The following is a 144,179-nucleotide window of genomic DNA, read 5'->3' on the forward strand; positions in this document are numbered from 1 at the left end:
GGACAGAGGCTCTAACACAGGCTCTGTCCTGACAGCACAGAGCCCGATGCGGGACTCGAACTCACAAACCATGAGACCACGACCTGAGCCAGAGTTGGAGGCTTAACGGACCGAGCCACCCATGCACCCCTGGTTTGCAATTCTGTTACCACACGGCTGCCTTGTATCCAAATCTACCAACTGGGATGATCTGGAAGGCCAGGACTCTGGTGGTTTGCTGCTGCCTTGTCCACTGTGTGGTGCCCACACAGTAGGACCCCATGGATGAACACGTCTGCCTTGCCCGATGCCACAGAAGACACTTGCTAGATCTCCCCAACTCTTGCAGGCAGACGTTGAAACAGAATTCATGACAAATTATGGGAAGACAAAAGGATGTTCTGCACAAAGTGTTTCATTCGGTCACCGAATCCCTAGCCCGCGCGTTATACTCTTGCTTAAAATAAGCTGTCAAAAGAACAACCAAACCATAATACATGAAATGGAAAGTGAATTGAGAAAAGAAATTTCTTGGAGATTCCCTCAGACTCCTAGGCTGAGGTTTGCATTTGATCAGCCTCTTCTCCGTCCCGGCTATGACTTGGGGATGTCAGTCTTGGGCAAGTCAGTGTTTTCAGTGCAAAGACTGTGGCCTCACTTCTTCTGTATCCACCGTAAGGTCTGTGGCGGAGTCTTGTTGCCAAACCTACGTTGGAGCCACTCAAAGCAGCAGAACCCAATGGCAGGTTGGAAAGCTGTCACTAAGCAACTAAAACAAATAGTCTAAGATTCCGAACCAAGATGAAGTCACCCAAGGCAGGTACAAATCCTGACACGAAAGGAACTCCGGTTTTATAAGGAGGGTACCTTCTCTTATTAGCCAACAAAATATCTGGGATTGATTTAATGCTTGTTTCTATGGAAACTTTGATACTTTGACCATTCCTCCCACAAGCCATTCACTCTTTTTTTTTTTTTTTTTTTGAATGTGTATTTATTTTGAGAGAGGGAGAGAGAGCGAGAGAGGCGGGGGGGAGGGGGACAGAGGATCCAAAGCAGGCTCTGTGCTGACGGCAGACAGCCCGACGCAGGGCTCGAACTCACGAACAGCGAGACCATGACCAGAGCTGAAGTTGGACATTGAACTGACTGAACCACCCAGGCGCCCCAATTCAGTCTTAATTCAGTGAGAGACTTTGGGGACACTGAAGCCGTGGGCAGGATGGAATTGTAAAGAGAGATGATAACCGAGATCAGCGTGCTCTGGACGGTACCAATCAAAAAAAGAATGAGTTCAGTTCTAAGTGGGAAGCCAGCCTTCCCACAATAGACAACACTGTTTTCCCAATTCTCTGTTGCCCACGAAACACTGGGTACATTTTGCCTAAAATTGCTTTGCCCGTGCCTAGTCCAGGGTCTGGCACAGAGTAGGGCCCAATTAATATCTGTTGGATGAACCTTTGAATCGTTGCAGAGCACGGTCAGTTGTGTGAAGGACCCCTTCGAGAATCAACTGAAGAATTCTGGCCTAAAAGCTTCGTAGAGAAGTACAGGCATTGAACCTCAAATCACCAGCCCCCGTGCGAATTCACACCCCAACTCTGGATTTCCTCTGAATCCCCATATCCAACTTGGGGTGTGTTCAGCCTCTCTCATTTCCTTCAGTGAGTTTAAACCAGAGCGTGCTCTGTGGTTTAATTTCCTCTTTTAAAAGCAGGTACTGTAACAAAATAGTAAGAGCCATGGCTGGGCTCTAGACTAGCGCATACTCACCAGCCCCATCCTTGGAAGGCTAGCCACAGACAGGGGGAGATTATTAACACAATAAACCATAATTCTGCAAATTTGTACTCGGGGACCTTTTTATTGCCTGGTTGGGGACTATTTAATCTAAGGCTTGACTCCTTGGTTACTGGATTACTTGGTTACTAAGTAACCAGGTAATTGACACATGAACCACAAGGATTTACAAAAGATGCAGTATCCAATATTAATTTTTATGAACTTAGTAAAAACTCTAGTTACATATTTAGAGTTTTAAATGACGTTTATGGCATTTTTAATATCCACATTCCATATCATAACCAATTTCCTAACAGGTTTAGGTTTTCTCGTAATACTGGCTCTGAGAAGGCTACCCTGAATTTTTGCCTTTATTGATAATTTTTTTTATAACTCTCTGGCACCACATAAATGATTCTAAAATTAAAATACCTGAAAATGTTTCCACGGAGCACAGGCATAGTCCGGGCCTTGTTCTCCTGTGAAGTTTTCATCTACCAAATGGTGAAAGGGGTTTTAAGTTTGGCATGTAAGACCTGTCTTCGAATTCCTTCTTCACCATTTGCTGTGAGACCTGGCCACATCAGGTAATCTCTGAGCTTTAATTTCCCTTTAAGGAGCAACAGCTCTTCAGTTTGTGGGGAAGTGGTGAGGATTAAATGAAATAAGAAGTGAAGGAATGTTACAACCTATAAAATGTTTTATTAATAACAATACATTTTATTATTAATAATAATATAGCTCTTTTATTATATCACTGTTTTATTAAGAATAATAATATTGCAAATGTTTTCTTATCCACATGTTTTATTAATAATAATAATAACGTGGAAATGTTCTACTGTTCTTATTAACGCATTCTTACATTCTTGTCTTTGACTCCATATGCACCATGATTCCAATAATAGCCTTATAACTACTTTAATGTAGTGGCCGAACTTTTAAAAGATCTTTTCGTTCAAGGACCTTCTTTCACATCCTAATTTGGAATCCAGGAAGAGTGGGAAGTGCCAGTCTTAATGGTTTTTTTATTTTATTTTATTTTATTTTATTTTATTATTTTTAATTTTTTTTAACGTTTATTCATTTTTTGATAGACAGAGTGTGAGTGGGGGAGGGGCAGACAGAGGGGGAGACACAGAATCGGCAGCAGGCTCCAGGCTCTGAACTGACAGCATAGAGCCCAACTCGGGGCTTGAACTCACGGACCACGAAATCGTGAGCTGAGCCAAAGTCGGACGCTCAACCGACTGAGCCACTCAGGCGCCCCAGTCTTAATGGTTTTTGATTTCACTATGTTCAAACTTAGCCTTGGCCAGTGGATTTTAATCCTCTCACAGAACATCCTCAAACAAACCAGTCAGGGAGACACGTCATCGCTGTCCCAGGGTCCCCAGTGTTGAGACAACATGCCCCTGGGACACTGGTCAGAGTGCCCAGTTCTCTATAGCCTCAGGGATCCCCTTGCCACTCCATACGTTTTATTTTATTTATTTATTTTTTAAGTTTTCCTAATGCTTATTTATTTTTGAGAGAGAGAGAGACAGAGAGAGCATGAGCAGGGGAGGACAGAGAGAGGGAACACATAATCCGAAGCAGGCTCCAGAATCTGAGCTGTCAGCACAGAGCCCAACACGGGGTTCAAACGCATGAACTGTGGAGATCATGACCTGAGCCGAAGTCGGATGCTTAAGCGACTGAGCCACTGGGGTCCCCGCCACTCCATTAATTTTAAAGAAACACAAGGACATCTGTCAGCAAGAATCAGAAAGAAGGAAGCTTAGGGTTTTAAAAGCATCATTTCACCCCAAGCTCATATTTGCCTCTACAAACTGGAATTTCATTGGTCAGAGTACCCAACTCCATACATTCTCCTTCCTGGAAGGAGGTGGGAGTGAAGCAATGGGACCTTTTGGCATCTAGAGTAAATAATGCCATTTCACAGGCCTCTTTGCAGGCAGGAGCCAAATAGTTTTTTAGCTCTTCAAGGCAGACTGAGGGCAAGGAACCTATCAGACCTCCCCAGCTCTTGGTTCTCCCTTGCATTATAAAAAGCAAAATGAGGGCTAACATTTGTATGGATCCTACCTCTTTATAAGTGAGGCGTATTTATTTTATTTCATTCTCTTCCAATAATCCCCCAAAGAGATACCATCTAGAGGGAATACCCAGGTTCAGAAAGGTTAAGTGGCTGGCCTGAGTTCACACAGCCTGGTGTGGGCAGAACCAGGGCTCTGAGGAGGTCCGCATGCCCTGCCTCTTTCCGCTCTACCCCCGGGTACTTCTAAATTATGCTAATTGCCTGTCCCCTTAATTTCAACTCAGTATCACGTTCCTCCCGGACCACACCCTTCCAGTCCTTATTAGCATGAAGTCCTACTCTAATCATTGGGTTTCAGTATTTCCCCCCCACCCTTTTCCAAATCTAATTGAACATAACTTGCTAAGCCCTCACTGCTGTTTAATTTGTAAGGCGCCCTGGCTGTGCCTTCCTCTACCTCCCTTCTTGGTTGACAAAGGAACTTCACACAATAAGGCATTCTTCCCCCTAAATAAAGTAATTGTACCACTGCGATGGCTCCTGTATGCCGCAGCTCCGCGGCAGAGTTAGATCCCATCCACATTTCATGATCACCTACTATTTTACAAGTCTGTACAATGCCAGAGTGAAACGTCCTCTCTGGGAAAGGCCGACAGAGAAAAGGGGGCTTCAGGTTAGAAGACAGAAGTGGAGACAGACCCTCTGGGACGCATCTTAGTTCTAACACTGACAATATTGCCGCACGCGAAGTCAGAGCGGTCTGACTTAGCCACGTCGATTCTTCCACACTGATTTTAAAAATTACCCCGTGAGCAGCGTGTGGGAAGAATGCCCTTAGAGCTTTTATGCCACTGCATCTCATTTCTGTGGGAGAGACATTCTTCCGGCTGCTGTGCACTATGAATACATTCAAAGAAGGAAGCAGATTATGGGCCTGAAAAGCAGGGGGAAGAGAATGAGGTGACCCTTGCTTCACTTGGCTCTTAAAAGCCTCTTCCTGGGCAATGCCCCGCCTCCCCCAGAGAAGTACTTGAACCTCGAGTCTCCCGCAAAACAGGTTCCCTGGCCCTGGGAGAGAAGTGAGGCACCCCCGAAACAGTCCTCGGAAGTTCAGGGGCACAGGTGAGTCTCTGCTTCTCATACACTGAGCTGACCTCTCGCTCTCAAGGGGCACTCAGGCCCGCCCAGGAGTGTTCGCCCCTGCCCCTCCCGCAGCCTGAATAACAGATGAGCTAAATAATAGGTAACACATGTACGAGTTTTTATAGTTTACAAAGTGCTTTTTACATAGTCATTACAAGGCAGGGCCTCTCCAACAGAGAGGCCAGCCCCTTTCTGATTTTTGAGGCACCAACCGTATTTTTAAACGAATAAATTCGAAAATGGATTTTATAATGATGTTTTTAATGTTTACACAAACAAATTGGGCCCTTTAGCACAGGCACGCATACACACACACACACACACACACACCCCACCAATGCAGTCCTTTCTGATTGTGCTATTCAGAAGAAAATTACAGAATATTAAAAATAATCATTTCCAAGGCTTTATGGGCAGTATGGTTCAGTGATAGGGCACAAGTTTACAGTTGTAAGTAAGCTCACTGGCTTTTTCTTTCCGGTCTCAGAGCACATCTCTGTGACTGTGGATATAGATTTCAGAATCTTCTAGAATGTGACACCATGCACCACGCAGTGGTCTCTTGTCCCCACTGTGATAGGCCAATTCCGAGATGGCCATCCATCTGTGACCTCAGGAAGAACTTCCTGCTCTGCTACACTTCACGGATCCTGTTTCAGGGACATATTCATGATCTAATATACTTAAATACACAGGCTGATGCTTAGGGAGAAATAGTCTTCTAAGCCGAAGTATGGTATGAACGGCTTAATAAGCTCTTTGATGGCATGATAGCCACGACCAGTGGGAAGACCCAATCTCTTGTGTTGGGTGTCATTTTCAGAGGGATTCTGATACCTTGGCCTTTGGATAACAACTTCTATGATTTGGTCATAGGGTTGTAAGCTGAGAAATCATAGCGGCGCCCTCAGCCTTCACCTTCTGGGAAAATCACCCTTTGTTGGATTTAATCACACTATTGTTGAACGAGGCATCAAATAATCCAAGTAGAGTCCAGAGACCGTTTTCCCTCTCAAAGATAGACACAACTTAATATAATGCCCTACTTAGTGGCTGACTGAGATCAGTTCTTTTTTAAAGAGTCAAGAATCCTGGAGTTCCCTATAGAATTCAGACCATTGGTTGTTTTATCAGTTACTGTACTTTTTTTTGGGTTTTTTTGGCTGTGTGTCAAAGAGACCTTTTCTCCAACTACCTTAAACAAAAAGGAAATTTGTTATCTCATTTAATAGAAAGTCAGGAGGTAAAGTGAGCTACGCTCAAAAGCACAATGAGGGATCCAGCTCTGATCTTCGGCTGTTTTCTTGGCACCTCCTTCTTCTCTGTGCCAGCTTTTAGGTGGGAGTTAATTCAGCAGGGTCGTTGGCATTTCTGCACATCTTGCAAACAGAGGTGCTCACTGTCTTTGTTGGGGACTATGGTTATAAAAAAGAGTTTGTATAGTGAATGGCTTTGGAAGATAGATAGTGTCCCCCTCTGGAGCAGAGAGTAGACCTGCCAACCATCCTTTATAAAAGATAGACGTTCCCGAAGCTCAGAATTCCTGGCACACACGTGTCTTACCCCGGTCTTTTTGTACTGCCCTGAAGGAATCCAGGTTGGGGATCAGATGCAAATATGCTGAGGTTTCAGGCTGTTTGCTGTGACGTGACTAATAAAGCCTTCTGTCTCTGACCCAGGAAGGAGCCTTGTGTTGTCTTTCAGCGTCTAGGAGACTGCGGTAGTCTAATTTTTCAGCTCGCAAATGGGGTAAAAAATATCATCAGACCTTTCATAATGCATGTGTCATCCAGGTGGATTGCATAATATGACTGCCGTTAGCACTGGGGCAACAAACAGGCTTTCCTGTTTTAGGTCTGTAAGGAAGAGAGAAAATCTCTTGCTTAATGCTAGAATATTAACCCTAGCCTTCATTCTATGTGGCTTGAAATAGGTCACAAAACTGTTGCAAGGACAAAACAGTCACAGGGAGAAATGCAAGGGCTCACTGCTTAAGCCTGGGATCCTGAACCAGTCGTTGGTAAAGCCAGCTTCTCTTGGATCACATGGGGCGTGTAGGGACTGGAGAAAATCTGGATTCTGTTAGGAAATAGGAAGAAATGGCCACTGGCCACCAAGAGTCTTCTATCTACAGGACAGTTGTGACAGAGCTACCCATTGGCTACGTACTTGCGCATCCAAATCAACCTGTGCTTTGGGAAATTTATTAACGCAGGCTCTCTCCTACCAGCATCACATGGGCCTCTGCCAGTTGTGCTTTCTAGCTGCTCATATTTCAAGCCAATGGCTATGAGTTTAGACATTAAGGGATCTGGTTCAGATCATAAATGTTATACAAATCAACCAGTATGGATTAAATGCTGCCACAGTCTATAACCACTAAACGAGGGTCATGATTTCAGGCTGGTTAATAGACTCTAATATACTAAATGGTTTTATGAAACCCTAGTCCAAAGGCATTCGTCATAAGTGTGAAATTGTATATGGTCTTGTGGAAAAGCAGCAAGTCACAAGCAATTCTGCCTTCCGCTCACAGAGGAAGGTTGGAATGTAAGCTGACCGCTGACTTGGGTGGCCATGCTTCTTGGGGACAGAGCTACACTGGCCTTTGATGCAGTTATACCATTGGGGATACGTTCGTGTCAGGAAGAGGGGTTGTGCTGATGAGTATTGAAATGCTTTGCCCACAGGGAGGGCCACTGGACTTTGGGCCTCTTCTCCTATCCCCAAACAATGACTAGAATGTACTTCTGTGAGGTTGCTCATAATACACCCCCATATTGGCTTATTAGAGAGGAAAATTGGTTCTATGACCTCCAGTCCTTCAGAGAGCATTCTTTCTGTCACTGGACTGAACCCGACTTTGAAGATGAAACTCAATGCCCAGAAACAGCCCAGCTATGTCACCTCCTATCTGTAGGACCTTGGGGGTGTTCCTTTAATTCTTTGTGTCTATTCTGCCATTGATCCTAAGTAGATAATTCCAACTATGCCATGAGCTGCTGTGAGTATTAAATAAGGTAGTGTTTATGAAAGAAAAATCTCTTAAAGTCATGCTTGGCATGTGACAGAGACCCCATATATGTTAGTTACTATTTAATTAAACTCAGAAAGTTATATTCATAAGCAAGATAGTTTCATAATCGAACTCAGTACTCTTTTTTTTTTTGAAAATTTTTAATGTTTATATATTCTTGAGGGAGAGATAGAGAGAGAGACAGAGTGTGAGTGGGGGAGGGGCGGAGAGTGAGGAAGACACAGAATCTGAAGCAGGCTCCAGGCTCTGAGCTGTCAGCACAGAGCCCGACATGGGGCTTGAACTCATGAACCGCGAGATCATGACCTGAGCCGAAGTCAGACACTTAACTGACTGAGCCACCCAGGCACCCCAGTAGTCTTTTTTTTTTTTTAATTTAGATGCTGTAAAATACATATTCCCATCCCTTCCTTCAGCAAAATTGCCTCTTCAAATTATCTTGTAGCTCTGAAAAAGACTTCATCTGTTTTTTTGTATCTGGAGGTCACTTCATAATAGTAATAACTGGGTTACTCATGTATGATGTGAAGTAGGCAGAAAAATGGATCCCCAAACATATCTACTCCCCAATCCGTGCAACCTGTCACTATGTTCTCTTAAAGGCAAAGGGACTGGGGCGCCTGGATGGCTCAGTCAGTTGAGCGGCCGACTTCGGCTCAGGTCATGATCTCGCGGTCCGTGAGTTCAAGCCCCGCGTCGGGCTCTGTGCTGACAGCTCGGAGCCTGGAGCCCGTTTCAGATTCTGTGTCTCCTTCTCTCTCTGACCCTCCCCCATTCATGCTCTGTCTCTCTCTGTCCCAAAAATAAATAAACTTAAAAAAAAATTAAAAAAAAAAAAAGGCAAAGGGACTTTGCAGATGTGATCAAGGACCTTGAAAGGGGAGAATGTCCTGGATTATCCATGTGGGGCCAGTCTAACACATAGGTGCTTCAAGTCAGATATCCTCTCCCAGCCGTGGGCAGAGGGAGGCATGAGCACGAAAGAATGGTCCGAAAGATGCCATATTGTTGCTTTGAGGATGGAAGAAGCGGGTATGAGCCAAGGGATGTGGCAGCTGGAAAAGACAGCTCTCAAAGTGGCATAGAGAAATGCAGCCCTACCAACACCTTAATTCTAACCCAGGATCACATTTCCAACCGATGGAATGGTAACATAATACATTTGTGTTGGTTTCAGCCCCTCAGTAAGTTTGCGGTCACTTGTTAGAGCAGAAGAAAACTAATATACTGTGAAATAGGCCTTGTTCCAAATGCTTAGCATCTTTTATCTCGTGCAATGTCATAAAAACCCTCTAAGGTAAACACTGTAGAAAATTAATACTTAGAGGGATTAAGTTGTTCAAGATCTCACAGCTCAAGTCAGAGCTTGGACCTGCCTCCAAAGCCTGCCAATTTCATTCTATATTGCTGGTGACAGTCGCCTCCTTGCCTTATCATTTAATCCCTCACAAAACTGAATTGTTAAAGGAATTCAATAAATAACTGAAAGCTGTAAATACGCTGAATCATGGCGATTCCTCTGGACTGCCGTTTGCATTTGCCGTGAAAACCGCTTAGCAGCTTTGCCCAGTGTCCATTTTCTCTCGGTTCTTCTAAGACACCTATAGCGAGCGTAGTGGAATTTCTCGAGTTATTCTTATTAAGGGGACACTTTAATGGAGAAGCTCTCACCTTAAAGAGAGGGCAAAGCTATCAACAGTGCTCAGAGCTGTGGTTTCGGGCACCTGCCTATCTCAAGATTTGCAGCGGAGGCTCTACCTTCAGCTCCTCTAACTCGCAGGAATGTTTAGCAAATTTCCACCCAGTTCCTAAAGTTCCTAAGCATCCTTGAGGCCTTTAAATCTTTCACCATTGTAGTTTGATTTTTGTTTGTACCTTTTGTTCCTGACAACTCCATTACCCTGGAAAGCTCCCAGCCTCCTCCCCAACCAGCCAAAGACTTCCTCCTCCCATATGGTGCCTTATCTTTCATAGGGAGCAACTACATATCCTCTAACCCATTCAGTTGAAAGTTACCCACTGCTTCTTTCTTTTCTTCTCTTTTCTTTTCTTTCTTTTTCTTTCTTTCTCCCTTTCTTCCTCCCTCTCTTTCTTTCTTTCTTTTCTCCCTTTCTTCCTTCCTCCCTTTTTCTTTCTTTCTTTCCTTCTTTCTTTCCTTTTCTTACTTTCTTTCTCCCTTTCTTGCTCCCTTCCTCTCTTTTTCTCTTTCTTTCTTTCTTTCTTTCTTTCCCTTTCTTTCTTTCTTTCTTTCTTTCTTTTCTTTTCTTTCTTTCTCCCTTTCTTCCTCCCTCCCTCTCTTTTTCTCTCTTTCTTTCTTTCTTTCTTTCTTTTTTCTTTCTTTCTTTCTCCCTTTCTTGCTTCTTTCCTTCCATTCTTTCTTGCTTGTTCTCTCTCTTCCTCCTTCCCTTCCTTCCTTCCTTCCTTCCTTTCTTATGCTGAGTTAAAACTCCTCTTTTTCTTAATCACTCAATTCTCTCACCTGCTTCCCAACCCCCACGAAATTAGACAAGCCTTCTAAGAGCAAGAACGATGGTGTGGTAGACAGAACCAAAGTCAATGCTGGGCAGACGGCAGCATATCAGCTCCATACCTGCCCATTCATTATTTTAGGTAGGAACTGGCCATGTACATGAACCATCGTACCATTGTAGGACATTGAAAGGGATCCCAGAGATCGTCTAATCCTAAATCCCTGCTTCTGAGTTGTAGCTTTGGAGGCCTAGAAGCAGATGTGTGATTTGTGTGGGGGTCTCCCCTTTCCCACCTCAGGGCCCTACGTGGTTACAAAATCCCAGTAGCTATGTGGTCAGGCTTGCCACACTTCATGCCTTCATCACTCTGGAATTTCGGACATCTTCCCTCTCCATCTGCTGGGTCTTCCAGAATTACAGCTTTTCAGGAGTGCCTGCTCCATTACTCAGGCAAGGCCTGGGTAGGATTTGCCATATCCTGAGTGAGTTGAGAGTTCCAAGATGTTTGCTTTGTAAAGCAGAGACTTCGTTCTACTTCATAGTGACTTCCTCGCACATCAATCATGTTTTCTGGTAACAGCGTCATGGGAGAAATGTGATTTGATCTTACGCAGAGGCGATTAAGTCGCTGAACCTCTAGACTTCATTGGGGGTGGGGGGGTGTTATGGCAAATGCTTACTTAGTGACGAGCTCGTTTTTTTGTTTTGTTTTGTTTTGTTTTTTAACCACTTGAGCCTTGATACCACCAGTGAGCAAAGGCACCACCCGCGCGGGCTGTCGGGCTGAAGGGAAACACGGAAAACCTGGGAAAGAAAAGTGAAAATGAACAGAAGGTGAGGAGAGGAGAGATACAAGGAGAATAAGGTGGGGGGTGGGGGAGACTAAGGGGAAGGAGAGCACCAGAAATGGAAAATAATGGGAAAATTGAGGAGTCCGAGGAGAGAAAGGAAAAAGGGAAGGGAGAAGAATTGGAAAGTGGAATATGAAAGTGATTAGGAAGAGGAGAGAGAGGAGACAGGAAAACTGATGGGGATGAAAGTCAAGAAAGGCACAGAGGGTCGAACTCCTCCTTTGTCCCGATGCCTCCCCTCCCTGAACCCCAAACCCTTCTTCGTTCCAGAAGCCGTTGCACCAAGCCCAGAGCGCTGGAGGAAGGAGAAAGCAAGGCAGGAGTCAGGGAGAAGATTTCCAAGCAGGTCACTCGACCTATTAGACTAACGATAGGAGCTGCCTCGTGACCGTCTATAATGACGACGTTGTAAAAGGCCGTCTAACATTCAGAGAATCAAAATGCAATTTAAATCATCACAAAAGGCTCTTGAAAAGATAAGGAGGAACTGCGCTCTAGGACACGCATCCAGCAAAGTCACCCTGAACTCTCCCTTCATCCTCCAGCCGCTCAATCCCGCGTAGCTTGGCAGATCTCCTGGTCCCTTTCCTCTGTCTCCTCAAAGTGAGCCTCATTCTCCGTCTGCCTGTCTGTGCTCTTCACACCTGCTTTCTGATACTAAGAGTAGGGACACCACCTGGCCCAAAGCAGGTGCTCATTAAAAGTTGCTTAGTGGAAAAAAAAAAAAAAAAAAAGTTGTTCACTGAATAAATAACAGCCGTAACAATAATAGCTAGCATGTATTGGTCTCCATTCCCTATCATGGGGGTCAATTAACCTCTTGGACCTTCTTTAAACTATTCCCTGCCCTCCTTATCCAGGTCCAGATGTTTCCATGAAAGCACGAGAAACTAACAGGTTAATGCTGACATACATCCCAAAGGCCGAGAAACAGAGAAGTGGGGAGGTCTGGGAGTCAGTTGAGTGATCAGGCAGGACCGCTCAGCGGGTCTAATTGGGACTTTGAGTCCATGGAAATTATATTGGAAGAGGCAATATGGGAAATTATATTGGAAGAGGCAAGCTGACCCTCCACAGACATGGCAAAGGTACCAAGGTCTTTGAGCGTTTAGACTTTAGAGGCTCACATCTTAAAACAAAACAAAAAACAAAAACAAAACAAACCCCCCGGCAATTTGGAGGCTTTTTTCTAAATAAACTCCTCTCCTGGCAGGGTTTTCACCCTGGTTCTCTAACTGTAGAAGCCAGACGCCTCAGGAGAAGGAGTCAAGGTGGCTGGTGGGTGTTAGGCGGTGGGAATGGGGAAGGAGTGAGGTATTTCAGCCGATGGGAAAGTGTAGACCATCTTGCCCCCTCAACATGCTGAAGTCCTGCTTGAGAAATGACCCACTTTGCAGCCCAGTATTGATACCATGTCCCCAGACAGGATGTAAGAGGGCCTGGGGTGGCTGCCTGGGACAAAACCTTTAGGGACTGCTCATACCAACAGTCAGTGGAGAGTCTCTTAGATGTAAGGGAAACAGACACCTGCCAGCACAGAGCCGTTCTTTTCGACCTTCGCCTTCCCCATAGGCATTCATATTGTTCTTATTGGGAAAAACTGGAGTGGGGGGGGGGGGGAGAGACACAGAAAATGTGTTGTCTTTCCCATGGAAGAATGGGTTTCAGTTTTCATTTCCTTCAAAGAGAAAGTTCTCCTTGGATTTGGGGGAAGCAGTGTGGTCAGGCGCCACGTCCCTGAGATGAAGGCACGCTTCCCCGTGCAGGTATTAGCATATAGTTGAGGTCAGAGGATCTAGAGTCCCGCTGCCTTGAGTTCCTGTGCATTGGGCGGGTAACTTGGCTCTTTGAGCCTCAGTTCCCGCATCTGAGAAATGGGTTATCATCCAGCTCGTGGGGCTGTTATAAATAAGATAATGCACATAAAAAGTTTAGCCCACCGACATAGCTCAATACATGCTAACTATTGTTATGGTCGTTATTTAGTCACTTAGTGAATATGAATAAAGACCTGCTATGGGCCAGGGGGTGCTACTGTTAGAAAGCAGAGCCAGAGCATAAGATACGCGTCCTTCCTCCAGCTCACGGTCAGTCCCGCAGAATGCCACGTATATTTTACATGTTTTCCAAGCCCCCCTCCTGATCTGCCCTCCATGCACAGCCAGATTCTTTTTATGTTTCTTTCTTCTTCTTTTTCCTCTCTCTGTTCCCTTGTGTCTTTCTCCCCCCATCCCCACCCCTCCTCTAGCTCTCCTCCCTCGCCCCTCCCCCATTATTTTTTTCCTTTCCGTCAGATCCCTCCCGAAATCTACACGCACCCAACAGAGGCCAAACCTCAAAGCCAACAGGCAGTGATTTCTGCCCAACAGCAGGCATTTGTCGAGCGCCTGTTGTGTGCAGGCCCTGGTGCTGTGGGTGGGGCCAGTACCCCCCGGCCAGCTGAGGAGACAGATTTTGGACACAGGGTGAGAAGTGGTGACAGACAGGCTCGTAGTAACTGAGGGGGAGCGAGGACTGGTCTACAAGAACTAGCGACAACCGATCAGCTCATTGCAAAATATTCAAACTAGAAGTTCCCCCGGAGAACGTCCAGTATTTCCCAGAGTGGGCTCTAAAGAACGTTAATAAGGGATCCACAAAAACAATTTTTGTCAAATACGACTGGGAAACACTGAACTAAGAAAAGTTAATGGTTCTTTGCTGAAGGACTGCTCAGTCCTTACCTTGCTAAACTTCCGGAATCTCCAGGAGGTGCTGAAATGCAGCGTTTTCCTCAAATTATTTAACTATAAAATTATATTCTCAGGGAGAATGCTTCCAATGAGGGTACCATGGAACATACTCTGGGAACTGATGATGTGGTCAAATCCCACTCCTCGTACAGGTGAGGAAACTCTCCTTCCCCGAGACCAGGGGAAGTGACCTCCTCAAGTTCACCCCAGCATTTACTTATCTGTACCTCCCAAGAAATTCCAATTCTTCAAGCGGACATATACAAAGGGCTTGTCTTTGGACTGAAATGAAATTTTACCCTTTTAGCCTCATTCAGCCTCCTCCACTTCTGGCCACCACCCCCGTTAAGCTTCGTGACCGAAATGGATTTACTCAGAATGTTCATAGCGAAACAGGATGGAGTGAAGGCTGCAGACAAGCAGGGGACACACGCTGAAAGCCCGTCCCGTCCCCACTCAGCACTAGAGATTTGCTGTCACCTTTCCACGGGACATGCGGAAACTGACTTGTGGCAAAGACCGGCTCTGTTACCATTTGTCTGTCCCAGCACAAGGCTGGTAACCCCAGGGTGGTGCTCTTTGTAGCCTGCTCAGCCCATGTTTTGCAGCTGCAGGAGGAGGCTGGGGAGCCAGGAGGCAGGAGTCAAGCCCTAAAAAGGGTCCCCAGAATAAGAAATAGTCACACCTGCAGATACCGGCAATCCTAACATTTTAAGTCCAGTTTTGGTATCGTTGGCTGACAACGCGACGGAGACATCCCACATACCTGTATGAAGAACTCCAAAAATACTAGTGAGACTGAGTGAGCCTATGAGTGCACGCGTGAGCTCGTGGTTGTGCGCGTGGGAGGCATATTTATGTTGAGGGGGCCCCGAAGCTTCAAACCGGAGGGGAGCACAGTTTGTTTGTACCGAGGGCATCTCAGTGTGGACCCGTCACTTTAAAACCAAAACAACCAAAAGACTGTCGGCAACAAGCACGCACGCACGCGTGGATCGACATACTTTTGAAAGATGTATAGGCACACCCGTTAAGCCAACAATTCCAGTTCTAGGAACTTGTCCTTCAGAGACACTCACAGGTATGAACAGAGATACCCAAAGAAGGATGTGCGTCGTTAACGCCGTGTGCAATAAGAACAAAACGGAATATGGCCCAAATGTCCATTTGATCAAAAACTGTATCACCTTACAAAGAAGGAGGAAGCTGTTTGACCTGATCTGGGAAGCTCTCAAGACACCTGAGGAAGAGACAGGGCAGGTACAGAGCAATGTGCACGGTTTGCTTCAATTTACATAATACGCGCATGCACGCACGCACGATTTACATATACCTACATGCACGCACGATTTACATATATATGTCTATATATACATATGTATATACGCGCACACACACACACGCAGGCACGCTCAGACACACATGCCCGTGTGTAGGGAAAAAATGGAGAGGCTGCAAAAAAGTCTTAGGTTCCTGAGAGGGGGGTGCGGTGGCTGTAGATAGAGGGTCTGGGGAGAGAAGGCTCCAGGCTGGCCCTTCACCGGGTATCCTGTGGTACCGTCCGCACGCATTTCAACGCTGTCCTCTTGTAACTTCCTGCGGGGCGGGGCGCAGGTTTTCAAGGGTCAGCACTCCAAAAGTGCTTCAGACTCACAGATGCCGACAGGGTCTTCCATGTCCTCCCGCTACCCTGGGAACGCTCGGAAACTCTTGTTGCAAGAGCGGCAGAAATGGAGGCGAGGCCAAGGCCGGCTCTCCAATGCGCGGGGCGCGGGGGTCCACGTCCCCAGCATCTCACAGTTATTTCAGCTGCCCTGCCTGGTTCCGCACGCTCCACGAAGCATGGCGACAATTTGGCCCAGAATAACAGCTGCCGATTCAGGAACCCATGGGGGGAGCGTGGGGAGAGGGAGAAAAAAATAAGCTTTGGAGAGCTATTTTCTTCTTCCACTGTAAAAACTCAAATGCCGGGGCGGGTGGGGGGTGCAGGGGGGTGGGCAGAGAGACGAAACAACACCTTTGTCTTAAATCTTCGGTGCAGCAAGCGAAGGTTTTCAAGGCTGCACAAACTGCTGATGCCTTTTAAGCCTTCACATTCTGGCGCTGAGCGCACATAACATACAAATGAAAAGGATCGGAGGTTTAATTTAGAATTCGGACAAAAGGCCCAGACACATGTGTCTCCATGAGAGTGTTCGGGTGGGGGGGTCGGGGTGGGGGGGGGGCAGGCAGTGACAGCCCGTGTCACTGGCCCCTGCATACAGGCTGCTTTGGGACTTTGATTGGGGGACTCGTTCTGATTTTAACAAGTTTGCCAAGAAGACCTTCAGCTGGTCTGCATATGAGGCCCTGCTATTTTTAATATAAATGTAATGTTTTTAAATCCATCGACGGTGTCCTAAACCAGATTTGGTCGTAAGCAGCTGTGCTGAAATTGTAAAATCTCACCCTTGTGTCTGGTTTCACATCTGGTAACTCACAGCTAACAGTTAGAACTCTCCAATAGTAATTAAATGTTTTCTTTAAAAGAAAAAAACACCCACAATCATATATGGCAGAATGCATTATTAAGGGGTATTTTGATTCACAACAACCACCACCGGGAAGAATCCAGCGAGGGTTTTATAGGTAGTTGGGTACTTTTAGGTACTTTTTCTAAAGGTGTTGATCAAAATAAGTACATGTTACAAAAAGCAAAGGCAGTTTGCAACGGGGTGGATATTGAGTAACATTAAGGGACCATAATTGCTAGTGAGGAGAATTCCTCCTCTTTGATGTCAACCATGGTTTTTCTTTTTTGTTTCAGAAAGGAAGAAACTTCAAAAGCCGTAATTTCAGGACAATAAAGTACTCACATTAATATAGGTACCAACTTTAACTGTTCTTGAGCTCAGGGGGGGGAAAAAAGAGCGTTCAGGGTGAGAATGTGATAGGGTGAAGGAGAGAGAATTCAAATGTTTTTCGATTTCTTTCCTTACACCATTTTAACTATGAATAAGTGACACCAAGTACATTGATCACTAATATAACCTTTAGAAACACATGCAATGTCGCCAGGGAAGAACAGTTCATTGCCTATATTTTGAAACATGTAGTTTTATTTTCTCGTATTATTTTGAGGCTGTTGATACATCATATTCAATTCTGATTCCCCCTAACAGCATAAAGATTCTGGTATAACTAGCAAGCCAAAGAAAAGATGCTCTATAAATGAACCACCTTTTCTGTTTCTGACATTTTGTTGGTGAGGTGTAATTTTAATAAGGTATGAAATGCAAATTTGCGTTCTCCTGTATTTTTTTTTTTGTTTATAGGTGAGTTTTTCATTTTATAAACTCTCTTGCTGAGGTAGAGAGAACATGAAGGAAAAAAATGCACCAAATGTAATTGCATAGAGCTCAGAATTTAAAAAAAAGTTTTTTGAATGTTTATTTATTTTTGATAGAACACAATCAAAAGGAGGGAGGAGAAGAGAGAGAGGGAAACACAGAATTGGAAGCAGGCTCCAGGCTCTGAGCTGTTATCACAGAGCCCCACGCAGGGCTCGAACCCACAGAACATGAGATGATGACCTGGGCTGAAGTCGGTCGCCCAGGTGTTGTTGTTGTTGTTGTTGTTGTTGTTCTTCTTCTTCTTCTTTTAATTTTTTTAATGTTTGGGCTCAGAATTTTTGAAGTTAACTTTCCTTCACATTTGAAGTGTAGAATTCAGTGATTTTTAGGGGATTTTTCTGAGTTGTGCAACCACCATCCCAGTCTATTTTTTAGAATCGAATGATTTTTTTTAAACAATAATGACTAAGAGAAAGGGGGTGGGATACAGGAAAACCTCTGAAAGAGGGTGCACTTGAGGACCAAGCCTCTTGTGTGACACTGAATGGCTTTAGTCCTCGGCACGTGTGTGGAAAAAATTAAAGACCGTGCAGGTTCCTTAGAACCAACTGATGTCTCATTAGAAGCCCTGAAAACATACCAGCAGACCTCTGTCTTTCCACATCCTCTACACTTCCTTAGGTGTAAACAGTAAGAAGGCTTCTGTTATAAGCACTCTTGTGGTCCCAGCAACCTAACAAGACAGTGAGCCAGAATCAGTTCGGTGAACACAGAACTCGGAAGTCTGACTCCCAACACAAATGACTGGGCGGATGTTAATGACTTCAGAATAAAATTCGTAGGGCTGGGCAAACAGGTGCCATGCAAATCACCCAGGATGGGGAACCCCTGCTCATGGTGAGGCGTAACGTGCCAGTCAGCAAAGCAGACTCTCCTGGGCCCCAAAGCTGCTTCTTCCCATAAAAGTGGGGGCGGGGGTGTGCATAGTCTCCAGGAGCTATTAGGCGTGGGGGCCAGGAGGAGGAAGGAAAAGGCTAAAACAATGACACCCACTGCTTAAAGGGCAGAGACATACTCCAGAGAGGGCTTCCTGGGAGAGTCAAGACACGGCATTAGGTATCTGCTTCCTTAGTTATAAACTAAAGATGATGTTTGCGGACACCAAGGCCGCACTGCCCTGCGGGCCAAGTACACACTCGGGATACTTTTGCCTTGACATATGAACCGCTCTGGTCTCCATAAAGCAGAACTCTTAGGGTATTGACACAGATGCAAGAGCCCTGAAAGGTGACTTAGAGACAAGCTATGGGCCCTTATCCAAGCCACTTGGATAATCAAGCAGCCCAGCCGATCACCTCATTTGGGACTGACTGAGAACGAAAGCCCCTTGCGGGTGCATGGGATCTAGCACATTGTCAAGAGAGCTGGTGTGTGGGATAAGATCTGCCATAAGCCACTGGGTCGATTCCTTCTTCTCTCGCCCTGGGCCTCCGTCACTCATCTGCAATGGTTCTTCCCTGGACATCCCATGGTCCCCCCAGTCTCGTGCAAAATGGTGGGAAAAGTCCAAGAATTCAGCCAACGGTCAGCAACCAAAACAATTCCTTGTCCATTGTTGGCCATTGAAATATCACAGACCCATCTGTCCTTTGAAAAAGAAAACAGCTAGCGATATCTGGTTTGTGGTTCTTTCTGAGACGTTCTGCCCAAACCTCAGTTCCAAGAAAGGCCAGGAAAAGGAAAGTTGCTCTCCCATTGAGGAGAAATGACCCCATCTTTTTTTTCACAGATTCTTAACTATGGCCCCCTTCAGAACCAGCTGTCCTTTGAACCCTGCAAGGCAAAGACAACTGCCATGGAGTGGTCATTTAATTCTCTCTCTCTCTCTTTCTGATGGCAAACATTAACTGCTGGCTACAACAGGACCACCTGCAATGTGTTAGTCATTAAAAAGGTCACCGTTACTAAACATTTTAAACTGTGAATAGCTTCAGATTAAATTAGGTGTAAAAAAAGTCATTTCCTCTCTGTGATAAACTCAAACACCTGCAATAGGAGCTCATGTTTACCAGGGACATAAAGGGCCTCTCCCACTCGCAGACCATTGGGGGGGGGGTGGATAAAAACAGAAAGCCCCATTCTGCCCGCTATCTCTCTGTCCCTCGTTAATAGGATTCCCTAAGTTTAGCGATTGTGTGCACAGCTCCTTGAGATACGTGACCATCGCATGGACAGGAATCAAAACCACCATTTGCGTTTGCTTCTCGGGACCTTCTTCAACACCTCGATGTAAATTTCCTTGTATTGTTTTTTTTCTTTTTCGTTGTTTCCTCCTGGGTTTTCATCTCATTCGAATCCATTAGAATGGTCAGCGTCCTATCAGCCTCTGGTGATTACCCACCACTCCTCGTTGTTTGCAAATGAGCCAAAGTGAGGTAGAGCAGAGTGAGTGTCGGTGCCATGCAGGGAGCACGGACCGTGTCCCAGGCACTGTGCTTAGGTGTTGGCGTACAAGTTCCAGAATGCCCCTCCCAATGGCCTCCGAGAGCTGGCATCCCGGCTTCACAGATGAACACACATCGGGCTTTGAGAGGTAAAGTCACCGCCTATGGGAGGCTCATGGCTTCGGGAATTGTCCTCTCCCTGTCATTACCAGGGCCAAGGCCACCATCATGTCCAACCTGGTCCATAGCATGAACCACCCCCCGTGGCTCACTCTGCGTCCACGCTTGCCTCTCCGTGATTTGTTTCCCGCACGGCAATCAGAACAGGAGTTGGAAGGTTTAAATTGGATTACATCACGCCCCGCCGTCCTGCCACCCACCACTTTCCCATCACACCCCATGGATTCTCACTGCAGTGAAAATAAAATCCGGACTCTCCTATCTGATCTTGCCTCTGACCTCATACCACTCGCCTCTTCCCCTCCCACGTCCTGGCCACTCGGGCTTTTTCTCTCTGTGCCCGTGCACACCACGCCCGTTCCCTCTGCTTTGGAGGCTCTCCCCGCAGATGTGTGTGCGTGACCTGCTCCTTCCACTCAGGCAGGTCCCACCACCTTCGGGCCTTTCTCATCATCCGGTCTGGCCTGGACTCTTCCTTCAGGCCTCTCCATCACATCCTCCCCCCCCCCCCCCCCCCCCGTGTTGTCTTTATAGCTCTCAACACTAGCTGAAGGTTCGTGCTCATTATCCGTTCTCCTCCACTAGTATGAGCATCCCAAGAGGGCAGGGACATCGTCTTGTTCTCTGCTGTATCCACGACGCCTGCACAGTCCCTTGCCTAGGGTTGGTGCTTCGTGAGCGAAAGGAGAGATGAACCAATGAGTCATGGAGTTGAACCTAGGTGTCTGTAGCTCCAAAGCTGGTCTGCTTTCTGCTACATAACAGCGATTACTGTTAAGCTAGATACTGATGCTTGGGTACATGAGCAGGAAACCCTACTGGCTCCAAAGACTGTTTTGTTACGCTGCCCTGCACCTTCACCCCAACGTGATTTTTTTTTTTTTTAATGTAGACCGCTCTAAATATTGCAATGGGTGTCCTGGGGGGAGGCTTGCGGCTAGGTACTTCCATACTCAATCCTTACACTTAACTTGTATGTCCCAATTTTTATTCCTTGCCTTGCGTCATTTGTATGCGGGTTCATCTCTCCCAAAGGCTACTACTTCCTTTGAAGGCATCACTAGGTGGCATTAATCCGCCTTTCTTTAAGTAAAACTAAATCGTTCGTTACACAAGCCCCTTTGATCTAGAGAGACTGACTTCCTTATTGTCGTTTTTCTTTCTTTCTTTACGGTTCTCTGTTCTCCACCTGTATCTGCTGGAACGCCATAGTGGATGCTCAATAAATGTTCGTTGCAACCCAAATAAGGCCCATCCTGCAATATAAACTGTAAAATAAACCTGGCAATTCAAGAAGGGCCGCACTGAGTTCTGCATTCCGTGACAGTCGTCAGACATAGGCATCGATGTGCCCAGTTAAGAAGACACATACGCCCCATGAAAATAACTGGGAATTGCTAAGAAGAACGAAGGAGGAAATAATCCTAGTGATATTTACATTTGAACTTTTTTTTTTTCTAACAGCTCGGTAGAAATTTTGTCTGGAAACAACCTGAATTTCCATTAATTCAAAAATAACTGTTCCAGACACGCAAAAGCTAAAGGAGTTCATTACCACTAACCTGGCCTTACAAAAAATGCTAATGGGATTTCTTTAAGCTGAAAAGAAAAGCAGCTAATAAGTAACAGGAACACATATGAAAGAATATTTCTCACTGGAAAGGTAAATATATAGTAAAGATACTGGATGAATCACTTATAAAGCCAGTATGAAGATTAAAAGACATAAGTAGTAAAAACTATAATTAAAATAATTAGTTCAGGGATTCACAAGATAAAAAGATGTAAAATGTGACATAAAAAACGTAAAACATGAGAGGGAGTAATAATGTTGAGCTTTACAGTGGGATCACACTTAAGTTATCAACTTAAAATAGACTGTTACCAATAGAAGTTGTTTATATAAGCCTTAGGGTAGCCACAAGGCAAAAACCTACAGTAGGTAAGCACACAAAAGATAAAGAGAAGGGAATATAAGCAGACCACTAAAGAAAGCCATCAAACACAGAGGAAAAGAGTAAGAGACGAATCAAGGAACAGACAGGAGCTACAAAAACAGCCAAAAAACAATGAACAAAATGGCAATAAGCAGAGACCTATCAATAATTACTTTAGGGGCACCTGGGTGGCTCAGTCAGTTGAGCATCTGAATTTGACTTAGGTCACGATCTCATGTTTTGTGAGTTCGAGCCCCCATGAGCCCCACATCAGGCTCACTGCTGTCAGAGCAGAAATCTTTGGTCTCCCTCTCTCTCTGCCCCTCCCCTGCACATGTTCTCTCTTTCTCTCTCTCTCAAAAATAAATAAAAATTTTTTAAAAATTACTTTAAATGTGGGTGCCTGGGTGGCTCAGTTAACCATCTGTCTCTTGGTTTCAGCTCAGGCCATGATCTCGCGGTTCATGAGTTCAAGCCCCGCATCAGCACACGACTAGTGTGGAGCCTGCTTGGGACTCTTTCTCTCTCTCTCTCTCTCTCTCTCTCTGACCCTCTCCAGCTGTCTTTCTCTCTAAGTAAATAAACTTAAAACAATTACTTGAAATGAAAATGAACTAAATTTTCCAATCAAAAGACAGAGTGGCTGAATGGGTTAAACAAGACCCATCTACATTCTGCCTACAAGACACTCACCTCGGATGCAAGGACACACACAGCCTGAAAGTGAAAGAATGGAAAAAGATATTCCATGCAAATGGAAACAAAAAGAAAGCTGGATTAACTATACTTATATCACACATAATAGACTTTAAAACACAGATAGTAATAAGAGACAAAGGACGGTGTTACATAATGATAAATGGGCAAATCCAACAAGAAGATACAACATTTATAAATATTTACAAACCCAACATAGCAGCATCTGAATATATCAAGCAAATATTAACAGACTTAAAGGGAAAAATTGATAGGGATACAATAATAATAGGAGACTTTAATATCCTACTTATCTCAATGCAGGCAGAAAACCAAGAAGGAAACACTGGCCTGAAATGACATGTTAACCAGATGGACTTAACAGATATTTCTAGAACATTCCATCCAAAAGCAATAGCATCCATTCTTCTGAAGTGCACATGGAATATTTTCCAAGATAGATCAAATGTCAGGCCCCCAAAAAAGTCCTAACAATTTAAAAGGATTGAAATCATAATCAAGCATCTTTTCTGACCACAATGGTATGAAACTAGATGTTAACTGCATGAAGAGAACTAAAATTCACAAATATGTGAAAATTAGACAACATGCTATTGGATAAACAATGGATCGAAGAAAAAAATCCAAAGAGAAATCAGAAAATGCCTTGAGACAAATGAAAATGGAAGTGTCACCCAAATTTGTGCAATGCAGCAAAAGTAGTTCTAAGAGGAATGTTCACAGCGATAAATGCCCACCTCATGAAATAAAAGGTTCAAGTAAACAACCCAACTTTACACCTCAAGAAACTAGCAAAAGGAGAAACAAAGCCCACAGTTAGTGGAAGGAAGGAAATGACAAAGATTAGCACAGGAATAAATGAAGTAGATACTAAAAAGACTGTAGAAAAGATCAATGGAACCAAGAGCTGGTTCTTTGAAGAGGTAAACAAAATTGGCAAATCTTCAGCTTGACTCACCAAGAAAAAAAAAGGACTCAAACTCAGAAACGAAAGTGATGTTTAAAATGATGTCACAGAAATACAAAAGATTATAAGACAGTACAATGAACAATGACAGGACGACAAATTGGAGAACCTAGAAGAAATGGATAAATTCCTAGAAACATACAACCTGCCAAGACTGCAACATACTGAAATAGAAAATCTGAACTAACAAATTACTAGTAAGGAGACTGAATTAGTCATCAAAAACCGTCCAACAAACAGAAGTCCAGGACCAGACAGCTTCACTGGTAAATTCTGCCAAATTTTCAAAGACGAGTTGATCCCAGTCGCTCTGAAACTTTTCCAAAAATAGAAGAGAAGGGAACTCTTACAAATTCACTTACAAGGCTAGTAGTACCCTGATACCAAAACCGGATAAGGAGGCCACAAAAAAAAAAAAAATGACAGGCCAATATCCCTGATGAACACAGATGCAAAAATCCTCAACAGAAAATTAGGAAGCCAAATTCAATAATACATTAAAAAATCATATACCAGGATCAAGTAGGATTTATTCCAGAGATGCAAGGATGATTTAATATCCATAAACCAGTCTATGTGATACACCATTAACAACACAAAGGATAAAAATCATATGATCATCTCAACAGGTGCAGAGAAAAACATTTGACAAAATTCACCATCAATTCATCAGAAAAACTGTCAACAAAGTGGGTAGAGAGGGAGTGTACCTCAGAATAATAAAGTCCATATACGGCAAGCCTACAGTTAACATCATACTGAATAGTAAAAAGCTAAAAGCTTTTCTTCTAAGATCAGGAACAAGACAAGGCTGCCCACTCTCGCCACTTTTGTTCAACCTACTATTAAAAGTTCTGGATGGAGCAATAAAGTAATAAAGATAATAATAATAATAGGCATCCAAATTGGAAAGGAAGAGGTAAAATTGTCACTATTTGCAAGTGACGTGATATTATATATAGAAAACCCTAATGTCTTCATCAAAATACTGTAAGCACTAATAAATGAACTCAATAAAATTGCAGGATACAGAATCAATATGCAAAAATATGTTGTGCTTCCACGCACTAATAACGACCAATCTGAAAGAGAAGTTAAGAAAACAAACCCATGAGGCACCTGCGTGGCTCAGTTGGTTGAGCATCTATCTGACTCTTGATTTTGGCTCAGGTCATGATCCCAGGGTTGTAGGATCGAGCCTCATGTCAGACTCCATGCTTGAGATTCTCTCTTTCCCTCTGCCCCTCTTTCCCATTTGCATGCTCTATCAAAGAAGGAAAGAAAGAAAGAAAGAAAGAAAGAAAGAAAGAAAGAAAGAAAAAGAAAGAAAGAAAGAAAGAAAGAAAGAAAGAAAAAAAAATCCCATTTATAATTGCATCAAATATAATATAATACCTAGGGATAAATTTAACCAGGGAAGTGATAACCTGTACAATGAAAACAGCAAGACTAATAAAGACTCATAAACTAATAAAAGAAATTGAAGAAGACACCAAATAAATAGAAACTTATTGGATTAGAATGGATTAGGAGAATTAACATTTTTAAATGCCTATACTATCCAAAGCAATATATAACTTCAAGGCAACCCCTATCAAAATTCCAATGGCATTTTTCATATAAATGGAGCAATCTTAGAATTGAATGAACCATAAAAGACCCCAGATAGCCAAAGTCATCCTAAGAAAGAATAACAAAGCTCAAGACATCATGCTCCCTGATTTCAAATTATATTACAAAACTGTAGTAATTAAAACAGTATAGTGTTGGCTTAAAAAGAGACACATAGGGGCACCTGGGTGGCTCAGTGGGTTAAGTATCTGACTTCAGCTCAGGTCATGATCTCGCAGTTCATGAATTTAAGCCCCACATTGGGCTATATGCTGACAGCTCAGAGCCTGGAGCCTGCTTCAGATTCTGTGTCTCCCACTCTCTCTCTGCCCTTCACCCACTCACACTCTCTCTCTCTCTCTCAAAAATAAATACATATTAAAAAAAACAGACACAGAGATCAATGGAATAGAATAGAGAAATAAACCCACACATATATGCCTCATTTACAACAAAGGAGGCAAGAATAAACAATGGAGAAAGGACAATCTCCATTGGGAGATCCATTGTCCGTGGGAAAACTGGACAGCCACATGCAAAAGAATGAGACTGGACCATTACTTGATACTATACACAAAAGTTAACTCAAAATGGATTAATGACTTGACCATAAGAACTGAAACCATAAAACTCCTAGGAGGAAATATAGGCAGTAAGTTCCTTGACCTGGGTCTTGGCAACCATTTTTGCACTATGACACCTAAAGCAAAAGCAACACAAGCCAAAATACACAAGTGGAAGTAAGTCAAACTACAAAGCCTGTGCAGGGCAAAGGAAACCATCAGCAAAATGAAAAAGCGACCTACAAAATGGGGGAAAATATTTGTGAATTATATATCTAATGAGGGGTTAATATCCAAAATATATAAAGAACTCCTACAAGTCAGGGAAAAAAACCAACAATCCGTTTTAAAAATGGGCAGAAGACTTGAATTTTTCCAAAGAAGACATACAGATGGCCAATAGGTACATGAAAAAATGGTCTACATCATTAATCATCAAGGAAATGCAAATCAAAGCCACAATGAAATATCACCTCACACCTGTTAGAATGGCTGTTATCAAAAAGACCAGAAATATCAAGTTTTGATGAGAATGTGGAGAAAAGGGAGCCCTTGTGCACTGTTGGCGGGAATGCAAATTGGTGCAGCCCGTGTGAAAAACAGTATAGAGGTTCCTCAAAATATTAAACATAGAAAAACATATGACCCAGCAATTCTACTTCTGGCTGTTTATCTAAGGAAAACAAACAAACAAAAGCTCAAAAAGATGTATGCACCTCCCCCATGTTCATTGCAACATTATTTACAATAGTGATACAAGATATAGGAAATTACAATAGTGATTACAAGATATAGGAAAAAAAAGAAATTGTGGTGTGAGTGTGTGTGTGTGTGTGTGTGTGTGCATGTGTGTCATGAAATATTATTCACTCATCAAAAAAAGAAATCTTGCCATTTGTGACAACATGGATGAACCTCAAGGTTAAGTAAAATAAATCAGACAGAAAGACAAATAACTGTATGTGATCTGTCATATATGGAATCTAAAAATAAACAAACCAAGCTCATAAATACAGAAAGTAGACTGGTAGTTGTCAGAGGCAGGGAGTTGGGGGTGGGAGAAATGAGTGAATTTTGTTTTAGTTTAGTTTAAATAAATGGAACTTAAAAATAGCTGAATAAACTGTGAAACCTCCTATTATGGAATATTACTCAGTTTTTTATAAAGAATGAGCCAGCTCTTTACTTATTGACCTGAAAGGATTTCCATGGTATATTGTTACATGCAAAAAAAAAAAATGACATAAGTTATTCAGAATACAGTGTGATATAGAAAAGCCTATTTGTATTTAAAAATGTGTTTACATTTGTATTTAAAAAATGTGTTTATGATCCAGCAATTGCACTACTAAGTATTTATCCAAGACATACAGGTATGCTGATTCATAGGGGCACATGCACCCCAATGTTTACAGCAGCACTATCAACAATAGCCAAAGTATGGAAAGAGACCAAATGTCTATTGATGAATGCATAAAGAATATCTATATCATCTATATCTATATACATATATACATGCATATATACATACATACATGCATATATATATACATACATACACGCATATATATATGCGTGTATATATATACATACATATATATATACATATACATATGTGTATATATATATACATACATATATATATACATATACATATGTGTATATATATATATACATATACATACATACATATACATATACATATATATACATACATATATATATACATACATACACGCATATATATATATGCGTGTATGTATGTATATATATATGCGTGTATGTATGTATATATGCATGTATATATGTATATAGATATATATACATATATATATGTATATATATATGTGTATATATAGATATATATACATATATATATGTATATATATATGTGTATATATATATATATATACACACACACATATGCATACACACACACAATGGAATATTACTTCGTGATCAAAAAAAATGAAATCTTGCCATATGCAACAATGTGGATGGAACTAGAGTACATCGTGCTAAGCGAAACAAGTTGGTCAAAGAAAGATAAATATCATACGATTTCAATCATATGTGGAATTTACGAAACACAACAGATGAACACGGGAAGGGAAGGAAACATAAGATAAAAAGAGAGAGAGAGGTAAACCGTAAGAAACTCTTAAATACAGAGAACAAACGGGGGGTTGCTGAAGGGGTGGTGGGTGGGTGGGGATGGGCAAGATGGGTGATGGGCGTGAGGAGGGCGCTTGCTGGGATGAGTACTGGGTGTTATATGTAAGTGATGAGTCACTAAATTTACTCCTACAATCATCATTTTACTCTATGCTAACTAACTTGGATTTAAATAGAATAAAAAATGTAAAAAAACTAAAATAAATAAAAATGCGTTTCTAAGCATGTGTCTATTTGCATGTGCATGGAGAAATGTGTAGAAGGATGCACACCAAGCTGTTCAAATCTGTCATCACGGTGGGGTGGGAATAGAGGGGTTGTGGTAGAAGCTAGTCCTTGACTTCTCCTTATTATATGCATTTGTTCTGCTTCACTCTTTCCAACGGGAGTCCTGCTTTTGAATAAAAATATATTGGCAAAGAAAGATTAAAATAAAATGCAATGTTTTCTCTGGACTAGGGCAGACATTTCGGCTAGATAATCATCTTCAAAGTGTTCAGGGACTAGCGAGTTAACTTTCTTCCCTTGTTCGGTGTCCCCTGGTGAGCTCATCTCTTGTTCACAAATCCAGTTATCAAGAATAAATGGCAGGCTGCTGGGAATTGACCCTAAGGAAACAGTCCAAAGAGAGAAGCTCAGAGAAAGCTCTCTCCTTGGGGTTATTTATCACATTGCTGTATTGTGCGACTGTAATACTGGATACAACATAAATATCCTACAATAGAGAAAAAGCTAAATAAATTATGATACAGTCACTTGGAAATATTAAGAAAGACTAAAATCGAGGCATCCAACTCTTTAGAGTACCCTGTCAGATGCTCGTATTGCAATGTTAATTGAATAGCACAGCACACAAAACTAAATTCTATGAGTACCTTTATGTGAAAATGATCAGAAAAAGACAAGACAGAGGCACAACCGGTAGATTAAAGTGGCTTAGCATGACACTTAGAAGCAGCCCCCCAAAGCTCATGCAGTCGGGTTATTACAGGGATGTTAAGTAGTCACTCTGAGAGAACCACCCCTAATTGTATAAATCACTGGGGGATGTCAGTCCTAGAGTTATATGTCTAGCTTAAAATCATTTAAGAAGGCGATAGTTTGGCCAATATTTCCAAATAGTCTGAGAGCATCATCATCATTTTTTTTTTCCTTCTACCAATTGCACTGCAAGAGGGAGTGGCATGTATCTCAGGAGATAAGAAAGAAAACAAGATGCTTTGTTTTGTGAACTTGGTCAGTGTCCTGTGAGATCTCAGGGAGAATTAGTTTTATCATTCCTAAACATCATGAAGAAATGTTAATTCTAGTTCAATTTGTTGAAAATCCCAAGAGAAAAACCATGTAAAGGTCACAAGAAAAGGCTAGTCTGCAGAAAATGGTGGATGGAGCACTGGGCTGGGAGTCAGAAGGGCTTGTATTCATTCATTCATTCATTCATCATTCTTTCATTCATGTCTGTTGAGGGTAATGGACTTTAGAATGTAAATATGTTAAAACCATCTGGCCCCAGATCCTCAGGAAGTTCAAGCTAGGGTGAACATCCAAGGTCATAACCAAGTAATTGTAGTATAGTGTACTAAGAACAGTGATAAAAAAAAGGCTATTATGGAGTATGAAGGAAAAACATTTCCAGTTCCTCTTGAGATAGTAGGTTTGACTCCAAAACACAGGTAACCCTGTGTTATTCAACCAGGTTCCAGAACATCGGCTATTAGGAGGCAAGATAGAGCTGTGGTTAAGGACATGATTTTGGAGGCAGGCTCAAATCCCACTTAACTTCAACAGAGCGATTTCCTCATCGGCGAAAAGAAATAACGCTACATGCCACACAAGACAAGTGTCGGAATTCCAAGAGAAGTTACCCATGCAGACTTTAGCATACGGCCTGGCACATAATTCCAGCCAAATAGATGGTAGCTATATTACTATGAAATAACTTCTCAGCCTCAGTTATTTGGATCAGAACAAGGCAGATGGTACGATACTGCCGTGGAATATAAATCATTTGCTGCTGCGGGCACTGGGTTTTGATCTGCAGGGTGTGAAGCTACATTCTTAAGCATCCCAACCTTTTACTATTAATCATTTCCCTTGGAAACGTTTCCGGAGCCGGTCTCCGGAGTTAATTCCGTCAATGGGTTGTGGGTGTGTGAACAGGAGGGATCTTCCTCATGTGGGAGCCATCCTGCCCTTCCCTGGTGTGGTACAAATTAGAGGGAGACTGTGGGGCTTCTCGCCTGCTCCCGGGGGCCCCTCCAGGGAGGGCTTCTCGACAGAATTGCGGTGTGGCCTGTCATCACCACTAACCACTCATTTCTCAACTGACATCCTGTGTCACTCTGTGCATCCTGGCCAGGCTGTGGGGAAGGCGCCTGTGGAGCAGTAAAAGGCAAGGAGACATATGCTACGCTAGGGGAACGAAGGGGGTAGCTGGGCTGGGGAGGAAGATGGAATAAAAGCAGGCCCTCCTGAAACCGGGTACCTCATACACAAAACCAAGACTTCCCGTTTGCTTTCCGGAGTACCACGAGGTTGCTTGGGCTGCACTGGGTCATCTTGGATCGGACCACACTCCGAGGCAGCTGCTGATTTCCTGCAGTCACACCAGCATTAACCTTCACAAACAGGACCATGCGCGTACAGAACAATCATGAAACCGCAACTTCACTGAGCCTTACATTTGTTGTTGAATTATTGCTTTGCTCACCTGTCAGTATCATGTCCATTTCATAGGTGAAATAACGGAGACAGAGATTAAGGTACGTCTCCAAGTTTGCACAGCTAGCAGGAGGTGAGCCCCAGTTTAAATGTTGGCCTGTGGGCTTAATCTCTGGGCATGCTGCCTCCCAGGGAAAACGCTATAAAATGACGAACGAGCACCCAGAAAAGGTCTCATGAGTCCGCTGAGGTCTTACACGGAAGCCTCCGAAGTCCTAGAATAAAACAAAGACGTCTCACGGTGCCTGGGTGGTTCAGTTGGTTAAGCGTCCGACTTCGGCTCAGGTCATGATCTCGCGGTTTGCGGGTTCGAGCCCCTGCATCAGGCTCTGTGCTGACAGCTCAGAGCCCGGAACCTGCTTCGGATTCTGTGTCTCCCCCTCTCTCCACCCCTCCCATGCTCATGCTCTGACTCTCTCTGTGTCTCGATAATAAATAAGCGTTAAAAAAAAAAAAAAAAAGAGGTCCCCTGATTAAAAAAGAAATTATAATAAACAACAACAACAACAGAGAGGTCTCCTGAAGGGATCTTATTTAAACTCTCATCCACCTTAGCTGTATGGCATGAACTAGTTTCACTGGATCAGGTCTTACTGAGCACAGGAGAATTAGGACAGGTGGGTGGGGAAGCTTTTGTTGTCTCTCTCTTCAGCGAAAGAGGCTCTGGACAGAGGGATTCTCTGATTCCTGAGAGTGAATGAGAGCCCTGAGAAGAGAGACAAAGGCTCTTGGAGAAGAATTATGGGGGAAGGGAGTGGAGAACAGGATGAAACAGGACTAAAAGGTGTTAATGCGTCTCCAGCACAATTCCGTCAAGGCTGGCCCTGCTGATTCAAAGGGTTTGTTCTCAACTCTTCATGTTCAGAGGGGGTTACCTGGATCTCCTTGATTTGGACATTCTCACATTCTGTGGTTCAGCAGGTGCCAGAAAGCTCAAGGTGCCATTTGTTTGACACCTTGGCCTTAGAGAACATCAAAGCCAAAGCCATCCCCAGCAGTACTGGGTCAAGGTCAACCCAAGCCGACAGGGATTTACTCCTCACCTAAGTGGCGGCACCTGTCCTGGGCACACAGGTGGCACAAAGCCACAATCTGGGTGGTGCTGAAAGACCAGTAAGAATGAATTACATGTGCCCGAGGAGTCATGGCCACTGGAAGCACTGACATCAAACTCCTCTTGATGGGTCATTCTGGCTTTGAAAGGATGATCCTCGCGTGAGATGACGAGGGGCCCGAAAATAAAACCAAGAGGAAAATAAGTGAAGAGGAAGCGAGTAGGGGAGGGGGAGACCAGCAAAGGATCAGAAGCAAGGACACCCAAGAGCAATGAAGAGACAGGAACCTGGCAGGAAGATGGGCCCAGAAGAGGCAACCAGAGAAAGTTCCCCGTGGCTGAGGAATTCTAAAGCCCTGGACTGAATGCCTGACAGTTAGCACCACGTGTGTACTGGGTTGTGTTTAGAGGCAATTCCCCGCCCCCCCATCATTTTCTTCGTTTTCTTCTTCGTTTTGGGTACAATGTGCTGCATTCAACTGCATGTGTAAATGGAATTTAGGGGAAATCACGAAAATGGGGCTCAGTTGCTGGCTTGGGTTTGCAGGAAGCAATGAGAAGGAAAAGCTACAAGAGGGGAGACGTGAGGGAGACTGGCATCAAACATCCTGCAATTCCCCCTGATCCGTGGCTTCGCTTTCTACAGATTCAGTTACCCACGGTCCGGAAGCAGAGAATTCTCCTTCGGACATGCAGTCAGAAGCCCAAGAGAAGGTGAATATCCCAATCTCCCTCAAGAGAAGGAAATATCCCAATGAGATATTTCAAGAGAGAGACCACATTCACATAACTTTTATTACAGTATATTGTTATAATTATTCTATTTTATGACTAGTTATTATTGGTAATCTCTTACTGTGCCTAATTTATAAATTAAACTTTATCACAGCTAAGTACACAGAGGAAAACACATAGTATATATAGGGTTCCGTACTATTTACACTTTCAGGCATCCACTGGAAGGTCTTGGGACTTATCCTTTGCAGATAAGGTGAGACTACTTCCTGCCTGGCAAAAGTCAGAGTCAGGTGTGGTTAGGCAAATTCCCAAGACCAGCTCTGTGGAGCGGTGGAACTTTAGCACAGCAGAATCCCCTGGAAGGTTTCCCGGACACCGTCTCCAGAGTTTGGCTCAGCTGGTCTGAGTGGGACTTGAAAATTTTGCCTTCCTGATGCCCTCAGCTGAGCTGACGTTGGCGGAGGAAAAATCCTAGAGATACTGGAGCCATGCTGGATTTCCTACTCCCTGTGGGTGAGGAAATAACCCAATTTTATCTGAAACTCAAAGGAAAGAGTGGTTTCTAGGTTATAAAGAGTAATATACAAAGAGCCACCAGCCAGTTCCCAGGAAAGTATGTTGGAAGTTCAAAGAAGGAGAGGATGCCCATAACTCCTTTGCATGTAGTGCTAAATCAGAACTGCCAGGCTCCCTGTGGGGTTAAGAAGTGTGACAACTTATTTCAAAGGAATCTAATTAGGGGTCAGGAATCCCAAGTTTGAATCCTAGCTAAGGCTCTTACCATCTGTATGGCCTTGGGGGGGCAACTCATTAACCTCTCTGACCCCATTTTCTCTACCTTACCCTGGGGAGATTTTCACCGATCATTGTTGCTACTGCCATGCCAGCCTCCTGGTCCGCATGTGGATGCAAGATCCCTTCCCTGAATCCCGGTAGCACACCTGAGATGAGAACGGAACACGTAGGCAACACTTTACCAAAACCTTAGGGTGTCTTACTTCTGGATCCCTGGAGAGGGAGCCTGAGATGGAGATTTGCATACAGGAGGTTTAGTAAGAGGCCTGTCGTGATCCCAGATGGAACAAAGGGGCTGGGTCTCCGTACCCTCCAATCTGCCCTACGTTGCGCTGATTCTGGAAAGAGGATTTAACCTTGGGCAAGACGGCTGTCTTCAGACAAGGTCAAAGCCTCAGCTACAGACTCTCATTAGCCAACAGTGTTGGCAGCTGGGGGAGCGAGTGGCTCGATCCCAGAGTGGGAGCCAGGACCAGCCACATACTTCATGGAGCCCCTTTGTTCAAAGTCATTGAGAATTTCAAGATGGCAACACAGAGCACTAAACCCAGGGCCCCTCTAAGTGCCAGGCTCTGCTCAACCGTGCAGGCTGCACACGCACGACGCTGGCCTTGGTGGTAGATGGGGCGGTGGACATACTGTCCGGTTGCTGTTGTGAGAAACAAACAGAAACCTCAAGCTAGCTAATTGGCTTTCAGATATACCCTCCTCTGTGTTGGTGCCTTCAACACAGCTCTGGTGGCAAAGGGTTGTCCTTAAAGCCTCCCTAAGACCCTGTAGACTCCTCAGTGCAGACCCACGGGACCATAAGGCAGTCTCTGGCCTTCAGATTTCCAGGCTGTCAGGTTTTGATACTCAGCATCATGACCTTCCTTTCTTCTGGGAGACAGAGACCTGGGATGCCCATCCCTTTCTGGCGAAACCTCGCCTACCCATGGATTGTGGCCTTACTCAACTGGCAGTGACGAATCATCTTTCTGCCCATGCGGGGCCACTGACATTCCTTCAAGAGGCACTCGACAAAGGGGCTGGCAGTCGCTTCTCTATGGCCCCTGGAGAGCCAGCCTGCCCAGACTAGGCGGCCTCGGGCCTCAGTTGCTTGCCTATTTCTCAGCCTCAGAGTCATGGAAGTCCCTTTAAATTAGTGAAAATAAATGTTTTGTTTGATTATTTTTTCATCAGCCAAAGCCTGGGGTTTCTGGACCCTGTCTTTCAGTTCTTTCAAATAAAATTTGAACCAACGAATAATCCCCTCTACACAGTCTATCAGAGTTTCATTTACGCTCCCTTTTTAAATTGTGTTCCTACCCCGATTCGGGGGCCCCGAGAGCCTATTAAACTTGCTCAATGAGATGCTGTGTTCACTTCTCACCCCACACAGGCCTTCTCTTCCAGCTCTCTCCCATGTTTGCCTTCCTCACTTTGTCCCTCTTTATTCTTGTTTCAGAGCATTGGCAAGTTGGTTGAATTTCTATTTCTGTTTTCTTTTACCTATTCAATGACTTGGACTGTTTTATATTTCACATTAGGAGATGGATAAAAGGCAGCCTTCCTTTGGTATCTGTGCTTTCCCAACTCTGGAATGTGTCTCTGCTGGGGTGCGCGGGGGACAAGGCTGGGATTCCAGTCTTTTTACATACCTTCACCCCAACGCACCAAAAACAAAAAGCCTGGAGATGGGGCCGTGCTGAGTTCAAACCACAAAAATTCAGGCATAATTATCCTTCTGTTGTAGCCATATCTATCTATCTATCTATCTATCTATCTATCATCTATCTACCTATCTATCCAGATACAGTCCATCAGTAACAATAATTGGGTGTAGAAACTTATGAATATTTATGAGGCAACAACTTTCTTTTCTTTTTTTTAATTTATTTTAATGTTTATTTATTTTTGAGGGACAGACAGAGTGCAAGTGGGGCATGGGGCAGAGACAGAGGGAGACACAGAATCCGAAGCAGGCTCCAGGCTCTGAGCTGTCAGCGCAGAGCCCGATGAAGGGCTTGAACTCACAAGCGGTGGGATCATGACCTGAGCTGAAGTCGGTCGCCCAACCGAATGAGTCACCCAGGCGCCCCTCCAGGCAACAACTTTCTAAGTGATGTGTGTGTGTGTATATACTTGTATATGCATATAGATGTATGACATGTATGTATTATGTATACATGCACGGAGTGATTATTTATATTGCAACATGTATAAAATCACTTAAGATATTTAAATGAATATAGACCTATATTCATTTACTCTTTACAACAACCTTGTGAAGTAGATATTGTAATTCAAATATACAGTAAGTGATTGCGTATATATGTTGTAATACATATATAGATTATATAAAATAGCTTTGAAGGTACCTATATATAAATAAATATACATTTTGATTTAATCTTTACAAAAATACCATGTGGTAGCTAACTATTATCCCCATGTTTCAGATGAGAACATTGAGCAGACGGTGGGGTTCCGTAACTTGCCAAGGTCATTCAGCTGGTAAGAGGCAGAGTGGGATCTGGACGAGGCAGTGTGGCCCCAGAGTCTGGGCCTCGGACCACCTCTAAACGTACATGGAAAGTGGAGGTCTACAGGGACCCTAATCAATCTAAGCCAGATAGAATCTCTGGGAGGGAAAAAGTGATTATACTTATGTAAACGCCAATTCAGTTTAGTGCCCCGTATCCTGCCTGCAGAAAAACTTGGATAAGAAGAAGGAGACAGCTCAGAAAGCTAGAAGCTGAGTATGTTTCTAGTCATCTCGAGGAGAGGGGCTACCTCAGGGGGCACAGATATTTAGTGTCCGTTCTTTTGTTTCTCCATTACAGGGACCTCAGCATGGTATGCCTTTGGCTTGATATGTATTTGCTGCACAAGTGACTGAACAGAATGAATGGGCAACCAGCAAATATTCTTTTCCTTCTTTCACATAGAAGGTGTGTGTGTGTGTGTGTGTGTGTGTGTGTGTGTGTGTGATATGCATGCCTACGTACACACTCCCATTATACACACACATATATGTTATTCTTTCACATATATCATACATATCCCTTATTCTGACCATCTCAATAATCCTCTAAGCAGATATCATTATTGTTGTCATAAAGTTACAGTTAAGGAAATTGAGAAAGTAACTGACTGGGTAAGTAAGTTCCTAAACATCCAGGTCACAGAGCTAATTAAGGTATGCACGCATGCGCATGTGAACACACACACACACACACACACACACACAAAACCACAAATATACGCCCTGTATGTCAACATGCTTTGTACAGATTAAATGAAAACAGTACTTAGGTAACCCAGCATATCTGCTTTTAGCTTCCATTTAATTTATTTCAGTTTATTTATTTATTTTGAGAGAGAGAGAGAGCGTGCACAGGTGTGAGTCGGGGAGGGGTAGAGAGAGAGGGAGAGAGAGAATCCCAAGCAGGCTCTGCACTGACAGCTCGGACGTGGGGCTCAATCCCACCAATTGTGAGATGATGACCTGAGCTGATAGCAACTGAGCTTAACCGACTGAGCCACCCAGGCTCAGCTTCCATTTATTTTTAATGGACATATAATGTACATGCAGTAAATGCACGTATCCTTGTGCATTCTCCATCCACATCATCCCCACCTAGATGAAAGCAGAGAAAATCTCAGCATCACAGGAGGTTCCTCCCTGCCCCCTCTTTCTCCCCAGAGGGGACTACTCTTCTGACCTCCATCACTAGAGATTAATTTTGCCTGTTTCGTTTTCTGCATTTTATACGAGTTGAGTCATTCTGTAGGTACTCTTTTTCTCTTTGGCTTATTTTTTCTGCATTAAGTCTGGAGATTCACTCAGTACGAGCTCAGTATTTGCATCACTGCATGGCATGCCATTATTCAGATAGACCACATTTCCTTCGTTCAACTCTTGATGGAGCATATGTTTCTAGTTTGGGGTTTTCGTGCCTACTGTTTCTATGAACACTCTTATACGTGTCTGTTGGTGAGTACATATCTTCAGTTCTATTGCGAATATACCCAAAAGTGAAACGGCTACGTCGAAGATAAAGCATGCGTTTGGCTGCAGTCCATATTGCTATAGTTTTTCAAAGTCCTTGTGCAAAATCATGGCCCTGGCCAGCAGCATATGAGATTGCAGGGTCTCCTTTCACACCCTGATCATGGAGACAATTCAGGGGATTTAAGTCGTAAGACGCGAGTTTGCAGTAACGCATCCACAAGAGCGGTGTCACAGACCTTTCACACTGAGCACACAAAAGCCTAGGCCAGCAGCTTTGCTTTGGAGTTCGGTAGTGATTTCCCCCCTGGCTCCCTCCCACTAACTAAGACTTTTAGATGGCTAGGCAAGCCCGGAGGAGATAAAAAACAATTGCAGGCTTCATCTGTGTCATGCGGGGTGAAACCCATTATTATGAAAAACGTTAACCTTTCCTCTTCTGGGCAGAAATAGCTCTTGCTGTCAGGGGATGCCTTGTTTAGAGAACTGTGTGGTTCCAAAGGAACTTTTAAAGTTCCAAAGGGTAAAAACAAACAAATAAACAACAACAACAAAAATGCAGCTGCTCCGTGAAACCATCTTTATGGTTGACCAGACCATCTGATCTGTCACCTAAATCTTCAAGACAAAGATTTATCATTGTGCAAGGAGTATCCCATACCAGTGACAGGTGTCTGTCTTTCTCGGTTTTCCATATACAAGAAGAGACGATTTATGTATGTATGTATGTATTTATAAAGTTTATTTATTTATCTTGAGAGAGAGAAAGAGAGGGAGGAACAGAGAGAGAGGGAGACAGAGAAGCCCAGGCAGGCTCCGTGCTCTCAGCACAGAGCCCAGTGCGGGGGGCTTCATCCCCCATGCTGGGAGATCACGGCCTGAGCCGAGATGCAGAGTCAGACGCTTACCTGAGCCGCCCAGGTGCCCCAAGAAGAGATGATTCAAAGCCGACTGGGAACGCACTGCCTCGTACCCCTGGCTAGTTAGAAGCACGGTGGATTTGCTTTTTCCTTGCAACTTTCCAAGAAACTCCACTTTTACTCGGGGGGACAGAGTCAGTGTCTTTGGGCAGGTGAGATGCTCGATGTTGAGCCAAGAAATTCAGGATGGGCTATCTATTTGACCCAATTTGGAGCCTCATTCTAGCAAGTGGACTTAAAAACCTCTACAAGGATGTTAATAACCGATCACCCGGTGTGCTAGCCGTTCGGGCTGTCTGCCCAAGCTTCCCACCCTGCTCCCTCCTGAGCACACATGGGATTGTGCTCCCGGCCCCCGTGTCTGGGTGGGGCCGGAGGACTGACTCTGGCCAAGGAGCTGTGAGCAGAAGTGGCCGGAGCCACATCTGGACTGGAACTTTCACTTGTGGCCTCAGACCCTTCAGAGCACGCCCAGCATCTGGATGGTAACAGCGGCTCTGAAGCTGGAGGTTGCTCTGGCCACGTGGAACAGAGCCTACGCTGTTTGCTGTCCCTGAGATCTTTTGTCGTATTTGTCGCTGCAGCACAGCTTCGTCTATCCCAGTTGATGCACTGTCTCTCTCCTTCAGTTCACACCCTGATTTAAATGTGTGCTGTGGGGCGCCTGGGTGGGTCAGTTGGTTAAGCATCCGACTTCAGTTCAGGGAATGATCTCGCGGTTCATGGGTTCGAGCCCCGCGTCGGCCTCTGTGCTGACAGCTCGGAGCCTGGAGCCTGCTTCGGATTCTGGGTCTCCCTCTCTCTCTGCCCCTCCCCTGCTCATGCTCTGTCTCTCTGTCTCTCAAAAATAAATAAACATTAAAAATCAATCAATCAATAAATATGCGCTGGCTTGCTTCCTTTCAATCCTTAAGGAACTGGAGACCCTAAAATAGGGCTTATTTACTTATTGATTCATTTATTATCTTTATTTATTGATCCATTTATGATTTTATTTATGTACTTATTATTTTTATTTGGTTAGTTTTTGAGAGAGAGAGAGAGAAAGCAAAGAAGGGGCAGAGGGTGTGGAGAGAGAATCTCAAGCAGGCTCAGTATGAAGCGTGATGGGGGGCTCAGTCCCACCAACCGTGAGATCTTGACCTGAACTACAATCAAGAGTCAGACGCTTAACTGACAGCCAGCCAGGTGCCCCTAAAATAGGGCTTGTTTTAAGCAATAGGCTCTAATACAGAATGAGAACTCTGAATGTGGTACTTAGTGTGTCATCGACGACTTAATACTTAAACAAGAGGTACATACATTTGTTAAACAAGCAGTCATGTCCGTAACTGGTAAGGTAACGTGAAGAGGAAGGGAAGGAGCTGAAAGGAACAGGGCTTCGTCTCAAGGTGCTGGCCGGGAGATGCCCACGCAGGGGCTTTCTGGCGGGTGTGGACAAGCAGAAGTGGGGAGCATTTAGGAAGTATAAGACAGTCCTCAAAGACCATTTCTCACTCACATTAAGGGGGCAAGTGGGAGGGGAGAAGGATAAGGAAACAATGAGCGCCCCCACATGATCCTTTATATACGGGAAGTCTAGGTTCACACCGTCTCGAGCACAGAGAAAAAGGAGAAAACAACCCATGTCCTAGGTCTGTTTTCCTTCAGATTGCCTTTGACCGCCAAACAGGCTGGATCTACATGATTCCTACCGGGGGCAGAAACTGCTTCTGTCTTGTTCCCTCTTGTAATCCGAGTGCTTAATGTAATACCTGGCGTATAGGATGAGCTGGATATGGGTTATAATATTATTAGATACACTGAAGAATAAATGGGTGAGGGGAGAAAAAGATTGACGTTGAAATACCCTTCTCTGCAAGTTGAAAGCCACGCCTTTCTTTCTTATTCCAAAACTTTGCAGAAAACTCTCCATGACCATCTTTTCTACTGCTCGGCACTCAACAGCACCCTTTCATAGACGATCTCCAGGTCACTTCCAAAGTCTAACATGTAATGGTTCTATCACAGTAACTTTGCAAATACCACATTCTCTCTCAGAGGGTATGCTTAGGTGATAAACACAGAAGTCAATCCTTTCTGGTACAAGATTCCTTCGAGTAGCTCAACGTCTCAACCTGTGTAAGTGATGCCCCCTGCTTTGTCTTGTCCAGCCCCTACATCGGCATTTCCCTGCCAGCACTTTTAGATGAGGCCCTGTTCTTTTTATCTCTTTTTTTTTTACTGCCTCTTCCCGTCTCTTTACCACCAACTTAATAAGGCTGACATGGGGATTTCGTTGGGTAAGTCAATTTCTTAAAATTGCTTTGAGATATGGCCCCAAATTCCTTGGGAGTATTTGTTAAACTCACAAGCAATATTTTTTTGGCTCCTGTCACACTCTACACTCAGGCACTTAGGAGCTGGCAAGAGAGAAAATCCATAGACACAGCTGGGTGGGGGGGGGGGGGGACCCACGTTGCCCAGGGATACCCAAGGCACCCGGTAGATTTGGCATGTGATAAATCCTTACCCAAAATTGAACAGATCCTAAGGGCAAGGGCTGCCATAAGCATTTGTTGTCAGGAAGGATAGGGGAGGGTTTGTGATAGACGATGTGGTTTCATTCTCTATCCCAACTTGGGATGGCCCTCCGATGACCACAGACCCTTAAATCTTTCCTCCTAAGTTTCCCCCAGGTGCAGATTCCAGGGTTCCTATGCTCCCCAGGCAACCTCAGATCATTTTATCATTCTGAGGGTCTTACTCAGGGAGATCTAGGGTTAACCACGTGGACAGTCTAGACACCAATCCCAGAATTCCAATTCCCTGCCTGAGGCTCAAGATGGGAAGGTTGGGCACGGTGCCGACCCCATGGCCTGGAGCAGAAGTGCTGAACATCCAAGATATGCAGCGTGAGGTCATGCCCCAGCGACATCCGAAATGGACCCTTTTGGAAATTTTCATGAAATTCATGACCAACTGTCATCAACCACAAAGGGAGAAAGAGGCTGAAATCCTAGGATTTGCAGCCTGGTTCTTTTCTTGGTAACTCATTGAGAATATCCCCTTCGCCTTTCCTAATTTCCTTTTACTTTCCTCGATTCAAATATTGGTATTTTGCAGCTGCTTCTACTGTAACAATGACTACAGTTCAATTATGTTCTTGCATATGTCAGGTATAGTACAGTCTAATTTAATCTTCATTACACATCGCCATATTGCAATTATACATGCTATCCAAGTGTTAACACATCTTTAAACCTGCGATTCCTTTGTCACTGATTTACAAAGGAGGTACCTGAAAAGAAGCAGATGTCATAATTACACGCTTATTCAGCTCATTTTAAACTAAGTCTCAAAGTAAATTGCAGATGAGCCAAGCATGTCTTGAAATTAATGTAGTGATAGGACACTAATGCCACGATTCATTATGGTTTGTCAATGCGCCGTACTTCTGGAATGTGTGATAAAATTATATTAATACTCTGTGCTAATGAGATTAATGAATATGAACACGCAGGAGAAGAATAGGGTCCTTTGTTCAACTATTGAAAAAATAACATATAGGTAATTAAAAAGAATTAATCAAATCATGTACAGCCTCATTTATATTAAATTAATTTGTCTGGTTTCATTTCTAATAATTAATCACTTTTTGCAAATTACAAAGCACTTCAGGCGGGTGGAAGCATTCAGTAGGAGTTGTGATTCAGAATATTTAGAACGATCAAGGTGGTCCCTGTGGGTTCATATTAATTAAGGTTTAACAGTTTGGAAAATTGTAGCAATATTTTATGATTCATGTAATTAAACTCTGTAACAAAATGTCACAACTGCTAGTTACTTCTGCGCCTGTGATTTATATCTTCCTCCTTTTGGAAAGGAAGCGGCAGGAATGAAGTCTTCTGCAACGTGCCGACACAGTCGATGGGAAAACAAGCTGGTGGGTTCAGTGCAAACTGAAGCACTTTGTCTGGGGTACCCAGCACCCTTCCACTCCCAAATTCCACCATGGGGTTATGCAAATTTGGCTGAGTCAGATGATCTGACATATGGTAGAAATCTCAAGGGTCTCCTCTGGCATGTTTGCTTGGATTAAAAATAAAAAGGCAAGAGCCAGGAGCCTCCTTCCCGCACCGAAGGGAGAGCATTACGAATTCCCATTGACGGAGGCTCCTGGGCGTCCAGCACCCAAATTCCCAGAAAGAAAGGCAGCCGTGACCTTGGACATAAAGCCATCTGGTTTATGTGCCCAGGGTACTTCCTGGAAACAATTTCCTCCAGTCGCTGGTGTCCTGGAATAAGGACCCCGAAGGAAGTAACTACTGAGAGCTGGGGTATAGGAAAGCTGTCTGTGTGCTTTCTGCCCGTGGATGCCTCTCGCACTGGCTGCTGGAGGGGTTGGCGAGGGGTCCACAGGGAGGCCCGATGGAGGCAGTGGGTCATATTCCACAAGATTGAGAAGCCCCTGGGGATTACCCCCCTGCCTAGAATTGATATGTCGGCTTTTAAAACCCCCTTTGTCTCCTCGAACCCACTCTCTGTACTTCTCTTCCTGGTCTATGCCCATGGATGCTGACTCCGGATGATGGGGTCCCTGACCTCTCTCGCCAGCTGGATTATGGCTGGACTCTGTCCTCCCCTGGAGGCAGAAGGGCTGGAGGGGAAAGAGGTCAGGTGGCTCTTTCCCCTGGCTTCCCTGCCTTGGGGTTGCGTCTGTCCTCAAGGCTGGGTGTAAGTGACCACAGTCCGCTGCAGCCCATCCTCCAGGGCCCCAGCTCTCCCTGGCTCCAGGGACACCATCCCTGCTTCTTCCTTCGGTTCACCAGTGCCAATGGCTTCTCACTGTGGCTAGCTTCTGGGTGCCTCACCACCTTCCTTCTGTGAACAAACACTTCTTTGAAGTTTCTTCATTAAATAGTGAATTCAGGCCGGAGTCCCACCCCAGAGGTTCTGATTCACTTGGCCTGGGGTAAGGCCCCAGAAGCTATACATTTGTTAATCACTCTTGATGATGCTATTGTATAAGTGGAGAACCCCTGCTTGAGAGAGATTCTGCGAAATGCTGGGGTCTCCAAAAACAGTGCTAACAGGATACTATTCCTGGCCAGGTTCTACCTTCTCTGTTTCATTCTCCTGACAACTCTGAGAACGAGAGGATATTATTATCCCCATTTTACAGGTAAAACTGCTGAGGGCAGAGAGAAGGTCTGTCAAGGTCAAATATCTAGTTAGTGACGTGGCAAAGCTAGGATTCAATCCGGAATCTGGGCTCTCGGCCACTATTCAATGCTATACTAATATGAGTTTTGCCAATTTATTCCGAGGAATGATTTGGAAGCGAGGAGAGCCTGTTTGTTTATTCACACTTATATTCAATTATGTCTTCATGTATTTGTTCTGAAACATTTAAATTTTTTTAATGTTAATTTATTTTGAGAGAGAGAGAGAGACAGAGTGTGAGAGGAGGAGGGGCAGAGAAAGAGGGAGGCAAAGAATCCAAAGCAGGCTCCAGGCTCCGAGCTGTCAGCACAGAGCCTGACGCGGTGCTTGAACTCACAAACTGTGAGATCATGACCTGAGCCGAAGTCGGAGGCTTAACCGACTGAGCCACCCAGGAGCCCCTGTTCTGAAACATTTTAATGAGCAACTATTTATGTCCCAGGTATCGAGGGGCCTATACTCTACCAAGGCTAGAGGGGACAAAAGGCTAGAGGGGAAAAAAGGAGACAGATTTATGAACAGATAAATAAACAAATGTGTAATTAGACAAAACTGGAATATCACATGATGAATTGGATATACTGTGTTGAGGGACCCTTGGAGAGTAAAAATATGTTTCAACTGGGACATGAAGAAGCCTTCACAGCCAAGGAAACCACAAAACAAAGAGGGTCATTGTAGGAAACTGTGTCATGGGGCAAGATCCATGGGGACAGGATGGCTTCCCTGGCAGAGGCTGGGTCTGAAGATTCTGAAGGGTCATTTATCACAATCACTTGGATTTTGAAATCTGTCCTCTAAGCACCGAGGAACCGGAATTGTTTTGTTTTGTTTTTAATGTTTACTTTTATTTGGCGGGGGGGGGGGGGGGGGGCGGCAAGGAAGGGCAGAGAGAGAGGGAGACAAAGAATCCGAAGCAGGCTCCAGGCTCTGAGCTGTCGGCACAGAGCCCGACACGGGGCTCGAACCCATGAACCGCCAGATCACGACCTGAGCCAAAGTGGGACGCTTAACCGACTGAGCCACCCAGGCGCCCCTAACCAGAATGGTTTTGAAGTGAGGGAAATGGCCTGCTCCTACGGGGGCTTCAGGGGGTCACTTCGCCAACACTGGAGAACGGGAATGGGAACGAGGCGCCTCTAGACTCGGTGACGCCCTTTAGGAGGCTGTCGAAATTGAAGTAAGAGATGATGAAGTCAGAACGAAAGCCTCCACGGCGTGGAGGAAGAGAGAGGCTGTTCCTCAGGAATTTTTAATTCGCCGATTTTTCTCTGGTCCAGAGCACAGTCTGGCTATTAAACATAATGTGTGTGGTCTGGTAATGATGCTGATCTGCCCGGTTCTGCCAGGCCCTTCGGGAAGCTCTGGTCCCTCTCAGCCCACACTCAAATCGGATTAACTTGGAAATGAGAAAGACCATGCTTTTTTATGCCTGCGAGCGGGTGCTAGGAATTTTGGGACCCCCATGGGAAAGAACCATGCACTCCTGATCGGCAGCCGTGGTGTTACATGTCTGTAAATAGCACTAATTGGGAACAGTTTGTTTTGTTTTGTTTTCTTTATAGAGCGTACAACCCCATTGTTTCACCCGAGTATGAAATCCACCCAGGGTTCCTTTGCAGGTAACAACTGTGTTCCAACTGCGCCACGGTGGAGGCAATACTAATGGGAGGGAGAACAAAACCTGCTCGTGGACAAATGATGATAAAGTGAAATCCTTAAGTAATCATCAGAAAAATGAGGCAGGGCCACGCGAGCTGTCTCTCCAAAGTGACAAGGCTAAGGAAGCTGCCAAGCCAGCAGACCGAGGCCCTGGAGCACGTTTATGATTTAATTCCCATTTTGACATCAATCAACACATATTAATAACTTCAGCCAGAGAAAGGAACGTCCTGGGTGTGCTTTCACAGTGACACGCCTGCATCCAGGAAGCAAATGTTTGATTGCCAATTAAACCCCAACAAGTTCAACCATTTCCACTCATCCTGCGCTGCAAATCCGCCTCATGTCTCAAACAGCACGGGGTGGGGGTGGGGGGCCCGCTGGCATACCCTCAGTTTGGTATATTCCCTCGGAAACTGACACCAGTTTCATTAACCTAAAGCTGGTCTTAACGGAATGGTAAAATCTGTGAGTTGGAGTGGGGGGTGCGCGGCTTACGGATTCCACAGTCTGACCCCCTACCTGAAGAGCCTCCCCTTCTCCTCTGCCTGACAAGTTGTGGTCGCCTGCAGTAACTCTAGAATTGAGGAGCCCCTACACCCCCAGAGAAGCTATGTGGTTTCCAGAGAATCTGTCGGTTTGAAGTCAGAGACCCAGTTCTATACCAGAAAAGCCTGTCTATCCATCTAAATGTCTGTCCACCCAATGTCTATAAATTATACTACACATACTATAATATGCTATATATGTGAACATATAAATATAATATAGAAATATTTATATAATAGGTAAATGCATATTCTAAATACATTATATATTATAACTAATATATAAATATCATTATATAATAGCATAATGCATATATTCAATAATAATAAATATTAAAATAAATATGCCATGATACATTCGTTATGTAATTATTATATATTTATATATCTTTCTCAACCGAAAGCCATTTTGCCTTCCAGGGGACATCTGGCAAAGACCAGAGATGTTTTGGTTGTCATAACTGGGGATGCTACTGGCATCTAGTGGGTAGAAATCAGGACGCTGAACATCCTACAATGTACAGGATAGCTTCCCACAAAGTCCCCCCATTATCTGACCCAAAATGTCAGTAGTGGTGATGTTGAGAAACCATGGCCTATACCTACAGAGAAATATATGCAAACACAAACACACATACATACTTAGCTCAGAGTCAGGCACAGTTCCCTTTACCCTGATTGTTAGAAAATTTATGGTTCCTTTGGGGTGCCTGGGTGGCTCAGTTGGTTAACATTCCGACTCTTGATTTCAGCTCGGGTCATGATCTCACGGTTCGTGAGTTCAAGCCCTGCATCAGGCTCTACACTGCTTAGGATTCTGCTTGGGAGCGTGGAGCCTGCTTGGGATTCTCTCTGTCCCGCTCTTCTCTCTCCGCCCCTCCCCTCCTCACTCTCTATCCCTCTCTCTCTCTCTCTCTCTCTCTCTCTCTCAAAAATAAATACATAAACAAAAAAATTTAAAAAAAAGAAAACGTATGGTTCCCTTGGGTCAAAATCTGTTTCCCATTTAGTCTTACATATGCCCCTTGGAAAGATATAGATTAAATTAATTCCACTTCTAAGGACAACCCTTCAATACATAAAGCAAATATATAAACACAGCTTCCAAAGTCACAATCTCCCCAAACCCAGCACCCCCAGTCCCTCCCTATGCTCCCCTGTATGTCAGGGTTGCCAATACACTCCTCATGATTTTGGCGGAAAACCATGAAACAAAAGCCATTTAAAAAGATTAAGGGAGGAATTGGTGGGGAGGGGCAGGAGGATGACAGGGGATTTGTTAAAAAGACATTGGCTTATCTCAGAATCTAAGAGAACAACAAAAGTACCTGGCCTTTGGGAGAGAGAACACTATTCTACTCTAGATGAGGGGCTAGTTTTTTCTTTACTAATCATCAGATCCTCAACCCCTAACCACTGGTTGGCAAATTGTAGGCACTCAATAATAATGTGTTGGATAGATGGAAGGAAGGAAGGAGGGAAGGAAGGAAGGAAGGAAGGAAGGAAGGAAGGAAGGAAGGGAGGGAGGTAGAGGAGGGGAAGGTAGGAAGAAGGAAGGAAGAAGCCATAAGAAGGGAATTCTTATAAAAAGGAAATTAAGAGCAACAGCCAACATCCAGGAATTTTTTTTTTTTTTGGCCCTTTTAGAAGCCACTGCTCTGTGAAAAACAAGGAAACTGTCAGCAAAAAATAAGCATCAGCACATGTGTGAAGCATGAACCCCTACCCTTTAAAGACCTCCTAGCTTTGATTCCTTGACGTCTGTTTGTGATGCTAAATTTCTTGCTGCCTCTTTAAGCTTACAACATGTTTTGGGGTTTTGCAACATGCAAGTCTGTTATTAGAGATTCTGTTGAATTATTCAGGGCTAAATCAAGATGCGAAGACACCTTTTTTTGAGACAGAAAATTGGCAAACACTCTCTAAGATGCCTTACAGCCAAAAAAAAAAAAAAAAAGAAAGTCCACAAATTCTTCTGCAGCTGTTGTATGTACCATAAAATTGATAACGGTAAAGAAAAAAAAATTATCTGAATAAGCATGACACGTGCTTCTCAAGAAGTCCCTTTGTCTCTGGTGACAGTATCAGCTTTTGACAGCCACAGTCCCACAAGAGGTGTACCTAATCTGAAACCCAAGGGGTTAATTCCATCCCTTGAAGCTTCTGAAACACAAATGGGCTAATGTGCCATCAATATTAGAAATCAACATTAAGTGAACAGATCCCCCTCTTTGACTTTCATTACAGGCCCAGGAATATTGAAAACCGCAATGACTCAGGGGATTGTGTCAAAACACACTTGATACACATCAAAAAGAACTGCCTCGGCAAGGCTGAAAGAATCAATTGTCTCTCCTTCCAAAATGCTGACCCAAAAGCAGAGGGCTTCTGCAAAGTGCCGCGAAGTTTCCTAGAAAGCTTCTGACTGCAGTCCAGGTATGGCTCAATGTCACAATTCTCCGCAAAAAGAAAAAAAAAAAAAAAAAAAGCATCTCGGCAACGTTCACTGGCCAGGATGTGTTCCGTGTATCAAGAAACTGAGAAAGAAGGTAGGAGAAGGAGGTCAAGCAGACGGAAGAGAGCCAGAGACACCCAAGGGCTACTGATCACCAAAGGTATGGCCCGTGGATGATACGAGTCCATGAATTTCAGGCGCTTAAGCCAAGGCCCTGATTTCTAAGCGCTGTTTGAGTCTAGCGTTGAGAAGGGATCCCAGTGAGTGTCCCAGGAATGTTACCCATGCAACAGGCTTTCGATCAAAAGCAGGCAGAGCGATGCTCTCCCTCGTTCCTGAAGAACCCTCCTTTGGAAGAAACTCCTTCAAGGAGCTTTCTGTCTAGTTTTCCGTTTCGCAGCCCCTCTCTCACGTCGTCCCACTCCCCACCTCCCCCATGATAGGTGAATTTGAGCGGTGTGCTTTCGGAGAATTGGGTATCAGGCCAGGAGTTTATCAACCGACTGATGCCCACCAGCAATGTGGAAACTCATCCATTTCCCCGATTGCCAAGCTGGACTGGGAGCCTCAACTGGAGGCTTCAGATGACTGAGGTCTCTCTGGAGACCTGTTAAATGGTGTTTCTGAAGCTGGTGAAAGATAATGTGCTACTGTGGTCATGATTTCCTTGATCCCCCTCCCCAGTGCATGTATATACACACAAATACACTCACACACAAGTTGTTTTTAATTTACTGATGTCCCCAAATGTGTAACATCCCTGACAGTCAAAAGGCACAATCAAGGCGTTAACCCTGTTGACAATTCAGCCCGAGTCCATGACTGTCTTTACCCGCACGAGGACAGAAACCTTTTACAATGGCAGATTTCTACAAGTGAGTCCAGATCTGCTCCCCTCTACCTCACATCTAAACCGACTGCACTGGTTTCCCAGAGTGAGTCAACAACCCAGTCATCATAAGTCATGTTACATTTTTTGAAGCTTAGTTACTTATGTTGAGAGAGACAGAGAGAGTGCGAGTGAGCGAGGGGCAGGGAAAGAGGGAGCATCTCAAGCAGGCTCCTGGCTGTCAGCACAGAGCCCATGCGGGGCTCGAACTCACAAAACCGTGAGATTATGACCCGAACCGAAATCCAGAGTCTGGCGCTCAATCGACTGAGCCATCCATGCGCCCCCATCATAAATCGTTTTTAAAACAATGCTGCATCTGCATTGTTAGCCAAGTGCCTCCTTTAATTGTGGGGAACATTGCCAAGCGTTGAGGCACACAGCGTGAGGTGACACATCAATAATCTTATAGTGGTCATGCTTATTTTCTTTTCTAGACTCTGTAAATAATTCTTGTGCATGAAATGTTAATCCACAGCTAATAATAATTCAGTCCATTACTGTTTCCTTGGGCTGAATGTAAGACAAAAACCTGCTGTATTAGCTTGAACAATAAGAAGTTCAGAGGTAGGCGATGTCATCAGGGACCCGCCCAGGCTCTTGGCACCTTCTTGTTCGCATTTTCAGCGCATAGCTTTTATCCTAATGCTCTCAATGGAGCTGCTGCCCTTCCAGGAATCATAGCAGCATTCCAGGTGGAAAGAAAATGGAAGGGCCAAGAGTCAGAGGCCAAAGGGGCTTGCTTAAGGGATGCTATCTCCAAGTTCTTCCTACCTGTGTCTCATTGGCCAGAACCTTGTCACATGGCCACCTCTAGCTACAAGGAAATCAGGAGAAGTGATTTTTTTTTTGTTTAAAATCTGGGACATTGCCACTCTGAACAAAATTGCCTAATCTTGAGAAAGAAATGGAGATAGATATTGGGTAACTAGCATCAGCTACAATATTTTATTTTAATGATCTGCTTCCTCATTAATATTCCCTAATAGAAGTGGTGTAAGGGACAAGACTGTGACCTTTCGCAGTGTATGGCATAGTTCAGGACAAAAAGAAGAAAGGAAAAGAGAGAGAGAGAAAGAGAGGAAGAAGAGAGGAAAGAGGAAGGAGAAAAGGAAGGAAGTCAGGGAAAGGGAGAGTAAAGAAAGAGTGAAAGTTAACACAGAAGGGGGAACAAAAGATTATTATGGAGTGAGCAAACCACAGGCCAAGCAAACCACAGGCCAAATCCTGTCCATCACTTGATTTTGCAAATAAAGTTTTGTTTTGTTAAGTTGATTCATTTATTTTGAGAGAGAGAGAGAGCGAGAGAGAGCAGGGGAGGGGCAGAAAGAGAGGAAGAGAGAGAGAATCCCAAGCAGGCTCAGCACCATCAGTGCAAAGAACCTGACACGGGGCTCGAACCAACGAACTGCAAGATCATGACCTGAGCCTAAATCAAGAGATGGAAGCTTAACCAGCGGAGCCACCCAGGCACCCCCGATTTTGTAAATAAAGTTTTATTGCAACACAGCCACGCCCATTCATTTAGGTATGGCTGATGGCTGTTTCCCCCTAAGAGCACAGTGAGTAGTTGTGACAGAGGCCGTGTGGCCCACAAAACCTAAAATGTTTACCATCTGGTCCTTTACAGAAAACTTTTGCAGACCCTCGGACTCAGCGAATGCTGATTTCTTAGGTTCCGCAGGAGATGGAAAATGTTACTGAAAAGTAAAGAAATAATCCGACAGTGTGTGTGAGGAGGGACCAGTTGACTTGAACTCCTCACCCTGTGCACTTCCCCCCCCCACCCCCCAACCACACTCTCCTTCCCACCAGATGGAGAGGTATATCTGCCTGACCACCTCCTTCTCCGGGCCCCACTGCAACCCTCCCGCCCCCAACCAGGTTAAGCGACTTAGCAGCAGGCAGAGGCTCTTAAACACTGACATCATGCTTTCTGCATTTTCTGATTTAAGCTGTCCATCTATCATGCTCCAAGAAACCTCTGACCCATCCACGCCCCTGTCTTAACCACTCGGCTCAGAAAATGAGATGGCTGAATATCGCTATGTTACCATGGTACTGAGTTAATAACTGAGCAAATAAGCGGGCCTTACGAAGACAGTCAAGACGGCAGGGGAAATGTACACGGAGACCCGGGCCGGCGCTCTGCATTTTCTGCTTTGTGTTGCCAGCGAGGGTGAAATGGGAGTCTGACCACAGCTGGTCCTGCCGCTGTGCACTCTCTGGTTCCTTTTCTGGGAGGCCTGGAGGTCTCGCAGCTTACAGGCCCCCCAGGGAACTTCTAGATCCCTGAGGGTGTTGCCGAGGCCCAAGCTTCCTTCTTCCCACCAAGCTGGGGGCGGAGGGGGGTGCACCGCCCGGGTCCGGGCCCCACCCCAGGTACCCAGAGCTTTTTAATAACTTTTCTGCCAGGCTTTATAGGACAGTCACTCTGCCCGGGTGGGAATGCTCCCGCACGCTCGGTCCCAACCTCGGCCGCTTCTCCTCCCTTGCCTGTCCTCCAGACTGAGGCCCGATATCATTTCCCTTCCCAGGTTCTTTAAACGTGGACAATTTTTAATTTAGAGACGGATGCTAAGAAGGAAGCTGGGCGTCGCCCCCAAGCAAACCTGAAAGTCTGACTGCCCCATGTCCCACGCTGACAAGCCCCAACACCCTTCCCCGAAGGGCAAAGGCCACCCTGAGCAAAATGGCAGACCAGCTTTTACAAATAAACTTGTGGCCAAACTGCAGCCATAAAACTCTGAAAACTACTCTGATTGAGACATTTGGACTAATTACCAGGGAGCAGCGGCTACGGGCCCTTCCCTAATGCTGTTTATTACATTCCCTCGTTACAGGGACTCCCTGGGGTTGGTTTCTGAAATAAAGATTTAATTTGAGGGTAAATCAGAACAACAAAAAATGTAGCTCATTGTAAACAATAGTATCCCCAGCCCAGCTGAGCCCATCAATATAAAAACAGAAGCCCTCCTCACCCTCTCCATTCTGTAAACATGTTAAATGCTATTTATTGTGACTACATGTGTGTGGCCCGGCGTGAGGGAGAGTGGGAGCATTTTCGTGACTGGGGGACATAAACATCAAATACTGCTTCCATCACTCTTCCAGTTTTAAAGTTATAAAATCTAAATATTAATTTTAATAGAAAGGTTAGGAAATTGGAAACTGCAGTACCCACTGAAATCATCAGAATAACACACAGCCCACAGAGGGAGCACCAGCATTCCGAGGAGATTAAGGAGGCAGGTGGGGTCCAGACGCGGTCCATGAAATATGACATGTGTCATAAACAGAGGCTTAGGCCCGTGGCTCCCAACCAACCCCAAGTCCTGCCCCGACAATTTTTTTTTTTTTTAACCCAAGGCAGGATGTACACAGATGTAAAAAGCAAGAGTTAATCTGCTGCCCAGAAGAGAGTCAACTTGATCATCTTTGACCTGAAGTCTGGGAAAGGGGCAGTTTGCTTGTCGTGAGCCCAACACCCATTATCCCCAAGCCCCACGGTGGGTTAAGACAATTCTACCGGAGGAGCATTACAATCTTTGGGCTGCTCAAGTGCAGACGGTCCTAATTCGCAGTGAAACCAGGAAGCACACATTACGAGCGCCTCACCTCCAGAGTCACGTGGTCCTTCCATTTGGGAGTAAGGATCCCTTCCTCCACTTTTCCTCTCACCTCTGGTTGCAAAGGGCACGGGCTTTGGCAGGGGCCACCCAGCTGAGGGCCACTGCCACAGTAGAACATGCAGGATGACACTCAGTCGAGATCAGAAGTCATGGGTTCTAACCTTCACCATGCAGCTAATTCTAGCCCGACCTTCAGCAAGCTGCTTTACAACTTGTCACACTTTCCTCAACTTTTTTTTTCCTACCCCCCCAGCCTGCAGGTCCTAGAACTAAAGGCCATGTGGTACGCTGATGACGTGTTAGGACAATGGCTCTCAACTGGGGCTAATCCTGTCCCCCAATCCCCACCCCACCAGGGGACATTTGCCAAAGTCTGGAGACATATTTGGTGCACAACTTTGGGAAGGCTACTGGCATTTAACGGGTAGAGGTCAGGGATGCTATTAAACATCCTACAATGCACAGAATAGGCCCTCACAATAACGTTGCTCAGCCCAAAATGTCAACAGTACCAATACCAGTTGGTTTTGCCTCAACTTCTCTTGAGCTAAAGTCAACCTTAGGAAAATCTGACAGCTGGGAAAAGTATAAACCTTTTAAAACTTAATAATGCGTGTACTCAAAGAAAATATGGGTCAAACTGGTTAGAACACCAGCCCATGAAAAACAGAGTCAAGAGTTTGGTTTTTAGACTTTATAGATCTTCCAAGTTCCCCCAAAGAAATGGCCCAGACCCGGGATCCGCCCACAGTAGGGATTTTACCTGTGTTTGCTGAACTGAACACCATCTTGCTACTGTGCCAAGACCAAGCACCTTGCCCGCTAGGAGTGGCTTGTTCATTTTCTGAGCAGAACAAATGTGGGCAGAACGCAAAGGCAGGGGCCCTGGCATGGAGCTGGTAGTTGATAAATATTTCCTGAGTGAATAGATGGATGGATAGAAAACTGAATGTATCATGTGGTCCAAACACTCATCTGCTCTCTGAGCTTCCTGTTCCCCGCCTGTAATGTGGGGATGATGCTAATACCTGTTTCATAGATTCCATGGGATTCCTATGAGGAATAAATTCCTGGAATGCCATTTTGAGAAATGTGTTTAGAAACTGGTAATCCTTGAAATAAAACAGACTCCCTTTTTACTACCACCCAGCTGCCGTCTCCCATGGTCAACCCCACACCAAACCAACAAGTCCATCTTCAACGAGTCAGGAAGGAACAACTCTGCCTGCTTAAGTAGAATCTCAAAGCCAAGTTTGCCACAGGAGTCTCTGACATTGGGGAGAGGGGGTAGGATGGGTTTCTTGAGCTCTGAATCCTCACACAGCCCCTCGTTATCAACTACAGGATGGATGGGAACAATGTTGAGACATCTCATGCTGCTGTAGCCAAATGAGTTTTCTCATTTGGAAGATGCCTGGCTTCATGTGCAATCTGCCACAAATTTAGAATGGGTTCCTCCAAATTTCACATGCTCCCAGGTTACCAGGACCCTCACTAGCTCTCCTCCTTCCTACCCCAACACCACCACTACCACAACTAGCATTTTCCTAAAGGTGCCCACAGAAGGATAGTTCCACGAGATAATTCTTATTATGCTAACATAAATTCTATGGTCACACAAATCTGGAACAATATTACATTCAACAAAGTTAGACAGATTTTTTTTTTAATTTTTTTAAACATTTATTTATTTTTGAGACAGAGAGAGACAGAGCATGAACAGGGGAGGGGTAGAGAGAGAGGGAGACACAGAATCTGAAATGGGCTCCAGGCTCTGAGCTGTCAGCACAGAGCCTGACGCGGGGCTCGAACCCACGGACCGTGAGATCACGACCTGAGCCGAAGTTGGACGCTTAACCGACTGAGCCACCCAGGCACCCCAGACAGACAGATTTTTTTTTAATGCATAGGAATTTTCACAGCCTTTGGTGTATGTTGGGGATTTCCATTGGCCATACTGAGTATTTCCAAATACACTTGAGGATGGAATCGTTTATTCTCAGTTTACCTAGAGAATATCCTGTTTCCATAAAAATAGCTTGGGAAACTCTGGGGAAAGTCATTCCCATCTTGCCAAGTAACAACCCTACCTTGCTTTTAAAAGGACCAATCCATATACCTGGAGCAGGGTCCCCCAGGCATAGCCTACTCTTAATTCCAGACCCAGGTTCTTGGGCCTAAGGTCTCAGTTTATAGATGTTCATTTGGAAAGTTCAACCCCTCCTGGGAAATCTACCGCACATGAAGCTAGATGGACATCCTTTATTGACCACGTATGGCATACCTCAACAGCATCCACTCTAAAGGACTTGCAATTTGTATATATATGCCAAGATGGAAGCCAACCCTACAAGACAACAGCCAAAAGAGCATTCAGAGAATGATTTCAGCAGCTCAGAGGAGGGGAGAGAGAGCTAGAATTGGGACTATCAGGCAAGGCTGCTGGAAGGAAGTGGAAACCCAAGAGGACCTTGACTACCTTGGAGAAGCAGAAAAGACCCAGGCTTAGAGTTTTAAACAGGAAAAGTAAAAAAGCTACCTTAGCACTATCTGGGGTCAGGTTCCCTGAAAGGAAAGCATGAGATACAGATTTGGATGCATTGTGGAATTTCTCCCCTTCAAGGCAAGGGAGCAGGACTCCCGAACACCATGGCAGTCAGTCACTGGTTATGGATGTCCCTTGACATGAGGGGTGGCCTCGTGAGCAAGGCGGCTCAGCAGCGGAGGATGGGCGCACTGGCCAGGAAAAGGGAATTTGGACGGGACCCCATTAGAACCTATTATGAACCGCAAAGACAAAAAAGCGTAGGTGAATATAAAATTTTCATGGAACAATAAGAATACCGTCTGATTATAGGAAAAGATTTGAAATGTAGTATTGAATCAGGCATACATGGGTTGAAGGGAAGGATGTATGGACACTTCTCAGAAGCCTTTTTTGGGGTAAGCAACAGACACCCTAAGGTAGATTGCCCCCGATTCTGATATAATATATTTTGAATGTGACCTGTTCAGTGATTTGATTGCTTTTTCCTTATATCTGATTTTATTGCTGCCATCTATCTACATTCTACAACCATCACTAACAGAACCTTTCTGGTGCATTGAGCCTTCAAATAAAAAGCTACATGTGCAATTTGCTTTTTTCTTTCTTGCATGAGCTTGGCCTTTGGTATGATTTTCCTCTAAAACTCTTCTTTCGGATAAACTACACAATAGTCCTCAGGGACACAGAGCATAAGACAGATATGGGATATGATAATGTCTAATATTTGCAGGCTGCTAGAGGAAATGAGTCATTTGAATAACATAAGCAATGATAACCCAGCCGAATATGACTAAGATGTTAAAAATAAGGTGTGTTTACAAGTGAATAAACTTCCTGATCATACTGCTAGTCTCCAGAGAGATGGAAAAGGAACAGGCAAAGGTCCTTGGCATCCCATAATGTCATTCTATTTTCCACTGGTCAAGTGTGATCATGGTAGGTTGTTCATGGTGATCTTTCCTTGCCTATTGGCACAATGATAAATGATATGCTCGCCGGAGAGGAATGGTTTTGAAGGTCTACATGATGGCCCTATCTTTGGGGTCCTTTGTTTTTATTTTCATGAAGGTTCATGAAAATAAAGCATCAGAGCTATTTTTTCTTGAGGAACAAAACCTCATATATATTCATTATTATTTTATTCTCCTTTCCCGGTCTTTCCCTCAGTTGCCTCATTGAATCTCAGGACCCTGAACCTCAGGACAGGAATACCTCGCTCATCAGATCCTTGACTAACCTGAAAAACTATTTTGAACTTGGCCGTTAATATCTTCCAAGGGTTAAGCATTTATCCCCCCCAGAAGGCACTGATAACTTGTCAAAGGGTTTTTCTTCCTGAGCCCCACTACTGTAGATTATATGAGTAAAGACATGGGAAGAAATATTTTGGTAAGAGATTTCTGTCTGTCTGGCTCTATAACTTTCTTTTTTTTTTTTTTTTTTTTTTTTTAAATTTTTTTTTTTAACGTTTATTTATTTTTGAGACAGAGAGAGACAGAGCATGAACGGGGGAGGGTCAGAGAGAGAGGGAGACACAGAATCTGAAACAGGCTCCAGGCTCTGAGCAGTCAGCACAGAGCCCGACGCGGGGCTCGAACCCATGGACCGTGAGATCGTGACCTGAGCCTAAGTCGGACGCTTAACCGACTGAGCCACCCAGGCGCCCCTCTATAACTTTCTTAATACTGTCTACTGTCCCTTGGCCTGCATTGTCAAGAGGTTGGCAAGATGAAAAACTTGCAAAAACACCTTGCAATCAGAGCACTCACTGTGATTTGAGTTCTGTGGATGGGATGGATCCTCTGAGATGTGGAAGGTAGAAAGAAGGCAGAGCCATGTTTCTTTGGCAAGACTGGTGGACAAACAACCTATGATGGGCCTGTGTGTTTGTAGTTGCCCAATTACATGTTCCATTGCCTGAGAACCATATTTGTGAATGTGAGACAGCTGTGGGGATAGAAGTGGGGATAGAAACAGTCTTCTGTCAGTTGATTCTGAAGTAAAAACTCAATTTCATTTTCTGTATGTACATTATAGTTCAATAAAAAAAAAGTTAAACTTAGGGGAAAAAATCCGGTATCAATCCCCTGACTTCTGATCCACCTAAGTTTTAAAATAATTTTGAAGTAGCTAAGTCCATTTATTAAATACCTCTCTGCTTGTAATAGCTCCGGGGCTTTCTATTTCTTGTACATACCCCCTCACCAGTATAATAGATTTCTTCTTCATTTAAAAAGCATTATGCAAAACATTAACATTTTTTTTTTTAAAAAAAAGGGGGAGCCTGGGTGGCTCAGTTGGTTAAGCATCCGACTTCAGCTCAGGTCATGATCGTATGATTCATGGGTTCCAGCCCCACGCTGGGCTCTTTGTTGACAGCTCAGAACCTGGAGCCTGCTTCGGATTCTGTGTCTCCCTCTCTCTGCCCTTCCTCTGCTCGTGGCTTGTGCTCTCTCTCTTTCTCTCTCTCAAAAATAAATAAATATTAAAAAAAAATTTTTTAAGCATACACAGGGGACAGATTTCACTTTGGGTAAGGAACTTGTCCAACAAGGGATGGGCCATGCTGATGGCTGGTGAGCTTGCTAGCTATCACAGAAGGTAGTTCAAGAAGAGATCGGACAAGCCATATGAAAGGGATGGTGTGAAGAGAATTTGACTGCCAGGCAGTAGCTTCGTCTCTATAATTTCGAATGACCTGTCCAACTCTGAGATTCTCTGATTTGGGGACAACTGATTCCCTTTGAAAGTAGTCCCTGTGAGTGTGTGGCAAGAGACAATCAGCCCCTCAAAAGAACTCTCGGGACTCAGCAAACACCAAAGTACCTAATAGCACACATGTTTAGGCTTTCATAAGCCTTTTTTCTGACTCCAAGTTTGAGCAGAAGATGGGGGAAGGCAAGAATCCCACCACCACCATCGATAGTTAGGTCTTCCAGTCAACAGACAAAATCTAGAAGAAACTCTCATAGAACAAAGGCAACACAACAGGATTGAAGAACTCAAGGATAGGAAGATTTTTCATCCCAGTTTTTGCTGCTTTTCACTGGTTCAGAATTCCAAGGGCTCTTCCAACCAGAAAACTGCCATCTCTTTACTTCCATGAGAATTTCTAGATGAAAACAACTGGACTTGTGGATCTCCTTTGTCAGTTCATATGAACGACTCTCCTTTGATCTCCATTCACAGATTATAACTTCTGGAGACTACTGGAATATACAAGGGGAAGGAGGACTAGAAACAATATGTTGACCCAGCCGGAGTCATATTCTGGATCCAGGTAGGTTTCTTCTCAGTTGAAAAATTATATATATTTTTTTCATGCACTAAATGTCAGGCACTGAGAAGAACTCCATTATGTGTATAGTCCTGTCATACGGATGATGAATCTTAAACAAAAAGGGCATAATTAACTAGCCCAAAGGTGAACAGAGAGTAACTGAGAGCTAGGATTTGGATGCAGTCTGTCAAATATCTGAGCTTTAATCTTAAGAACTCTGCCCTACTGCCTCATTTGTGATTTGAGTCCACAAGAAAATTAAAATCTGTGAAATAATGGAGAGACGATAAAGCTTTGTTATTCCGAAGCTGTAAAGGAAAGAGGATTTAGAAACTTATTCACTATAAAAACCCTATAACCTCTTTTTTAAAGTTTATTTATTTATTTTTAGAGAAAGAGAGAGAGAGAGTGGGCGATAGGCAGAGAGAGAACCCCAAGCAGGCTACATGCTGTTAGCACAGAGCCCGGTGTGGGGCTCAAACTCACAAACCACGAGATCAAGACCTGAGCTGAAGTCAGACAGTTAACCCACTGAGCCACCCAGGTGCCACCCACCCCCTGCCCCCCGCCATAACCTTTTAAAACCATTTTCTATTTAGAAGGAGACCATAAGACATGGCTTCACTGAAGCTGTAGTATAAAGTCATAAAGACCAGAGTAGATTAGGACGAAAGGAAAAATTAAAAATAGAGCATCATAAGTTCTCACAAGGGTTATTCCAAGTAGGACTGGGGCAGCGTGAAATATGCCAGTGATTGGAGGATGAACTTGCGAAGCTCTCCTGAAACTTTAAAAATCACACAAGGGTAAAAACAATGCTCAAGATCATAGCTGTGGAGGATAAAAAAAAGAAATACACATTTTTAAGAGATTAACAATACAAATCGTCTAAAGGAAGAAATCAAAACAATTGGGACTATAGCCAGTAGTTACAGACATCAAGCCTCTCTGAGCTGATAAAACATGCATATCAGAATGGCTCAACCCAGGGGCGCCTGGGTGGCTCAGTCAGTCGAGTGTCCGACTCTTGGTTTCGGCTCAGGTCATGATCTCACAGTTGGTGAGTTCGAGCCCCGCATCAGGCTCCGCGCTGAGAGCGTGGAGCCTGCTTGGGATTCTCTCTCCCTCTCTCTCTGCCCCTCCCCTGCTCACTCTCTCTCTGTCTCTCTCTCAAAATAAATAAATAAATGCAAAAAAAAAAATTAAAAAAAAGAAAGAGAGAGAGAGAATGGTTCACCACAGTTCCAGCACAAATTGATGAAAAAGACCAATACTGAATCTCACCTTGGAAACATTTCCAAACTCTAAGTACCAAGAAAAACACTGTAAGTGCCCAAGTAGAAAACTCATGATTTCTTCAGAGAAACCAAATCAGGCTGCTCTTAAACTTCTCTGAAATTTTTGAAGTCCGAAGACAGCATCACCAAATCTGCAGACTTCAGAGGGAAAATAACCTAGTACTTTTCTACCCAACTAAGTTGTCTTACTTAGGGGAAGACAAAAGAAAGCTATTCTCAGATATGGAAGAGTTCAGAAAACAAGGCTCTGGTGTGATCTTCTTAAACAGATCGGGGATATGCCACAGGTGGCCACGAAGCTTATCAGAATGAAGACGGACAAAATCTCAACAGAGAGATCATAGTGGAAAGGGACCGGCAAACTTCCTCATTGGACAGCAACATGCACAACATCCAAACATCTAGAAATCTGCAGATAATCCTCACCTCCATGCACCAGACTTAGTTGAGCCCATCACACTCGTGAGCTTCGAAGAACATGGAGGTCTTAGTGCCTCCTCTCACAGAACCATCTGGATAAAACCTAAAATGAAATTCCTTTTTTTTTTTGACACCTTTATTTTGTTTCACATATCTTACAATGCACCCACTTAAAATGTGCAATCCAGTGGTTTTTAGTATATTTATAGATATGGGCGACCATCCCCACAGTCAATTTTTGGAAATTTTCGTCTCCCTGAAAAGAAGCTCAGTACCTTTAGCTAGCAATCGTCTATTCTCCATCCCCGCCCTCAGCCCTAGACAACCACTGATTTTCTTCCTGTCTGTATAGACTTCCCTATTCTGGATTTTCATATGAATGGAATCATATAATACGTGGCCTTTTCTGCCTGACTTCTTTCACTGAAGTGTCAATGTTTTCAAGGTTCATCTGTATTATAGCATATGTCAGTACCTCATTCTTTTTGTGGCTGAGTAATTTTCCACTGGATGGACATATCACATTTGTTTATCCAGCCACCAGTTGGTGGGCATTTGGGTTCTTTCCATCTAAAATGAAATTAGTTCTTGAGGAAGTGTTACCATTTACCATGGAAACGACTCAACTTGAATTCAACAAATCCCTTTAGTAGACCCTCTCTCTCAGTCAAGCTTAATATATATACACGTATATATATATATATATGTATATACATACATATATATACGTGTATGTATATACATATACATATGTACATATATACGTACATACATATATGTGTATATATGTGTACATACATACATACATACATATATGTGTATATATGTATATATACGTATATATATACGTACGTATACACATACGTATATATATACGTATACACATACGTATATGTATACGTACATATATATATATATATATATATATATATATATAATCTTTTAAAAATAAAGGAAGAGACAAAAAAACCCCACCATGATTGCTTTGGGATTAAAGACGACATATCTTTACCATTTTATATATTGTCAACATTTCAAAAAGGAGCCACTCTACATTAACAGTTTATGTTGAGAGTAAAAACACATTCTCATATATACATTCAGTCTTGCTATAATATATGTTTTGACAACACAAGATTTGACTGATCTATTAGGGAACAATTTGAACATCATGGAAACTTGGCTTCTGCACAATTTCTTATGTAAGAAATGGTGGGTGAACACAGAAAACCGCACTCTGCCAGTGGAAGCCATTTAAGAATACACAAACACACATATACACACACCTCGGACATTTACCAGCTACCTTGGTTCACTCCGTGTTAGAAGCCATACCCACCCACATCTGGTGTCTGAAGTTTCCATCAGATTTCAGGTGACCCTGCTTCTACTAATTCACAGAAACAAACTACAATCCTTCCAACATCCATTTCTACAAGCAGACTTCGGGTCTTTTTCAAGGTAAAGTGCCATATTATTTTATGTATTTTGTAACCATTTAACACCTGTAACATGGTGCTAGGATTTTCATTATATTCTTACGTTTTTTACTTTAAAAGAAAACCTGTTACTGATGTTTTTGAGTCTTGTACCCAACCCCCGTTTTTTCCCATAAGGCCTGTGGGTTTTATTGCTTTTTTTCACAGTGTGGTGACTTCCAGGAATGCATATGTGGAATCATAGCAGGACTGACTGTTCACATAATACCTCTGAGAGGTGACCTAAGCAACCTGTACCTCAGGTGATTGGCGGTCAACAGTGTGAAGTTTGAAACTTAACTTTTCCCACTATTTTCTCCCCTAATGTGTTCTCAAAGAGAAATAGCTTTAAGAAATAAAGCAACGTGAAGCAACCCTTGTGACAAACGAACCCAGATTTTTGAAGCATTCTGTTTTCATGGAAGCGTAACTCTGAGAAACTTCTGGAATAAAGCTAGACATGGAGCAGGAAGAGGACATCATTCACAGTTAACAGCTGGAAGGCACGCCCTTCTCAGTCAAGGGTCCTTCCAGAGAGGTAAGAGTCTACGCAGGTCTCGGAAGGATACCTGGTGCATAGAAAATGCTTGGTAACAGTTGGGATTAAGAACAAAAAGTAAACTATATAAACAGATCGAAGGGTGGACCGTATTTCGGGAAGAAAGCTCTTTGCAAAGATCCCTGGTGGTCTGAATCCAAATCTTAGGTGAATACCGGCTCCTTGGTCCTGAACAAGCCGAAAACATAGGTGGAGACTCACCAGGAGTCACTGGGAAAACCTCGCTGTCTTTTCTCTCATTGTTACCCAGGCCTTCTAATTATTGTTGCTATCTCCCATGCTATAAAATATTTTATTGGTTGCATCACTTTGCAGCATTTTGTCTAAAGCTCTTAACTGTCATAAATGCATCCAACTGTCTGCCAACGTGGAATAATAAATAATTATTATGGGAGTGACTGATTTACTTTGAAAAAACATGAAAGGCCTCTAAACCTGGAGTTTCCTGCCCCATATAATGTGCGTGAAAGAAATGAGCATCAGTAATCACTGTCAACAGTCTCTTGTAACTAAGAATTGAATCATTTATCTGTCCAGCATGTGTAAATGATCATCATCGCCTCTTCCACGGGAAGGCCTAACGGCAATTTATGGTATAAAAATAATAAGATATGAGGGGCTTAATAGGAACTGTTTCTTGTTGCTCTACCTGGGAATACGGGGCCCTGGCACCTGCAAGGGTCTCCGGCCCTACAAATTCTGGCATACCATCCAGCTGTTTATAGTTGACTTGCTTATTTGTATATATTTGTTTACCTTCTTTAACCAAACTAAAAGCAAAGAGCTTGCCTATTATATTTATGAGCTGACCTTTCCCTATACACTTCAAGGATACTTCCTTTTGCGACCAACAAAGATAATGCCGGGGAGCAAATGAGTTCTAAGCACTGAATAATTGTAAATGTTCTGACATCCCCCGGAAATATTATCAGGGCTCTAAGTTGCTACATATCCATCATGTCTTGGCCAGGAGAGTTTTTGTTTTTGTATTTTTCCCCCCCAAACGAGGCCGATTTTAACCTTAACAGTCCTTGGAATGTGCCAGCTTTCTTAGTTATCTTGACCTTCAGGATGTATAGACTCCTTTGGATACCCCAAAGACAGACACATTTATAAGTCTGCCAGTACCTAAGTGTGTGAAGTGAATTATTCGTTTTGCCTTTGGGGTGAGTCTTCAAGGATTAACACCCTGAAGGCACAGCGTTCGTTCTATGCAGAGGAAAAAAACATACCGTTTATTGCCGAAGGAAGAGATTTTTCACTTTCTATCCTTGGTAGGTTCCCCAGATGAGCTCAGCCAAGTCAGTTAGAGTCCAAGGTGGTGGCTGTATATTGAAGCTGGAGGATATAGTCTGGGGAACAGAGAAAGTTGGTGTGCTTACTAGAAGAATGGACAGCCCTACTCCAACCATTTCGCTCTGTGTCAGTTCTGAGCTGTTGTGCGTTCAAACCAAAAATATCCTCTTAGCTCAGGAAATCCAGTGATGTCTAAGATTTGGTCCCTATCCGTAAGAAACTCTCTCTAGTGGGCAACATGGGAACGGATACAGATGATTCTTTCTTCCAGTGCAACAGCTCTACTTTTAAGATTTTTCCCACGCTAGTCAATTTTGCACATATATCCGAACAGTGGTTGCAAAGATAATCCCTGTCGCCTTGTTTATTGGCCTTGCAGCAGAAACAACCTAGTAGTCGCTTATCACAGATTGGGAAACGTACCATGTACCATACACTTAGAATACTATGCTGCACTTAAAAAGAAGGGAGTCATCTGTATATCCAGGTGTACAATTTCCTCCCTCCCAAAAGGCCATATTCTCAGTGAGGCCTTTCCTGACCACTCAGTTTAAGACTGCAACCCCGCTTCTCAATATTTCCTGTCTTCTGACTCCACTTTATTTTCCACAATAACACTCAGGACCGCCTGTCACAATACGTATTATGCTATCTAACATAATGCATTAAATATACATGGATGGGTTTGATCCTTGAACAGTGCAGAGATTAGGGGGTGCCAACCCCTCGCACAGTCAAAAATCTGTGTAAACCTTTTCACTCCCCCAAACCTTAACTGTAGCACTAATAGCCTGCTGTTGACTAGAAGCCTTACTGATAACATAAAGTCTATTAACATGTATTTTGCATGTTCTGTATTATGTCCTCTATTCATACAATAAAGGAAGCTAGAGAAAAGAAAATGTCTTAAGAACATCATAAGGAAGGGGCGCCTGGGTGGCTCAGTCAGTTGAGCGGCCGACTTCGGCTCAGGTCACGGTCTCGTGGTCCGTGAGTTCGAGCCCCGCATCAGGCTCTGTGCTGACGGCTCAGAGCCTGGAGCCTGTTTCAGATTCTGTGCCTCCCTCTCTCTGACCCTCCCCCGTTCATGCTCTGTCTCTCTCTGTCTCTCAAAAATAAATAAACGTTAAAAAAAAATTTTTTTTTTTAAAAAAAGAACATCATAAGGAAGAGGAAATGCATTTAGCATACTGTGCTGTAGTTAGGGAAAAAGGCAAGGTGAGGAAATGTGTACGGCATCCTCATTTGGGTACCAGTGTCGCAGATGTATGTGCTGCACAGAGGGCCTCCAGAGGGACAGTCGAGAGAATGGGGAAAGTGGTCTTCTCTGGGGAGAAGCAGCAGGGTAGGAGGGTTTAAAAGTGAGGCGGAGACTTGGGTTCTCAGGCATCTCCTCTCAGAAACTCTGCCTTTTTGTTTACTACGTGCTCATTTGCTGTTTGAAATTAGTTTTAGAATCATGAGTGCAAGTGAGGTCTGGCATGGTTGTGTACTGGACATATATGGGAGTAATACCTAGACTATTCATTTACAGCTTCAAATCCAGATGCCTACAGGGACCCAGGTGTGACAACTGGGATAGCAGCAGGCAGGTATGAGAAAAATGCCTGGGAATATTGATCACATGCCAGAAATTATGTGCTTTCTTCCATTTTCCTTGAAATACACAGCATTCTTTGTCTATCTTTTGCTTCCCGCTTTTCCGGAGACATTGTCGTAAATACTTCTTTGCTTAAAAAAAACAAAACAAAACAAGCGTGCACATGCCATGGTAAATAGGTCTCGACTCTGGCTTCCACTGTGGTTTACCGAGGGCACCTGCCAGTTGGCTAGAGGATGGCCTCTCTTTGATTCTAGCTTGTGGCCAGGCAGGATTTCTGACTCAGTGTTGCAAGATCTTCTGAATTTTCAAGAGAAACTAAAAATTCGAAGTGTTCTTTTAAAATCTGCTACGTAATCAAGTGGGGTTTATCACAGGATTGCAGGCCTGATTCAACCCTCAAAAATCAATCACTGCAATTCATCGCAATATATGATCCTATCGATGGATACAGAGGAAGCATTTGGCAAAGTTCAGCATCCATTTGTAATAAAAATTCTCAGAAGAGTAGGAATAGAAGGGGAACATGATAAAGAGTATCTATGAAGCCAACATAATATCGAATGCTTTCTCTTGACTAGAGACTAGTCAAGGCTGCCCACTCTTATACTCCTAATCGATATTGTACTGGAAGCCCTAACAAATTAAATAGGTCTAGAAAAAGAAATAAAGGTGTCCAGATTTAAACAAAAAAAAAAAAACCCTAAACTTATCCACAAATAGTATAATTTTCTTCACAGAAAAATCACAAGGAGCCTAAAAAAAGCTCCTAGCACCAAGTGAGTTTAGCAAGGTTGCAGAATAAAAGATCAATATATAAAATCGATTGTATTACTAGATACTAGCAATGAACAAACTACTGTAAATAAAATATTTTCAAACAGTACCGTTTATAATAGCTCCCCCAGATGAAATTAGAGACATAAATCTGCCTAAATAGGTGCCGGGTCAGAATTCATAAATTACACAATGCTGATGAATGAGAACAAAAAGTGCCCAAATAGAGAGAAAGGCGTACTGTGCCCATGGACCAAAAGAGTCAATATAGCTAACGTGCCAATTCTCCCAAAATTGATTCATAGATTTAATGCAGTGCCAATCCAAATCCCAGCAAGATTCTTTGTAGACACACACTAACTGATTACAAAATGTATATGGGAAGATAAGGAGCTAGAGTGGTCAAGACGATTTTGAAAAAGAACAAAGTTAGAGGACTCACACTACCAAATTTGAAGAGGTACTAGAAAGCTATGGTCGTCAAGATAGGATGGCATTTATGAAAACATAGTCACAGGCCAATGGAATAGCATTCGAAAATCCAGAAGTTCTCTGGTGCACATAAATATCAACAGATTTTTAGCCTTTTGACAACAATTCAATGGAGGAAAGATAGCCCTCTTGACAAATGGTGCTGTAAGAAAGTGGACATCCATATGCAAAAAAACAAAACAAAACAAAACAGAAAACCTTGACTCACACCTTACACTAGATAAAATTAATGTGAAATGGAGACCCAAATACAAAATATAATACTATAAAACTCTTAGAGGCCAAGGCAGAACTAAATCTTCATGGCTTTGGCTTAGGCAAAGACATCTTAAATTTGACCTCAAAAGCACAATACAAAAAAAGTGATAAATAGAAAAATGATAGGGACTTTATCAAAATGGAACACTTCTTTTTTCCCCCCATTTTTCCATGAAAAGCACGATGAAGAGAGTAAAGAGAAAGCCACAGGCTGGGGGAAATTATTTGTGTATCATATACACAACAAAAGACTTGCATCTAAAATACATTTAGAAAAACGACTTAGAAAATAGAATAAGTAAATAAGCAACCTAATTTAAAAACCAGACACCATACTTGAACAAATACTTCACCAAAGAAGATATATGATGCCAAATGAACACAAGAATAGATGTTCCGTGTCATTACTTATTAGAAAAACCCAAATTAAAAAAACAATGAGGCACTACTATATAACTATTAGAATGATTCAAATAAAAAATGCTGGCAATATCAAGTGTCAGTGAGGATGTAGAGAAACAGGAATTCTCCTACACATTTTGCTGGAAGGAGTACGAAATGGCATGGTCACTCTGGGAAACGCTCTGGCATTTCCTGAAAAAGTGAAAAACACGGCTTACCATATGACCCAGCAATCCTACTTCCAGAAATTTATAGCAGAGAACTGAAAACATGTACATACAAAACAAAGTCTATGGGAGCATTATTCATAATTGTCCAAAACTTGAAAGAGCTCGAATATCCTTCAGTGGACAAATGGACAAACCAGCAGTGGTAAAATCCATACAATGGAATACTTTTCAGAAACAAAAAAGGAGCAAGTTGTTGACCCCTACAACATAGATGGATCTCAAATGCATTATGCTAAGTAGAATAACTCAGTTTAAAAAGGTTATATGACTGGGGGCGCCTGGGGGGGGGTTGCTCAGTTGGTTAAGCATCTGACTCTAGATTTCAGCTTGGGTCACGATCTCGTGGGATCGAACCCCGCGTCGGGTTCCATGCTGACAGTGAGGAGCCTGCGTGGGATTCTGTCTCTCCCTCTCTCTCTCCCTCTCCCCCTATTCTCTCTCTCTCAAAAAATAAATAAATAAACTTTTTAAAAATGTCATCAAAAAGGTTATATAACTGTGAAGTTGTATTATATGACATCCTAAACAGGCAAAACTTTGGAAACAGCAGATCTGGTTGTTAGGGGTTAGGAGTGGGGGAGGGGCTTGGGTGTAAGAGAGAAGCATGAAGGGATTCTTTAGGATGCTGGACTTGTTCTATATCCTGTGTGCAGTGCATATAACAACGCACGCATGTGACAAAATTCAGATGAAAAGAAATATACAACAAAAAAGTGAATTGTGCTGTCGGCAAATTTAAAATATTACCAAATTACTTCCTGAAAGTAGGCAAAAATAAACCTGAATCAAATTAAATACGCAAAAAACAGATACCTTAGAAGCCAAATGAGACCCATCTGTAGGCTCAATCCCACCCATGGAACTCCAGTTCACAGTCTCTGACTTGGACAAATAGTGTGTTCAAGACAGACTGTACTTAAGACTTGATGTGACCCAATTTCTTGACATGAAGCCCAGAGAGGGAAAGACAACCGCCAGAGACACACAGCTAATCCAAACGGTGCTAGCCCTGAAGTCAAGTTGCCTCACTCCTGCTCGTATATGGTACATCTTTTGATATCAGGTGTAGATGGAAACTTGAACCTGACTGCCATCCTAACATACAACATAACTCCCAAACACAGATTTTTTTTTTTTTTTGAGGAAGAAGAACGGAGGCAAGAAATTAACCTCACAAGGAAAAAAGGCAAACTCCTTAAGGTTCAGCGTTTACAAGAAGCGTATTAAAAATGATGACCTCAGCAAATAACTCTAGTGAGAGTCCGAGGACGACAGATGTAGAAGGATTTAACTGTGGAAGTAATTGTGTCCAAAAAATTAGCAGTATTATAGGGATGGCTGTGGGCCCTGACGGGTCCCCAGCAGAGACGTGTCTGCGCCGGGCTGCTATTGATTCTGAAACAATCTCGCACATGATAAATGAGGATGTGCTTAGGAGAGGATTCAGTCACGGGAGCCCCCAGATCAATCAGCTTGTCAACTGGCAGACGAAATTCAATTTTTATTCTTAGTAAACTCTTATTTGGTGGCAGACCATTGTTTCTGTGGAAATTGCTTCACAAAGGCCGAGGGGCAGGCGTGCGAACATGGAAACAGATCATCGTTTCAAAGCATGTTAAAAGGGAAGATTTGGGGTTTATGACCAGGAGTGAGGAAATGTGATTATGGGGCAGTAGCTACCACGGCCCGCCTTTTTGCCCAAAAGGATTAGTTAGGGCAGGTTCTCTGTGTCCTGTACAGAATGGATTTTCTTCCTCACCTTCTGACCAACCATCTTGGAAGAAAACTCCCTTAAAAATGGGACCTCCGAGGGGCGCCTGGGTGGCGCAGTCGGTTAAGCGTCCGACTTCAGCCAGGTCACGATCTCGCGGTCCGTGAGTTCGAGCCCCGCATCAGGCTCTGGGCTGATGGCTCGGAGCCTGGAGCCTGTTTCCGATTCTGTGTCTCCCTCTCTCTCTGTCCCTCCCCCGTTCATGCTCTGTCTCTCTCTGTCCCAAAAATAAATAAAAAACGTTGGAAAAAAAAAAAATGGGACCTCCGGCTTTGCAGACAAAACTCAACAACCCCATGACAGAGCTAAATTCTATGGATTCTATGGAGACCTTCTCTATTCAGTTGGTTTAAACCCTATGAAATGGCCACTTGAGTAAGTTAAAAAAAAAAAAAAAAGTCAAAATCAACAATTTTATATGGTTGACTCAAATAAGTCTCCTCTCCTTTCTTATCTTACTTTGCCATGATATTGGGAATTTCTAGGCACTTTTTCTTCTCATAACCTTTCAAAGTCACCCAAGAAATTAATTTTAGGTCTGGGTCTAGGGCCTAGGATTCTTGTCTTCCATACCAAAGTCCTTTACACTATTCTTTGATGCCTCCCTCCAAAGACAGAAATGGTCCTCCACTTGGCTGTCAGCCCTCAAATCAATCCCTACACTGTGTATACGCATGTGCAAAAGCACATGTATGTATACGGAGCACCTGCACTGTCCCAGGCAGTGAGCGGCGTACTCATGTTGTTCCGACGGCCTGCTTGGCAACATCAGATAATTCCAAGTGGGCACAGCGCTGCCAAGTCCATGTTCAAGAACTCTATGCAAGCAGCACATCACGAAGGACCCGATGGAACATGAAAGATAGACAAAAGGGTCCCTGAGGATATGGCTCCTACATTTAGACCTGAGGCATGGAGGTGAGTGAGAAGACAAGGGTCAAGTGAGGAGGGAGGCCTGTGGTGTCCTGAGAGATCATTCCAGAGAAAACTGTGTGTGCAAAGGCGCTGAGGTGGGAGCTGACACAGCTTTAGGGGGACATAAAAGAAGGTCCATTTGTCTAGAAAAGTGTAAAAACAAAACAAAACAAGAGGGGAAGTAGTATAAGACAAGGGTGGTAAAAAAGACAGTCCGGGATCATACAGGATCCTGGAGACTTGACATACCCATAGATCCTTTTGCTTTAAGATGTAAAGGTTAAGTAAGAACTTCCCTGAGCTTTTTGTCTCATTCAGACACGCACAACCAGAAGAGTAGGGGGATAGGGAGGGTGAGTACTCTGCTATTTTCTAGGTCTCTGAAGAGAGAATTGAGCCCAGATATTCTATCAAGAATGTTTCTGAAGTTTTCTGGCTTCAACATACTTAATACTCAACCACCCAGTGCCAACTCCTCCATAGACTGGCAGGCCTCAGGCTGCTCCCAGGTCCTGCCTCCACTTCTATCCTTCTTAAGTGAAAGGACACAGGGCACAGTGTCCCCACAAGGACACTGTGGCCCCAGCAGGTCCTCCCAAACTCCTTCCAGGAACTCATCTACTCAGTTCAACCAGGGATTCCAGGCCCACTCAACTTCACTGTCCAAGAGGATGTACGTGGCTTTGAAGAAATTTACCAAACATTTTCTCCACCAATCCTGTGCAGAGATACAATGTGCTGAGAAAATGTCTGCTGACGCTGAGCCAACAAAGAGGTTCAATTTTCCTTCGGATCATCGAGAAACCTGACGTCGATGACTGAGAACACGGGCTTATACAGTATTCATTACACTTGGGGAAAATAAATGGAGCTCGGCCATTACTGAACTTACAGAAATTAGATACTCACACAAACAACCTTCACTTATGTGACTTCCTTGGGACCATTCAGTGAGAAGTCACAGAAACTCCATCAAAGCACACGCAACCAACTTGTACAAGATGAAGGCCCCTGTTGAAGCATGATGGTATCATTTTTGATTAGAGCTAAAATTCAGGCTGGCTTTTCCAAAACTTTTGTCTCCTCTAGCCAATAGTATGATACAAAGATCTTTTAGCTTCTTTTACTGTTTCCATAAGCTATAGTAGAATGTCTCCTCTCTCTCTCTCTCTCTCTCTCTCTCTCTTCTACTCTTTCCAATAGTGTGAGATCTCCTATCCTCCCATCCAAAAATGAGCCATGACTATACTGGTTGGGTCTCTTTGAAGCAATGGCAACAAAGAAACAACTTGTTTACTGGATAATTTGATAGAAGTGAACCTCATCTCTAATTTTTAATAATACCTGTTTTGTAGGGAGCTTTTAAAGCTAAAACATCCAGATAATGAGTTTAACCATGCAAAGGAATTTTCAGTGCTACCCTTAGCCCTGGGCCTCATCCTTCAAAGTGTCTTTACTCTGGCTACCTCTGGCCAAAATACCACTGAGGCCAAGGAGTTGGATCTGTGCAGAAACCTGTCTCCTCCTTGGACCACACTCCACAGCCCCAGGACCCTGAAACACCCTTAATCAGTTACCCCTGATCTGCTTCTGGGGATCTGCTTTTCCGAGGGTGGGATGGTACTACCCCAAGTACATACCCCTGTACCTGAAGGGGTAGCTCATTAAAGAGACAGAGGAAGAGACTAGAAATGCAGGCCAGACTGTCCACACTCAAGAGCTAAAGCCTCCCTCTATGTGGGAGGAAGCTGGTGAAGGAAACGAAGGTAGATATTACTGAGTACCACAGGAGGAGCTAGAACTCCACTCTCAGGGAACAGCCACATTCCATCGTGCAACTCTGCGAAATTGTGATTTATATTTGTCAAGGACAGAATATGTTAAGCAGTTTGTTAGCTTGACTTATAATTTTACATATTGAGGCATATGGCGTATAGGCCTCTTTCGCCTCCTTTCTCCAAGCCCCAACACATGTTACGAGGGAGCCTAGAGTGTCCATGTTAGTTATATCATCCTTAGTCACCTGTATGATGTGGCACTGATAATCCCCAAGCAAGAGTGATTTAAAAGCTTTTCTGTCTGGCTTCAGAATTTTGCATTTAAAATTCCACGTGGAAGCACCTGGGTGGCTCAGTCGGTGTGGCATCTGACTCCTGGTTTCAGCTCAGGTCATGATCCCACGGTTCATGAGATCGAGCCCCGTGTTGGGCTCTGCACTGACAGTGTGGAGCCAGTTTGGAAGTCGCTCTTTCCCTCTCTCCCTGCCCCTCCCCTGCTTGTGCTCTCTCTCTCTCTCTCAAAATAAATATTTAAAATTCCATGCATCATGATGTTTGAACAGGTTATTCAAGTATATACTGTGCATGATACAGATAGTATATACATTATGTATGTGTGTGTGTGTGTGTGTGTGTGTGTGTGTGTGTGTGTAAAAAAGGAAAAAGTCTCCATTTTTCCTCTGTTCTCTACTCCCAAAACACTCGCCATGGCACCCGCCTGGCATGTAGATGTGTTCACCAACTGGAAGTTCTCCAAACTCTGTAGCTCAGGTATTTTTACGGAGGCTTCATTACACAGGCCTTCATCACAAACTCAATCTCTAGGCCTTCTCCTTCCCCGAGGATGGGGCTGAAATGTCTAAGCTTCCAATCATAACTTTGTCTTTTGGACGACCAGCCTCCATCCCGAAGGTAACTGGGGCCTCAAGCGTCACGTCCGTAGAATAAAAATTATCCTATCACCTTAGAATTTCTAAGGAATTTAGGAGCTCTGTGTCAGGAACCAAAGAAGAGACCAAACATCAGACCAAAATATGCCCCTAGAACTTGCATCGTGTAGGAAATTTCAAAGGTTTTAAGACCTCTGGCCAAGAGCTGGGGGTGAACATCAAAATACATATTTCTTCTTATGTCACGATATCACAATCGATAAATAATTAAGAGGTCTCTGAAAACCCACCTACGTTCCGGGCTGTTTGCTTCAGAAAAGAGATGACCTTGTGATCGTTGGCAATATGTTGGTTGGGACTATTACACATCAGGAGAAGCCGATCTTCTCCCGTTTATAAAACACCTTGCAGAATGAAATTGCATGTGTAGGATGCTACCAAAAGTGTCTAGAACCACCTGCAGGTAAACAGGAAACTTCTAACCCTGGAGGTGCCTGGGAGGAAAGATGCCTTGCCTTTTAAGCTTCAAAGCCATGCCTCGCACAGAATTCAGTTCTTCAACTCAAAATCTCCTGGAGCTGTCCCCCATTCATCCTCTTCCTTGAAACAAGGGTGGGTGGTGGAGAATGGGTGGCACAAAGATCAAAAAGTACAGGACACCTTGAACAAACCAAGGGCTTGGAGGAAATCGTGCATTCCGCCGCTCTGTCTCTGTAGGAAATGGGGCAAGTATTTCATTTCAAGGCTGTGTTTTAGCATGAAAAATGACCCTTATTCTTTATCCATTAAACTATTAGTACATCCCAGCATTGTGGATCTTAATAACATTTCCTTAAATAACTGTGAAAGCTTATTGGTTTTATTTCTTCCAGAAAAAAAAAAAAAAAAAAAAGAAATTGAAAAGAGGAAAATATAACATATTGGACTCAGCGATCAAGCTAATTAAAATTGTAAATGCCAATAATGATATCTGACATTTCTTTTCAACAATAACCAATTATTGTAAGCACTCCCCCAATAGCTATTAAATCTATCGCTACAAACCTCTTTTTTTTTCACATTTGGAATATCTAACACAGATCATTTGCCCTAGTCCCATCCATTAGTCTATGTACAAATATATATTCGGGGAGTGGTATGGCTTATGTTTTGTCTAATTTGGGTATCGCATTCCATGCTGAAAGCAATATTAAGTTACACTTAGGAAAACAGGAATATAATATGTTAAAAACCAGAATAAAGTGACACATCTGGTATATTTTAGTTGTGGGATACGCACTATCTCTATCCTTCCCAAATTCTGTCTACTGGAAACCAAAATGAACAACTTTAGGAAGTGTTTCCTTTCCGTCGTAAACTGAGCCCTAAACAGAAAGCTTGGTGAACAGACTGAAAATGGATGTGTAAATCATTAGCTATTAGAACAGGAAGATTCGAGATTAGGGCCTAGGGAAGAAATGATTCCAGTTCTGAAGGGTCCGGGAGAACATCATGAGACACATGGGGCTTGTCAGGAGTTTTCTGAAAACATCCCGGAAGAGCCAGCAGTGAGTGCAAGATGCTGGAAGGTGAACACACCCAAAGATAGAATGTAGTCCGTGAGTAGTTCTGCCTCAGAAGTTGGGGGATGGGGATGAGTTCTTTCTGGTCCTCACTGTTTATTCCAGACTCTACCAGTCTTGTCAAGTGAGACGTACAGTCACCAAGCAGAAGAAGGTGTCTCTGGTTGAAGGAAATCTGCAACTATCTAGTGGATTGTATGAAAACCCCAAAATAAATCGGGTAAGGGCCATTCAACAGAATGGAAATATTCCGATACGTGTCAAGGAATAGTACTCAGGGAGTGGAAAGAGACAAGGGAACAACATTTTATGAGCCCGGATTTATCTCTAATCTTGAGATACCTTGTTTACTCATGAAGAAAACCTTGTGAGAAAACAAACATGATTAGTTTCATCTCGCAGAGGAGGACAGTGAAGCTTGGAGAAGTCTGGGAAACCTTCCCAAGAAAATAGTTTAGAAAATGGCAGAGATGGGTTTGATTCAAGTCCCTGCCCATCCTGAGACTCATTTCCTACCACCCTCCTCCTTGATGACGATTCTGCAGTCACACACTCCTTTCTGGACCTCAAATGTGCCAAGAACCTGCCTTTTGCAGAGGCACTTCACCTGTGATGTTCCCTTTTCCTGGAAAGATGGCTCCTTTTCATGGATCTGTTTCTATAGCAGAGTTTTTTTCTGACCATCCTTGCTAAAGAAGTCTCCCCTCTGCCCACAGCCCAGCCACTCTGCACCACATTCCTGGTCTACCTCTCTCCTCAGCTCTTCTCTCTCTCAATTCTCTATGTTGGTGCTCACTGGTGTATTTTCCATCAACTTGACTAGAATCCCAACTCCTTGAGCACATGTCAGTATCCCCAAGACCTGGCATAGTGCCTGGAACACAATTGGTACTCATTTAACATCTTCTGAATGAATGAATGAGTGAATGAATGAATGAATGAGAGAGGTTTGCAGTTCAGGTTTATCTAAATCTGAAACCCGAGTTTAATCTACCCCACAAGGCTGGCTCTTTTGACAAAGCACAGACACTTTGAAGTAAGTGATACACTTGGAATAACAACTATTGCAACGTTCTGGAAGGTTGATGGGAGGTTTGTTAGCTGTTTTTTTTTTTTTTTCTAAAGAAATCCTTTTTTTCATTTTTTTATTTTTAGAGAGAGAGAGTGGGGAAGGGGGGCAGGAGGAGAGAGATAAATAAAGAGACAGAGAGACAGAGAGAATCATAAGCAGGCTCCACGTTCAGCTCAGCATGGAACCCAATATAGGGCTCGATCCAGCGACCCTGGGATCATGACCTGAGCCTAAATCAAGAATTGGACCTTCAACTGATTGAGACACCTAGGCACCCCAGCACTTTTTACTTGCCTGAAATTTCTGTGGATGCCAAGTGACCAAAAGACTCTACTCTGAACTTGAAGGAAATCGAGATTATGAAAAAATGTCACTTAGAGTCAAAAACTCTTCAGGAAAGAAGGGAAATTACAAAGAGTAGTAAGAACACAAGGAAGCATCTCTTTGTCTCCATCTAGTTCAGCCAAATAATAGTGAAAGATAATTGTTTCAATTTTGGGGGCAGTTGTGATGAGTCACGTGTCCTCCTAAACCCTTTGTGTGTGCATTATCTCATTTACGTGATCATCAGAACAACACAATGAAATTGCTGCTCTTAGAGACTGAAGGTCAAAGACATTAAGAAACTTGCCCAAGGTCACTTGGTTTCTGAGTACCTGGCTAAGACTCTTTCTTTTTAATTTTTTCAATGTTTATTTATTTTTGAGAGAGTGAGAGAAACACAGAGCTTGGGGCCGGGGGGGAAAGGGGGCGGGCAGAGAGGGAGGGAGATAGCTGTCGGCACAGAGCTCAAACCCATGAATTGTGAGATCATGACCTGAGGTAAAGTTGGACGCTTAAGCGACTGAGCCACCCAGGCACTAAGATTGGCTAAGACTCTAATACAGATGTACCGTCTCCCAGGGCGTCTGATAGTCTAAAGTATTAGACATATCTCAAATCCACCCTTATGAGAAAGCCAAGAAGAAGTAGGAGAAGGAGATGCTCCTAGTAGGAGACTATCATGGACAATGTCCTGGGCTAACTAAGATCCTTATGGCCCAAGTCCTGCCACACCCAGACAAACTTCTTAGGTGAGCCCAGAACCCGTAGTGTGGAAGCTGTCTACACAGTTCAAAAAGAGAACAGAAGCAACTGTTAAATCGAACTGCCTAGCTCATTCATAACTTTTTGCTTCCCCAACAGAGAATCCCAAACCAGCTTTGTGTAAATCTTTGGCTATGAGCCAGTGGTTTTGTTTTTGGCCATTAAAAAGAATTCCTCGATGACTTCTTAAAAAAAAAAAAAAAAAAAAGGAGAGGCAGCCCCCAAATTTAATGAATCTCCAGATGTCTAGTGTGTCTGAATGGGGACACAATCAGACCTAGGTATACTGTCTTTCTGTGGCTTAGCTGGCTGCACATGTCTGTGGAAATGGTTCCCCCAGAAGCCCAAGGTCCATGGCGCTATATGGCCAATCCTCGTATAATCCCTGTGCCTTCTAGCAGCCACCCCCACCCCAGCCAAAATGCATATTCCTCTCATTCATCCTCAAGCTCAACCCCCTGTGGCCCTACCAGGTGCAGGAACATAACTCATAAGAAATATTAACATGAGCTGTTTATCACAGAGCTTGCAAAACAGAAAAGCAATAAAAGTGGAGGCGCGTTCACTCAATTACCATTGAAATAGATATCACAAAAATTATTCAGTGTCAGAAATCTAATTTTGTATGATATTTCTATATATTTCCACTGCTAATTTTTCTTCCCTCCAGTATTAGTGAATTAATATGCTTCGAATGCCCCTCTAGCTACCCTGGAAAAAAAAATACTACTTATTTAGTTAAGCTACCCAAATCCATTAGACAAATTTCCTTTACAGCAAAGCATTGATGAATGAAATGTCTCATGCTAATGTAAGAATAATCAATTTAGAATGTTTATGACAATTAACAAAGCTGAAGATACGCCTTGAAGGCTCCATGCTTTGTCAGCCCTGATTTGGATTAAACTTGCGCTAATGGGATCATTTTTCTTCCAAAAGGTATTCTTTTTAGGCAGACCTATCAATTAATATGAATTATGCATGTATAGAAGTACTAATGTCATTAATTAGACAAATTAATTTTTATGATGCAGTGGATAGACTAACACTAGATTATATGTGATAACTTCCCCACGGCGCCCGCCGATTTGAAATAAATGAATAGTTTATATTTGTGCGCTTTCCAAAGACTCGATCGGGATTAATCAGGCTGGTCTGTGGGCGGGAGATGGTTGAGACGCCACATATTCTTGATGGTCTTTTTAGCCAGAGGGGTCACTTCTGAGACAGCGGAGCCCAGATTTTAATAGTGAGAAACTTTAGACTAATGCTACACAGGGTCATCAGGAAATTAGTAAACTGTAACTATTTGCTCTGGCAAGATTTTATTGATTCTCTCGCCCAAACTTATACCCCATGGCCCAAGTGGGCTAAGAAACAAGTGGAGCTCAGGAGATAAAGAGTAGAGAAAGGGGCATTTTCCTATTTTTGAATTGGCAGACACAGCTCATTAACGTTGGTCAAATTTGACTGGTACAATATTTACCTTCTAAGTGTGAGTCTAAGTTATAACTTCTTAATCAGTCTTAGCTATGTTCATTCTCAAATCTATGAAAACTTTGATATCCCTGAGGCCACTACAGTATCTAAAGTGTATGGTGAGGAGGACCATGGGAGGTCCAATATTTGTGAGATTGACCATCACCTTCCTCATCCGCCTTGTGATAAAGCTTATGATTACAGTGAAGTGACCACCGCTAGGAAAGTAAACCCCAAATTCCTGCATTCATCTTAAGTCTTTTTACTCTTTCAGCTATTGGTTTTCAGGAGCTTGAAACACAAATTTATGTTAAGGTTTGTAACGAGGACAATCAGTGACATTGATGACATACCCCACACCAGTACATCCTATCATGCAAGGCTGGCAGGAATGGTGAGATGATGTGACCTGGGCAATGTCTCCAAGTTGGATGAAACAGCTGAAAAGTGATCTCTCCTTCGAGCGTCACATAGTTATTGTCTAGACTATGGTAAATGATTAACAAAGGCAGGTTAAAGACGGAAGTAAAAGTGTTCATTGTGGGTTCTAAGAACAAGGGACCATCACAGACATGCGGAGGACGTTTCTCTGTATTCTCGGTGTTCTTTGTTACACCAGTGATGGTATGGCATGCTCATTAAAAGCAAGCCCTCTGAACACAAGAGTCATGGATCTGCCGTATCTTGGCTGAGCAACACTAGGGGTTTGTTGCTGTGTCACCGGGTAGTTGTAAAGCTTTGACGATGTGTGATCAGTGACACAATGTGGTACCTGCCCTGAGTGAGCCTTCCACGAAGAGGAATCAGTGAGTATACTACTGAGTATACTACTCAGCGTGATGCATAAAGGAAAATTGCATCTCTTAGAAAACCGTTGCCACTCTCCACAACTAAGTACTTCCTTGGGCAAATACGCTGTTGAACGGTAGGATGGACTCAAGCTCCACTAAACAGATATGAGATGACATCCCAACCTTTCATTCAATTCTGACCACACATCCGTCATCTTCTGGTAAGAAGTAGGTGAGAGAGGAAAAAGTGGTTAAGGTAACGGAGCCTGGGTAAGACTGCCTGAGTTCAAATCTCACTCCCACCATGTACCAGCAGTGTTCCCTTCGGCAGCTCGCTAAACGTCTCAACATTTCCTTGTCTGTAAGGTAATAATGGTAGGGTTAATTCTTTAAAAAATTGAATTGGGGTGCTTGGGTGGCTCAGTTGGTTAAATGTCTCTCTTCGGCTCAGGTCGTGATCTCACAGTTTGTGGGTTTGAGCCCCGCGACAGGCTCTGTGCTGAGAGCTCAGATCCTGGAGCCTGCTTCTGAGTCTATGTCTCTCTCTCTCTCTCTCTTTCTCTCTGCCCTTCCCCTGCTTGCACTCTGTCTCTCTCTCTCTCAAAAAAAATAAGCAAACATTAAAAAATTAATAAAAAACTGAATTAAATGAAGTGAAACTTCCAAAGTACTTAAAACTAGCATTGGCACCTGTATGCAAGTAATCACTACATGAAAGAAAACTTATTGGCATCTATTGTGTTCCAGATGCCATATATGCACTAACTTAAACTTTACTACATCCTTGGGAGGTACATACAAATAATCTCATTTGACAGATGAAGAGATTGAGTGTTTTTCTTGGTCAGGGTCAACCAAGAAGTGTGTTTTTCTTGGTCAGGGTCAACCAAGAAGTGAGTAGAAGAGGAAAGATTTGAACTGAGGGTTATCTGAGAAGTTATTATACAGGAATGAGATGTGCTGGGAGAGTAAAGTCTAGGAGTTAGGAGGGGAAAACCTTCTCATTTTGCAAATCCTACAACTCAGGGGAAAGGGGGAGCATGCTAGTCATGAAGGTAAATACTGGGAAGATGGCACAATAGGGACACCTACCTTGGTCATGAGTGAGGCACACCCCTGTGGCGTAGATATTTTTAATATCTTCACTTTATAGTTCTGTTAAGTATTTTATGTTAGATCATAGACTTGACATAAATATTGATCCATATTATTCCTCAGCCCGTATTATTTACCCCTACATCATAAGGTCTAATACTTTTTAAGGAAATAATGATATACTAAGGGGGGACTCCAGATAGAGTCCTCACCTTCTAGCCATGTCTTATTTCCATTACTCTTATTGTTAACTGTGGCCACTGGGACGCTACGATCACCTCTCCTGGGGCCATTAGTTTCTGAAGGAGGAGAAGTCAAGCCCACAGCTGTGAGAGGAACCAGCCTGGCCTAGACCAGCAAAACAATGGTAGGCTGTGACCAAGATGGCTCTCACTTTATCAAATCTACCAAAAAGATTGGCTTCCAGAGGTGAAATGCCATAATCCAAATCATAGTTGCAAACCTCTCCATGGTCTGTGATGTCAGAGGGACATTTTGGGGGAAGGTAAGTTCCCAGAGCAGGTACCTTTATTTTTCTGTCTAGTCATGGTTTCAGATTAGGGAGCTTCATGTCGCTCGAGGCAAGCCAAAGATCCTAAGTTCCTGGACTTTGGTTGCAACTGGGAGTCAGAGGGATGACGTTCGGCTTGACGCTATTGGAGGCCACCCCTTTGAGAGGACCTACCTAGACTGAAGCACACAGAAAAGCAGAATTAAAAGCTGGGACAACAGAGAAGGAATCCTCATGACATCATCTGAACTCTGGGATGTATCCTTAGCTGAGCTACCTGACCCTAGACTTTTCAGTTATGTGAACCACTGAGATGGTAATAAGTCAGGTTTCTGCCATTCGCATCTGAAGGGAATCAGAATAAGACAGAAAAATAAAATAACAGAAATCAACATTAACAGTTTCTAAGAGCAGATTCTGACATTCACTTGAATTCAAGAATGCCCCGAAACATTCTCAGAGGCCCGTTCTCCAAAGGACGCTACTTAGAGATTGTTGTTGTCATCGTTTTTGCTATTGCAGTTCATTGTTGGCTACAAAATCATTTTAGACATCATAAGCAGTGTTTTAGTAAGATCTGTTGGGGTCTTTTTTTTTGGTGGTTTTTGCAAAGGAAGATGCAGACTTTCTTCAACCAAATGTAGGGAACGGTTTCCTGGGAAAGTGAAATTGCCACTGATCTTGACGGTTTGGTCCCCATGGACTGAATATCCAAAAGAAACGGCAACTTAGGAACCAGAGTCCACTTGTGACTCCATTTCTTCCTCCCTCAATATGTGTCATTCAGTGGTCAGTTCAACTTCATAATAGTTTTCATTCTTTAATGACTCTGAATAGGAACATTTTCTGTGATGCTGAAAAGTAAAGTGAGCGGATGAACAGGTTCCATTGACTACTTGAGGGAATCGTCAATAAGATCAACAAAGTTCTCTACACTCATTCATTTCATCCTGTGAAGGAGTATTGAGCGACACACTTGCTTCCTTCCTGCCTCTCCACAAATCCTAACAGCATCACCACTTGGCTTTGAAACAAGGGGACAGCTCCAAAGCCATGGAAGATTTGGGTCAGCAAAACCCTTTGGATGCACTGCCCCACCAAGACTTTCTCTATTCTCTGACCAGTTTTGTTTTCCCAAAACGTCAAAATTGGGTCATGGTGAAGACTGTTGTCTTTGGAGCCTAATGACCTGAACAATATCCTTGATTTATCACTTCCTAGATGCAGGCAGGTTACTTCGCCCACATGTAATCTATGCAATGATGAGAGCCAACAAGCTCATTTGACCAGCTTATGGAGCATCAACTATCTACTAACAAACTAGGCAGTCTTTCAGGTGCCTTGAACACAAGGACCAAAGCAGACAAAATCCCTCACTCTCATGAAATTGACATTCTACCCATCTTGGCACCCTACTGGGTTGAGCATCAATGAGATGATGCTTGTAACATGTTTCACACTGTGCCTGACACATAGTAAGTCCCGAAGAAGTGTCAGTTTTTGTTGATGTTATTATCGATAGCTGTGGGTATAGTTGGCTATGTCCTCCTAACTGCTATTGGGAGGATATATTTCTCCCACCGGGCACTGCCTACTGCTAAGAACTCATATTCCCAAATCCCAGACTGAATCTTTTCAGAAGAAGCTCCAAACGTAAATATTAGTCATTTTTCCCTCCCTGTTGGCTAAAGGGAATCACTGGGCATTGAGGAAACCACATGAGACTTGGCTCTCACTGTCTTTTGCTCCGAGAGTTTGCTTGCCTGCTAGGCACTAGCTATGCAAAATCCAGGGGTCTCCATGCTGCGCAAAATGGTAACGTGGCCCATCAACTAGGCTTCTTTGGTTGCAAGTATCAGAAACGAGTTCCACTAACATACAGCAAAAATGGAAATAATTGGTAGACCATGAGGTCGTTCCCACAAACCACAGAAAATCGGAAGTAATGGAGTAAGTATTACAATAATCCCAACAAGGATCTGAGCGGCAAAATCTAATGAACTGAACCTCCCAGGAATTCCCTCTAAAGGAAATTTTGTTTTCTTCTGTTGGCAATTAGTTCATTCAAGGTCAACTACGGCTGATTCACCCCTCAAACCTGCTCCAAGTGCAGATGTATCATCTCTTTCCTTCCCGCCATCTTCCAGTGACCACGGTTGAGCATCTCAACAGTAAGAGAGAAAATACGAGTAACTGAATCCTTGGCTTAGCTTCCTTTCATCTCAAGGGGAAAATATCGGCAAAGTGTTTTGAAAACCGTAACCTGTCTCATCCTGGTCAAAATGTTAAGGCACGAGCAGAGATGTTTTCACAGTTAAGCCTTACATGGTCCTGATGGTGGAAGGCAGTCTCTAAGCCCCGTGCTGCTTAGACAGCAGCTGGTTCTCAGTGATCTCCAGGGGGAAGAAACGCCATTTTTTTCCCACCAAGCACTGTGGAAACTCAAAACCGTAGGGAATGACATTGTTAACCTTTATCTATATAAAATGTTTTTTCTTTTTAGTATACTTTTAAAATTGATGTATAACAAAGAGAAAAAGTACATAAATCACACATGTGGAGCTCAGTAAATTTTCACAAAGTGGGCGCACCTATGTAACCAGTACCCAGATGAATAAGCGAAATATAATCAGAACCCCCAGAGGCCCTTTATATCCCCTCCACATCAAAACCCACCTCTTCCCAAAGGTAACCATTTCCTAGACATCTTAAAACACAGATCAATGTAATCTGTTTTCAGTGTGTCTGAAGGGAATCACGTAACAGGTATCGTTTTGTGTGTTTGGCTTTTTTTTTTTTTTTTTCTGTTCAAAATTGATCCATAGGATTCATCCATGTTTTTGAAGGTAGCGGTAATCTGTTCACTGTTCATTGACCTAAAACATCTCATTGTATGGATAGACTACAACTTATTTTTACGTTTTACTATTGGTAGCCGTTCCCATTGTTTCCAATTTTTAGCCACCAAAGATGCTGCTATGGACATTCTTAGACAGCCCTTGTCCATGTGCGTATGTGTCTCTGTTAAGTACATTTCTGTCAGAGGAATTCTTAAATCATAAGTTGACTATACAGTTAGCTTTAGCAGAGATTACCAATTTTCAAAAGTGGTTGTACAAGTATGTAGACTATGTGTATCCACTCCAATGTAGGAAAATAGCCATTACTCTGCATCTCTGTCAGCATTTAGTATTTTTAAGTTTTTTTTTAATTTTAGTTATTTTAGGGTATGTGGATATAAACCATAGTGGTTCTAATTTGTGTCTCTCTAACGACCAAGGAGGCTGATGCTTTCTATGTGCTTAGTGGCCATTTGAATTTCCTCTCTTGTAAAGTGCCTGCTCAAACTTTTTTTGCATACTATGCTATTGGGTTGTCCGTCTTATTTATTGATTTGTAGCATGTGATTGTTCACTCTGAATACCAGCCCTGAATCAGATAAATGGATTGCAATATCTTCTCTCACTCTTCCTTTTTGCTCTTTATTTGTAAAATTCCAACTTATAGGTCTTTCTTCCCCTTAAGGTTAGTGCTTTTTTGTGCACTTTTACAAGATATCTGCCTACCCCTAGGTCACTAAATAATTCTCCTATATAAATTCCAGAAAACTATTTTTACCGTTTACATTGAAAACGTGCTCAACACGGAACTCATTCTTGACTTCGATGTGAAACAGAAGCCAAGATTCGCTTCTTTTTCTTCATGGATACTCACTTGGCCTGGCACCATTTACTGCAAAGGCTACTCTTTCTCTACTGCATTACAGTATCACATCTGTGTATCTGTGTGGATGTGGGATTTTGGGGCCCTCCATTTTGTTTTATTGTTTGTATGTGTCTTATGGGGGGAAAAATTCACAATTTTTATTTACCACAGCTTTGTAATGAGATTGGTATCTGGAAATATAAACTCTTTAATTCTCTTTTTCTTCTACTACTGACCCTCAAGAGGAATTGCTTTACTTTGTAAGTAGATCTTTGGTTGTGCATATAGTTTCTTTAGTAGATACATGGCTAGTCATATATTCTACTTTATTTCTAATTTTTTTAGTGGTGCCTTGTATTAATTTGCTGATTCTGTCCAAGTTTTTAAATGTATTAGTTTAAATTTATTATACTTGGGGCGCCTGGGTGGCTCAGTCAGTTGGGCGTCCGACTTCGGCTCGGGTCATGATCTCACAGCTCATGAGTTTGAGCCCCGCGTCGGGCTCCATGCCGACAGCTCGGAGCCTGGAGCCTGCTTCCGATTCTGTGTCTCCCTCTCTCTCTGCCCCTCCCTGCTTGTGCTCTCTCTCTCTCTCTCTCTTTCAAAAATAAATACTTAAAAAATTTTGTTTAACTAAAATTTCTTATACTTTAAATTATCAGAATAATTTCTTATTATCCTTTGCATCCTAACATCAGTACTTTGTAACCTGTGTGTATATGCAAGTGTGTGTGGTGGTGGGTACCCCAAGACTTCCCTCAGAGGCCACGATTTGCTAGTAGGACCCACGGGACTCTAAAGTTGTGATACCTATGGCTGCAATTTATTATAGTGAAACGATACAGATTGAAATCGGCACAAGGAAAAGGTGTATGGGGAAGAGTCCAAGAGAAACCAGGTAAAGCTTCCCAGTGCTTCCTCCCACTGGGTTCACACAGAGGCACCCGACTCCCCCAGCAACAATGTGCGACAACATGTGCAAAGTGCCATCAACTAGAGATGCTCGTGTGAGTCTTGGTGACCAGGCTTTTTAATGGATGTCAGTTCGGTAGACCTGCAGCAGTTGTGTGACTAACTTCAGCTACTTGGTCAGATTCCTGCCCTGGGTCCGAAAAACAGTTGTTCCCCCAGAATTACTTTGTCAGTGTGACTATCAGGTCACACGGGTACTGCATGGCCCACTGCCTCAGACCTCTAACACCCTCATCAAGCAAAATCTTTTAAGGACTCAGAGCTCATCTCCTAGGAGCTGGCCAAGAGCCTGTCCTGAACACAGGCCTTTCTTACAAATAGGCAGGGTTTGAGCAACCCAGGTCTGCTATTCATCTTTTCTTTTTTTTTTTAATTTTTGTTTTTACATTTATTTATTTTTTGAGAGACATAGAGAGGACAGAGCACAAGTTGGGGAGGAGCAGGCTCCAGGCTCTGAGCTGTCAGCACAGGGCCCGACGCGGGACTCGAACTCACAAGCCATGCGATCGTGACCTGAGCCGAAGATGGATGCTTAACCGACTGAGCCACCCAGGCGCCCCTTTTCTTACACACTTTCTTTTCTGGGTCATCTCCATTCTTGCCAGATTGTACCCATTATATTGATCTTTTTAAGGAAATTCTTTCTTTTGGATTTGTTGGTTCTCTTTATTTTATATTTTTTTCATTAATTTCATTAAATTCTGCCATTTAGCTCTCATTCTTCTTTTGAGCATCATTTTCTTTTTTTCTCACTTCTTAACATGAATATGTTAATTTTCCATCTACTTTTTTCTTTAAAAAAAATTTTTTTTAACATTGATTCAATTTTGAAAGACGAAGAGAGAGCACGAGCAGGGGTGGGGCAGAGAGAGGCAGAGACATAGGATCCGAAGCAGGCTCCAGATTATGCGATGTCAGCACAGAGTGCGACGCGGGGCTGGAACTCACAGACCAAGATGTCACAACCTGCGCTGAAGTCTGACGCTTAACGGACTGAGCCCCTCAGGTGCCCCTCCATCTACCTTTTTCAAACAAGTGTCTTTAAGGCTGTCAGCCTCGTACCAACCATGGCTGTAACCGCATCCCAAAATGTTTACTGTATTGTATTTTTATTAAGCTCAGAATGTTTTCTAATTTCTACTCTGATGTCTTCCTTGATACATATATGATTTATACACGCCCTCTTTAATAGCCAAATATGTAAGGATATTCCAATAACCAAAAAAATAATATCTAGGTTAATTTCACTGCAAAGAGCGTTCCATAGATAATATCATCCTATTTGCTTTATGGCCCCAAATAGGTAAATATTCCATATTCACTTAAGAAAGAATATGTATTTCTACAGCTCAACGACCGTGCGTGCCATGGTGTTCAGGTCTCTCGTGTTATAATTCTTTAAATATTCATCTTTTCAGCCATTGAGAAAGGTACAGTAACATCTCCAAGTATGCTTATGGTGTTTTTTTTTTTTTAATTTCTTCTTTTGGTTCTGTTGATATTTGCTTTATATATTCTGAGGCTATGTTTCAGGTACATACAAGTTTAGAATTGTTCTATTTTCCTGACATATTATGTCATTCAATATTATGAAATACCTCCCTTTATTACTCACTTTTGCATAAAATCTACCCTTCTGGCTTCGGCCTAGCTACAACGGCTTCCTTTTGGTTAGTGTTTGAATGGTATGTCTTTAACAATGTATAGTTTCACCCTATGTGTTACCTTGCATTTAAGTCTTGTCTCGTAAGCTGCAGATAATTAGGTTTTGAAGTTTTATTCAGTCTATCTTTGTCTTTTAACTGGGACATTGAATCTGAATAAATTAAATGAAATTACTGACGTATGTGTTTTTGTTTCTTATTTGTTCCATCGGTTTTATGTTCCTCTGTATCTTTTCTCTTGTTTCCTTTTGGACGAATAAAGCAATTTAGACTGTTCTGGTGTTCATCCTATTAATTGTTGGTGACATATAATTTCACTGTTCCGTCAGTGGTTAAACTAGATATTACAATATGGATTCTTGATTCGATAGAGACAGTAAAAGTGTTTTTAGCAACTTCGGCCTAACACAAAGATCTTCGAAAACTTTCATTGCATCTTCTGTCTCGTGGCTTGTATAATCACTATGAGGTTTTAATTCTACCTATATTTTAAACCCCACAAAACATTAATATTAACGTAGATTACCCACATATTTATAGGCTTTCTGTTCTTAACGCTTTCACTCATTTTTACGTGTCGATCTGAAACCACCTCCTTATTATTTCTTTTAGTACAAGTCTGCTGCTGGCTAATTATTTTAGATTTTGTTTGTCTGGAAATGTCTTTATTCTACCCTTCTTTTGGGAGGGCATTTTCACTTGGTATAGAATTCTAAGTTGACGGTCTTTCCTTTCAGAACTTTAAAAATGTCTTCCTTTGTGTTTTGACTTCCATTGTGTGGTTGAAAAATTGCTGTCAGTTTTGTTTCTTTGCTGGTAAACTTTTCTTTTCTCATACCTCCCACCAACCCCCTCCCAAACAGCTGCCTTTACGTTTCTCTTTGGTTTGGATTTTTAGCGGTTTTACTACTGTGCACCTCAGCATGTGTTGTTTTTATTTATTTTTCATTTTATGTTCACCCTGCTTGAGTTCATAGAGTTTAAATCATCTTTGGCATGGTGCTTTCTTCAGTTTGGGTTAATGCTGGTCATTATCTTCTCAAATACTGATTTTGCTCCATTCTTTTTCTCCTATCACTAACGCTCCAACTCCCCATATGTTAGATTTTTGTATGCGTTGTCCATTTTTATTGTGCTCCTAAATATCTTCGGACTGAACACCTTCTTACTTGTCTTTCATTTCACTAATTCTTTTTTCAGCTTGTCTTATCTGCCATTCAACCTATAGATTGAGCTCTTAATTTAAATTATTTTTCAGTAATGTAACTTTCATTTACTTCTTTTTTATAGATTCTATTTTTCTGATGATATTCTTTATCTTGTTGTCTACCTTATCGAACATATCGGTCACAATGATTTTAAATCTATATCTTAATACACTGATGTCTGAATTACCTATGGATCTGTTTTACTGACAGCTCTTTTTTTCTTTTCTTTTGGCTTTTACTTAGTAATACTATGTCCTTTCAGTCTGGCCCCATTTTACCGAGAGTCACATACCACGTATAAAATCTATAGCGGATCCAAATGATGGTGTCTACACCCAAAGAGGTTCTACTCTGCTTTATCAGGCAGTTAAAGGAGGGGTGGTTTCCAATGAAGCACATTTGATACTGAGACTACTTCTAAGTTGCCCTCATGCCCAGGATGCGATATTCAGCGGTGCCCAATGAAAGCCAGGGATGTTTGTTAAAATCCCTTCTCTTTCTGGAAAGCTCCAAACCCCAATTTGTCTCCCTAGCATCATGGGATTGTAAAAAGTTATGCCCAGTATCTTAGTCTGTGGGCTGCTACTTACACATTGTCCCATGCCTCAACTAAAAAAGTCATGTGGGATACTGAGTGGATTTCTTGGCTCCTTTCTCTCTAGGATTTTGCCCTCTCATAGCCTGGCTATTTTGCAAATTCTAAATTCCAATTTTTTTTATCTTCCTAAGCAAAACCTTTTGCTCAGATTCTTCTTGTAGGTGATATTTTCTACTTAGAAAATATATATATATTCTCTTACTTCTTGTTGCTTATGAATCTGCAAGTGCCTCAGGTAGAAAAGTGCTTTCTTTTTCTGAAAGTTAAGGACTTTCAGGTTTAACTCCATGCATCTCCCTTTTCTCAGGAACCACAGTTCTTTAAATCCTGCTTGCCTCACTAGCTCTCCAGTACCTTCAAATAAATTTCCTCAAACATTTATCCGGCTTTTCTACTTGTTCTCAGTCGGTGGATCAGTGCGATACAAGCTAGTGGGAAGGGAGGTTGGTTATAATAATAATCAGATATCACAGAAACCTGTAATCTTATTGCAAGAATTACAAACTCAAATTTCTACAGAGGTTAGGCAGGTAAAATAAATGGGGGGAATGTGCCAGGTAAGGACTATCAAAGTGCAAATGACCTACCCTGTCTAAATAGGAAACTGTGGTATGTTAGCCACCTTTGGACTTAAGAGTCGAACGGAAATATATAGAGATATCTGTGCAATTGTCTGAGTTTTAAATGTTGTCAGTTTTAGAAAAAATTTCCAAACTGGGCCTGGAAATGTATCTCCAGACCATGTTCAACCATAAACTGGTATTTGCTAATCTCTCTCTTTTTTTTTTTTTTTTTAGAAAATCTGTTATTTACTAGACCACATGCCCATTTTAATTTATTCACAGACTATTTTTAAATACTCACTATTCATAGAAATCTGTGCTAGGTTCAACAAGAGACATACGATCACAGTTTCTGACTTCTTGGAATTCACCAGGAAGTAATGACTTTAAACAAATAAACATAATTCCAGAAAAAAAAAAATAGCTAAGCACTCAGTATGCATTACAGGTAGTAAATTCAGTGGAAATTTGGAGAAAGGGAAGAAAGATGTCTTTCAGCTGGGTGAGGCGGGAAGATAGGGAAACTGAGTAATATTTTGATAGAACATCAAAAAGCAAGGGATGGGGCAAGGGCACAGCCAGGAGATTGCAGGTTGTGGGGAATGAGGAACAAAAGAAAAGTAGAGAAGCATTTGTCTGCTTCAGGGAGGTGACAGACAAGTCTGGGTTTGTGCTCTCCAGTAATTCAGCCAGAGCTGGATCCCTAAAAACAAAACAAAACAAAACAAAACAAAAAAAACACACCACCAATGTCTCTATCAGAGTAAGCAGGAGAATCACAGAAGCTGTGCTCCTGTGCCTGTAATTATAACTAATATATGGGAGGAATGGACAAGGGTGAACAGATGTTGGAGCCAAATGAGGATACAAAGAACACGGCACTGTGGTATAAAAACCTGAGTTTATATGGTGCAGCTGCCTGCACTGCATGCTTTCTATTTTTTTCAAATTTATTTACAAGGTGTGGCATCTGGCCTTCTATTGTCAAGCCTCGATTTTTCTTGCGGCTAATTTCCTTCTGATACAAAGGGGCACCAGCGATGCTAGAGAGAGAGACGTCGCCGAAAATCCTTTCTGAAAAAGGAGACCCTGGAAATTAGAAAGAAGGGTGGCCCACAATTCCCATCAGAGCTAAACAAGCTGAATTTCATTGGTCTACCTTTCAAATCTGGGCTCTTTGAGTCTCCTAGAGCTCTTGAGAAAGCCAAGGTCTATTTCGCCCGTGTCGACCAGAAGCTAGTGAAGCAAGCTAATGGATTTTCCCCCAATGGGGTGCCCACCTAAGTGGTGTGCCGCATAGAACTAAGCGGGAAGTCGCAAGATGCAAGAAAATATGTGCCATTAACAAGAGTGAGACTTGACCTCAGTACACCCTTAACCAATTGTTAAATGAGCCCCTTGGAACTTCCTTGATCAGTAGTTTTCAAAGCACCATTGCGAATCCAGGCATCGTGGGACACAACGTCGTAGAATCACAGAGCTTCTATATCCACATGGCAGCTTGGTGGCGCCAGTCACCGAGGGTCAGGTCACACACTTCCCATTCTCCAGGGTGAGCTCTGTTTTCATACTACCTAGTTTTGAAAACTTTTTCAGTTGGGAAACCCACGCACCTTCCTTTACGTTCAGCCTCATGTGATGTTATGGCGGTCAGCTTGAGTGGCAGTATGGCATTTGAGTTCAAGCGTCGCGCTCCACATCTAAGTGGTTCCAGTTGAGATTTTCTCCCGAGTGATGCTGAGTGGGAGGACCATCTAGCTTTGCTAAACCTCAGTCTTTTCATCAACCCCAGAGACTAATACTAGCTACCTGAAACAACGTATGGGAAGCGGTCGGCACAGTGCCTGGCACCTTGTAAATATTTATAAGATAATATCTACTACTTTGCATCTTATCTCCTTCTACGCATCAACTCTGATAGGGCTGTAGCTGTAAGCTTGCTTACACGGCTACCTTATTAAGTTCACAGATGCAGGAATAAAAATTTTCTCGTAGCAAATCCCTCCTCCCGCTTCCAAAGGCAAAACGTTGCCCTCTCTGAGAAGCTCTTCTTGAATTCCCCCACCCTCTTTCTTGAATCCAACACTCCTTTGGGTCACCACGGCAGAGAGAACACATTAGGCCTGGGTTCTCCTTCATCCCAACCCTCCACCAGGGAAGCCGCCACTGTCTTGTAAGTACTAATGTTTACACACACCTTCTCTCCTTGATGTTAGTGTCACACATCCATCCATCCCTTGCTTTTGCACCGTCTGCTCACTGAGCTACTTGCAGGGCAAAGTCAAGGTCTAGAAATGGCTGTAACACAAGCACGGATGGGACTGGTAATTCCTAACCAAAGCGGAAAGGCCACTTGCCGCTCCGGACTCTAACGCTTCGGGCAGAGTTTTAGCTTCTGAGAGCTCACTTACATCTGTCCTCTTGGCTGTCCTCCCATGTTGCCTTCAAAATCCAGGACATAGACTGGGGCAGGCTGAACCCCCATTTCCTTCTCCCCTATCCATGGCATCTGGAGGCCTCCGCAGCTGGCCACAGCACTAAGGAGCTGGGCCTCCTGACTGGGAATATTACTTCTCCATAAACAAAATAATTTTTCAAATCAATGAGACGCTTCTGTGACCTACAGCAATTTAGGAAATTAGCAAGCACTCCTTATTCCTCCCACAGGCTACATTTTATTATTGGATTAATGTGCAAAAAAAAAAAAAAAAAAGCCCTATTTTGTAGCACCAAATATTTACTTTGGAGAAGTTCTCTGGTTTTATCATGGATTTGCCTTGGACTGTCAACAAATTACCGCAGTGTGCATAATGAACTATGAAAGTAAAGAAAACACACACAGGGCTAGACTTATTTGGAAGCAATTTTTTTTTTGTCTTTAGGGAGGGAATCAGTGAAGAGTTGACATCCGCTCCCCCACTGACTATATTTTGTGACCCTATCTCATTAGTCATGCAGAAATTTTCATTTTTATTTTAAACATCTGGTCTGCTCGAGGAGTATGGGCCAGATGTCTATGCCCAGAGTTTGGTTTTAGGGCTTAGCTCTCTATCATAAAGAACAATTACAACTCCTCTACTAAGTTAGGTAAAACTCAATCAAATGACCTCAATGGTGGGGCCATGAAGTGTCTGGACAATGGTCAGGAGGTTCCTGTGTCCCCATCAGGAGCTATATAAATAGTACAATGCCTTCTGCACTAAAAAAGCAATATTTAGAGGATCAAAGTAAGATATTCACTTAGCTCTCTTTTTTGATATATCCAGCAATGTCTGGGCAAGAGACAAAGCAATCTTCGCTAATAGCTGGATACTCGACCCTTTTGTACCCACTGCTACCCCCCCATGCTTCTACCCTTGAGATGCGAATCAATATGAAAACTGTCCATTTGTCCCCTCAACATGGTAGCCTTCTTCCCATGATACAGCGACTGAGAGAGAGACTTTCTCTGTATCATGCTCTTAGCATTCCTGTTGCGTGTGGAGCAATGCTTTCGAGGAGTCTGTTGGGTGTCTCTGCCACCACATCTTAGTCTAAGCTCATGTCTTATCTGGGCAATGCCGTTGAACTCATAGTATACTCAGCATGCACCCCATGGCCCTCCATTTCCTACGTTGCCTCCAGAGCCCTTGTTTTGAAATGCAAATCTAGTTTTCCTACTCTTTAGTTTAAAACAGTAATCCTTAACGGGGTTTACCAGGTCTTGTATGCCGACCATGCTGTCCTCTCTGTGTCCACCCAGCCAAGTCTTCTTTCAGACTCCAGAATGCCATCATTATCTTCCTGCCACCAAGCTTTTTCCATGCTGTGCCCTTGGCCTAAATGCCCTTCCCACCCGTACCCCTGGACCTCATTAACATTTACTCCTCATCAGACCAGGGCAAAGTGCCTTTCATAGCCCTTTATTGTAGTTGAAATTCTACATTTGTGTCATCATTATTTCCTTAGTGTGTGCCTCTCCTAACATGGTAAGAGCTCCATAAGGATAAGGACTGTATTTTTCTTCTCTTCCTTTTCAACATTGCATCAGGAGTACAGAACAGAGTGCCTGCCACGTAGTAAGTGCTTAATCTGTATGCATGTATGTTTTGTACGATCCCTCCAACGTGAAGCTGTGACATCAAAGCAGGTTGCCTTAACTCAAAAAACAACTTGTACATTGAAGAAAAACAAAGGGCCACAGTTTTTGATAATAATATTTTCCCAAGGTAATTCTACCAAAGAATAATGGATTCTGGTCAGGGCACCATCCCATTGCCTTGGGCAGATAGCAGTTGGAGGCTTGATATAGAAAAATGAGCAGAGAGGCCCTGTTCTCTAGTACCTTCCAGGGTGAATATCATACTGGCAAGGGTTTAGGACTTATGGAAGCAGAATTTATAAAAGGCACACCTATTGCCCACACCTGGGAGAATCTTGGCTGAGCAAGGTAGGAACTCTCTGGAAGGCACATGGTGCTCTCATTGCCCATTGAGGGTGTCATTAGGACTTTCCACAAACATCCTCGTTCTCTTCTCTTGGGAATATGAAATGAGATGTGACCACGTATCTTCCTTTGTCTAATAAAATATAACCTGATGATATGCTTGTCATGTCCAGCAGAAACTTAAACAGCCAGTGCATGATTCTTCCTGTGACTGTCATGGAAACATTCGTCAAGTGGAACCTCTTGTCAACCTAAATCCCTGGGTCACCGTGATGAGCAGAGTCCTCCTGCCAACCTGTGGGGGGACTTGTACTGGGGAAAAAAAGCCTTTGTTATGTTAAGCCACTGAAATTTGGGGACCTACACCATGTAAGTGACCCACCCCACCAGTCCTGCCAATATCACTGCTCAGATTGGAAGGCCATGTTGAGGGAAGAGATGGAAGAAGAAGAACGTGAGAATCACACATGCACACACACACACACACACACACACACACACTTCACAGTTTCCTTCTAGCCCTCTACTTCCTTTACATTGGCCACAGCAACCATACAAATACCTACCCCAGTCCTTGTCGCCACAAAGTGAGAATCCAAAAATACTTCTGTAACCTCAAGCCCTTAATGCCTCTCCTCCCTGCTTCTGCCATTTCATTTCACATCCCTAGTTAAGAAATACACATATTCTGCAAGATATAAACCGATTTATTAAGAGTCATGGTGTTTCCATAAATCTCTTATTTATAACTTACTACATTTTCCAAATTTTCTGTAATTAACACTTTCATAATTCCAAACCAAAAACAAACAAACATCACCCATTAAAAAAAAAATAGACAAGCTGACTTGTCGATATTCAGTTCCCAAGGCCAACTTCAGGACATAAAACCAACTACAGCAACAAGGAAAACCACACCACAGGGAAGAATAGACAAACTCTTGTCCCTAACACTCCCAATTGGCTCTAAGATCATGTCACCAACAGGAAACCAGAGAACAAGTTTACAATATTTTTTTCACGGGGTTGAGCTACTGGCAACATTCTGTTAATTTCCTTCCACTCTCTCCAGTATGTCCATTTAACGGAGGGTGTTTCCACTGGGGGAGATTAAAGGCTGAAAATATTAGACCAGTCTGACCCCAACTATAGAACAAATTATTTTTTCCTATTTCTTCAGGTGCAGGGCTTGGCATTAAACTGATATAATAATAGTTGCCTGGAGGATCTTTCATATTCTGTGACTTCTATGGGACACACTGGCTCTAGCTGTGTATTTTGGAAGAATATCATCCCTTAGTCGGAAACCAAAGCGGCCGACATCTCAGCATAGGGACACTGACAAGAAATACCACATAGTAGTCCAGAGCACTTTTTAAGATCTGTTGCTTTTTTTCCCCTTAAGTGTCTTCCCACCCCTTGCGTTCCTCGTTCCTCCCATTAGCACTGTTTCAAAAGTAAGGCAAGCCTGATTCCTGATTTACAGGTGAGGAGCCGGAGGCCTAAAGGAATTAAATGGTTCATCTAAATAAGAATAACAGGTCCACAGCAAAGGAGGCTCAGGAACTCAGGTACTACCCACATGCCAGATATTTGACCCCTGGGAACTCCGCGGGCTTTGATGCCCATGACAATCACATTATTCTCCTCCAAGTAAACCGAGTAAACTGAGGCTGAATTGAATTGAATTGGAAATGGAGCCGCAGCCACTCGGCAAAGGAATCTCAAACCCAGACCAGTCTTCCTCCAGAGTCCATATTCTTTACACATGCCGGATCCCACAGGAGAGCACACTCATATTGATTTTAGTGGCTGACATTGTGAAGATGAGCAGTGGATGTTTTCACAGCCTGTATCAGTCCTGCAAATTAAGCCACAAGGACCAAAGAAGAAATGCCATCTATAAGGGTTGACATGGGGGGGGGGGGGGGGGGGAGACACAGGACTTCTACTTAGCCAGTATTATTATGCCTAGGTTTATTTAGTTGGTTTATTTCAAGGCAGGCTCCAGATTATGTGAAGTAGAAAGGGCTACAAGAAAGGAAGTTGGGGTTAAGTTGGGAGACAACAAGTGAGTGGGTGGGGAAGAGTCGATACGTGTCTGTTGGTTTGTTTGTGCCCTGCAGGTTTGGGGTGGAGAAAGGGAGCTGATGTAAAAAGTTGGCAACCTTGAGCAAGGGAAAAGGGCTACCAAATTGAGGCCTGGTGCTTGGCAAAATTCTATAACCCTGTGTAATGGGGTAGGAGACGGCCCATGGGTACACAGGCCTGAAGCGGCGTGTGTTGGGATAGGAAAGGCTGGTTGTGATGGAGACTGCTGGAAGGCCATTCAACGTGTCCCCTCCTCTTTTCACAGACATCGAATTGCCACAGGGCTTCCAGGTGCTCCTCAGGACCACACTTTCCAGACCCCCCCTTGTGGCTCGTTGGCCAGGTGACAAAGTTTTCACCTGTGGAACGTGCCAGGAAGTCATGTGTCTGGTTATGGAAACACTGGGCATGCTTCCTCTCCCTTTTCTTCTTCCCACTGGCTGGAACCTGAATATCATGGCAACCCAGCTTCCACCCTGAGATGATGACAAGGCTGTGCATGTCAAGGAGAAATGACCTGACAGGAGCCTGGATCCGTGCATGCCTATGTGGAAACAGGGCTTGCCTGCCTAACCAGACTACTCACATGGGGCCTGGTATGGGAGAGAGAAATAAACCCCTTTGTTCTTTACATCTCTTGTATTGTTCGATCTCTTTGTTACAGCAGCAAAACCGTACCCTGATTAATACAGCAAACAGATGTAGGGCACGCAGAGCTTTGCTCATCTTAAGCGTCCACGTTACTCTCCAGAAATGGACCAGATAGTCATAAACAATACTCTAAACCATAGACTTTGTTCTAAGAGAAATTTACTCTCATGCATCAAATCACATGAACCTAAAATCATTTCTTGATAAAAAAAAATTCCATCCTAGTTTTGACCTAACAAATATGCAATTGGTAAAAAGTCCATTTTGTTTGAAAAAGTTGTTGGGGGTGCCTGGGTGGCTCAGTCGGTTAAGCGTCCGACTTCGGCTCAGGTCATGATCTCACAGTTGGTGGGTTCGATCGAGTCCCACGTCGGACCCTGTGCTGACAGCCCAGAGCCTGAAGCCTGCTTCAGATTCTGTGTCTCCCTCTATCTCTTCCCCTCCCCCACTCGTGCTGTCTCTCTCTCTCTCTCTCTCAAAAATAAATGGATATTTAAAAAAAGTTGCTTTGTTCTCACCATCTCCTCTATGACCTTTTGTCATGCTACATTGTGTTAAAATGCCACCCTGTAAGACAGAGGGTGGACTGTCTTGAGAATTTCATCACTTGCCATTTTTGTGTGTGAAAATAGCAGTCTGAACCACGAGTTGAAGCTAAGTTTTACTTATCTTAATGTTACTCTGTAATAAATCCATTTTGTCGATCAATTTCTTGAAAAAATACGTGTAGACATACAGTCATAAAATGCCTAGAAGTCAAAAAGATGTATCTATTTTCAAATCTGTATCCATTTTTCTGTGTTCTATCACAGGTATGTTTTCTCACTCCCTCTCTCTCCTTAACTTGTCACCGTCTCTTGAAGGTTCTGAAAAGAGGGCTACAAATGTGTTTAAAGTCCCTGGGACACAAAATGATTGCAACAGTAAGCATTTAAAATTCACATTTGCAAGGTGAACATCTGGAATGCATTCAAAAGAGGGAAAAATTATGAAATGAGAGCGTTATTAATAGCTAACATACTGGAAGACATGAATCAATGGTCAACCTGTTTCCTAAATTCTTTTTGGGGCAGGAAAAAAAAAAGTCTTGGGAAAATGCCCAAGACTGTCGAATATACCACTACCCTGGAAGGAAATGTGATTTACAACATCACCTTTCGGAGGTAAACTTTTTTATGTATTTAAATGCTGATAACGTCTGCACTCTCTTCTTTCCTCCTACTTTACATGTTGCTGAGGGAAGATCTTTGTAGTTAACGAGGAGTTCTTTGTTCGCCAGCAAAGTGGGATTTTCACACTTGTGCTTTGCGGTGGCGAGCCTCAGCCCTGCAGGTTATTTTTGTAATAATTAATAAAATATCACACTTCTTGGCTTTCTTGCCCCTGCCCAGGGACTGGTTTGCTGCCACCTTTCTGGGTGCTGTTTTAGGAAGCACAGTGATTACCCGATGATCGCGCTTGGGGAAGAAGGCATAAGAAAGTCCTTGTGTCCCAGCCGAGTGCTTGCTCAGTGACAGCTTCATTGAAGGGTGATTCCAATGGATCCCCAGATGTGTAGTGTGGTGGTATTTATAGGGCCTGGTGTTGACACACTCAAAACACTATTTTATTAAGAGAAAAAATAGTCCTCTATTACTCTTATTTTAGGTGTAAGGAAAAGGAAGTCAGTTGCAATGAATCTGGTAAATGTGTCTCCAACTCAACAGAAAAAGCAAAGGGACACTTTGGGGACTCGAAGAGTCATTCGCATGTTTAACAAATCCTGAGCGTCGCCCAGACACTGACACTATTCTTGGCACCGGTGACATGGCAATGAAAGAGAGGGACAAGCGCTATTAAAAAAAAAAAAAATGAAAGAGGCAAAAAATTCAGAGTTTGGGGAAAGAAATCTTCAGGTGTCCAGGCTGGAGTCATCCTGAGGACCTGATCACCTTGTTGACACCCCAGGAAATCTAAGAACAGTGCTCAGAACTCTTCATATCCTATCTCACAGGGAGCCAGACCCACCTGCCACTAAGTCTGCCCCTGAATGCTCACTATGAGCCAGACGTTATACTCAATGCCCTATGTGTTTTACTCCTTTATCCTTCTTAACAATCCCACGAGTTAGGTGCTATCAATATCCTCGCTTTACCGACGAGGAAACAGAGGGAGAATGTGCTAACGGTAACTTCGCCCAATGCCGTATGACGTATAACTGAAAAGCCCCAGATGAGAACACAGGCACTCAGGTTTCTGAGCTCATCGTTGTAACTACGATTTGTCTTGTTCTACCTCTCCAATGTCCTCGGCTCTCGAGCAGCAGGTCAACCCCCAGGGAACCACGCATTTTCATTTCCCTGCGTGCATTTTCTTCTGCTAAGTCTTAGGAAACTTTTCCTATGGAAACAGTAGAGAAAGCCTCCCACTAGAACCCATATCTAAGAAAGCATATGGGACTGAGGACCCACACAGGTCCTCTGGTTATCTTGCCTTCTGAGACGACGCAAACCTCAAAAGGGACCCAGGCGTGATCCAGCATGTAGACTAATGAATGAGCAAAACACGAGTCTGCAGGTGACATTAAACACAAGAGAAGGTTCTGCCCCAAAACGTGACATGAGCAAATGAAATACATGCTTGTCATTTGACTGATTAAATTTAAATAAATACTTGTTCAATCCGAGCTGCTTGGAAACCCACAGTACAGGTCTTCAAGTGGCTTTTGATTTTAAAGAGAGAAGACAGGGGCACCTGGGTGGTTCAGTCGGTTAAGCATCCAACTCTTGGTTTCAGCTCAGCTCATGATCTCATGGTTCACGGGTTCAAGCCCCGCATCAGGCTCTGCACAACACACACTCTTTCTCTCTCAGATAAAGAAACTTAAAACAAGAATAAAGAGAGAAGACATACTACAATAAAAACAGGACCTCTGCCATCTGGTATTTCAAACGCCTTTTCTTAATGGTTTCTTTTTTTTTTTTAACGTTTATTTTTTTGAGACAGAGAGAGACAGAGCATGAATTGGGGGAGGGTCAGAGAGAGAGGAAGACACAGAATCGGAAGCAGGCTCCAGGCTCCAAGCTGTCAGCACAGAGCCCGACGCGGGGCTCGAACTCGTGAACCACGAGATCATGAACTTAGCCGAAGTTGGACACTTAACCGACTGAGCCGCCCAGGCGCCCCATCCCTTAATGGTTTCAAAACCTTTTGAAAACCAAACACCTCGGAAGGAAGGAAGGAAGGACAGCAATGCTTATTAGCACTCAACACATGGAGGAAACAGAGAATGTGCCTCACTAAAGACATGTCAGAAGTTAGGTTCCTGACTCATTTCATCAGCATCCTTGCTCAATAACGAAATCTAAGGGGATACGCCCTTTTGTCAGCCACACTGCAAAAGCACTCAGCACGCCGGCTTCGGGTCTTCCGGGAGCAAGGGTGACCACAAACAGCACTCTGTCGCACCACCGCCTGCACCGCGCCGAAGCCCGGAATAAAGCAAATCTCGGCAACAGTGCCTGCCACTTGCCGCCACGCCGCGGTGCTGCCTGAAGACGCTGCACCAGTGCTGGCAGCTCGGGCAGCTCGACTTTTATCATTCGCTCCCATTAATGTACTTGGCAATCACACAGAAGAGCTTTTAAATCTAATGGCTCAGACAATAACAAAGCGGAATTATAGGAGCATTTTCAGAATGATGGGGCCATGACCCTTTTAGGTATGCCAGGCTGCCTTATCCCAGGCACAGACTTCAAGTCTGCCCCCCCTGCCCAAGGTCCGCCCTAGGGGGCTCGTAAGTGGAGACTGCGTGCAGCCGGACGTTTCTCCAAAGGAGCGTGTAAATTCGCACCTGTAAACACGCACCTGCGTGTGTGCACACACAGATCTCACTGGCCAAAATTAAGACAGGCCATCTGGTAGGTAGGTATTCAGGTTAAAGAAGGCTAAACTACAGGGGTGGCTCAGTTGGTTAAGCATCCAATTCTTGGTTTGGGCTCAAGTCATGATCTCGCGTTCTTGAGTTCCAGCCCCACATCAGGCTCTGTGCTGAGAGCACCAAGGCTGCTTGGGATTCTCTCTCTCTCTCTCTCTCTCTCTCCCTCTCCCTCTCCCTCTCCCTCTCTTTGCCCCTCCTGTGTTTCTGTCTCAAAGTAAATAAACTTTTTTTTTTAAAAGGCTCAACTTCAGGCTGTGAGTCACAATAGAGAGGGTTTCAAGGGACTTCCTTTGTGTTCTGAATTCTTCTCAAAGGTGCTAAAACCTCTGTCACCCTCCACGCGTTAGTGACCAAGCAGTTTCCTTCCCAGACTGAGAAGAGATGTAGATTTTAGGCAACTAAGTTTGTGGAGGAAATCTAGACTTTCTTTCAGCGAGTTTTGAATGTTAGGAAATCGTGTGTGTGTGTGTATGTGTGTGTGTGTGTGTGTGTTTAAATAGAAGTTAGAATGTCTATCACATGAAAAATTAAGGAAATACTTTCAAGGTTCTGCTTATTTATTGAGGCATTTTCTTTCTTAAATTACCCGCATACTCCATTTCCAGGTGATACCATCATTGGTCCTCTTATCAGTGTCAATAATTCCATTTGGCAGGCAGCAGCTAATTCTTTTCATGTGCTAATGATTAATCAGACAAGCCTATTTACTAATGTATCAGAATGCATTAGAAACATAAGGTAATGGTGGACAGAACATCAATTCAGATATAAATGAACTACATTTACATTGGATACCTATTGACTTATGTCACAGAATGAAGTAGAAAATGCAATTTGCTTGTAAACCATTAAAATGAATGAAAATAGAATTTCAAACTCCATCTTCAAACATAACTTTATTGACTTGGCTGTGAGCCTTAAGGGAGTGTCTAAGCAAGTTTAAAATATATAAATAACCCACTAATTCATTTGGCCATAAAAGAGTTAGTGTCTCCACCAACTCAACGCCATGGAATGCACGTACGTTGGAACTGGTACAAGAGAGAGGCCACAGGGCAGAGTGTGAGGACTTTACATTTTTCACGTAGGGGTTTCTGAGTTAACTCTCCTCTAATCGGTTTTGTTCCCAAGTCCCACATCTGCACATGTCCCAGGGGCATCGGTCCACATCCTAGTAAGCAAAAATTTCAGATTAAGCCCTTTTTGAGAGCGAGAGAGGGACAGTGAGAGAGAGAGAGAGAGACAGAGACAGAGAAGGCGCGGTACAGGGAGCCGGGTCAGATAAAGTGATACTCGTAAGCGTAATACAGGCTAAAACACTGGGGACCAAGCTTTAGGTGCCTACACTGGCTGAAAGGAGATGGCGTAAAATACTTAGAGAAAGAAGCAGTTTTGTGATTGCGAGAAAGTAAGATAGCTGCACCTCTGAGGTGCTTTTTTTCCTTTTTTGTCTGGATGTGAAGCCTGAAATAGACAAGACTTCTCGACTCCGAGCGTCTCAAGTATACAGAAACAGAATAGGCATGAGGAAATTGGAGCTGCTGGAAGAAATATAATTAAATCCCCAGCTATTGTTTGCATCTATGACAGCTCAGATCTAGCCAAATGACCAACGGCTGCCTTTGAATTGGCGGCTTAGGCAATTGTTGCGGTTCTGGAAAACCAGGCTCGGCTCAAAGAAGATGCGGGAGGGCATTTTAAGGGAAACCCTGACCCACCTGATGTTCCTTTCTTTCGGAGCCGTCCTTCCGAGACTCAAAGGTGAGGTGCTAATGAAATGTGACGTGCACCGGGGGGAACAGCATTCTCCAAGAGCATATTCCCAAAAAGTCAGTCACAAGAGAGAGAGGTTTGTTGATAAAGAATTTCACGATCAAATAGATTTTGGAAATTCACATTAGCTTCTCTCTCCAACCGCTTGGAGACTCACAGGACACCCGACCATGTTTAAAGCTCCAAAAAGTCCTGCAGTGAAGTAGCCTTTTAAAATTTCAGCCTCTCTCGGGGCGCCTGGGTAGCTCAGTCGGTTGAGCATCCAACTCTGGTTCAGGTCATGATCACGCAGTTCATGAGTTTGAGCCCCACACTGGGCTTTGTGCTGACAGCTCAGAGCCTGGAGCCTGCTTCAGATTCTGCGTCTCCCTCTCTCTCTCTGCCCCTCCTCTGCTTGCACTCTGTCTCTCTCTCTCTCTCTCAAAAATAAGAAACTTAAAAAAATTTACAAAAAACTTCAGCCTCTCTCAAGCTTAATTAAGGGTAAGAATGTCTCCTTCTCATAACAAAGATTTAGTGTTCCATAGAGCAGAGGTTTGGAAATATTAACGGTGATAAAAACAACACTGAGAAAATTAAATAAAATATGTTATGCTAAGTAAATCTATTTTTTTCCTGAAGAAAAATAGAAAGCATGTCTCGCTGTTATTATTTTTCAAGAAAGAACACTTCTAGAGGATTTCACTATTTCCTTAAGCCCCAGCGAAGGAAGATCTGCTACATTTGAATCCAATGTTTCCTTTTCTGGTGCTTGGGTCCTGGCTCCTTATAAATGCTGGACACACCTTGCATCGAGGGGCATATGCCAGAATGGGCACAGGACTAGGTGTCCCCCACCAAGAAAAAAACAACCTTCGACCCCCGTTCACCCCTTCGACAGGACCTTGTGCTGGTATACTGCAGTTGCCAAGGAAAGAATTCCTAACAGCTTTGCTTGTGTCCAAAGAAGAATATAAAAGCCCCTCCAGTTTATTCCCAACATTTACTCCGTCAAGAAATTGTCCGGAAGAGAAACTGCAGCTAAGCTGACTTTGTTAATAATGGAACGATTTTGAAAGTGCAGCTTTGATCAAGGGGAAAATTTTCCAGAATTTGACAACCTTTTTTTCCATTCCCTCTGGTATAGACTCCATTTTTTTTCCCCCAAAACTGTCTAATGCCGTTTGTTAGGTGGTGTTCAATAGAAACCAGTCTATAATGCAATGCACTCTCTTTATGTGATGTTTAGATATGAGATTGATCTCAGTGGACACCCTGGAGTTCTGAAAGTAGGATTATTGGATTTTGTGGCTTTCTCAGATGTCGAAGATCTTTAAACAGTGTCTTGCAAAGTTGCTACATCCCGCCTGTCTGTGAAACACTTATGAACTCATCAAAGAAGGTAGACTCCATGTTAATTAGACATGGTGGGTGAAGGGGGAGGGCGCGCCAGAAGCCGACTTCCTCCCACCATCGAGTTAGTTAAGTGCCAGGACCACGTGTACTTTTATACCTTGAAAAGAAAAATAAGTTCATCCGTCTCCAGATCAATAGGGCCTTAATAGGAAGATTGCTGACACAGGATGGAACTCACAGTTCAGAACAGCAGCAGGGGACAAAAGACGTGGCTGTAAAAGCAGAAATTTGGCAGCCATGTTATGTCTCAAGGTTCCTTGAGAAGATTGTCAATAGCTTTGGATTTCAGCTGAATCAGATGGGCAGCAGCAGCATGATAGCCTGGCCTCATGGCCTGTGGCTCACATTTGAGCAACACAGGGTAATCAGGACACGGTATATTTCCCGTGACTTTAAAAGTGCCACGGGTGGCCACTGTGGAAAGGACGCTGTCGTGGCCCCCGTGCTCCCCTGTTTTGTCACCGCTCTGAAGCCCCAGTGTCAGGCATCAGGATTGTCTGGAAGCAAACCGGCCAGTACTCCAGAGGAAAAGAGGAGGGATTCTCAGGACACAATGCCTGGAAAGTGATGCTCTAGAAGCCCAGCCCCGGATCTTACCCCTGTAATCAAACACTGGCTCTACTCTTCAGGTTTTCAGCCAATGGGTACTGTACCAACCAATTCATACATGCATACAGGAAAAAGAATTGATGGATTTTTCTCACTTCAAGTTTTGCCTCCCATAATTTTTCTAAACTGTTGGCACTTGTATTCACGTGTTTGTATTCAAATATAGTATAAAATCCCATCGGACCTGGCACAAGATTGCACGGCCTTATTTCCCAGGTATATACATGTAACACGGATTTACTGACCACTGTCTCGGCTTTGGAGGTAGATGAGAGGGCTGAGATGGTTCAACTGGTCCCACTCAGGAACTGGCGCTGAAGGGTTTCTTTCTAACACCGCTACCGCAAAGTGAGACGCTACTACAAGCCTATTATAATGACCCACATCGAGAAGGCTGACAACACCAAATGCTGGTAAGGACGTGGAGTGACAGGAACTCTCATTTAAAGCTGGTTAGATCGTATAATGGTACGATCTAACTTTGGAAGACAGTTGGGAGATTTCTTGCAAAAATTAAACACACTCTTGCTATACGATCCGGCCATCTTGCTCCTTGGTATTTACCCAAAGCGGTTGAAAACTGATGTCAACACAACAACCTGTACATGATATTTATAGCAGCTTGATTCATAATTGCCCAAACTTGGAAGCAACCAAGGTTTCCTTCAGGAGTTGAATGGATAAACAAGCTGTAGTATATCCAGACAATGGGATTTTTCTTTTCAGCACTGAAAGAAATCAGTTATTGAGCCATGAAAAGACAAAGAGGAACCTTCAATATATATATTGCTAAGTGAAAGAAACCAATTTGAAAAGGCCAGGAACCATATGATTCTAACTATTTGACATTCTGGAAAAAGACAGTAAAAGATCAGTTGTTGCCACGGGTTGGGGGCAGAAATAAATGGGACAGGCAGAGCACAGAGGATTTTTATGGCAGTGAAAATAGTCTCCGTTACACTAAAAGGGTGGATCCATGCTCTCGTACATTTGTCCCAACCCACAGAATGCCCCACACCCACAGTGAACTCCAATGTAGACAACGGACTCCTGGTGATCATGATGTGTCTAGTGATCACGATGTGTTAATATAGGTTCATCGATTGTCACGAATGTCTCACTCTGGTGGGCAATGTTGATAATGAGAAAGATTATGCATCTATGGTGGTAAGATGTATATGGGAAATCTCTGCACTTTTGTCTCAACTTTGCTGTGAACCTAAAACTGTTCTTACAAAATGAACTCTTAAAAAAAAAAAACAAAAAACCTTGGGGCGCCTGGGTGGCTCAGTCGGTTAAGCATCTGACTTCGGCTCGGGTCATGATCTCACGGTCCGTGAGTTTGAGCCCCGCATCGGGCTCTGTGCTGACCGCTCAGAGCCTGGAGCCTGTTTTGGATTCTGTGTCTCCCTCTCTCTCTGACCCTCCCCTGTTCATGCTCTGTCTCTCTCTGTCTCAAAAATAAATAAACTTTAAAAAAAAAACACCTCCAAACAAAACCCACAATACCACCCTGTGGATGTCCACGGTGCATATCTTCTGCCTCACATGTAAGGAAGTGTCCCATGGTATTGAAATGGGGGTTGGTCACATGGGGTAAGTTGGATGGGAACTGTGGGCCAGTCACTCCACAGCCTACTGACTGGATTAAAGGGACTCATCCAATGGGAAGGGCAGCCACTCTAGATTCCCCAGGGCAGGTTCTGTGTTACACTCAGGTAAGTAGGGGCTGGGCTTCTGCAGAGACAGAAGAAGCCCCCATTCGCGTCTCAAGAGCAAACCACAAACAAGGCCTTTGGCAGAGGCTGAGGAACCTTTGGATGTTGGCTCTGCCCTGCCCCACAGGCTCCCTCTATTCAAAGCCCACTCCAAAGCCCACCAAACTTTTTCCTTCTTTACCTCCCTGCCACCTTTTCCCTTCCCAAAGTCCAGGGCTTTCGTGGATTCCTTGCTTAATAAGCATTCCCCAGATCTACGCTCAAATGATGCTTGTGGATCTTCCCCTCACCCTGCAGCCCAAGCTTTGAGAATGTAAAAACCAATACAAGAATCCTCCTTTCTTTCTCTCTGTTGTGTTTGGCTCACCCTTCCCTTGAACGGCAACCACAGAAATGCCTGGACGACTGAACAGAAGGGCTACAGGGGAGAAGGAAATGGCCCATGTGTCCTCAAACACATGATTCTTTCAACTTCTAAAATGTCATGATGTTCCACAAAATGTCCCATGACTTCTAGAGACTATGGCCACGGAACATGCTTAAAATGACCGAAATAGGCTCAAGACAGTGTTCTTTTAGTTGGACGTGGAGAACTTAGCTGAGTCCCTGAGGTTGGGGTGAGTGGGACAATACTGGGGGCACCCAGAAAGTGCAGGGCAAAGAGCTGTAAGAGGGGGCTTTGAACCACTGCCCCCGATACACACACAGAGGGACACACGGACACAGACTCACGTGCACTTCATCCCAAAATATGGTAGTCTATACGTGACTGTGCATTCACCACAGCCATCTCTTTCTAAGCAAGGAAACAGACCAAAGCCTCTATGCCACAGTGCCAGACACAGCAGTAGCTTTAAGATTAAAATTTATCGGGGCGCCTGGGTGGCTCAGTCGGTTGAGCATCCGACTTCAGCTCAGGTCACGATCTCGCGGTCCACGGGTTCGAGCCCCACGTCAGGCTCTGGTCTGATGGCTCAGAGCCTGGAGCCTGCTTCCGATTCTGTGTCTCCCTCTCTCTCTGTCCCTCCCCCGTTCATGCTGTGTCTCTCTCTGTCTCAAAAATAAATAAACGTTAAAAAAAAAATTAAAAAAAAAGAAGATTAAAATTTATCAAGACTCATGTATCGTTTAAGAACTGTGTGACCTCAGGAAAATCCTTATTTATTTGTTTGTTTGTTTATTTATTTATTTATTTATTTAAATTAGAGAGAGAGAGAGAGAGAGAGAGAGAGAGAGAGAATTCCAAGCAGACTTTATGCCCAGTGCAGAGCCCAACTCGGGACTTGATCCCATGACCCTGGGATCATAACCTGAGCCAAAATCAAGAGTCAGACGCTCAACCGACCGAGCCACCCAGATCCCCAGATCCCTTTTATTTAGGAACCTCAGTCTTCTTATCTGTTACATAGAGATCAGAATCTCTCCTTGCTGCTAATCTCATATTAGCATTTTACATAAGATCATGAACATATACATGTGTTAGAAGCTGTAACTCCCCAGGGTTTTGTGTGGGGAGGAGAAATTAGAAAAAAAAAAAAAAGAAACAAAAAACCTCCCAAGTTTGGGGAAACAGTAAGAGATGGAAAGGAAGGCAGCATATCCAAGGGTGTGTGAATAGAAAGGATCTCTTGTAGCTCAGTTCCCCCACCCTTATCTCCAGATGGGGTATCATCTCCCAGCATCACCCACACTCACAGAAACCTGGCTCTGGGTGAGGGAGGAGGGGAAGGATAGTGCCTTCAGCAAAGCCACTCCATCTAGAGGCCATGCCCTAGCAGGAAGTAGAAAAATAAGTTTAAATCTGCTCTCTGGATGTTTTTTGGCACTGTCTCATTCCTAGCAGGTAGAATTTACATTAGCTAGGTGCTTAGCAAAAGCCTCAACTTGCTGTGCATGGCATCCATACTTTTCCAAACGTGATTCACAGACTGCCAATATCAGAAGCATCGAGGAGGATGTTTGCATGGGGAGTCCTAGGATCGACCCCCGGTGGCAGGGTCTGTGGCCCAGAAGTCAGCATCTCAAGTGATGGTGCAAAGTAAAACAGGGAGACGCGAAATTTGAGGCTGGGGGTGGTGATAATGGTCACCACAGTCCTAAGAGTGCAAATGAGTTAAAGTTCTTTTTACGTGTGCGACACTATCCTGAGTGCCTTGCATGTATTCATGCACGAATGCCCTCAGTCATGCTATGAAGTAAGTACTGTGATTGTCTCCAATTGACAGAGGCAAAAACAGAGCTCATGGAAACAAGTGACTTCCAGAAGGTCACACAGGGAATAGGTACCAAGGCGGAGGCCAGATCCTGGGCTCTCCGTGTGTGTACATGCAATCACACTTACAGGCAACATACAACAGAAAGGATGTATGTTTCTGTACAGAAACAATACAACATACAGAAACATACAACAGAAAGGATGTGTGTTCAACATACAGCAGAAAGGATGGACGGTGTCCCCGTCCCTCGGCAGGCTATACCCCGACCCCGGTTATATTGGGGCAAAATCAGCAGCTTCCTGAGTGAAGATCCCTCAGCGTCTACAATCCCCAGAGCCAGAAAACCCCTCTTTCTGACTCCATTATGTCTTGCTGCTTGAGATGCATTTGTGATGTTTAATTTATATCCCGTGATCATAAAGCGATTGCATCACTAAAAAGGCTGTGAGGTTGATTTATACGATAGTCGCCTGTGTCTGTTAATTAGAGAAATATCATTTGGCTTTCCACAGAAGAAAAACAATAAATTATAGAGGGGGGAGGGAGGGGCAGTCATCCCCCAAATCTAGGCCAGTTACTCCCCTTGAATCTTATTTATGACCCTAACCAATTTTCCGTTCACACCAGCAACCTTTGGAAAAACAAACTATCACTTGGGTTGAGAAGGAAGGAACAGCAGAAGAAGAGTGGGCAAACACACGTAGAAGTAGGCTTCGTACACGTACGGGTGCACATGAGGACTCATACACAAAGCCGTGATCCAGACAGAGGTCAGCTCACCCGGAGTGTTCTTCCTCCGACCTCCCCCCCGCCCCCCGCCCCCACCTCATCCACTCTGAACATGAACATCACTGTCTCTGAAGCAGGACTCCCTCCAGAGCAACCAACAAATCACTTGCAACAGGAAGGGATTGCCTCCGCGGGATCAGTGGCCCAATATTTTCTACATAGTGGACCGTGTGCCTGGACGGGAACTTTTTCTCCAATAATTGTTAATTGATCTTGTTTATGCCCAAAGGGGAGTACAAAGAAAGATTTGTTGTTTTCCATTTGTTCAGTCGTTCGCTCATTCAACAAACGTGAACAGGTAGCTGCTACATGGTAAGTCTTGTGTTAGGAGTGGGCATCCAGGGGTCGGCAGCGGTGGTCACAGTGCCAGACCTCACAGAGCTTACTCTCTAATGGGGGAGATGACAGGAATCAGCTACAGGCCACATGTTATCAAAGAAAAACACAAGGGATCATGAGAGGCTTCCTCAAAGAAATACTAACTTTGACTTAAATATCAGAGATGAGTTAATTTGGTTCAGAGGGAGAGAAAAGCATTCCAGAAAGAAAGAACAGCATATACAAAAGCTGGGAGGGAGCAGGACGAATCCAAAGGGTTGAAAGGTACTCAGTGTGACCCAGTAGTAGGAAATAGGGCTGGAGAGGCTGGAGCCAGATCACGCAAGGTTCTTAGCCCAGGGTTGGGAAGCGGTTTTTATCCCCAAAGCGGAGAGAAGCCACTGTAAGGTTTTAAACTAGGGCGGGCCGGAGGGTGTGGTATGATCAGATCCGCATGTTGAAAAGATCACTGTTTTATACCTTGAAAAGACTTGGGGTTTCATCAGATGAAAAGGGCTGCAAAATTAGGCTTGGGCAAGCAGTCCCCGGGGGCAGGGTGGGGGGGTTGGTGAAACATTCTGAAATGTCATGGCACATGGTCGGAATGAGCCTGTCTTCTTCCCAGCCCCCCACACCCAGACCACCTGTCGTGCCCATCAACATTCACACACGGACGTGTCTGTCTTGGAACTGGCGGAAGGTCCAAGTGGAGAGGGAGGAAGACAGGGTGATGGGGGGGGGGGGATGCCACAGCATCTGTGCCCAGCCCACTCCAACCCTGGGTGAGACCCCATGCCATGAGAGAAGCAAGAGCTGGAAGCTGGTAGAGCAGAGGCTGGTGCAGCCCACGCCCTCTGATCCTTTCCCTTTTTTCTCACAAAAGTCTTCCTCTGACCACTCAAGTGAAGGCAATCCTCAATAGGTCTCCCCGTCTCCATGGTGAGATGGCTGGATGGATTTAATCACTTCTTCGTTAGTTGTGTCTAGACTAGAAGGAGGGCAGAAGTCTTCTCTGTGTTCCGCTCTTCATTAGTACCACACAGCATGGTCCCTGCCACATAGTAGGTGTTCAAACGGCACTTATACAATGAATGGATGCTGGATGAACTATGACTTCCGCAGCGTCAGAGGACGTTAACTTTCCAGAACACAATAAAGCAGGCTAAAGAAAAATAAAGAAGTTAGGGTAAGGAAGATAATCGGTGATGGGTGATTTTATTTGAGGGTGGCCAGGGAAGCCCTTTCTGATATTTGAATAGATACTTGAAGGAAAGGAGCGAAGGAGCCATAAAGATATTTGGGGAAGAAGCATCCCAGGCAAAAGAAGGGGCAAGTACAAAAAATGACAACAAATTGCTGTAATTCATGAGTGAGTTATGGTTGGCTCCCATTTCTTTTCTTTCCTGAAGATGTGGAACGATGGGATTGTCACCCCCTGAGTTTAAGACCCTCTGCACAGATCTGAGTAAGACTTCCTCAAGCTTTATTGGCTGGGACACCTTCAAGCAACCTCACAGTTAAGATTTCTGGAAAGGGGAACCAGAGACAGAGAGAAAAAAAATGGAAGATGCCAAGTGGAGCTGTTGCCGTCAGACTGTTATCAGAGGACAGGGGAGGCACCCCCATTGCAGCAGTGGGAGGGGTTCCAGAAAATGTGTAGGTAGCAGGTTAGGGTACCGCCATGGTAGCCAAGGAACAAGTACTTTTTGTAACCACCTACTAGGAAGTTCCCTTGCCATGGGGACTGGGGGTCAAGGAGAAAAGAGGAGTTCTGACACATGGAGGTGTCACCCACTCACCTGAACCCATGAAAATTTCTGATGTAGGGTGGTTGGCATGAAAAACAACACAGTGAAAGAAAACATCCAGTCCACCTGGAAAGCCCTCCAAGACAGAGAAGGAATACTCTGTGACTCAACCCTTCCCCAAATGACACACTCTTGATGTCCCAGACCATGTATCCCAGTACGCAACCCCTCACTGTCTTCTGTGGTCCCACTGGGCAACTTTCAATTCCTGGGATTCACCCTGCTACCTCCCAACACATGTTGTTTCTCCTTTCTGGAATGCTCTTCCCCCTGCCTTAGTTAGGTTGACACGTCCTTAATGTTATACCACATCTTCCAACGCCTCCATTTTGTGTGATTTCAAAAACAATATAAGGCAATTATGTAAAATGACCTGATATTAAAAGCTCTATAAAAAGTCCGAGCAAAAACTTCGAGCTTCAGTACATAACAGGAGAGAGAATTTTAGGTGTTTCAGCAGTGATTACACAATACGTACTAATCACCTACAGTAGGCAAAGCACTAGGCACTGAAGCAGAGTGAAGAATTCTCATGTGGTTATGACTTAACTCCCAACTTCACTGGCTGTAGGATTTGTGATATTTGGGTCTATAGCCCAGCTCCAACCTGGCTTCTCGTAAAAGGCCTTTCTTGGGGCTCTTGGATGGTTCAGTCAGTTGAGCATCTGGCTGTGGCTTAGGTCATGATCTCGCCGTTCATGGGTTCAAACCCCACATTGGGTTTGCGGCTGTCAGTGCGGAGCCCGCTTCAGATCCTCTGTCCCCCTCTCTCCGCTTCTCTTCCACTCATGCTGTCTCTCAAAAAGAAATAAACATTTAAAAAAAAGAAGAAAAGAAAAGGCTCTTCTGTCCAAAGCCCCAGGGCTGTGTTCTTGTCTTAATGAAGGCACGGCTTCTGACCCAAGTGAGGGGAAACAAAAGGATCAGAAAGTGCCCTCCAAATGTGTGTGCATGTGTATACACAAGCAGTAGCACTTACCTAAAATTCTCAGTTTTCCCATTAATTTTGCAACTTTGCCTTTTGGTTCCGTCTTGTAGCATAAAGATGGCCTCAGAAAGTAAGAAATAGGCACCTTTGCAATGCATCTGGGATATTCTATCTATTTCTACTTTTCAATCAAATTTTTATGCTTTTGAATAACAGAAATTATTCTGTCAGTGAGAGTGCCCATCCTAGAAATAATTTGCTATTGGTTGAATTGTGTTCCTCAAAAACGTTGAAAACTCATATGAAGTCCTAACCCCTAGTGCCTCAGAATGTGACAGAATTTGGAGACGGGGCCTTTAAAGAGGTGATACGGATGAGGGTGTTAGGATGGACCCTGATCCAATCGGAATCGTATCCTTGTAAGAGGAGAAGATTAGGACACAGGCAGAATAGAGGGAAGACTGTGTGAGGGCACAGGGAGAGAGAGGATGCCGTCTGCACACCAAGGAGAGAGGCCTCACAAAAGACCAAAACTGTCGTGGACTTCCAGCCTCTGGAACTGTTGAGAAAATGAGTCTCTGTCGTTTACACTACATAGTCTGTGGTACCTTGTTATGGTGGCCCTAGGAAACTACCTACAACTCTCTTCTATCCCTGTGTGGATGTCATAACCCAGGCCCCTGAGGTTGAGACCAAAAATATGAAATTCATCCCACTGCTACCCCCACCCCCAAGATACCTGAGGGTGAAGCAATCTCAGAAGATTTGTCTGCTGATAAGACACATTGGGAAAGTCTTAGGGTCCTCTGATTTCTCGCTAGGGGCTGAAACCCACCCCACCACTAAGAACCCCTTCTTTGAGAAATACCCTTGACCTCATTCCTCTTCCTTCTGCGTCTTCTTGGAACACCCATGAGACATGCCTTGCTATGCTTCTCCACTGGAAATGCACGGAAAAATAATCTTGTTAAATTATACTCATCAAACATTTCCATACTTGTTCTACTTCCAATCCCCTGAATTAAATCTCAGGAACCCTAGACAGGGAAACACACACACACACACACACACACACACACACACACACACCATGATATAACTGGAGAGACAACGGATAAGCAGGTATCTCACATGGCATTTATTTTGTAACACACAACTAGGTCTTAATATAGCACAGTTTTGTATTATTCATTCTTCCACTCAAGAAATTCATTGTGCATTTCTCAGGTTTCAAGCCACATGGGAACCTGTTAAGCCCCTTCCTCAGCACTTGGTGCTTTGCATACAACAGGCAGTTATTACTTGCATGGTCACTGCTTAAACACCCACAATACTATATCCTACTGTGTATGATGCTGGAAGTTGTTTTCTGACTTTTTATAGAGCTTTTATATGAGGTCACTTTACAAAAGTGTATTATATTGTTTTTTAAGGTTGAACAAAATGGGAATCTGACAGTTGTGGTAGACCGTCACTTGGGTGGTTCCCAATGAACCCCTCCTCCCAATATTCACACCTTTGTGGAGCCCCTTCCCAGGATGACTCTGGCTTAGCCATGTGACCAGCTTTGGTTCCTGAAAAATAACAAGATGACACAAGCAGAGGCCTGATAAACTCAGGGACCAGCGCAACAGAAATACAACGTGAGCCACAGACGTAATTTCCGATTTTATGACAGCCACATTAAAAAACAAAAGTGAAAGAAACAGATAAGGTCAATTTTAGTAGTATATTTTATTTAGCCCAATCTATCTAAAATATTATTCAAAAATGTGATCAATATTGAAAAAAGGTCCTAGTGACATTTTTCCTTCTATTTTTCAGAGTAAGTTTGCAAACTTAGTGTGTATTTTGCCCTTAAAGCACATCTTGATTCAGACTAACCATACTTCAAGTGCCCTGTAGGCACATGTGGCTGGTGGCTACTCTACTGGGCAGTGCAAGCTTGGACATTGGGACTTGTGCTGTTAGGCTGCTCCCTCTGGGATCCCAGCTGCCATGCTGTCAAAAGTCCAGCCCAGGGGGGAAGAGGACCCGTGAGGTAGAAACCAGACACGGTGGATAGCCCCCGCTGAGCTCCTCGCAGACAGCCAGCATTCAAATTTGCCGTCCGTGGGAGTAAGCCATCTGAGAGGTGGACCCTCCAGCCACTTAGGAGCCATTCCAGCTGAGGCCACATGGAGCAGAGACGAACTCTCCCTTTGGCGTGCTGCCTAAATTACAGAATCCTGGGCAAGCGCATAGTTGTCGCTGTTTTAAGCCATCAGATTACGTTATGTGGTGATTTGTTAAGTAGCCCTGGCTAGATATCCAGAACAGAAGTTATCAAAGGTACCAGCTAATGGAGCATCAGTGACTTTCTTCTGTCCCTCGGGCGTGCATTCGCTGTCACTTTGCCTCGCCTGCATGCTCAGTGGGAGTCAATGGAAGACGCAGGAGAAGTAAAAGCCTCGGTCACCATCTGCACGGACTTTATAGACAAACTCAGAAGTTCCTGCTAGGCTGCAATCCAGGCTCTGCCGCTCAATCAGTCTGCTCGAACTGCTAGCATAAAATATCACAGACTGGGAAGCTTAAACAACAGAAGTTGATTTTCTCCAAATTCTGGAGGCCAGAAGCTCAGGATCAAGGCCAGCAAATTTGGTTTCCGATGAGAAATCTTCCTGACTTGCAGACAGGTGCCTTCTCGCCGGGCCCTCACACGGCCTATCCTCTGTGTGCAAAGAGAGCTGTCTGGGTGGCTCTGTCTTATAATGACACCAGTCCTATTGGATCGGGGCCCATCCTCATGACCTTCTCTAACGTCAGTTACCTCCATAAAGGTCCTGTCTCCGAGTCTAGTCACACTGGGGTTCGGGCTTCAAAATACGAACTGAGGGGCGGGGCACAACTGAGTCCATAGCAGCCACTAACCTTCCATGTGGTCTTAGCCAATTCAGTTCACCTCTCTGAGTCATTCTATTGCTACACCCTTTCTCTTAAGTATGCTATGAGGAGTAGAGATTAGAGACCTGGAAGAGAGGGTGGAGAAATCATAAAATATCCTGGAGGCTACCCTGGCCTTCTTTCCATCTTTGTGTATTCTGAGAACCAGTAAACGAGGCTGAGTAACACAACGACTGAATGAACAAATAGAAAAAAAAAAAAAAAAAAAAAAAATCAGAACTCATGAGTGGGGGAGAAAAATTATCATGATACATGAAAGAATGAAGGAAGGAATTTTGCCTACACCCAAGGATTCCTGCTGGACATATGACGGAATCAATTCCAGCAAGTGACGAGGGGAAGGTAAGGAGGGCTGGTATGCTGGGTGCACCTACCAGGTTCCAAGGAACGTGTAAAATCTATATTTTAATATATATACGTTCGTATCATTATTGCGGCAATGCAGCAGCCTGCTGTAGTAGGAGTGGTTAGGTTCGGTCTCGAGAGGGGGATCAAAACCTGACTGAGACATTTCAAGTCAATCAGAAGACAAGTCAGAAGGAGGAAAGGAGGGGCGCCTGCGAGGCTCAGCCGGTTAAGCGTCAGGCTTCGGCTCAGGTCATGATCTCACGGTTCACGAGTTCGAGCCCCGCATCGGACCCTGTGCTGACAGCTCGGAGCCTGGAGCCTGTTTCGGATTCTGTGTCTCCCTCTCTCTCTCTCTCTCTGTCCCTCCCCCTCCCTCTCTCAAAAATCAACATTAAAAAAAATTTTTTTTTTAAGAAGTAGGAAAGGAAAATGCTGAGACCATCCTGAGGCTCTGTTCAGTACCTGAGTGAAAGAGTTGGGGCAAAGGGAATGATGAGACAGGAAGCCAGGTAAGAGATTCTTGCATAATGCCTCGTGTAGGAAGAGGAAGATGGGGAAGGAGGCAGAGGCCGTAGCAGTGGGCCTGCCGCCAGCAGATGTGGTGACAACACCGGTGGGGCCGGCTTCCTGGGCCTGTGGCCTGAGCAGCTGCACGAGGCCCCTGCCTGGAGGGGGCACCTGCTCAGAAGGGCTCTGTGCTTGGTTAAGGCTTTGCTGTCATCCCCCCTTGAAGTTCTTCAGTTGTGATCGAGGAGCCTCACAGTTTCCCTTTGCACTGGGCCCCACAGATGATCATACAGGGTCCTGATGCGGTTGTATGAAAGCTCTCACTCACTGAGCTTCTACGACGAAGCGGCGTGGGCATCACCGTGCACACATGACGTCATCTCCATGAGATGGACCCAGCAGGACACAGGGAGAAAGCCAGTAGACTCCAGTGGCTAAGAGGTTGCGGGACAAAAAAAGAACAACAATCAGCACAGCCTGTCACAAAGAGAATGAGACACCCTGGCCGGCTGACAGTGGTCACATTTGAGAAGGCATCCTTAGTAACAAAGAGCTGGCATCTCAATGGCCATGTCACGGAACGACGGGGTTCTGTAGTTCTTAGATTTCGCACTTGCTGCTGCTAAGCGTCTTACGTAATGTAAAGTAAATCCTAAGGTATCGTTCATTGATGGGTTCATTCATCCAACATCTGACAAACGCTCGGAATGCCGGTCTTAAGAAAGAAGCAGACCTAAGGAAGTTCATCCCTTCCTTCAGGAAGCTCTCCCTTACTGATCTAAAGCATAATGCAAGAAACAGTGTTAAGCATAGGATCTCCGACTTAGCCTACAGACCAGGAGGCCCCCTGAATCGGCCCCAAGGGGCAAGAGACAATTGGGGCTTGACTTCTAGTCTGAGTCTCTTCGTTCACCCTGCAAAGATCTCTGCTTCTGGGGCATCTCCGAAATAGTCTCCCCTCAGCCAGCACGAGGCCCCTTGTCGCCTGCAACTGCTGAATTCCGACTCCAACCCTCCCCCGCCGCCACCCTCCGGACGCACTGAGTTGGAACTCAGCTGAGCAAACACGCGCGCACAGACTCTCCGGTTGAGTGGATGTGGGGAGAGGACATGGTGTGAAATAAGAACCAAGGGTAAACTCCCACACGGTTGGAAGCAATACCGAACCATAAAACCCAAGCGCGACCGAATCAGGGCGGCAGCCGTGCACCTGCCCGGTCTAGAACGAACCGAACCAGGAACAAGGCACTTCTCCTTGTTGGAAAAGAAAGAAAAAAATACCAGTCAAAACAAAACAAAACCCTGCCCTAGAAACTGTGGGAAAAGACTTCAGGAAGTGCAGGGCCCGCTCCGATGTCTACCTCCCCGCCCCCTAAGCTTCCATAAACACTTACCATTTCATAAAAGTTACAGTTTTACACATGATTTCTAAGCTGCCAAAAAATGTACAGTGTGCGTGGCCCCCGCCGGTTCCAACATGTTTTATAAACATAACAAGCTGTAGCAGCCACCCCAGATGTTTTCACAACTTATTTTTTTTTTCATAATTTAAAATCTGTTCGACCTGATGGTTTTTGTTTTTTGTTTTGTTTTGTTTTGTTTTTTTTTGCTCCGCGCACATTTTGACTGTAAAAAAAAAAAAAAAAAAAGGAAACTGAAATATTATTCATGTGGTGCTATGCTGCTACACCTAATTTCTTCTCAAGTTCACACTGAACCGAAACGTCTCTAGGAACCTTAAAAAAGGCAGCAGCCGAGAAAGTGAGGAAATATGTCAAGGACTTGTAAATAAACAGCTGGCTCCCAACATATGGATTTTCTTCTATATTTTTCAGGTGCCACAGCCGCCCATCCGTATCTGCCAGCCCTACAGCTCCCGGCATAATTCAACTGTAATTGATAATGTAAGGGCAGATGGAGAGGACTGTCAGCCCCTCCCTTGCATCTCTGGGGACGCTGCAGAAATCAAAGCAGATGGCCCAACTGCATCTTCTTTATGTGTTGCTGCGAGCTCCTCTGTCTGCAGGATAATGGATCATTACGGCCTGCTGTGTACAAACACCAATATGCTTTTAAATCTGGTTCTCAAGCTTATGAAAAAGCCCCGTATTTCATATTAATTTGCGAAGCTGCACTTCACAAGGTCCACCGTTGTTAATTTATGATTTGGAAGCGGGCGGGGGAGGGAGAAGTTCGCAAGGAGAGTGCCCCACCCCCTCCTTCCTTCTCTCCCCCCCCCCCCCTTCTGGCTCCCTCTTGGCCCTCCCCCCCACCCCCAGCCCTGCCTCCCATGCAGCCCGCAGTGGTCAGCTGAAGGGAACAGCAGATCCAGATCGGCTGCTCTGGTATTTAATGGATGGATTGGATTCCAGCAGTAGAGGGTTTGCTGAACATGCCATCGTAAGAGGAGGCTGGGGTTCAATTTCCCATCAATGGCATGGAGGACGCGGAGGAGAAAAGTCTCCAAGCTGGTCTTTCCACGCTCTCTCTCACCTCCTTCTTCTTGCCTGTCCAGTGAGAAACAGGAATAAAAGGGGAGCAGGGAAATTAGCACCCCTACCTCATCACAGTGTCCTGTGGGGAAGGGTCCACGGCACGAGCACAAAATCAGAACAGCTTTCCATGGTACCCGTGCATCCATTCGGAAGACGTTCTTTATCTCTGTCAGTTCTTAAGGGGCAAATATCTTTGACCCCCTGTTGTGTGCCACGAAATAGCCCGGGTCCGGAGGAGACCAAGGAAAACACACACCCCTACTTCTAGCAGCTCGTGGTCGTAGAGAGCTCCGTTGAAAATGTGAGAAGAACACGATGGGGGCGCCAAGCTGGTGCCACACACACTCAGACAGGAACCCGGAAGTGGAACACATAAATCCTGCTCAGGGACCTAGAGGCTGTAGCCTTAGAAATAAGTTAAGACTTGACCAGGCCACAGAAAGTGCAGATGGGGGGGCTTGTAGGTTTTTATACAGTGGGGTGGAGAACCTTTGAGGAATCCTGAACTGGAACGTAGGAAAATTACATCTCTCCATTCTGGCTCAGGGCCTCCCTTGTTCTTTGTCTCATTCCAAGGGAGTCTTAAAGCCAGCAGCACATGCGTTATTTTCCTGAGATGCCAGTAACTAACGGCTTAAGGAAGGAGTTACAACTCAAATGCCTCCAAGGATCCAGCAGGTGACAAGACCATGGGCAGCTGGCCAGCTGTGTGGCCCAGGGCATGCGTGGAGGGAGGATAGGGAGTGGAGAGGCCTCCTGTTGTAGACCAAAAGCAATGGCTTCTGCTGGCTGGGGACAGCTGGGGCCTCCCGGTTGCATTCTTGCCTTTGGATATTAAAACGGGTAGCACATCACATTCATTGCCCCATTTGTTTCTCATGGAGCACCCAGAGTCCCCCGGGGACCACACAACAGTGAATGTCTATGAAAGAGCTGTGGGCTCTCTGCAGAGCTGCAGTGGTGAACAACAGACGAGAAGCCATTGTCGCATCCTCGCTTACGCCAATGCCAACCTAGATGTCAGACACCAGCCAACGCTTATGCCTTGTTCGGATCTCACGATTTGAAACAATAAGTTCAATAATACCAACAGCTGACCAAAATGTAAAATTGGGAGGTGTCACCTATAAGACCAGTTTCCTAGTTTCTCCCAAACAATTTTATGGAGATCTGACAAGCTTGGGCCGTGTCATCGCTGAGCTGAGTCCCAACAAGGCCCACCCTGCTCCCAGTGGCTCTGGCCTCCACCCAAGCCCACCAGGCAGGGAAGCTCGTTCTGCTTGTCCACTCACAACAGATGATCCTCTCTCTTATATTCTTTCCCGGTGGAAGTTCAACAGCCTGAAACACAAGGCAGCCTTACGCTCGCAAGGCAAAAGCCTTCTTCATCGGCCTTCGGATGGTAAATACCACATCATTAGTCTCAGAGACAAACAAATGAAAAATGAAAGAAACCAAAGCCACATATGGCAGCCCCTAAATGTGTTTTTTCTTACTCACATGAATTAATTACGCAGTAATCGTAAGTGAGACACGACGTTCATGTTCATTACCTCACAGGCTTTTTTTTTTTTTTTTTTTTTTGGTGAAAAATATAAAATAGTTCGTGGTTTGTCACTCAACAAGCTTGAGCCCGGATGGTCTTCAATTGTCTGAAGCTGAAGGACTGTGTTCCAGCTCCCAGAACCACAACACTAGAGAAAGACACGGGGTGCGGTCTTCTTCGATGAACAGCACAACAGCACAGATAAGTTTTAAGAGTTAAGATTCCCAAACCTTCCTCTCTAATCCTTTTTTTCAAAGCGTTAAAATCCTTTCTCTTTCCTTCCCTCTCCCTCAGCTTCTTTCTTTCTTTTGAAGCAGGTGGTGAGAGGGCACATTCTCGCCTTGCTCCTGATCTTAGTGGAAAGTTTCACGTTTCTCACCACGAAGTATGCTCTTAGCTGTAGGTTTGGGGAGATATTCTTTGCCACGCTGAGGAAATTCTCCTCTGTTAGGGTTTTTAGCTTCTTGTCTTTGTTTTTGTTTTTTTAAAGACTTTGTAATTTACTTTTTATTTTTTTTTAATGTTTATTTATTTTTGAGAGAGAGAGAGAGAGAGAGAGACAGAGTGTGAGCAGGGGAGGGGCAGAGAGAGAGGAAGACAGAATCCAAAGCAGGCTTCAGGCTCTGAGCTGTCAGCACAGAGCCCGACGTGGGGCTCGAACTCACACGGACCATGAAATCATGACCTGAGCCGAGGTCACACATGTAACCGACTGAGCCACCCAGGTGCCCCTAAAGACTTTGTATTTTTTTTTTAATTTTTTTTTCAACGTTTTTTATTTATTTTTGGGACAGAGAGAGACAGAGCATGAACGGGGGAGGGGCAGAGAGAGAGGGAGACACAGAATCGGAAACAGGCTCCAGGCTCCGAGCCATCAGCCCAGAGCCTGACGCGGGGCTCGAACTCACGGACCGCGAGATCGTGACCTGGCTGAAGTCGGACGCTTAACCGACTGCGCCACCCAGGCGCCCTAAAGGCTTTGTATTTTAAAGCAGTTTTATGTTCACAGCAAAACTGAAAGATAAGGTGTCTCATCTACCTTCTGTCCCCACACACACACAACCTCTCCCACTAGAGTGCGACTTTTGTGACAGCTGATGCACCTATATTGACACATCACAATCAGTAAAAGTCCGCAGTTGACAGGAGGGTTCACTTTTGGTGTTGGACATTCTATGTGTTTGGACAAATGTATAAGGACACGCACCTGCCAGTATAGCATCACAGAATACTTTCATTGCCCTAAAAACCCTCTGTGCCCTGCTTATTCATTGATTCCTCCCCGTTGCCCTGGCAACCACTGAAGCTTTCACTATTTCCATAGCTTTGCCTTTTTCCAGAATAGTTGGAATCATATAGCATGTAGACTTTTTAGATTGGCTGTCTTCATTCAGTAATACGCATTTGACAAGCATCCACGTCTTTACGTGGCTTGATAACTCATTTTGTTTTAGCACTGAATAATATTCCAACGTTTGGATGTACCAGTGTTTATCCCCTCACCGCTTCCAAGTTTTGGCAATTATGAATCAAGCTGCTGTAAACATCCGGGTGCAGGTTTTTGTGTGGACATGTTTTCCGCTCTTTGGGGTGAATACCAGGGAGCAAGGCCACCGGATCCCACGGTAAGAGTATGATCAGGTGTCTTCCAAAGTGGCTGTGCCATTTACACCCCAACCAGCTATGGATGAGCTCCTGTGGCTCCCCATTTGGTGTTGGCAGTCCTCTGGGTTTTGGCCATTCTAATGGATGTGTAGTGATTAAAATGGCCCTTTTCTTAGAAATAGTCTTGTGTAATAAGCAAAGTTCAATTTCTTGTGCACATGTGGGCACAGCTCCTTCCCTGCCCCTCGACGTATGGTGACGCTGAGTGACAGCAAGTCTCTTTACCTCATTTTCCACCTGTGTGCAAAAAGGGACAGAGCTAGAGCTGATTCATCAGCCTGTCTTCTGCCAGGGCATTCTACTAACCACTTTAGGTCTCAAAAGTTACTCCCTCACCCATCAATTCATTCAACTCACATGTATCGAATGCCTCCCACGAGTCAGATGCCTTCCTGCTCAACTTTTTTAATGATGAGCTGAATTTATCTGGTTTTAACACATGTCCATTCCTAGGCAGACATTTTATTCACTCCCTTCTCTCTTGTCTCCATTCTGGCTTGGCAAGGTAAGAAACCATGTGTACGTCCAGCTCAAGCAAATGAGGAAGAGAAGCGGGGCTAAACGGGGCTTGGGAAGACCCTTGGAAGCATATTCTGAGAGCAGATTTGGTAACCTCGCTATGGTGTCTACTCACAGAATTATGAGGGGAAACCCAATCGATAGTCGAACCACCATATCACAGAAACTAGCTTGCGCATTGATCTTATATGTTCTTTAAGGGCCTTGTGACAATACATGAGCAAGGCCTTTCTGAGTTCAAATATTGGATCTGAGCTTACTTTCTATGTGAACTTGGGTTGTTTATTCAATCCCTCTGGATCTTCATGAGGGTTGTAGAGTTGCAGAGTTGTCTGTGAAGAAACACAATAAGGCTGAACACACACATATGACTTACCTGGCACATACCAGGTGTCATTTGTGATCATTCCTGTATTTCCAGGAACCAGGTCTCATTTTTCGATGGCCTCCAATACGCACAGTGCTCAGAGAATATGTTTTATTTTAAACTAACTGGATTTCTGCCCTGCTTAACCCACTATTTGGATCGGGTTCTCTTCAATGGGAATTAAAAATGTCAGTGCTTACTTTTATATTCTCTAAGTGTCTCTAATGCCTTTCCCCAAACATTAGAATCATGGCTAGTGTTTGTTCCTAAAACACAAGGATTTTTAAGCTAGAAAATCCAAACGAAGCCACAAGAGATCTTGGTTTTGTGGTTGGGGGTCTCAATAGGGGAGAAAAGACAAATTCTAAATTACAGCATTGTTTGGCCAACGTGGGACAATTTCAAGGCCCTTTTGTGGGGCATTTTCTGGGGATGAGAGAGAAGACGGGACTTTACCTTGAGCTGGTCATGAAGTCTCTGCAACCCCCCCCGGAGGCATCATCTATACTAAGACTGCACAAAGCACAGTGCTTTGTGAAAACCAGGGCATGCTTATTAAGGGCTTGGAAGGATCTTGTCAAGATTCTAGTGGCATCTCGCCCAAAAGGATGTGCACGGGTGAGAAGTATCTCACTTCCTTCTGAAACTGTGCCTCACTTTCTCTGCCCATCAAATGGGATGTCTTTGCCCCATCCCATCCCTAGAATGTTCTGAAGACACATTCAAACCCATACATGAGAAAGAGCTCTAAAACACACGCATGAAATATCTCCTCCATTATTCCAGGTGAGGCAATAGGACAGTGTTTCAAAGGACACAGACACCAGGCTGGAGAGAATTAAGTGTGAAACCACTTATGCGCCTCCGGTTCTCATCTGGAAAGTGCAGACAACTACCTTATAGGGGAGATGCCAGGACGAAGTGAGGTATGCTGACAAAGTGCTTAGCATCATGCCCACCAGGGAATACTAACATGGTGTAAGAATGAGAATAAGAATAAGAATAAGAATAAGAATAAGAATAAGAATAAGATATATGAAATGTTTTTTATGTTCCAGACATGGGATCAGATACTTTGCCTGCCTTATCCCATTTATTCCTGATACCTCCCCCGAGATTTGCATTGGTCTGATTTCCGCTTTACAGAGTCGGACACTGAAGCCTAGAAAAAAGAAATAACTTTGCCCAGATTCAAACCAGGTGGGCTGATCACAACATGCAGCTCAGGAGAAAGATACTACAGTGAAACACACCATTTCCCCCCCGTCCCTGTTAGAGCCCAACCCCGTGCCTATACCTTTTCCCTCTGCAAATCTACAGTGGAGCCAAATCCGCCCAATCTAGATCCAGTGGTGCTGATGACTGGAGCCTCACTATCTCAGACTGTCCATCCAGCAGCAAAACCCAATAGCCCTGACATTCTTTAAAGTGACTCCAAGGGTTTTGTGCCCTTCAAGATGGTCAGGAACAAGGAAGGACCCAGGAATGGTCAAAGAATGGAGGAGACGAAAGACAAATAACAACGAAAGGCAACGTGGGATCCTAGATTGGATCCTGGAAGGGAGAAAAGAACACGGGGTAAACACCGGTGAAATTCACACAGGCCGGCCATTTAGTCAATAGTATTGTCCTGGCATTAATTTCCTGGTTTGGCTATTTCACCGTGATCCCCGAAGATGTTAACTTGAAAGGGAAGCCAGGCGAGGGGGGAGAGGGAAACTCTCTCCTTCTACCACTTTTCTATGAATCTAAAAATAGTGCCAAGTACAAAGTCAAATTGAAAAATGTCCAGGCAACAAAGGAAGTTTGAGAAAATACTGAGAAGAGAGAAAGATCTTTCTCTCGAAGGGAAGGAGACACACATCAGGGATCCCCTGGGGTTTGCTCTCCAAGGAACTCACATCGGCATCAGCAAGCCAGCCTGTGGGCGCCCTCCCGGCCTGGAGGCGCAAACGTTCCCACATGAGAAATTTTGCTGCTTGTCCCCAACTGCTGTAACCTGCACTGGGTCCAGGGTCAGCTTCCCAACCATTGACTCCATTCCCTCCGGCCTCAGCGAACCTGGAGCCCCCAGGTTCCTTGCTCAAATCTCCCCCTTCCCGTCTTATGTATTTATTTGCTATTGTCTATCTCTATCACCTAGCCGCAAATTCCCTGAGAATGGGGCCATGTGGCTTTCTTTGTTCAGTGTCATACCCCAAGAGCCCAGCAGTGTCTCGCACAAAGCAGGTGCTTGATGAACGCTGATAGGACTATTTTTCATTTACAAGCGGCTGCTGGCAGTTCATAAGGTCCTGCCACAAATCTGACCGGTGCCCCCAGCAGCCCAGTGAGGTGATTGGAAGCTGAGACACCAAGAGATGAGGCCAAAGTCACACAGCCAAGGAGGAGCCTGCACTCCAGCTCAGAGCTTCTGACCCCCCAGTGCTGTTGGCTTCCCTCAAACAGTATCAGGTAAGGTCGCCATGACCAAGTGCTGTTCAACTTCCAGCACTTTCTGCCAGACACCTGGTGAGGTGGCTGCTGATCACGGCCAGACGCCAGATCCCTTCTTTCCTCTTTACCATGTGCCAACATGTGTCTTCGATGCATGAATGAGTTGAGCTGGTGTCTTTTTCCCCACCAAGTAGAAAAGCGTCTCCCCTCCTTTCATAAGCTTTCCAGAATCAGCATCATTGCACTGTAAAAGTCCCAGGACACTGCATATCATAATGTCTCGTCTCCCTGGAGAAGAGTGCCCTCTATTCTTAACTCGCCCTCATTCTCATTGTTCCCCAGCTCAATGGCATTTATTAAGGCAATTTATCACAGATGAATAGGTATCTAAGCAATGAGTCTCAAAGGCAGGGACTCACTGTTTTTTAAGTCAACAGATTCAGTGGTCATCTCCTTAAGTGGTACTGACCTTGCCCTTTCTGAATAGTGGGTCAGGGCACTCCTTGAAGACTTCATGTATTAGAAAAAAAGTCAGAAGCGCCCCTGACTGAAAGAAAAACTCCAGGGGCGCCTGGGTGACTCAGTTGGTTAAGCGATCAACTCTTGATTTAGGCTCAGGTCATGATCTCATGGTTTGTGAGATCGAGCCCTACACTGGGCTCTGTGTGGTCAGCACAGAGACTGCTTGAGATTCTCTCTCTGCCCCTCCCCTGCTCATTCTTTCTCTCTCTCCTCTCTCTCAAAATTAAAAATAAAGAAAACTTAAACAAAAGAAAAAAATTCTGATTAGACGGATATGTCCATCCTACCCCCTGCCACCTTTGACCGAGAGCCTCTGATGAAGGGGCAATGCCAGAGCTTAGATGAATGAGATGCTATCAACTGGTCTTGACCAGCTGTCACCGGGAGGAAGCACTAGAAGCTGGTAGTCCAATGATCTACCCAGTCTGAGTTTTTAAATCAGCACCAACCTATAAACTATCACTATGAAACTGCACACCAGTTCCCCACGCATTGTTTCAATGTCTTTGCTCAAAGTTCCCATTCAGATTCCACTGTCTTCAGTTCATAGGTGAGGAAACGGAGACGTGGAGAGAGAACATGACTCGCCCAAGCATGCAGGGGAGGCACCAAGATGGAAGCCTTGGTTTTTGTGTGTGTCCTTCTGAGAGATTCTTGGTCTCTTTGGGCTGCTATAATACAACACCACAGGTAGAGTAGCTTATAAATAACAGAAATTTATTTCTTCCGCTTCTGGAGGCTGGATGTCTCCGATTTAAGTGCCCGCATGGTCCAGCATGATTGCATTCTGGTGAGTGGCCTCTCTCTGGTTCATAGATGGTACCTTCTTGCTGCGGGGCTAAAGACCTCTGCAGAATCTCTTTTACTAACACTGTTAACGGAGGCTCCACTCCCATGACCTAATCATCTTGCAAAGACCCCCACCTATGAATACCATCATGTTGGGGGGTAGGATTTCAACACAGGAATTTTATGGGGATCCACCCATTCAAACCATGGCAGACAGCATGAGCTCTGGAATCAGACGGCTAGCATTTTTATCCCGGGAGCTATGTTCCCGACCTGTGTGGTCAGTCCTGGTATTTAACACCGCTATGCCTCAGTTTCATCATCAGTGAAATGGGGATGGTAAACGTACCTAGCTCAAAGAAGACAGCACATACAAAAGGCTCAGTATAGAACCTGGATCACAGACAGCAGTCAGTTACTGTCGGCTTGCACTCCTCTTCTTGTCAGTACTATTTTCTCTGGGTAACTGGCCCAGAGTAAACAGGATTGTAGACTTAAGGAGCTCCATGAGTCTGTACGAGATGGTTACTGGTCTGAGGGCCCACTGTGTGAGCCGATCAAGTTCTTATCCTATTTACAATAAAAGAAGGCTAAGGTTTTGCTCTGTGGTGGTTTCTCCCTAATTTCTGTGGGCCAACCTTATAGGCGAGCTCCTCCTCTGATAAGGCTTACATAATAGTGGAGAAACTAAGCTCTCTCAATCTTAAAACACAATTTCTTTTCATAGAACTTTTTTTTAACGTTTATTCATTTTTTGAGAGACAGAGATAGACAGAGCATGAGCGGAGGAGGGGCAGGGAGAGAGGGAGACACAGAATCCGAAGCAGGCTCCAGGCTCCGAGCTGTCGGCACAGAGCCCGACGCGGGGCTCAAACCCACGGACCGTGAGATCATGACATGAGCTGAAGACGGATGCTCAACCGACTGAGCCACCCAGGCGCCCCATTTTTCATAGAACTTCTTTTACAGAAAGGCGACATAATTCAGCTGTGATAGAGGAGTGCAGAATCAAGCATGTGTTGGATACCTAAATCCAACTACGCACGCTCTCTCTTGAGATAATTCAAAAACAGCATACAATTACACCCAGCGCATCGCTCTACTGTATTCTATAGGTTATGTGTAGTCTGTACGCACTTTACGGTGACACACCCATTGTTATACACATCCAGAGTTATAGCTTGACAGCCTGATTTCTGTGCCTCCTCACTGGGCAATTTACAACAGTTACAGGGGTAACTATGACCTTTTGAATTTTGATCGGTCTTTTGCACCCACCTCCCCTCTACATAAGAAGCAACACTCCTATGCCCACTGTTTTTGAAGTGCCTTTCTGTTCAGGAGCTCAAAAGCCATTGCCTCTGAGTGCCAAAATCATGTAGGAGGGCGGGGAGCCAGTCACCTGATTTCATAGATGGAGTAACAGGCCCAGAGAAAAGGCCCTCTCTCTTCCATCCCTGATGGTGGTGAGTTAGCAGAAAACCCAAGAGAATGCCTAGGTGAGCCGACACGGGAGAACAGCCAGTGGCCCCAACATTAACAAATGGGACACACTTGCCGTTCATTTTCTAATGTAAATTGTAGAAGGGATCCAGGGAACCAAGGGGCAGGGAGAACAAATGGGATGGAATCAGAATCAGATTCAAGATAAACTGTTAATGGTTAATAGGGTCAGCCACCCACACAGCAGCCAGACCTGGAATTTTCCACTCTCACTCCTTGCACGGCTTTTACTAGAGACCACATGTGCGTTAGTCCACAGTTCAAGGAACCAGTTCTGGTGTCACTGAGAGGCGGCAGAAGTAACAGGAGTCACTTTCCACTCTAACAATTGCACGCCTTCAGATGGAATACTCCAGAATAAGGGTGAGGTTCCGCATCGAGAGATGGTAGTAAACAATCATATCCCTCTCCCCCCTCGTCAACATGGCCAACAAGTAAGTATCGAGGGTTAATGTCAGCCCCATGCAAGGAGTTTGAGAATTACATCTCATTAAACTTTCATGACTGCCTTTGAAATAAACATGGTATTAGCCTTATTTCAGAGATGAGGAACCTGAGAACCCAAGGGACCAAAATCCTGACCCAAATCACCCAGCTAAGAGGAGAAAGAGCTGGGCTTGCAGCGTGTTAGCCCCGAAGCACTGTCATGCCCTATGCCAACACTCTTTAGAAAATTTAAGAGGGGTACCTGGCTGGCTCAGTTGGTAGAATGTGTGACTCTTGATCTCGGGATTGTGAGTTCAAGCCCTGCATTGGGTGTAGAGGTCACTTAAATTTTTTTTTTAAGTTTACTTATTTATTTTGAGGAGGAGGGGAGTGCACAAGTAGGGAAGGGGCAGAGAGAGAGGGAAAGAACGAGAATCCCAAGCAGGCTCTGCACTGTTAGCACAGAGCCTGACCCCAGGGCTTGAACTCACAGACTGTGAGCTGAAATCAGGAGTCTGACGCTTCACTGACTGAGCCACCCAGGCTCCCCTTAAAAATAAAATCTTAAAAAAACGACTACAATATCTAAGAATATCTTAAAATTCAATTTGATTTTCATTTATTTTGCATGTGCCTTGTAGGTTACAAATCTCTTTCAGGCATGAGCGTTCCCCTGTCAAAGACAGGGCAAAAATAAAGAAGGCTCAGATCAGTGTGTAGAAGACCAGTTCCAAAGGAGCAAGGTGAAAGGGGACAGAGCACATGAACTCAGCCGTGAGTCCCATGTTATGCCCTCCCCAAAACACACCCACCTAGAAAGGAGGAAAGAAAGGGTCGGTGTGTAAAGATGTCACAACCTAGGAGTCTTAAGGGTAATGTCCATCTGATATGGAGTGCGTCCACCCCTGGGCGGAGGAAAGACAGAGAGGGAGGAAGGAGAGGATAAGATTAGTGGGGAGGTGTGCCTGGACCCAGACTCTCTGCCCACGACCACACCTGACAAGCACCTTCACAGCCACAGAGCTCCCCACCGGGACAGCCTCAACACAGCACATCCTCAATTCTCAGATTCCACCTCCCGCCCCAAAGTTAATATAAAACCGGCTCACTTGGACATATTGTACTTCTCCACGGAAATGAGGGATTCTGTTTGAATACAGTCACGGCTGCAAATGTTCTCTTCTTTTTTTTAAGCTCCATTGACTATCAGGATATTCAAGCCCTGAAGTTGCAACGGAATCCTTGTGGGGAAAACTCAATTAAACCCGCTACAGAATGCACACAGAGCAAGGAGGGAAAAGAACAAGAAGGGAAGAAAAAAAAAAAGACATTTCTTTTGAATAATAAAGCTCCAGATTTAAAATCAGACTGTACAATAACAGCCCTAATTCCTGGAAACCCAGATGGGGAACCAAATACATAATATATTGAGAGGAATTTATTTTCACAGACTTTGAGGATGGAATACAGCTTTTGGCACCTCACGCAGCCTTGGCCAGTATTTCTGACGGGTGGAAGAGGCTGTTAACCACCTTTTCATGGAAAACATACCTCCATCTCGAGTCAGAGGTTAAGTTATTCTCTGGCCAAAAGAAGCAATCCATCATGCTTCATTATGGGGCAGATCTCACAATGAATAGCATTTGGCAGAGATGGATAAGTTAATATGACTCCATTCAGCAGCGCTGTAAACGGATCTGTCACCTCCAAGACTGGTGGAGGCGGTCAGACGCCACTTGACGTCCTGGGCAAAATTCTGGCTGCTACAGGGCAGGAGCGTGGCTGCTGATTTCACACCTGAATAACAGCCACAGCACAAATAGCAGCTGAGCATTTATTTAAGCATCTACTAAGTGTCAGAGTAGAAATCTAGGCTCTATCACTTACAGACTCTGTGATCGTGGGAGGGTGACAACCTCGAGATCAGTTTCTTTATCAAAGTGGGGGTCATAGGGGCGCTTGGATGTCTCAGTCGGTTAAGCGTCCGACTTCGGCTCAGGTCACGATCTCACGGTCCATGAGTTCGAGCCCCGCCTCAGGCTTTGTGCTGACAGCTCAGGGCCTGGAGCCTGCTTCGGATTCTGTGTCTCATTCTCTCTCTGCCCCTACCCCGCTCACGTTCTGTCTCTCTGTCTCTTAAAAATAAATAAACACTAAAAAAATTTTAAAAATAATAATAAAATGGGGGTAAAATCACACCTACTGTATAAGGCTGCACATTACATAAAGCTCTTGAGAGAGTGGTAAGCATACGGTAAACGCTTCACAAGGGTTAGTGGCTATTATCTTAACCATCTCAACCAGGGCCCGGACTACGGAGGCAGAGGAGTCTTGGGTGCGACGTCTAAGGGGCATTCGCTTTCAGGCCCACGCATGGTGCTTCTGTAAACGTTGTACCCGGGATGCCTCTCTTGCCTCACCCTCGTCTCCACCCAGATCTCAGATTCTCTGATGCGGGAACCTGACGCTCAGGGAAGTAAAGTAACCTGCTGGCCGCCACCGTGCACAGCACTGGCAGACCCTGGGCTCTCAATCTCCCCGGCCCACTGCCTGTGGCTCCCTCTTATCACACCACCTGAGGGGCAGGGTGAGGGTACAGACGAGCTGTCAACTTGCAAATTCGGTCAGTGTTCGGAGCCAAAGGCAAAAACACAAAACAACAACAACAACAACAACAAAACATTCCGATCAGATGGAAATGCTGGGCCGAACAGATGGGTTTCTTTGTTGGGATGGAGCACGACACCCCAACATTAGGAGGCCTCCGCTGAGTTTTTTTCAAGGCCCACTTTAGGTGCTAAATAATGCAAGATTGCTTACCCTTGAAAAGTGGCCAGAGTAATGAAAACTGCATCTCACTGGTCAGAGGGAAAAAAAAAAAAAAGGAAGAGATACATGATTCTCTAACAACACCTTCCTTATCAGCTCTGTTGGGGGAAGGAAAAAAAAAACCCACGGCAAATAAATGACAAAAGCAGAGGAAGCATCAATCAGGCTGTTGTGGGTCTGCCAGGCCCGAGGCTCAGCCCAGCTCCAGGCAGGAGGAAGGGGATGAGCGAGGCTGCAGATCCGAACCTCAATGCTCCTTGCAGCTTTTCACGGACTCTCTCTGTGACTTAGGCTAAGTGTCTAGCCTCCTCTGTGTTTCCTAATCTCTGGCACGAGGCATTGCACACACAGCCTCAGAATTCCCCTCCAGCTCCAATCCCCACAAGCACTGAATTCCTACACCGAAAAAAAAAAAAAAAAAAGAATGTCCTGACATGGAATCTCCTCTCACGTCCACCCTTTATCATCTGGAAAATTTTCTAGATCCTTCATCTCTGATGTCTCACCACTCCGACTTGTGTGTGTGTGTGTGTGTGTGTGCGTGTGTGTGCTTGATCAGTGAAATAGATAGATTCTGAATAGGCGCAGTGAGAAATTTTACCCTTTCAATATACTTTTCTGAGTGTGTTAGTGAATGTTAGCAAGCTTTCCTTACCTATGGACATCCCCACTTAAAAGCTTGGTCACACACATCATTTCTCTGTTCTTACAACTCCACAGATAAAGAATTGAGGACAGAACGATTGTAATGGCTCCCTTTGTCCATCCATCCATCCATCCATCCATCCCACACTATTGTGACTCTTCTAGGCACTGGACTCTGTGCAAGGGGCCAGAAATTCAGAGACAGATGAAACACATGCCATGCAGTGAGGTCACTGAGTACATATATTGTGGTAGAACTTAGTCCAGATCCTGTTTTACACACATGTAAGCTCTCTGACCTTCAGTAATGCATTTTCACTTCTCGGAAACTCAAGTAACGTTTCTATAAAATGGGGGTAATATCATGTACCACTTGGAGAGCAAGCGACCGTGAGATGATCTAATAACGAAAAGCACTTAGCACACGATCTGGGACACAGGCAACATAAATAGCCACTTTTATTATGCGCTTCAAGAACGTTCTGAGCCGATAGCAAGGCCAAGCACGGAGAATGGTTATTTCTGTTTGATTATTTTTTGTTTCTTTCTGCAGAGGGCAGATCTCCCATGTACTGATGCATCTTGTGGCAGCCAAGAGATGCAGAACAGACCACCTGCATGGCTCTCCATGGAGTGCAAAGTTGGGGAATTGTGCAGACCAGCCTCCAGTTCCAGGCTTGGCAGTGAATCTGAGGAATACTCACCAACTCGTATTTAAAAAAAAAAAAAAAAAAAAGCTCTGTTTCCTTCCTGAATCAAAGGAAATGCTATATCCCTTGGCAGTGCAGCCCGAATAACTTCAGCGACTCCCACAGTGATTCAGACACCGCCCCCTACAACAGGCTGTTGTCTTTCCTCCCCTCCCGGTGCCAAGTCCCAGGGTTTGCCCAGCCCGACTCGGGAGTCCCCAGGCCCAGCTGCTCGGCCCCAGCGAGCCAGACCGGGAGGTGGATCGGGGCAACCAGCCTGGGGCAATCTGAAAAAGTCATCTTCCAGGAAATTCCAGACACAAGGCGCCCTGTCACCACAGTGAGGGGGACACTCACCAGAAGGGACTGCGTCAATCCCCTCCTGCAGTCTGAGCACTGTCGGCATGCAACTCGGCACAGAAGGTTTTGTCATTTGGACTGTAATAAACCCCACTTCCTGAACTCTGTGCCCCTCCGGGTTCTACATCAACCACACCGTCCGTCCCTGCATGTACCCCTGCCCTGTCGGGGCCCAGTGCACCTGCAGCTGCCATCGGAGGCCTCAGGTGCTGCTCACGTGTGCTAATGAAAAGTGCTCTCCGGCCACCTTGGAGGACAGGGGCAATGTGCTCCAGCTAAGGCAGCAGGGCTCAACCTTGACTCCACCCGAGAATCCCCTGGGAGCTTTCACAATCCTGATGACCAGGCTGCAGACCAGACCAACTAAACTACAGTCTCTGGAGGGTAGGAGCCAGGTATCAGGACTTTTTTTTAAGTTGGCCAAAGGATTTCCAGTGCGCAGTCAAGTTTAAGAAGACCTGGGACTGCAGAGGGCGTCCTTTCTTTTCTTTTCTCCTTTCCCCCTCCCTTCCTTCCTTCTTCCTTCCTTCCTATCACCCTCTCTTCCTCCTTCCTTCACACTGTTTACTGAAGCATCTTATTCTATGGTCAAAGCCAGGGTTTACAGACAGACCATCCTCACTTTGAATTCCAGCTTGGCTGCCACTGTGTGTGCAAATCCTTTCACTTCTAGGAAGTTTGGCTTTCTCATTCTCATAAAGCAGGGAACATTAAAGGACTTACCCCCCAGAGAATCCTTGTGAGGATTAAATATCACGGATAAAGTATTTGCCATGGTACCTAAAAATTAGTATGCGCTCAATAAATGTGCATGGATTTTCTTCTAGCTATTATTGTAGTTTTCTGAGAGCTATGCTAGATATGGGGACGACAAAAGAAAGAACACGGGCTTAATGTTTGTTCCCACACAACTGACTCTCTTCCCATTCAGTCCTTAGCTGGAGAATAGCCTTGCACTGCTGGCCAGGACAGGGTGGACGGAGATTTCTCTTAATTAGCACCTATCATTCACTGAACACACCCAGTGTTCAATCATATCACAACCATACAGGGCACAGTCCTGAACGTGTACTGAACGTGATCTCATCAGTGGCTCTGTGCCAACCCAGAGCAGAAAATGCTATTGATATTTACATCTTGCAGGTGGCGAATCAGAGGCTCAGAGCAATGCACCAGTTCACCCATGGTCACATGGGTAGATACAAACCCAAGCTTTTAAGCACCACGTGGTTCTTCTTCCTACGTGGATCTGGGGTATGCCTGCAAGGGAATTATGAGGGCTGGCTAGAATAAGGAGGATAAAGCAGGTCCTCTAAGCTGGAGCACGTTAGGGGAAGGACACAACCAAACTGGGGTGAAGCCACGGTATTGAGGGGCCAGGCACAAAGGAGAATAAGTATGGCAAATGGAGGTGAAGAGGGAGGGGTCTGGATGGGTCCAGGAGTAGGGGAACAGTGATGAGTGGGCAGCGAGTCAATTTAAAGTGTCCGGGGCAGAATGGGATGTTCTCAATTCATAGAAATCTTGGCCAAGTCCGGGCGCCTGGGTGGCTCAGTCGGTTAAGCATCCGACTTCAGCTCATGTCATGATCTCGAGGCTCATGTCCGTGAGTTGGAGCCCCACGGAGGGCTCTGTGCTGACAGCTCAAAGCCTGGAGCCTGCTTCGGATTCTGTGCCTCCCTCTCTGCTCCTCCCCTACTCACTCTCTGTCTCTGTCTCTCAAAAATAAATAAACGTTAAAAAAATAAAAAAAAAAAAAAGAAATGGTGGCTAAGTCCAATGATCCCACTGTATGTCCAGCTGTATCACCAGTGTCGTTTGCTGAAAATTAAACGGCAAAACACAAGTGGAGAGTACACACCTTCAAACATGCTTTATATGGTTTGTGTCTGTCAAAAAGGACTTACTTTTACAACAAGGCTCTATTATCCACAGTCTGAGCAGCAATCAATTTTGAGAGTGGAGGGAGACATCCTTAGGGAGCATCCCTGGGGCTCCAACAAAGACGGGCTCAGTTAGAAATGCTGGATGACCTAGCTGGGAACACGCAGACTCTGGGTTCAATTTAAATTCTGGCTTAAATCAGGGCTCTGCCCCTTATGACCGTGTAATCTCTCTGGGCCTCAGTTTCCTCATCCGTAAAACGTTGCTGACCGTGCAGCTGTCTCCGTGCGTTGTGTTGAAAATGAAATACGGCCAAGCCTGTCCAACGCTTAGAATGGCCCTCCATACACCCTAAGCACTCAAACGGGGTGGGGGTGGGGGTGGTGTAGGGGCTATGGATTAGTTACCCAGGTTGTCAGATCGGCCACCCCATACTCAGGAATCGCTCCCCCTCAGCCCAGGCCCCGTTGTTCTTAGATCCCCTTCCATAGACAAGTTCACTTTGCTCCTCTTCCAGAGCTAGCTGCCTGTTATTTATTTTGCATGGTATTTGTTTTCCAATATTTTTACTAAGTAGGACAGCTATATCAATGAGGTCCGCTGCTTTATTGGTTGCTAATTGCTGGGGCATAATTGTTGCATCGTTACTTGGTGTTCCTATAATTCTCTGCAGCCAATCAAGGTGGCCAACTCTAATTACAACACAGTGAATTCTCAGGCACCAGCATCCAAACGCTTAGAGGGTTCAGTTTACAAGAACTCTTTCCAGCACTTTTACAAGAAAGGGCTTAACTGACAAAAGGCAAGGAAGTCACGCCAGAAAATAATTTTTGAAAGTAATTTTGTAAGTATATACGCACCTATAAAATAATACGCATTTTATAATGACAGCGGCATGTATATTTTTCGAGAGCAGTTTCTAAGGTCTGTCTCAAGATCTTTGCACATTCAACGTGATTTCTAATTAGACAACAAGAGCTGGTGTTTATAATGATCATAATTCCAAGACCCAGACAGATCTCAATGGGCCTTTGCACACATCAGATACTGGCTATACTCAGTCTAGTTTTACACTAGCACTGCAGGCGTTTTATTATTTTCAGATGTTTTCTGGAACTCATAACCCACCTATGTCCTCTCCACAAGTCAAGGGATCCAAATATTCAATCCAGGGATGCCTGGGTGGCTCAGTCAATTAAGTGCCCGACTTCAGCTCAGGTCGTGATCTCATGGTTCATGAGTTCAAGCCCCATGTCGGGCTCTGTGCTAACAGCTCAGAGCCTGGAGCCTGCTTCGGATTCTGTCTCCCCCTCCCTTTCTCCCCCTCCTCTGTTCACATTCCATCTCTCTCTCTCTTTCAAAAATAAATAAACATTTTAAAAAATTAAAAAAAAAAATTCAATCCACTAAAAGCATGACCATAACGGTGGCCTTGGAAGTACTCTGTGTATCGTGGCTTAGAAAGGGAAGTTGTTATCAGTAGTATATCCACGAGTTTAATCGGGCATCACTGGTTCTTTGCTTTCATTTTCCTTAGAGTAAAATTCATGCCTTCACTTTGGCCTCCAAGGCCCTGCACATTCTGGTCCTCCTGACCTCCAGCTTAATCACCTTCCACCTCATCCCACTCCCTAACTCTGCTCCAGCCCCACCGGCCTTCTTTCTACTCCTTAAACAGACAGGTGGGTCCCCAGCTCAGGGCCCTGGCCCTCGCTGTTGTCTCTGCCTGCTGCCTTCCCTTCAACCCTTCCAGGGTCTGCTCCCTTCGCAACTGTATGTCTCGCCTCCAGTGCCTTCCCCGCAAGCGAACCCTTCTGGAACACCTAAATGCCGTTCTCAAACTAAATTTCATATTATTTCTCTTTTATCTTGAATAGCCATTATCGCAAGCGGGTATGATCTTCTTAATTAATTCACTTGTCACTGTTTGTCCCTCCAGAATGTAACTTCTGTGAGGACCAAGCCTTGTTCACCATGGTATCCCCAACACCTGTAACAAAGATGCTCTGTAATGTGTACCGAATCAACAGTTGTTTAACAAAGAACACGAACGAGTAAGTTAATATATAGCTTCTGCTCCTTTATTTCAACCTTTTCCAATTGGCTTTTGCTTTACCCAGGATCCGTAAATATATTTATCGATTACTGCCTTATTTCGTATCACCACTTTTATTATTATCAGTACCACTGGTACTCAGCCAACTGCATTTATCGAACATGCACGGTGTAGAGCACTGTGCCAAATGCTGTGGAGGGAAATGAAGACCAAAGGCCATCACCACCTCCGTCAGAAAGCCTTCGGTCTAATTGGCAATGAGAACAAGCAAATTTGGACAACATGAGGGCAGGGAAGGGATATAGCAGAGATTCTCAGATCCCCCCTCCTGTGGTCTGAATTGTGTGCCTCCAAAAATTCATGAGTTGGAGTCTTAATGTCCAGTACCTCAGAATGTGACTATTTGGTAATAGGGTCTCTAAAGTGACAATTAAGATCATACAGGTGAGCCCTAGTTCAGTGTGACTGGTGTCCTCAGAAGACGAGATCAGGACACAGAGGAAACACCACGTGAAGGCGCGGGGAGAACATGAACATCTACAAGCCAAGGAGAGACGTCCCACAAAAATATCAACTCTGCTAACAACTTGACCTTGGACTTCGAGCCCCTAGAACTGCGAGGAAATGCACTTCTGTTGTTTTAAGCTGTCCAGTCTGTGGCACTTTGTTATGGCAGCCTGAGCAAGTTAATACACTCTCCAGAATTCATTTTCCCTTACTTGCATAAGTAAAGGAAGATGCTAAGGACCTGGCCCCTTAGCTAAGGACTGCGTCGCCCGGCCTTCCCCGCAGGTGGATATGACTGTGTGACTAACAAGCTATAAGAACTTGGCTCGACCCCAACCCCCTCAGCCTTCAGACTCCAGTTCTAACTCCAGTTCAGGGAGGCTGTTGGTGGAGAATGCAGAAAGGGAAGGAGACACAAAGAGGTAGGAGTGAGGGCAAACTCTCCTAGATGGAAGACTACACAGGAAGAGAGCCAAAACTCTCTTCCACAAGTCCCACCTAAACTGTGCTGCCTTGCTATGCTGGTCCACCCAGAAATCCACCAAACAGAAGCCTCCAGAGACAATCCTGTATCTGTGGCAGGGCCAACAGACATCAGCCCCTTAAGCTTAGTACTTGTAAGGCCCACGGGAGGCAGATGAGGTGAAGAAATGCGGGCTTTGTTGTGGGGCAGGCAGGTGGGGCCGAGGTCCTCTAGTGAGAGTTTCTGACAGTCAGCGAGTCCTCGAAGGTGGGAGAAGGGCCCGGTAAGGAAGGGAGAAAAAAGCCTAAAGCAAGTCTAAGTTATTTAAACGTTCCATTAGGGTTAGTCTTCTACTGGAACACAGAGCAAAGACGCCCTCTTGCCCGTTCCCTGCTCCCAGATGGAAACCTCGTTCTGGTACGCCTGATGCTACCTTTGGCTACATCCTACATTCAAGTGGTTTTGAGGGGCCTCTACAAAACCTTACCCACTACTTTTCACGTGATACTTATGGACCAAAAGAAATGCATTCTGAATCCCCAAGAATCAAACAAGATATTAGCTTTTGGAATAATTGACTTGAAAGTGCAGACTCCTCAGCCATTGTGCCAAACAAACAGCAGAGAATGAGCCCAAGCCCCAAAAGAATATTGAGCACTAATGGTGAACTTTACTGAAAAAAAAAAAAAAGGATGCGGGCCTCGAAAGATCTGCTGTGGTACCAAATACACCCCGTGATGTGTCCTGTTTTCACGCTGCAGAGACTGAGAATTTCTAAACATGGACCCTTTCATTTACCCCTGTGAGCCTCCCCCCGTCACATGTCTGGGTCTCATGGGCCACAGTGGAGTTTGGGGAAAGCTTCAGGTGGAAATTTTGTCAAAGATAAATGGCCAGGCCCAGCAAGTGGCACTGAGCTGGAAGGAAACCCAGGATGTGGCGCCATGAATCAGTGAGCTCCCCCAGGAGGAGAGGTGGTCTGCTTATTACACTCACCTTGTCATCGATCGGAACCATACAGACATCAGGCCTCGCCCCGCAGGCAGCCAAAGCAGCAGTTTCCAATTTGTGTGCAGCAAGTTGAATCCTGGAAACTCCAAAGTATAAGCAGGTTCGCTCAAAGTACAAGAATCATGAGCCACTGTTTGCCACGGCCCCTGTGGGTGGGACGTGGGGGGCTCCTGAGTGTCTGTGTGATTCCTGACCCCGACAACCAACAAGAGAGAGATTGGTACGTTGAAGGGCATCTCTCCTCACCACTGTATTCCCAGGGCCCAGCCAGGCCCCAGGAAATATCTGTCCAACAAAGAATAAATACATATTTTTTTTAAAAAGCAAACAACTGAAATATCGCGTAGGGATTTAAATAATTTTAGAGATTCTGTAATAATATGGGCAAATAGCTCACTCTGCATTGTTTAGTGAAAAAGATTTAACATAATAATGTATATTCTGTATAATCCTGATTTGCTTATACTTATATATAACTTTGAGAGTACCTGTGCCAACATGTTAATAAGAGTTACTTCTATTTTTGCCATTATGGGCAATTTATACTTTATTTTTATGTCTTTTTATCTTTTAAGTTTTCTGGGTTATACAGTCATCATTTGTCATAACAAGTAAAAATATAAAAACTACAAATGAGACACAGCCCTTTCTTCTACTGGGCCTCCATGGTGCATGGTTGCCATACTGTAGAGAGTCCCCAAGATCTGTCAATATAATGCCCTGACCTGCAACATTCCCATGTGTGAGGATCACTTTGGAGGAGAAGCCAGTACCCAAATGTCGGCACAATGTCACCGCTCCTCATCTGGAACTCTTCCTTTCTAATAGAAGCAAAACAAGATACTCTAGTGTCTACAGTTTAGCTCATGGCATTTTGTCTTCCCGCTGCCCACAGTAGGGTGGAAGTCTCAGTTGTTGTAGGTCCTGCTTGGTCTATACACTGGGCCAGCTAAGAAGATTCCAAGCTGCAGGTATTGACTTTTGCTTTGGATGGGGTGACGCTTGGTGGGACCAGTTCAGCTCAGAACTTTGCTGCCTGTGGATAAATATGACAGCATTGTGGAACAGCCCCCTTTTGTACCTAGGGTAGACTTAATGTGCAGTTTAGGTATCCAAGTGTAGGACTGCAGTATCATGAATGAAGTTTGGCACCATGGCCAAAGCTATGGTGGCTTTGGTGGATCTTCACCCGGGAGATGTGAAATCCTCACGTAGACAATAATAATCTTTCCCTGGTGCCTGCACCGTTAGAATTTCCTCCCCTTTCTTTTAAATTTCTTTTTAACGTTCATTTATTTTTGAAGGAGAGAGAGACAGAATGTCAGGGGGGAAGGGGCAGAGAGAGAGGGAGACACACAATCCAAAGCAGGCTCCAGGCTCTGAGCTGTCAGCACAGAGCCTGAGGTGGGGCCCAAACTCACGAGCCATGAGATCATGACCTGAGCCGAAGTTGGACGCTTAACCGACTGAGCCATCCAGGCGCCCCTAGAATTTCTTCCCCTTTGAAAACAGAAATATAATTACATGCTGAGACTATGCTAGAATTAAGGTGGAAAATCTCAGCAAGGCAGCCAACCATGAATCCTAAACATTGCATCTGAGTTGGAACATGTGAGAGCAAAAGAGAGAAAACGGCCATAGGAGAAGAACTTCCCAGTAATGAGACAGAGGCCTTCAGGTCCCATTCAGCCTGAATCTTTCAGCTAAAATCAGTGAAGGTTCAACAAATCCTTGCCCTTATACCAGTGCAGAACAGAACATGTTTTGTGTTTTCTTTGGGGAGGGTGGGTGATGGGTATTGAGGAGGGCACCTTTTGGGATGAGCACTGGGTGTTGTATGGAAACCAATTTGACAATAAACTTCATATATTGAAAAAAAAATAAAAATAAAAGAAAGCAGCCTTAAAAAAAAATAAAAAAATAAAAAATAAAAAATAAAAAAGGCATTGCTAAAGGAGCACCTGGGTGGCTCAGTCAGCTAAGTGCCAACTTTTGATTTCTGCTCAGGTCGTGATCTCACAGTTCATGGGATCAAGCTCCATATTGGGCTCTGTGCTGACAGCATGTGGGGCCTGCTTGGGATTCTTTCTCTCCCTCTCACTCTGACCTTCCCCCCTCCCTCCCTCTCAAAATAAAATAAAAACCACAGTGAGACACCACCTCACACTGGCCAGATTGGCTAAAATTAACAACTCAGGAAACAACAGATGTTGGTGAAGATGTCCAGAAAGGGGAACCCTCTTGCACTGTCGGTGGGAATGCAAACTGTTGCAGCCACTCTGGAAAACAGTGTGGAAGTTCCTCACAAAACTGAAAATAGAATTACCCTATGGCCCAGCAATTGCACTCTTAGGAATTTATCCAAAGGATGCAGGAGTGCTGATTCGAAGGGACACATGCACCCCAATGTTTACAGCAGCGCTATCAACAATAGCCAAATGATGGAAAGAGCCCAAATGTCCATCAACTGATGAATAGATTAAGAGATGTGGTGTATGTTCTCCCAGAACATATATATATATATATGCATGTGGCACACATACACACGCACACACACACGCACACAATGGAATAGTACTCGGCTATGAGAGAGAATGAAATCTTGCTGTTTGCAGCAACGTGGATGGAACGGGAGAGTATTATGCTACGTGAAATAAGTCAGCCAGAAGAAAAAGACAGATATCACATGATTTCACTCATATGCGGAATGTGAGAAACTGAACAGATGATCATAGGGGGAGGGGTAGGAAAAAGAAGATAAAAACAGAGAGGGAGGCAAACCACAAGAGACTCTTACATACAGAGAACAAACTGAGGGTTGGTGGGGGTGGGGAAAATGGGTGATGGGCATTAAGGAGGGCACTTGTTGGGACGGGCACAGGGTGTTACATGTACGTGATGAATCAATGGATTCTACTCCTGAAGCCAAGACTACACTGTATGTTAACTAACTTGCGAATAAAAAAAAGGCATTCCTAGATTCCACGCATATTGGTGAAAAGCCAGAGCTCCAATACTTATAGGCTTTCAAGGATTCAGAAAACAGCAAATAAGCCATGGAGAGGGAAGTGAAGGAGCATCGAGGCCTGCGGATCTCAAACTTAGGTATGCATCACAATAACTTGGATCACACTTCAGAGCTTCTGATTCAGAGGTGGTGGGGCCTCATCTCGGCTCTGCTTGGCTTTCTAAGGTGGGACAAGGGGAAATGGAAGAAGACATTTCTCAAGCAGGAAGGAACACCAGACCAATTTTACCCCATCGGTGGTGGAAGGTCAGTCTCTACCAGAACAGAACAATCCTAGAAGGACCACACACACCACGGGAGAAGAGTAGCCAGCGACTTCTCTTCGTCTCTCAAAATGGCCCCAGGCTGTAGCGTGGCACCAAGCAGGAAAGGCTAGTTTAGGTAACCATGGCACCAAAATCTCTGCGGCTTGACACAACAAAGTTTATTTTTCACTCCAGACCACTTTGTTGCTGGTTGAGTTAGGTTCCCGGGTTGGGTTATCTCCACGCAAGGTGGCTTTGGTCTCATGACCCCTCCGTGTGCATCTTTTCTTCTGTGGCAGCTGTGGCAGGGCCACGGGAACCTGGTGAAGGCTTCTGCTCTCGTGTCACCGGCCAAAGCAAGTCATATGGCCATGCCTAACTTCACGAGGGAGAGGGGAGGAGTGTAAGCTTCCACGGAGGAGATTCACTGGTTAATCCTCTCTCTCTCTCTCTCTCTCTCTCTCTCTCTCTCTCTCTCACACACAAACACACACACGCACACAAATGCACATAAAAGCTGGTGATAGTCACTAAAGCCAGTACTCTAGTTACCAGTATCGTCCCAATATCAGTTTCAGGTTGTGATAATGTATTATAGTTACATAAGATGTTAACACTGGGAGAAGCTAGGTGAACAGTACATGGGAATATTCTGTATTCCTAACTCCCTGTTGGTCTATAATCTTTCAGAAGGCAAAGTTAAAAAAAAAAATCTCAGGGGAAGATTCTCCATCCAGGTCCCCTGCCTCACGTCTTCTCTACAAATATCCCACATGTGAGCTGCGAGAGAACTTGTCTCAGGAAAGTGATGCTTTGCTAGAAAAGCAGGAAATCTGATTAATGTGCCAGTGACATGTCTGCGGACATTCACCTGCCTATCCGCACCTTCAGTCTCTGCAGAAATATAGATGAAATCTCTCCTTTGAAAGTTAAAATAAAAGCCAGTCAATTCCCATGTGTGCCCCCTTTACTGCAGGTAATAAGTAGGAGCCCGGGTGAATTGCTATGTATTTCCCTTTAAATTCTTGGGATTTCAGTGACAGACCAAGGCCCTCATCTGTCAGCAAACTGTTCCAGGCAGACCCATTACTTTAGCACTACAATAAAACAAAGGGCATCAGGATAATCCGTCAAACAAAAGCAGCTGGGAGCATCATCGTGTACCAGAGGCTGTATTCATTTGCCCAGAACATTTAAAAATCTATGCCCTAGCTCTTCTCCCCAAAGTCCTTATTTCACCCAATAAAATAAATTTAAAGTGCATAAATGTATATTAAAAATATCTAAGCAAACACTTGCAGCTAAATAATGTTCACCCAGATGTGCCTACATTTTTTTATCGTTAGACATGTTTCCTGTTCTCCCAAGTAAATATTTCACTGAAAATGCTCCCCAAGTAGTTGTTATCTCGATATTTTCACAATAGAATATTCTGTGCTCTACACATATAAATACTGTGAATAACCAGACATTTTCCCGAAGAGACCGCGGATCTCCCTGCACTGGGCAAAATGATTCTCTCCATAACGCCGGCTCTGAGAGCAGAGGCCGTGCTTAGCAGGGTGTGAACTCCAAAATCCAAGGCACCGGCTCCCAATAATTCTTTGGAGCCTGATACGAGGTGAGTCCCTGCAGCATTTGTATGCCTCATTCAAGGTTTCCATGGGAAGGGGGAAGGGACTCAAACACTGAGGTCACACAGGCCCCATACTTGAAAGCTGTTCCTTTCACTCGTGTGACTCTGCCCATGTTATTTGTTGCCCCATCTGTAAAATGGGAAACAACAACAGTGCCCGAAGCCTATGTGTGCGGAGAGTCTAGCCCTCCAACAGCATCTATCTGGTCCCTCTTCTTTCCTTCAGCAGACCTCCTTAAGGAGCAAGCCCAGGGCACCCACTGCGGTGTGAACTATCCCTCCAGAAGACTTGCCACATTCCTAAAGACCTGTGCCCACTCTTATGGGGATTTCACATTCAAAGCCCCATTAGGCTTTAGTTGCCGAGCTACTCTACAGAAGTGGTTCTCAAACTTGAGCGTATAGCAGAATTATTGGGGGGGGGGGGGGTGGATGGAGAGCTTATTAAAACACAGATTTCTGGGCCCCACCCCTAGAGTGGCTGATTCAGGAGATCTGAGATGCTGCATTTCTAACATGTTCCCAGGTGATGTTAATGCTGCCTGTCTGGAGACCGTGCTTGGAAAACCACCGATCTAGAACGGGGTCTTTCAAATTTTCCTACAAAAGGCTGGATAGCAAATGTATGAGTCTTTGCAGGCCATACGGTTTCTGTTGCAACTATGCAACTTTCTCATTGTCACATAAAGCTACCATAGATCACTCATACTACCTTCCAATAAAACTATGTATGGACCCTGAAGTTTGAATTTCATATAATTTTACATGTCATGAGATACCATGCTTTGGGTTTTTGTTTTTGTTTTTGTTTTTGTTTTTGAACAGCTTGAAAATGCATAAGCCATTCTTAGGGTCTTGGGCCAGAGGAAAACAGGTAAGTGGTTAGATTTGGCCCCTCAGGCTATAGTTTGCCAAGCCCTACAACTGGAAACACCAGGCAAATGCAATGCTTTCAGCGCATTGAATAAAAATGTCTCCATTTTTCTTCCTCCATCTGTTTCTGTGTTGGACAAGCCCACTCTGTCCAACGTGCTCCCCACTGGCACTGCCCCGGAGGCCACCCCAGCTGAATCCACACTGCCTTGGCCACCATGAGGCCTCGAGAGTTCTCCAGTCCCCTCCCCACCCCCCCCCACCCCCCCGCCTTCTTACAGCTTCACTTCTGCTCTTTTTATAGCTTTGCACAAATTTGTCTCTGTGGCAAATTTACAGCACGCACTGCTTGTCTGAACTATTTAAAGGC

This window comes from Panthera onca, chromosome E2, assembly GCF_046562875.1.
Source record: "Panthera onca isolate mPanOnc1 chromosome E2, mPanOnc1 haplotype 2, whole genome shotgun sequence".
NCBI lineage: Eukaryota > Metazoa > Chordata > Mammalia > Carnivora > Felidae > Panthera > Panthera onca.